A 144,179-nucleotide genomic window follows, 5' to 3' on the forward strand; every position below is an offset into this window, starting at 1 on the left:
TGCTTTTTGTTCATACCTTGAAGGGCTGAGGCCTGAAATGCAAATTCTGATCTTGCACCTTGATGTCCAATTTTCGGTCAGTGCGACCAAGTGCAGTGTTTCAGAGATGTGGTAAATTTATTGTCTTTGTACAGAAACCATCACACCATGCTGAGCACCACACACACTTGCAACTCTAACCCAGAGGCAGCTTGTAAGTTTCCACAATAGAAAAAGTTTACAGTATTTACAATTGTAACCGCAGAAATTTAGTTTGTTGGAAACTGTTCACTCGACATGTTTGATCAACCGTATTTGGCAGGTGTTGTCATGGTAAATAAGCGTGAAGCTTTATTTGACCCATATTCTTACATTTTCTACATTATTCAAGCTGCTGTGTGGTTAAGACTGTCAAAGAGAAGCAAAAGTTATAAACAACAACCTGCAGTATTCGTCAGGCTACTTTGAATTTCCGCTCATGTTACTTGTTTACATCAGTGGTTCTCAACTTTTTTTTACCCTAGGCCCCACTTAAATTTTTCATAAAAGCAGACGCCCCATCATTAGCGGAAAAAAGCTAAAAATTCAGCAACATCGACACTGATGTCCTTTATATCACAAACGTAAAAATACATAACCGACGTTTCGGGCTTGAGCCCTTCATGGGAAAATGTCAGCAGGTGTCTGATGGTGGATTATTGTTGAAGGTGCCAAACCAAACAAGGAAACTAGTTTTTTGTGGCGTCGTGACATTTCTAAGTATTCATCTCCCACCCCCGTCCTCACTACACTCTGCATCACCGATGGAGCTTGACTTCCTCGGACTGCTCGATCCTGCAGAGGATAGTGAAGATCATTGGGATCCTACGGGCATCAACAGCACTCGATGCAGGTGAAAGGCAATAAACGTTGTGAAGGACTTCACAGACCCCTCTCCCTTCTGCCACCTGGTAGGAGGCACCGTAGCATTTGGGGGCCCCTTACATCCAGATTGGGCAACAGTCCCCCCCCCCACCGCCCCAGGCCATCAGACTCCTGAACTCCCAGAACATATGTGGATGGGGTACGGTGGTACCAACGACCCTTACAGGATATCTCTCAATATTTAATATTTTATGTGTCTAACTTCTATTTAAACTTATATTTATGTAAATATTTGAGAGATAATAGATTATAGGAAGTAAAGCTAGTATGAATGAAAGAAAGAATAATAGACTAGATTAGAGGAAGTTAAGTAAGTGCTGAATAGGGATGAATTCCGATAAGAGTGTGAGGAAGGGTTACGCAAGTACAATAGGTCTTACAGTGATAGAAAGAACTAGCAAGTTCTGGTATAGAATTAGTAAGTCCTGGGGGTTAAGAGGTGTGAATAAGGTCAAAGGCAGATTCATGATGAGGACAATGACATGATGGGACCCAGACAAGACACCCCATGGTCTTCTAAGTTTACAGAAACTGCACGTAGGCAGACAGAATTACCAAATGCCAAACCAATCCAGGAGGGCAGAAGAATGTTAGGGGGGGGGGGGTTATCTCTACACTGAAATGAACTGTATAAAAGTTGGGTGAGCCCCAGTATGTGTGTGTATCCGGCGACGCTCGGGCCCATCCGGCGACGCTCGGGTCCATCCGGCGACGCTTGGGCCCATCCGGCGACGCTCGGGCCCATCCGGCGACGCTCGGGCCCATCCGGCGACGCTCGGGCCCATCCGGCGACGCTCGGGCCCATCCGGCGACGCTCGGGTCCATCCGGCGACGCTCGGGCCCATCCGGCGACGCTCGGGCCCATCCGGCGACGCTCGGGTCCATCCGGCGACGCTCGGGCCCATCCGGCGACGCTCGGGCCCATCCGGCGACGCTCGGGTCCATCCGGCGACGCTCGGGCCCATCCGGCGACGCTCGGGCCCATCCGGCGACGCTCGGGTCCATCCGGCGACGCTCGGGCCCATCCGGCGACGCTCGGGCCCATCCGGCGACGCTCGGGCCCATCCGGCGACGCTCGGGCCCATCCGGCGACGCTCGGGCCCATCCGGCGACGCTCGGGTCCATCCGGCGACGCTCGGGTCCATCCGGCGACGCTCGGGCCCATCCGGCGACGCTCGGGTCCATCCGGCGACGCTCGGGTCCATCCGGCGACGCTCGGGCCCATCCGGCGACGCTCGGGTCCATCCGGCGACGCTCGGGTCCATCCGGCGACGCTCGGGTCCATCCGGCGACGCTCGGGTCCATCCGGCGACGCTCGGGTCCATCCGGCGACGCTCGGGTCCATCCGGCGACGCTCGGGTCCATCCGGCGACGCTCGGGTCCATCCGGCGACGCTCGGGTCCATCCGGCGACGCTCGGGCCCATCCGGCGACGCTCGGGTCCATCCGGCGACGCTCGGGCCCATCCGGCGACGCTCGGGTCCATCCGGCGACGCTCGGGTCCATCCGGCGACGCTCGGGCCCATCCGGCGACGCTCGGGCCCATCCGGCGACGCTCGGGCCCATCCGGCGACGCTCGGGTCCATCCGGCGACGCTCGGGCCCATCCGGCGACGCTCGGGTCCATCCGGCGACGCTCGGGTCCATCCGGCGACGCTCGGGTCCATCCGGCGACGCTCGGGCCCATCCGGCGACGCTCGGGTCCATCCGGCGACGCTCGGGTCCATCCGGCGACGCTCGGGTCCATCCGGCGACGCTCGGGCCCATCCGGCGACGCTCGGGTCCATCCGGCGACGCTCGGGTCCATCCGGCGACGCTCGGGTCCATCCGGCGACGCTCGGGTCCATCCGGCGACGCTCGGGTCCATCCGGCGACGCTCGGGTCCATCCGGCGACGCTCGGGCCCATCCGGCGACGCTCGGGTCCATCCGGCGACGCTCGGGCCCATCCGGCGACGCTCGGGTCCATCCGGCGACGCTCGGGTCCATCCGGCGACGCTCGGGTCCATCCGGCGACGCTCGGGTCCATCCGGCGACGCTCGGGCCCATCCGGCGACGCTCGGGTCCATCCGGCGACGCTCGGGTCCATCCGGCGACGCTCGGGCCCATCCGGCGACGCTCGGGCCCATCCGGCGACGCTCGGGCCCATCCGGCGACGCTCGGGTCCATCCGGCGACGCTCGGGCCCATCCGGCGACGCTCGGGTCCATCCGGCGACGCTCGGGTCCATCCGGCGACGCTCGGGCCCATCCGGCGACGCTCGGGCCCATCCGGCGACGCTCGGGTCCATCCGGCGACGCTCGGGTCCATCCGGCGACGCTCGGGTCCATCCGGCGACGCTCGGGCCCATCCGGCGACGCTCGGGTCCATCCGGCGACGCTCGGGTCCATCCGGCGACGCTCGGGTCCATCCGGCGACGCTCGGGTCCATCCGGCGACGCTCGGGTCCATCCGGCGACGCTCGGGTCCATCCGGCGACGCTCGGGCCCATCCGGCGACGCTCGGGTCCATCCGGCGACGCTCGGGCCCATCCGGCGACGCTCGGGTCCATCCGGCGACGCTCGGGTCCATCCGGCGACGCTCGGGTCCATCCGGCGACGCTCGGGTCCATCCGGCGACGCTCGGGTCCATCCGGCGACGCTCGGGTCCATCCGGCGACGCTCGGGTCCATCCGGCGACGCTCGGGTCCATCCGGCGACGCTCGGGTCCATCCGGCGACGCTCGGGTCCATCCGGCGACGCTCGGGTCCATCCGGCGACGCTCGGGCGAAGCCGTGGAGTGAGGGAGACGCGGAGCGGCCAGTCGCCCTGAAGCCGGAATCGCTGCTGGGAACCGCGCGGTTTTCAATGAACGGGCTGGTTGCTGTAAGTTGGTTGGGGCTGAAGGCGGAGCCGCCATTTCCCCCTCGGTCGCGCCGGTTCCCCCCCCCCCCCCCCACCCCACCGGCCCACAGCCTCGGGGCAGGGGGGCGGCCGCCGGCGGCTCTTGGGACCGGCGACCACCCGCTCGCAGCCTCGGGCGTTGGGCTGGTTGTGGGGCCCTCGCTTCACGGCGACTCCGGGCACGGAGCAGGTCCGAGAGCGGAGTGAAGCGTGTGGACGGATCGTGGAGTGACTCCGGGAGTGGTTCCGGGTTACTCGGCTCGGCTCGGGCTGGGGGGCTGGGGCTGGGTTTCTTTGGATGGGGGGGGGGGGGATTTTTTCCTGGAGTAATGGGAAACGGGCAGCACCGGGTCTGGTTGGAGTTCGGGGCAGAGCCGGGAACGAGAGCAACTCCGGCTCTGATCCTGCAAACTCCCCCGCCGTGAACTTTCCGGCCTCATGTCCCTCATTAATTCCCATGCACGTGGGGTGGGGGGGGGTGGAGTGAAGTCTGGTGGGTCACAAGGACTCTCAGAAGCCCCTTTCACACTTGCATCCCAGTAACGTGGCCATTCACCGCCCCGGGATAGGAATGGGGGGGTGGGGGTTTGGCCTTTCACACTGGACCACTCCACACTGGGACACGCCACGCTTTCACGCTTGCAAGGGTCTCTCCCCGGCGTTTGGGCTCTTACTTTTAATCAGAACTGCCCGCGATGCAATTGCCCGTTTCACACTTGCCCGATCTCAACGCCGGGGATTGTACTCGGGGTCTAGGCTGGCAATCTCCGGCGTGGGCAGACGCCGGCGTTGAGCAGATTTTGCTTTCACACTTGCCACTTGAAAGGCCGATTGGTGTTTGATTCCTGGGATCACCTGCCAAGTTTGAAAGGGGCTTTTCAGATTTCGTATTGATGGAATTGGAACTGCAGAGGAGGAGGCCATTGGACTCATTAAGTCCATGCCAGTTCTTTGTGGAGCAGTTTAGTTTTATTTCCCTTTTGTAGGTGTGTAAAATCACTCTCAACAAACTTTCCTAATTTCACCTTGAAAACCCTGATTGTCTCAGTTTCCACCACTTTTCTGAAGGATTCCATTTAGCAACTAGTCTCTTCACAAAATAAGTTTTCTTTCACCTTTGTCCCTTGCTCTTTGTCTTCTCAAGGCTCCAATGGCTTAGAGCAATGGTTCTCAACCTTTTTCTTTCCACTCACTTACCACTTTAAGTGCTCTGTGATGGATTAAGATGGTATATGATTGGGAAGGGAAGGTTGAGAATCTCTGCTCTAGACCCAATTGTGACTGAAATATTTGGCTTGAGAAAAATTGTCATTGACCCATTTCCTTTGGAGTTCTGAAACCACGCACATAACGAGTGAATAATGTACAATTAAAACAGTGGTTTTCAACCTTTTTCTTTCAACCCACATCCCACCTTAAGCAAACCCTTACTCATCACAGAGCACTTATGGCATAGGGATTACTCAAAGTGGGATGTGAGTGGAAAGAAAAAGGGTTGAGAACCACTGGTTTAGAACACTGATTTTGTTAACCAGGGGTCGCAAGTTCGTTCCTCACTGGGGCCTCATTTCTGTGAGGGGTTGGACAAAGCGGTGACTCTCTGTCTTACGGTAAACAAAGTTAAAGAATTTCATGCATGTTACATTCTAAATATAGTATTACGTGATAAAGTAGGTTTCATTCGATAGTGTGTCCAATTGGTCCGTGGACAAACTTGTAATGACTTCTCTGATCCATCTAAATCAAATAATCTTTCACTTTGCTATCAAATCTTTTTTGGCCCAAGAAGAACTAGACCTTTTCCAATGTAACCTTGGAGCTGAAATCCCTCAACCTTGGAGTCATTCCAGTCAATAATTTCCTCTCTCTCTCTTCAGGACTGTCACAAACTTTTGGTAGTATTAATTAATGCAGAAATTAATGTAGTATTCCATTTGCCACCTACCTAATCATTGTTTTTCTAACATGAGAGAAATAGAGTTTTGGATTAAAGAATGATGGAAGGAAATAGTCCTAATGTCACAGTTATGTTCTGATCCTGGGAGAGCATGTGTGTGGCAAGTGAGTTCCTGTATCATGAAAAATGCCAGATAAATAAATTACTACAAAAAAGAGTATTCACTAAATGATGGGCTGGACTAAAATGCACAGTATTTCTGCAAAATGTACGGAGTTGCCAGAATATAATTTTACTGTATTCAGGTGAACTTTTAGACTGCCAGTATTGAGGAGAGGGGACAAACCTGCAGAAGGGAAGTAGAGCCATTGTTAAAGAGGTGGAAACAGCTGGATAATTTTTCTGAAAGAAACTAGTTTTTATGGTATCGTGACATTTCTAAGTTTTAAAATATTTAGCTACATATTTCAAACAAGTGACAATTGGAGTGTAGTTTCCTGAACTTTTTTCTGAAACTGCAATTGATATTATGCAGAAGAAGGTTGCTTAAGTTTGATTTCCCTATTCTGTTTTAGGAAAACTAAATGTCTACAAAACCAAATGGTCACTTTTGTCAGAGTGTATATCTTTGGACATTCTGTAAACTGCAGTTTGTTTCAGAACTCTCAAATGCAATCTAGTATTTCTGATCACTGGAATATGTTCCTTGTTCTTGTCAGATAATTGTGTTATCTTCTTTTATCCTGGTGACACTTGTCTGAGATGTGAAATGTGACATGCTGACAAGAATATGGTACTCGATAGGTTTTTCTGTGAAGTCGTATGCCAGAACTGGACTTGTTCCTCTCCCTGCCATTTTTGTTTCTAAACAAGAATTTCTGAGAAGTATGAAAATGATTGTAAAATATTGGTTTCTGAAAAATAAATAAAACTGTATCACTTTCACAACCTGGGATAGCAATAATAATAATAGAGAAAATTTTGCAAAAACCAAGCAACTTATCAGCCAGCAGAATGCTGATAATGCAAAATAGCAAGAACCATCACGAAATGATCATCAAATAAAAATACTTGGTTGTCTACCAAGAATTGTCAGTCAATAGGCTTCAATGACTTCAGGGCTCTTAAATACACTTTTATCAATATTCAGAATCTCTGAATTATCAATCAAATCTGGGGAGGGAAGAAACTGATATAAATATGACATTCAAAATAAATACAAAAGAAGATAGCTATATTTTCATTTTTCTGCTTCCCATACTCAGCACATTGAACTGTTTTTGTCACGTCCATTTCCCTGATTTGGTCAGGGTTGTACTGAAATGCAAACTACCTTGTAAAAATCCAATTTTCTAGACTATTTTTAATGATAAATTTATGGGGGAATCTACTAGGATACTACTTTTGGGGGACTGAAATTTACAGTAGAATCCAAAATACCAAATCATTCGCAGAAGTCCAAATAATCTCTAAACGAATAAAGAACAAAACACAAAATGAATTAAAGTAATAATTTAAGAGTCTGTGCATCAAAACACATGTCGTACCAAGTAACAAACACCATAAGAGTAAAACAGGAAAGTCGACAGACACCTTGATTGAAGTAAAAACACAAAGATTTGGGGGGTGGGAAATAATGGGGAGCTCAAAGGAGGAGATGGGGATTGAGAAGGGAGAGGTGTGAGGGAATAATGTTATGGGCCCAGAGGACCCCAAGACCCAACAGCAATAGAAATTCACCAAAACAAATGGTTGCTTAAACAAAAGTTGCTTTTAATTATCTTTAAACATGAAAATAGGATAAAACTCTTAAGTTATTACTATTAACTTAACCTAACTTAACCCCCTTCTAATTCTAAGTACATGTGTAAGTTCAGAAAAGTTCTTTGAATCACAGTCCAATCTCATTTCTCACTCCTCCAAGTTTACTGGTTGCAGGCAATTCTTATACTGTGCATAGAATTTAACATATATGAATCTTAAAGCTTTGTTGCTTGAAAGGTAGATAGTTAGCGCTCAGGAAGGTTCTTGTCGGCTTTCATTTGTTGCTCATTGGTCACAAACTGATTCCTTCCCATCAGCCACTTCAGCGTCTTGCCGAAGAAACTTGCCCCATCATGGTTTTCCAGATGATAACCTCTTTCTTTTAGGTCATCACAAAGTTCCTTTTCTGTTTCCCTTATCTCAGGTGAGACATTATATGGCCAGCCATCTCCTCTTGTATGAACCTCAAGGGGTTCGAACAGGCTGGACTAAGCACTCACAACCCATCTTCAAAATGGGGTTTTTCCACAAGCTTGCCAGCTTGTCCTGTTCCAGTCCCAGCTGCTGCTGCTGAACTCTCTCACTCAGAGAAAACCACATGACCCTCTTAGAACAGCACACTCCACTCAGACTGCAGCACCGGACCTAATCTCTCGAGTTCGTTCATCTGTTGCTTTCCAAAACAATATCCCATTACTCCTCGGCATGTCCAATTAACACTTACTTGTGAAGTCCTTACAGGCAATCTTCAAAGTTTTTGCAAAGGCACCCGGAGCCTGGACTGTCTGGCTTGAGCAGAGCTCTGGCATTTTGAATGAGATCTGTTTTCTGAAGTGTTTGTTTTTGTTTGCTTTTAAAAAAACCTGCCGCAGTTTATCTCTTTTAAACCATATCTATATACAATATAAAATATAATATAATCCGTCACAATATGGAATTGTGATGAGTCGGGTGTCAGCCTTTGCGGAGGCTGAGGTTGGTGTGGGAACTGGCGAAGGAGTTGGAGTGGACGCCATTACAAGAGAGGTCAGGACCGTGGTAAGTACCTGCATTATCAGAGCTGTTGGGAGCTCTGGTCTGGGACAACCGGGGCCGAGGTGAGAGACTAGGGTCGCCTTTTACACGAGATATATAGAAACTTCCAGATTTTTCGGCTAAAAAAAGGGGGTTAACTTTTACGTGAGATCAACTTTTACACGAGTGTGTACGATAATTAACATTAGGTGCTTTCACACTGCCCCTGAAAGCCTTTTTACCATTTCACTTAATTTTTCTTGAGAATATTGGCAATGGAGCTGTTACTCCAGTAAGAAAAATTGTCATTGAGTGATTCTCTTCCAATATTTTTAGATTTTTCCACACTGAACGGCAATCTGTAACTGACAAATGTAAACTGTAGTATTTGTTTGTTGTTTACTATATAGTATTATAACTTCTGCTTTCTTTGTGCACAATCTCTTGCTCTGAAGCTTAAGCAAGTGACAGCTCCCAAAACTGTTTGGCAAACAATGAGTTGAACAAAAAGGATAAGCAATAGTAATCTGAAATGTATCTTTGATAGATGAGCACCTTGTGTTCACTTGCATAAGAGCAGCTCAGAACCTGTTATCCAAGGCTTCGGATGTGTCCAAGTGACAAATCATTTGGCCAAAATGTACATCAAACATGATGCTTGTTTGGAAACTGCTAGAAAAAGCAAGGCTTGAGTTTGGAAACTGCTCGGGTTCTTTTCTGTTTTAAAAAGTTATATTTCCTTCCTGTTTAATGATGGTTAATATAGATTTTTCTCCCCCTGAGCTGTGAAGTAAACAATTCTGAAATCTATTACTTGTGATAAATGCTTTTAGCATTAAATGTATTTTACAAGCCAGTTTTGTTAATACAATCCCCTACACAAAAGTGGACAAATGTTACTTTATTAAATCTTTGTACATTCATGGTGAAAATGTATTTTGTAAAAGATTCATTTCAGTTGAAGATCACCAGTTGTCAACATGATTTTAAAATACTGAAGTTTTAAAATACTGTTTAAAAGTTTTAAAGTACGTGACCCAGAAATGACGGTAGAAAGGCTAAAGTTTACATGAAAATTTGGAACCTGGTTCAGGATTCTAAGCGTGCTGGCAGAAGGAGGATTTTTAATGTAGCTCACAATAAGTAGAAGCAATTGTAGGTTACAAGGCCTCTCAAAAATGCTCACCCTCCATTAAGATTGTGGCTGGTCTTTTACTTCATTGCCTCTTTTCTGCTCTCACACCATAACCTTTGAATCCCTTAATCTATGAAGACTCTTGGTTTCTTTCTTGATTATGCGCTCAATGGCCAAGAACGCCTAGATCTCATGGGTAAAAAAAATAAAAGATTTATTATTTTATGGGTTTAGAAATTTTGTTATTATTTGTACGGACTAATCAATCCTTTATTTTGAAAGAGTGACCCAAGGTTCTAGCCAGGGGAAGCTTCATCACCACATCCATCTTATTTTGTAAGACAAACCCATCATCTAGTGAACCTCCATTGAACTCCATCAGTTTATATTTCTTTGTTAGAGAGATCTGATCTTCAGAGATGTGGTTTGACTAAGGCCCTATATAATTGGATCAAGCTGCCTCCACTCTTACTTTCTCCATAAAGACAAATTTGCTCCATATTTACCTCATTGTTTGCTACATCTGCATGATAACTAACCAAGCCAAAGAGATTGTCTTCTCATTGCACAAGTACAACCGACGAAACAGCATCCTCCAGACCTCAGTGCAAAACATGCAGACACAACACACATACAATGCATATGCAGGGCAAGTATTTTGTGTATATATAAATAAATATTGTTCCATCAATATGAGGGTCTCGGATGGTGAGTGTGAGCAGTTTCTTTGGTTGTTCAGCGTTCTCACTGCCCATGGGAAGAAACTCTTCCTCAGCCTTTCAAGTGAAGCAACACTTCACTTGTGTTTCCACAGGACTGATTTACTGCATCCAGTGCTCCCTTTGTGACCTTCTCTACATCGGAGAGACTGGGCACAGACTGGGAGATCACTTTGCAGAGCACCTTCGTTCCATCCTACAGAGACCACCCAGTAGCCAACCATTTCAGTTCTGTGAAACACTCCCACGCTCTCATGTCTGTCCCTGGCCTTATCCCACCAAGACCACCTGCAAATTGAAGGAATAACACCTGATTTTCCATCTGGGTACTTTCCACCCAGATGGCATTAACATCAATTTTTCTGGTTTCTGCTAACCTGCTCTCCTCTTCCCCATTCTCTTTCCAGTTCTCCCTCCCTCCCTTCACCCAGCCGTCCCTCCTCCCCTTGATCTCTGCTGTCCCCTTCCTCCCTTCTCCACCTATCACCTCCTCCCTTATGTTGGGACACCTACCGACATTTTCCATACCTTGATGAAGAGCTCTGCAGATTTTTGTGTTTTATCTCAGTCTGGAGCTGCTGCTTTTGATACTTCATTTCTTTCCTGATGGGAGCAGCTGAAAGATGCTCTGTGGAAGGGGTCCTCAATGATTTTGTGCGCCCTCTTCAGATGTTCCCAGTAGATCGTGTCAATGGGGGTGGGGGGGGTGGGGGGGGGGGGGGAGAGAGACTCCAGTGATCCTCTCTGCCACTCTTATGGTCCTGTGGATTGACCTCCAATCCATTTCTCTGCAGCAACTATACCCCACAGTGATGCCAGGACATTCTCAATAGAGCTCCTGTAGAATACAAGAGCACAAAAACAGAAAATGTTGGGAAAATTTAAGTCGGGCAGCATTTGTGGAAAGAGAAACAATGAGTGTTTCTGGTCTGTAGCCCTTCAACCATTCATCAAATTCAAAAAAGCAGATCCTGATTTCTCTGAATAGCAATAAGTGAGGCTTTCACTATTCGAAGAAAAATGCTCTACATTTATTTTTTCCACCAATGTGGGTGATTTCACAATTCTGCATATTATATTCCATCAACTGTGCCCTTGCCCAGACAGATTAAGTGAAAATGTCTCCTTGAATCTCCATTTTCACTATGGCCCATAATTTCAACTGTATTAATCTGTAGCCTTCCTCAAAACACAAAACAGAAAATGCCCCATTCCTGCTGTTTCATTTTGTCTGTTAACCAATCTTGTTGTGATAATTTAACACTTATGACCTGCTGTTGGTCACTTCCTTCAGGGTTCCTTGGGAAATATCCTGAAGAAGCAGTAGTCCTTGATTGGGAAAGCTGCTCATAAGATGCTGGTTTGTTGCACCAGATTTTGGAGTTACTGACAAGCTGTACCTCTGGCAGGACTGATGGCTAGCCAAGACCAGATCTGCATATGGTCGGTTGTGATTATCACAGCTGTGCCCTTTAAAGTACAACTTTTCAAAACCTGTGTTTTCATCAATCAAGTTAGTTATTTTTCTAATTTAAAGGGCGCAGCTTTAAAGATGATTCTTTAAAGGTTATTTTTTAATATGAACTAATTTTATTTCAGTTTTAAAGTTTTCTTCATTGTAATCTATGGCTTTTCATTGATGAATCAATTCCTAAAATATGATGATACTTTGAAATGGAACTGAAGATCTTGTGGATGAAATAATTTTATCTAAGCGTGAAAAATTGTTTGACTAAGATAAGTGGTTGGATGTAAATGCGTAAAATTATAATGAAATTATAAACTGATTATTCAAAGCTATTTTTGTTAATACAATTTGTTGAAAATGTAGATTATCTAAAGTTTAGAGTTCATATTTGTAAATTTGTCTAATGTATTGTGCATTGTAAATTTTTAATGACGATATGCAAAATACACGTGGTAACTTGTAACTATCCATTTCCAAATGAGGATAGAAGGTTACGCTCCTGTTGTATATAGGTAGTGAATAGAGCAAAATGCTTCGATGCTTGACATTCTTTGGCTTAGCTTCGCGGTTGAAGATTTATGGAGGGGTAATGTCCACGTCAGCTGCAGGCTCGTTTGTGGCTGACAAGTCCGATGCGGGACAGGCAGACATGGTGGCAGCGGTTGCAAGGGAAAATTGGTTGGTTGGGGTTGGGTGTTGGGTTTTTCTTCCTTTGTCTTTTGTCAGTGAGGTGGGCTCTGCGGTCTTCTTCAAAGGAGGTTGCTGCCCGTTGAACTGTGAGGCGCCAAGATGCACGGTTTGAGGCGTTATCAGCCCATTGGCGGTGGTCAATGTGGCAGGCACCAAGAGATTTCTTTAGGCAGTCCTTGTACCTTTTCTTTGGTGCACCTCTGTCACAGTGGCCAGTGGAGAGCTCGTCATATAACACGATCTTGGGAAGGCGATGGTCCTCCATTCTGGAGACGTGGCCTACCCAGTGCAGTTGGATCTTCAGCAGCGTGGATTTGATGCTGTTGGCCTCTGCCATCTCGAGTACTTCGATGTTGGAGATGAAGTCGCTCCAATGAATGTTGAGGATGGAACGGAGACAACGCTGGTGGAAGCGTTCTAGGAGCCGTAGGTGGAGGACCCATGATTCGGAGCTGAACAGGAGTGTGGGTATGACAACGGCTCTGTATACGCTAATCTTTGTGAGGTTTTTCAGTTGGTTGTTTTTCCAGACTCTTTTGTGTAGTCTTCCAAAGGCGCTATTTGCCTTGGCGAGTCTGTTGTCTATCTCGTTGTCGATCCTTGCATCTGATGAAATGGTGCAGGCGAGATAGGTAAACCGGTTGACCATTTTGAGTTTTGTGTGCCCGATGGAGATGTGGGGGGGCTGGTAGTCATGGTGGGGAGCTGGCTGATGGAGGATCTCAGTTTTCTTCAGGCTGACTTCCAGGCCAAACATTTTGGCAGTTTCCGCAAAACAGGACGTCAAGCGCTGAAGAGCTGGCTCTGAATGGGCAACTAAAGCGGCATCATCTGCAAAGAGTAGTTCACGGACAAGTTGCTCTTGTGTCTTGGTGTGAGCTTGCAGGCTTGACATAATGAAGTAATAAAAGCAGAAACTAACCAACTAATCTTTGCTGCCGTGTTGGCAATAATCTCTGATGGTTCACCATACTGACATTCAACATTATCTAACATTTTAACATTTTGCATTTGCAGTTATGTTTTTTGTAAGGGGGGGTGGGGAAGCATGGAAACTTGAGAGATATTTCAAAGCTTTTCCCAAGAAGATGTTTTCTGCTTGTTTTACATATTGAAGAGATAGTCAATATGGAACATAGAATAAACTGCTCAGTTAAAAGGATTAAGGTAAATAAAATTTGCAGGTGCTGGGGACCAGTGCAGCATCTTTAGTTGTCTTTGACTGAAGGGGGAGCTGGAGTGAAAGATGCATTATCTGATATATTTGATTAGAGTTTCAATGAAATACGACAGTATGATTAGCTTAAAATACAGTGCTTCGATTTGCTAGGCAAAGAGTTATGATATGGTCAGGAATTCTTTCAAATATGCACATTACTTTATGAATAATGAGAGGTTATTAGCATATACAGGAATAGAAACAAAATAGGTGCAGGAGTAGGCCATTTGGCCCTTCAAGCCTACACCCCCATTCAATATGACCATGGCAAAGATTAGTTGGTTAGTTTCTGCTTTTATTACTTCATTATGTCAAGCATCAAAGCATTTTGCTCTATTCACTATATACAGCAGGAACATAACCTTCTCCCCAGACCCCCTGATCCCCTTAGCCACAAGGGCCAAATCTAACCTACTCTTAAATATTGACAAGGAACCTGCCTCAACTACTTCCTGAGACCAAGAATTCCAAAGATCCACCACTCTCTCAGAGAAGAAATTTTTCCTCATCTCAGTCCTAAAACACTTCCCCCTTGTCCTTAAACTGTGACCCCTGGTTCTGGTTTTTCCCAGCATTGGAAACAACCTACCTGCGTCTAGTCTGTCTAAACCCTTAAGAATTTTATATGTTTCTATAAGATCCCCCTTCATTCTACTAAATTCCAGAGAATACAAGCCTTGTCTATCCAACCTTTCTTCATACGCAACTCCTTCCATTCTTGGCATCAGTCTAGTGAACCTTCTCTGCACTCCTTCCATGGCGAGGATGTCCTACCTCAGATGGAGGTCAAAACTGCACGCAGTGCTCCAGGTGGGGTCTCACCAAGGCCCTGTTCAACTGCAACAGGATCTTGGTACACCTGTACTCAAATCCTATCGCTATGAATGCCAACAGACCATTCGCCTTCCTCACCGCCTGCTGCACCTGCATGCCCACTTTCAACGACTGATGCACAGCAATACCCAAGTCTCTCTGCCTCTCCGCTTTTCCTAAACATATACCATTTAGATAATAGTCCTCTCTCCTGTTCTTACCTCCAAAGTGGATAACCTCACATTTATCCACATTATACTGCATCTGCCACTTCTTGGCCCATTCGCCTAACTTGTCCAAATCACTCTGCACCCTCCTAGCATCCTCAACACAACTAACCCTGCTACCCATCTTCGTTTCGTCTGCAAATTTTGAGATATTGCTATCTATTCCCACATCTAAGTCGTTGACCTATATTGTAAACAACTGTGGCCCCAGCACGGAGCCCTGTGTCACTTAATATCGGTTCGGGCAACGTCTGACCGCATCTACATCCGTGGTCCCATAATTATTCAGTTTCCGCTAGCAAGTCCGCAGCAATTTAGATTGCCAGTCCCATGTCAGTCCCCACACTGATCCCGACTTACAAATAAAAATTTACAGGTACTACAGTATCCCATATAGCTTTGCTAAGTACAATGTCCACATCGCATAATGCCCAATTTCACAGAACGTATCGTGGATGTAAGGCAGCACACACCTGTACACAAGTTCAATGTATAGATGCACAAAAGTTCTCACTTGCTGTAGCCAGTTACACAAGATACACTAACTACAATAGTATACTTTACATTACTGCAATGTGCCAAGAAGGAAAAAGAGATTTAAAAAATAGAAAAAGCATACATAAATATTCATAGTTGCAGATAGTGCCCACAGATCTGTTGGTGGACAAATCTGTGGTTAGGGGAGAATAGGGAAGTTCAAGAGCTTCATAGCTGTTTGATAACTGAACTTGAACCAGAGTTGCTTGACTTCTAACTTTTGATGGTGTTAAATGCAGAGCTGTAGTTAATCTGACATAGGTGTGCTTGCAGTTCATGTAATGCAGAATGAAGAGCCAACAAATTGGCATTGTTGTAAGGATAGGAGTCCAGATTCTTCCTGAGCCAGGAGTGTATTTGCTCCATACCACCCTCTCTCTCATGGAAGATATAAATGCTACTGGCTGATGGTCATTGAGGCAGGTCAGCTTTTTCCTCCTGGGCATTGGGATGATGGATGTCTTTACCTGAGGCCATAGCAGCAAGAGGTTAAAAATGGCTCTGAAACCTCCAGCCAGTTGGGCTGCATAGATTTTAAGGAAACAGTCAGGTACATTGTCTAGACCAGTTACTTTCTGATGATTTGCCCTCCTGAAGCTTTTCACTTCCACCTTATAAACTGGAAGAACAGATTTCCCACGGGGTTTGGGGCTTCCAAGGGCCCAGCATCATCTTCCTTCTGTAATCATGAAAAGAGGCGTTGAGCTTGTCCAGAAGAGATGTTTCACAGTTATCTTGTAGAATATGATGGCATGCCACAGCTGATGAGGCAGGGCTTGCCTGAGGCTCTAGCAGAGTTTGGAATTGTCTTTTTGCATTGGTAAAGGTCTTCTGGAGTTTTTACCTGGTCTTCCTGTAGTCTTTGAGTCACTTTATCTGAATGCCACATTTCATTCAAAGATGGTGAATTTCTGGAATTCTCTGCCAGAGAGCATTATAGAAGCAAATAAGTAAATATTTGAAAGATTGGGGAACTGCCAAATTAGCAATGATTATAATTGATGAACTTGGAAGCTTACTCCTATTTCTAACCTAAGAGTATTAAGGTGGCACGGTTGACATAGTGGTGAGAGCAGTGACTGGGACCGGGGTTCGAATCCTGTGCATGCCTGCGTGGTCTCTTATCACCATTCAAAACGATCCTGGGGTTGTAGATTAATTGGGTGTAAATTGGGCATCCTGGACTTGTGGGCTGAAATGGCGTGTTGGCGGGCTGTATGTCTAAATCTATAAAAACTAAATTATGTTCTAAAGAGATCTGAATATGTACCTGCTTCCTTTCTTAACATCCCAGCATATAAAAATTACTTACTGGATTGTGAGTCTTGTAATTGATTCCTTGTATTTGGCCCTGAGTCCACTGCAAATGTGTTGCAGGGGTAAAACAAGTATCTGCAAGTTTGTAGCAGTAACTCTTCTGGTAGCCACTTTGTTCTTTTGCAGATTGATCTCTGTGGGCTGTTATAAAGTGTCATAAATATTGTGGTTTATAATGTAATTATATACTCTTCCTCACCAAATAGATGCCATCAAATAAACTCTTTGTTTAATTTCATTCCTTTAACAGAATTTAACTTCTACCCTGTCTGCCTTTACCTACAAATATTGCCTCACTATCTTTGCCAATATGGAGCATTTAGAAAATACGACCACTCGATCAGAAAAGACTTGTTTATACAGACCAACCTAATGAACCATAAAATATCTGAAAACCTTTGTTTTAGCATAACAGTTGGATGAACTATTGTGTTCCAAATGGATTCATTGTGAGGGACCCCAGTTTACAGTACCAGCAATCAGTTCATCAGTCATTGTTCACTTCAGGAGTGGTCATTGTGGATGGTGTCCCCTTATTTTTATCTTAAAATAATCATGTCCCTTGTGTGCTCATGGAACTTCCTGATCTATTTAATCAAACTATGCACATAACCTCCCACTAACCCCACTATTGCTGCTTCTTCTATCCCCTGAAGAAGTTTGCAGACCACCACATGATTTCCTGATCTGGATATCTGACTCATTATTATTTGATTTCTTTATAACTGTAAATGTGAAAAAGACGAGTTTCCAGATTTAGATAAACAATGGTGGAGCAGGCCAAAGATGTTTATTAAATTGAGCAGGTACCAATGGGAGAAAGAGCAGTAGATGTATGTGTAATGACAGAGGACAGGGGAGTTTAGGAGTTTGCAATTAATTGGTACAGTCCTGTATGATATAATTGGAACATGAGAATCCCAAATGGCTTCAGAATAGAAGGAAGGAGGTCAGCTTGAAAAGTCCACATCAGATTCATTTAAGAGCATTTCAACTTGTCTTCTTTTCCTCGCTCTTTGCTTTTGTGTTGAACTTGCATCTGTCTCCACTGTTACCTCTGGCAAAATATTTCATAGTCCCAATACCTGAAGTAATTTTCCCTGCCTTGTGAGAAATGAGCATAATTACAGATAATGATTTCAGGACATGAAAAAAGGTTGCTAAAAAATGCTGAATTGCAATAGTAAACATGTAAAATACACTTTGTGAAGGTAATTTACTAACATGAGAGGGAAGGAACCAAGTGATGCTGGTTTATAGAATATGATGATAAACAGCCTTGAAGAAAGGCTCAAGATTGACCTGCTGAGCTCCTCTATCATTTTTCTATTTTTATATTACGTTTCCGATTATCTGAAACACTCAGGACTGGACATTTATCCGTTCACTGCACTTTGAGGATATCTGATCTGCAGCCCCAGTTAAAGCAGTAGATTTACCTGTATCTGCCATTGCCGATCTCGACACCTCCCATCGCCGAACCTGTCCCAGAGCCTGCTCGAATCCCCGACACCTCCCCACTGCCGCCGCAGAACTTCCCCATTCAGTCCGAGGTCCCCCTTACCTGCCCAGATGCCAAAGGTCTCCGCTCAGATCCAAGACACCTCCCCACCGCCGTCATGGAACCTGCCCGCGAGCCCAAGGTCCCTACTCTGATCCCAACACATTCCCACCACCATTGTAGAACCTGCCCAGGAAACTCCAAACCTGGGCCCAGCTGCCGACGCAATGGAGCTCCCGATGCCACGGTCACTGACCCGAACACTGGCCCCGGCCCAACGGAGTTTCCATCATCACGGCCGTAACTCTAGCCTGGACCGCGACCACCTACTCACTTGAGCTCCTGATGCTTTGACCGCTGACTCCAGCATTGAACCAGTTCACCTACCTGCAGGAGATTGCTCCTGGTGATGCTGTCGACTCTCACCTGAGGCCTATCCCAGTCCAGTAGCAACAGCAAAATATTTGTACAGGAAGTCCCCCTATTACAAACGAGTTCCATTACCAGGGTCTATCCATAAGCCAAATTTGTATGCAAGACGGAACAGATATTTATGTTTCTTAATTAGCCTTCGTAAGGTAACATTATGTGCCAATTGGGGCACAATGCGCATTTATGTGCACGCACAAATTGGGGCAAAATTAGGTGCATCTGCCTTTTCGTAAGTACAAATTGTTTGTAACCCAGGTACTACCTGTGGAGTATCAGTGGTTAAAACAACAGCAAAGAACAAGGGAAGGGTTTTCAAGCATGAAATAAAGTTTAATTCTTAGCTTGAGTACAATCCGTTGGATTCAAAATGGCGCTAACAGTCCCTCATGGTCCCACTTGAACACGGCAGATTTTTTTATAAATCAGCTTTTTTTTTTCATCTTGTGACATCATGTTGCCACTGAGATTTTTCGCGGATAATTGGTAATTTCGGTAAAGTGACTTTCAGATAATTGGAAATGTAATGTATTACCATCACAGTGTCTGCAGACTGTAATGTTTCACCTCAGATTACAAAAAAGTTGGTCACACAAAGATTAGAGTGGTAGATGAGTCTAAAGACTTGTCTCCTGGTGCATTAGTTATTGATCAAGAACCAAAGATGACAGTCAATTTCTCATGGTGTTGTTCATAATGAGATTCGGTATAATGTTGGGTTCGAGCACAAGGTATATATGCTATATAGATATACCTTGTCAGTAATTTAAAAACTTTATTAGTTGCTGTAAGATTTGCACCTTCTCTTCCTCCCTCATCACTGTCCCAGAGACCTAAACAGTCCTTCCAGGTGAGGCAGAGACTCACAAGCACCCTTTGTACATTCGGTGCTTGTGATGTAGTCTCATAGATTTCTACACCATTTGCATGTCATTTCAACTCTCCTTCCCATTCTGACAACAACCTGTCTGTTGTTTATTTTCTCCACCTGCCAAAGTAAGGCTAACCACAATCTAGAAGAACGATACCTCTTATTTTATTTGGCTAACCTAGAAGAATGTTCCTCAGTACAATATTATGAATGTTCACATTTCCAATTTAAGATTACCCCCTACATTTCTTTCCCACACTCACCAGCCCATTCAGATTTCCTACTTATTTTCCATCCCTTTCCATACTCCCCTCCCAAATGCCCTGATGTTATCTTTCCCCCACCCACATTCTGTTCATCAGCCACATTCCCATTCACGTGTATTCTTCTCCCTTAGTTCATCTTCCTTATATTCTCCCTCACCTAATTCCATATGCCCATCATCCTTGTCTTATTCCATCTGTCATCTCTCACTTTTTCTTGTTGATTTACTTTTCTTAATATATCTGACCATCTTTGCCTCTCATCTGATTCCCTTTATTATCTGTTTGTGGCCTCATGAATGTTTGCTGCAAATTTTGCTTGCACACCCTGCTCTTGCTCTGACATGTCTGTCCATTGCCTTGTCCACTGCCATGCCAGGGCTGCCCACATATTGGAAGAGCAATACCTCGTGTTCTGCCTGGGCACTCTCCATCAACCTCCAGTTTCTGTTGGACTCCTCCCCTGTCTCCTTTTCCCTCTGATTTCTTTCCTTTGGCCATACCCCCTCCCTCTCCAGGGAGCTGCCTCTCTCCCAATTAGTTCCCAGCTCTTGCCCTTTCACCCGTATCCACCTATGATTCTCCCCCTCCCCCCCCCAAACAGTTTATTCAGGCACCCTGCATTTTCCTCATATCTTGACGAAGGGCTCAGACCGGAAATATTGGTTATATATCTTTGCTACATAAAGGATGCTGGGTGTCTGTCACTTTTGTGCATTAAATTACACGCCCAGTCTACTTTCTTCTTTAACCCTTTATCATCAACTTGTCTCAGTCGTGTCCCTCCTTTGTGCTAGCTGTGTTTCCTCTACACTCTCAGTCCTGATACAGGATCTCAGCCAAAATTGTCAACTATCCCTTTGCCTGATAATAAAAAAAAATTCCTGATCTGCTGTGGTTGGAATCAGAATTTATTGTCATGAAGTTCAGTACCTTGCAGCAGCGTCACAGGGAATCACTCATATTATGAACCATCTCACAACACTAATATATAAACAAAATTAAAACTAACAAAAATCGTGCATGAAAAGTAAGGCAGCAAACTTGCCGATGGCATTGGACACCACACAGTTATGGGTGTATAATGAGTAGAGCTGAGTCTTGAATTTAAAGGGAATCCAAATCCTTTCTTCACCTGATCTTTAATGAAAACAATGTTTTTGGCTTGAGGAATTGAATCTAATTAAATTGCAGGATTCTGCACACAAGCAGATAACTTTTGACCCAACAATCCTTTATTGCAATCAAAGTGGACCATCCTTTTCTGATTCACTCCTTGATGTTTTGCCATTTTTGGACGGCCGCGATCTTTCCTAGCTGATTCCTTCAGGTAGAAGATACAGAAGCCCAAAGTCCAGTACTTCCAGGTTCAAAAACAGTTTTAACCCAATAGCTTTTATGCTCTTGAACTACCCAAACAACCCGAGCTACCCAAATCCTAACCATAGTCTACCATGGTCAGCAAAAGAACTCTGCATTAATGAAATGTCATCTTTTTTTTCTTACATTAACTAGAATGGATTTATCTATCCTTTTACATATCTCTTTTTCTGTCTTGGCATCTGGTGGTAATTTAATGTATTCTTGTAGTTGGTGCATCTTTGTATACCTGTTTGGCTACTGTAAGTTGAGGGCAATAAATGCAGTGTCATTGACATTCTTGGTGATTAAACTACACGCTCCCTTTAACTTTAGAAGGTGTCCTTGCTTCCTGTAAGAATTTGGCACTAAAAATTGACTCGTGAGATTCTTAAGTAACTGCTCAGAGTGCAAGATGTTTATGCTCCTTGCTCACTGCACACATAATGTGCTTGGGGATAATTATCCAATTATAACCATGAGATGGCCTTATTCCAGCTGGTAATGTTCCAAGTGCATGTGCGAACACAGGTATGCAACAATTTTTGTAGGAAACTTCCCTTCACTTGTTTTTTGGCATATTTTTCAATTATAAATTGGTTTACTACAATTTAAAAATTTAGATACTACATTAAAATCCCCATTATCCAGCACCTTCAGGGATCGTGGATGTCAGAAATGCGAATTTTCCGTTTGACTGAGACTTACTTTTCCAATGCCTAACTAAGACACCTGCAAAAGACAAAAGACAATGCAAAATGAAATTTGAAAAAATAGTATTATAGTTTAATTATGTAAGATTCACTTTATCAACTTATTCCAGTAACTTACAAAATTTAAATTCAAACCCCGGTCGCTGGAGCTGTAGTGGTGTTCTGCAAGCCACTTCGCTAATTGCGCCACTGCAACCAGACTCCCCTCCACACCAGTGTCTGGGTCAGGCCCTGGGCGCAAACAGACTCACCTCCATGCCAGTGTCCTGGTCAGGCCCTGGGTGCAACCAGACTCCCCTCCTCATCAGTATCTGGGCCAGGCCCTAGGCGCAGACTCACCTCCATGCCAGTGTCCTGGTCAGGCCCTGGGTGCAACCAGACTCCCCTCCACACCATTGTCTGGCCCAGGCCCTAGGCGCAACCAGACTCACCTCCATGCCAGTGTCCTGGTCAGGCCCTGGGTGCAACCAGACTCCCCTCCACACCAGTGTCTGGGCCAGGCCCTGGGCGCAGACTCACCTCCATGCCAGTATCCTGGTCAGGCCCTGGGTGCAACCAGACTCCCCTCCACACCAGTGTCTGGCCCAGGCCCTAGGCGCAACCAGACTCACCTCCATGCCAGTATCCTGGTCAGGCCCTGGGTGCAACCAGACTCCCCTCCACACCAGTGTCTGGGCCAGGCCCTGGGCGCAGACTCACCTCCATGCCAGTATCCTGGTCAAGCCCTGGGTGCAACCAGACTCCCCTCCACACTAGTGTCTGGCCCAGGCCCTAGGCGCAACCAGACTCACCTCCATGCCAGTATCCTGGTCAGGCCCTGGGTGCAACCAGACTCCCCTCCACACCAGTGTTCTGGTCAGGCCCTTTACACATGCCTTTAAAATTGAACACCATTCACAAACACTGTAACAGTGTTGCTCCAGCTGCTATGCTAACCATTCCTTCATCATAATTAACTCCCACCCCTCCCCTCCCCCTTTCCCTTAAGTTTAAAAATAAAGCTTTACGAATGAAGATAAGACTCTTACCAGGCAGGGATAAGGAGACACCTTGGGAGAGTTGCCCAGCAGCGAGCAGCATCGGCCGGCTCTTCATTCTGGGTGCCATCATTTTATTCAAAAACTGAAACGTTATGCAAACAGCTGCTGCGGGTGGGGCATGACCGGGCCGCTCCACTGGCTCTCAAAATTATTTGGTAAAGTATTTGCACTTGCTGTACTTGGAATTATTAGTAAACAGAAATTCATTGTTAATATTTCTGCCTGCTTATTTGTTGAGAATTTCATAAGTTTAAAGACTAGATGAATAAAAATTGTAATTAAAATTAAGAAAAGTTGAGTTTTCAAAACTTGCCCAGGATTTTGTGTTCATTAAATTAATTGATTTCCACAGTATTAACAATATTCCTTATTCACTTGAATTTCATGAAGTTTCTCTCACCAGTAATAATATTCATAAACTTTGGCTGTTGGGTAACTGTGCATAATGTTCATGACTTTATTATGTTCAGAGTGTACAAAGAATAATTGAGCATCAAAACTAGAACTAATAATCGAGCAGGCTTCAAGCTTTGGTGATTTTTGGATATTATTTCTGTTAATACCCTACCACATTTTTAATTTCACAGTATTACATTAACATTAAACTGCTTAAATTCAAAGGAGGTGTAGAAACTAGTGGGTGGAAAGGAAGTGCAGAAAAAAGTTTTTGACTTTTCCCACAGAAATATGGAAAATAAAAGCTTAAATGTGCCAACTGCAAGAGAAATGATTAGCTTTCATACTATTCAAAAATCCCACTGGTTTGGCATTTGGCTCATGACATAATGTTTCACCATATTCCCTTTCCTGGAAGAGTGGTTTCTGAATGTCTTTTGAAATGAGCTTCTGCATTTGTAACTGGGGGATACTGAACACCAGAAGGTGCAAGGAATTGTGATAGTTCTGTATAGCAGCATATTGTAAATCACTCCATGAAACTTGGCAATGTTGTACTACAGAATTGTTCTTTCTCAATTTTTTTTATTAAGATTGCCTCTTAATTGCAATTTTTGTGTAAGATGCAAGTAGCGCAGAGCTTCAAGGTAAAGCCTTGACTGCAATTTTCTCTTTTACACTGATTTAAAAAAAAATCTTGCCTTGTTCTCATCTGAACTATCATCCTGAACTAGGCTAGCGGGACTGTTTTTGGGACTGTGTTAGACCACGTGTTGAGTTGCTGCCTCCTCCAGTAACAAAATGAAAGGAAAGAACAATCCCAGACTCCCCCAGTACTGAATCTTCACTTCCTAGTCCTTGATAACTTGCATAACCAGGAGATACTGCCATTAATACCAAGTTCAAAATGTTTCCTTAAAAAGTATGTAAAAATGTTTTCCTCAACCCCCACTTTGGAACTTTTCTGCTTTTTTTCTGTCTTGTCTATAACTTGAATTTTTTTTCGTTTTGGCTGGGTCTTATGGCACTTTAACTAAAGGTGTTGGATGATCCTTGATGATATTGAAAACTGGTTTAAAAGAAACAATTCATTTTCCTAATTTTGGGAAATAATTTAGTCACTCTTTAATACTGGAAGCCATGAATTCATTGGGCACTGCATCGAAATCAAAACCATATTCAAAGTTTACACCAAAGCTTTGTATAACCTTTGTGCTCTGCCACCTGCACTATAAACCACTATGTACCACTTGTCACCTAATTTGCTTGCTGTTCCTGGAATAAATTACTTCCAACACGAACCAGTACACGAAGATCCCGCTATTCGAGCTATTACCTAATTTTCCAACGTCTTCCTGCTACTTTATATGTTCATTTCTCCTCATCCTTTTGCAAATTCATCGCCTCACAGCTTACTTTCTCACCTAGTTTTAAGCATGAAGCAGTGAACACGAAAGTCTGCAGTCGTTGAGACAAATGTGGAGGAGCTCAGCAGGTCTCTCAGCATCCATAGGAGGTGAAGAGCTATTACTGATATTTTGTGCCTGAGACCTTCTTCAAGGCATGAGGTAAAAGCAGTCTGAATTAAAAGGCTGGGGGTAAGTAAAGAAAGGGCAGGGGGAAGAGCACCGACCACAGATAAAAGTGATAATTGGACATGGATAGGACAGAAGGGAAAAGGTGAGAATTGGTTGGGGGAGGGTGTGGTTCAGTGAATGCAGAGCTGGACGAAAGGAGACAAAGGGACAAGGAAAGAAAGAGAAAACGAGCTAGAGGAAGGAGAAATAGGGATAGATGGGAGGAGGGGTGGTCTAACAGAAACCGGAGAGGTAGATATTAATGCCATCAGGTGGGAGAGTGCCCAGACGCAATATGAGGTGTTGCTCGTCCAATTTGCAGATAGTCTCAGTCTGGCGGTTCATGAGTCCATGGATTTCCTGTGATAGTCAAAATTAGGGAATGTATGGAAACTTCGAGAGCAGAAAAGGAAATAGGCAATTATGAGTATTTAATATTTTTAAGCAGCAGGACAGAGATAATAAATTTCTTGATGCTAAGGGAATGAGAAGCAAGTTACCATTATTTTCGTATCTAGAACTCCTGTTCGGCTCCGAATCGTGGGTCCTCTACCGGCACCACCTACGGCTCCTAGAACGCTTCCACCAGCGTTGTCTCCGCTCCATCCTCAACATCCATTGGAGCGCTTACATCCCTAACGTCGAAGTACTCGAGATGGCAGAGGTCAACAGCATCGAGTCCACGCTGCTGAAGATCCAGCTGCGCTGGATGGGTCACGTCTCCAGAATGGAGGACCATCGCCTTCCCAAGATCGTGTTATATGGCGAGCTCTCCACTGGCCACCGTGACAGAGGTGCACCAAAGAAAAGGTACAAGGACTGCCTAAAGAAATCTCTTGGTGCCTGCCACATTGACCACCGCCAGTGGGCTGATCTCGCCTCAAACCGTGCATCTTGGCGCCTCACAGTTTGGCGGGCAGCAACCTCCTTTGAAGAAGACCGCAGAGCCTACCTCACTGACAAAAGGCAAAGGAGGAAAAACCCAACACCCATCCCCAACCAACCAATTTTCCCCTGCAACCGCTGCAATCGTGTCTGCCTGTCCCGCATCGGACTTGTCAGCCACAAACGAGTCTGCAGCTGACGTGGACTTTTTACCCCCTCCATAAATCTTCGTCCGCGAAGCCAAGCCAAAGAAAGAAGACATTTAAGAAAGAACTCTTTTAAACTGTTTAGATATGGAGCCTCCACAGCCCTTGTGGATAGAGAATTCCAAAGATTCATCAATCTGTTGATGAAAAAAGTTCTCCTCATAATCATTTATTGCATACACACATGCACCAACATTACCATATGGAAAAATTTAATAAATCTAAAATGTAGATGTAAAAATCACAGTTACAATAGTGCAAGATCAAAAAAGTGGTTTTACAATAGTGCGGACAAGCCTTTCTGTGGTGCCAGAATAGTTGATGATTAGAGTAGTATGGAGAGGTTGAAGCCTCTGATGGTAGTTGGAGAAAAAAAATAGCAGTGAGGGGAAGTTGTTGGGGGGGGGGGTGGGGTGGGGGAGGGGGTCCGGCTGCCTTCTTGAAGCAGCAGCTCACATGGATGTCTTCAGTGGTCAGCAAGTCGGAGCCCGTGATGAACTTGACTGCATCTGCTTGTGCATTCCTGGGCAGTCAAATTACCAAACCAGGCCATGATGCAACAAGTTAGTATACTTTTCACAGTATGCTCCAGAACAGGGGTGTCCAACTCAAGTTCACAGAGGGCCAAAATTAAAAACTTGGACTAAGTCGTGGCCAAACTAAATATTGATTGAAAATTTTCAACAACATCTGCATGTTTTCTCTTCTTTCAACATATGTAATGTTAAACTTTTTCTTATTAAAATAAATGTTGAATAATAGTTTTGGTTAAACTCTTTCCAGAAGAAGCATTAACAAATGAGAAATAAAATATTCAATAAATAATATTTCTCTATAGCCTTTAAGCTCCTTTTAAATGTATTTTTTTTCACAAGCCAAGTCAAAAAAATAACAATTTGCTTCAATGACAAACAGGTTTGTCTTTTAAAATGATGAACATATAGTCTGCCTCCCACCCGTCTTGAAAGGTCCTGCTTTCTGTCTTTCGTTTGGCCATTTTTCGTCAAGGGTTTATTACCTGTGAGTTGGGCGACAGGTCGCAGGTGCTAATGAAAGTAAAGAGAGGAGGTGGGGGCGATTAGTGGGCTGACGGGCCGGCGCCATCGCATTTGCAAAGCATTCTGGGATTTGTAGTATTCGCTGTGCATGCGCTATACTGGCGCGGCGGCCAGCGGGCCAGCTCTAATACATATTTGATATGATCTTGCGGGCCAAATATAATTATATCACGGGCCAAATTTGGCCTGCGGGCCTGAGTTTGACATGTGTGCTCTAGAAGTTTAAGAGTATTTGACAAGATGCCAAATCTCTCAAGATTTCTTGGAAAGTGTGCCTTCTTCACGCTTGCTTCAATGTGCTGACCTCCTCTGATATGTGGATCCCAGGAACTAACCCTCTCCACCGCTGTTCTAATCAATGTGGACATGTGCGTGTTCCCTCAGGCTTCTTATTTTGCGACTGTGACTCCTGGTTATCGATGCCTATACCTATTCTGTTAACAACTTCATATCTACCCTTTTAAGCCACATTAAAAAAAATTGTTTTTCAACAATCTACCTCTAATTTTTTCAAAAGATCAGACGAATGGACACAGTTCATGACATGATCCGATTAGCTTATAATGATCTTAAATATAACATCCATTTAAAGTATAGACTAGTAGATGAGTCCTGTTGAATAGTGCACGTAAAACAATTTGCTGAAATATGGAATTTTGAATCTAGTACTTGTTTAAATTATCTAGAAGTTTCCACTATCAAATTTGATTGGTATCCCAAGTACATTTTAACAATCATCCCTTTTGTCAAATGTCACCATGGCAATAAATTCTGAAAGCACTGGATATCAACTATTTTTTTGGGGAAATATTTTATTTTAATTATTTTATTTTTTAATTATTTTACAAACTCCTAAAGATATATCAACAGTCAATGCAATTGTTTTCAACATGCATGGAACGTACAGAGTCTGTGTTTTGTTTCTCCCCCCTCCCCCCACTTTCCCCAAACACATAACCATACAAATTATATAAATACAGGTGGGGTTCAGAGCCCCCACCAGAGACCTAAAAAAACCAACCTAATTAACTATATAACCCAAGGAAGAAATAAAAGAAAAAAAAAACTAAAATAAAACAAGCTAAAAAGAAAACACGCCTGTGCCATATTCCACTTCCTTAACTCCAATCTTTTCCCTACTAGGACAGCTTTTTATAATATCTATATTTCGAGCGGAGGGGAGGGGAGCTAGTCAATCTACATGCCCATGTATTTCAGATATGGCTGCCACATTTTATGAATGTGTCATGTTTCCCCCTTAGATTGCAAGTGATTTTCTCCAAGGGAATTCAATTCTGAAATTCCATATTCCATCATGTGGTATTGAATTGGGAGTTGGACTTCTATGTAACCTTTATACACTTCTTGGCTACCACCATGGCGACCTTCACGAACTGAATTTGATATTTGGACAGTCACATTTCCATTATATCCCAAAAGGCACAACTCCAGATCTTGTGGAAAATCCACTTTTGTAATTTTAAAAAAATGTCCTCCACTTCTTCCCAGAAGGGTCTCACCTTTGTATATAGCCAGGTGGAGTGGACAAAGGTTCCAATCTCCACACCACACCTAAAGCACATTTCTGAAATTTCTGGCTTTGATTTGTGTAATTTTTATTGTGTGAGGTCTAGCTGGTGCAAAATGTTAATTGCACCAACCTGTACCTGGCGTTAATGACCTCAGACACTGTCCAGACACAGGTCTTTGTGATATCAACTACTTGAATAACAAAAGTATTAATAAGAATTCTCGAGAATGGAGTTAGAAAGCTCTGATTATGTCTTCTGTTTCTTATGTTATGCTGTTATTCTGTGTTTGAATCTTGACTGTTGATCCTATGACAGTAGATAACATCACAATCAACCCTGATCCCATTCCCAGCGTCCTATCACACTGGGCACTCCAGAAGTGGTGAATGTGAAAGGGAGAGGAGTGACAGACGTAGCAGACTTTGGCATCCCGAATTCAAGAAATCTGATTCTTAGCAGCATGACTTTTTGCCAAGTCAGCTGGAGCAATAGGTCACTACATCCAGAGATTTAACCTGGTCTCTTTCCAAATACTTTAAATAATTGAGAGTTGGAAATTCTATCATCAAGTCATTTGACAGCTGCTTATTGGTTTCTTGGAAATTCTGTCATTACAAGTAAATTAAAGGACAAAACATAATGAAATGGGACTAATTTGTCCCTAAATTGATGACATTATCAATGTCCACTTTCAGCTCTCTTGTGAATGTTTAATTGTTCAAATTAAATGTATTGTACCAAGTTTCCTGTTGAAAATGCAATTTTTGCAAGCAATGTGACCTTGGAAAAGAATAGATATGATGCTGTTAAGAGATTATATCATGGATTTGCTTCACTAGCCTGGTTAACATACTGGGAAATGACTCACCAGTAGCATGTGCTGTGTCATTTGTCCAGCCACTTTGAACTAAGAGCCAAGGAACTGTTCTTAACAAAGTTGAAAACGTTTTCTTAATTTTACACACTGTTCACTATAATTAACTCATAGAATCACAAATTACACCTCAGAAAGTTCATTTGCCCCTATATCTGTGCCAGCCTATAATCCTACTGCTTTATGTTCTGTTTCCCTTTCCTCAGCTAAGGGATATGTAGCCCTCTTCACCCTACAGCAGCTTCTCATAATATTAAAATATCCTTCAGTCCTATTTGTTCCACGGTAAATTATCCCAGCTGTCTCGACAAATTAAAAAGTTTGGAGTTCTGGAAACATCCTTGTAAACCTTTCATCACATTTTTCTTGGGTGATGATCAGAGCTGTATCCAGCACTAACTAGTACTTTCCATATTTCTGGCACCACTGCATTCTAGGTCACAGCCAAAGTTTCTTAAATGCCTTAACTGTGTGTTGTGATACCACATGGAGTATATCAACATTCCAAATTCCCTATGCTTCTCTACAGATCAGGCTGAATCTGTGGGACAAGAAATGGCTAACGTTAAGTCTAAGATCCTTTGAACATTTGAATTTGCACTGAAAACTCCCTCTATTTCTCTTCTTTGTCCTGCTGAGTGCTTATGGCATTTTTTTAAAATTGAATTTTAGATTTTCAATATCTGTATTTTTCTCTACATTTGAGTTCCACAGCATGGAAATAGACCCTCTGGTCCAACTTGTCTATGCTGACTAAGCTAGTCCCATTTCCCTGCATTTAGCCCATATCCCTCTAAGATTAACATTTTCCATCCATCTCCCTATCTAAATGTCCTTTAAATTTTATAATTGTTACTGCCGTTACCATTTCCTCCGGCAGCTCCTTCCAGATTCTCTACCTTCCTCTTTATCCTGAAATCTTTGCCCTCAACATTTTAAACTGCCTTTCTTTAGGACCAATCACTTTATCCATCATTTTGTATACCTTTAGCAGGGTTTCTCCTTTGCCTCTGACACCAGATGGAAAAAAAAGTCCCTGTTTCTCCTTATAAATGAAATCTTTCAGTCCCAGTTGCATGCTTTTGATGAAACTGTACATTTTCCACACAATGACATCTTTCCCATAGCGAGGTGACCAGGCCTGTACACACAATGACATCTTTCCCATAGCGAAGTGAGCAGGCCTGTACACACAATGACATCTTTCCCATAGCGAAGTGAGCAGGCCTGTACACACAATGACATCTTTCCCATAGCAAGGTGACCAGGCCTGTACACACAATGACATCTTTCCCATAGCGAAGTGAGCAGGCCTGTACACACAATGACATCTTTCCCATAGCAAGGTGACCAGGCCTGTACACACAATGACATCTTTCCCATAGCGAGGTGACCAGGCCTGTACACACAATGACATCTTTCCCATAGCAAAGTGAGCAGGCCTGTACACACAATGACATCTTTCCCATAGCGAGGTGACCAGGCCTGTACACACAATGACATCTTTCCCATAGCGAAGTGAGCAGGCCTGTACACACAATGACATCTTTCCCATAGCAAGGTGACCAGGCCTGTACACACAATGACATCTTTCCCATAGCGAGGTGACCAGGCCTGTACACACAATGACATCTTTCCCATAGCAAAGTGAGCAGGCCTGTACACACAATGACATCTTTCCCATAGCGAAGTGAGCAGGCCTGTACACACAATGACATCTTTCCCATAGCGAGGTGACCAGGCCTGTACACACAATGACATCTTTCCCATAGCGAGGTGACCAGGCCTGTACACACAATGACATCTTTCCCATAGCGAAGTGAGCAGGCCTGTACACACAATGACATCTTTCCCATAGCGAAGTGAGCAGGCCTGTACACACAATGACATCTTTCCCATAGCGAAGTGAGCAGGCCTGTACACACAATGACATCTTTCCCATAGCGAGGTGACCAGGCCTGTACACACAATGACACCTTTCCCATAGCAAGGTGACCAGGCCTGTACACAATACTCAAGGTTGTAAAATGACATCCTAACTCCTGCATTCAAAAAGTACTTTTTATGCCTTTTTAAAATAAGCAATTTTTCTTACGATTGTAGGTGACATTAGTATGGCGATATTTTACTAAAGAGCACAAAAGGTTAGACAAGCTCCTTCTCGCTGGCATAAAGTAGTTTTTACGACATAATTGCAGTTTAGAGGTTTTTTTTAATGCCAGTCCACAAGTTATCAAATTTAATGCACTTTACAAATGATCATTGAGGGATTTTAACTCCAGAACATTGATGCTAAACCAGTTTCATAACCTGTCAAGAAAAGATAGCTCCACACCTCTCCGTGCGTGCGTTATTTTGCACCAGGTATTGCAACTATGGGGGAAGCATCTGATTTTCAGTTACACCAATCCGATTCATTGTACTTCAGCATTTTGTCATAGAGTAATTCGAGTTGATAGAAACGATGTCTCTGCAGACTATGGGCAGAATGGTTTATACACTTGTCATTTGGCAGAAAAGTGGAGTGTAAAATTATAAGCTAAACTGGGGGGGACTCATCATTAAATATGTGTTTTACCATATAAATTCTGCACTGTGTGTGACATTACTTCTTTCTAACATCCCATTGAAGGTTTAAAGCTTAGCTGCGGGTGTTGATCTTTCATTTTCTGGATCCAGTTTTGAGTAGCTCCACTTGGTTTTCCTCTCTTTGATGCATCTCCCTTAATACTCTTATCCAACAAGAACGTTCAATTCATCGTCTTGAAAACTTCATTTGTCCCATCATTTAGGGGAACAAATTCCATTATTCTAACCAGAAGGGAAAAGAAGCTACCTGATTTTTCCATTTTCAGTATTTGTATGTTCATGTCTCTGCTTGTTTATTACATTGAATCCCTGAAATCATTTTTAATATTCCCATTTCAGCAGGGAATATTAAGAAAACATTTTTTATCTATTTACCAGTAAGTTAGCAAACGGGTTCCTTCTGTAGGCCCCTTGTAGATAATGCACATGTGCGTGGCTTCACTTTCCTCCATGGAAACCCTCCAGCCTTGAGGGCCGAGATGTCGAAGCCGAATTTGTCGCTACTCCACTCACTGGAGTTCTTCACTGTGTTGGGGTGAGACAGAGAACCACTCACGCTTGCTTGTGGCCTGCCATCAGCCTTGTCCATGAGCAAGAGTAGCAACATGTCCTCCTACCCGCTGCAGGCCAAGGCTCAGGCCGTTTGCCCCCCACCATGCAAATGCCGTGCAAATGATTGACAGGTGCATTGGGATGAGGGAGGGAGACAGACAGTCACCATGGCAACAGACCGGGCCCACTGCTATGGGGAACAGGTCCTGCTGATTGATTGACAGGTATGCCAAGGCACATGCATGCCCACTTGAGGGAAGAGGGGAGGCTGGTCACCAGGCCAACGGGCCAGGCCCACCGTCGTGGGGAGCAGGCTGGCCCCTCAGCTCAACCATCCGCTTGTTCACTGCCACCTGCCCCTGTGCCTCTTTCAATTTGCTCATTGGGAGGGGGGGGGCTGTGCTCTTCGAGTGAAGGCTCAGGGTGGAGCCTGATCACGGAGGCTCAGTGCTCCCCTCAAAGCAAGTGACTGATGCAAGTACTGCAAACACAGCTGTGGCACTGCTTGCAGTGGCAGCCATGGTCGCTCTTCTCACCGAGGGAAGTGAGTAGCGGCAACGTCTCCAGAGAGCACATGCCACCCAAAGGGAGGTGGTCTGCAAAGCTGCAGGCCCACTTCCTGGACAGCTGAAGTATCTACGTGGGCTTCTTGAAGATGGGCAAGTAGCCGGTGAACTGCTCCATTTCAACTTCAGATATAAGACGGGGCGGGGGGGGGGGGTGGTTGGTGGGGGGTAATTTTGAGCCAATTTTTAGAGAAAAAATGGGTCTTGTATACCATCAAATATGATAATTCAAACATTTAATGCAGATATCAGATAAATTATGTTAGAAAACGTTGCTGTCCAACATTAAGTATCTTATGTTTTGTGTGTGTGGGCGCACAGTGAAATCCCCATTATCGGGCACCTGTGGGGATCACAGATGCTGGAAATGTGAATTTTCCTGATGTCTGACACTCACTCTTACAATGCATAACTAATCCACCTGAATTAAGAATACACTGTGTAAAAGACAAAAGATGGTGCAAAAAGTAATTTGTAAAAAAAAATCAGGATTGCAGTCTTTAGTTATGTAAAGTTCACTTTAATCAAGTAACTTCCAAAATTGAAGTTAGAACCCTGCTTTCTGTCGCTGTAAAAGAGTTGTGCTTTCTGCAACACTAAACAGTCTCACCATCATAATTAACCTCCCTCACCCAAGTTTACTAATCAAAATAAAAGCTCTTATCAGGCAGGGATAGGGAGACACTTTGGGAGAGTCACCGTCCGGCTCTTCAACCTGGTGTCCCGGTCAGGCCCTAGACGCAACCTAACTCACCTCCACGCAAGTGTCTTGGTCAGGCCCTCGGAGTAACTCGACTCATCTCTACGCAAGTGTCTCAGTCGGGCCCTCAATGCCACTCCACTGAGGGGAGTCATTCAGGCTCTCGGTACACCTTCCTTTAAATTAGAACCCCAGTAGGTGGCATTGCAACAGCATTGTGCTAGCCATTACACTAACAATGCCGCTGTCATTATTAACACCCCCCCTCCCCCAAGTTTACTGATAAAGCCTTACTAACTTACCTAATACTAATTAAGATAAAGAATCTTACCAGGCAGGGATAGGAAGACACTTTGGGAGAGTCACCCATTGGCGAGCGGCATTGGCCGGCTCTTCATCCTGGGCACCACCATTTTATTCAAACACAATTTTATTCAAGCAGCTGCTGCAGGTAGGGCACGACTGGGATGCTCCACTGGCTGAATGCTTGCTTCCAAGGAGTTGTGTGTTCCTTTGGAGAGCATTTGGAATTTTAAACTTATTTAAAACTTTAATTATTTTTTTTTCAATAAATATACACATTTATGGTCAGAGTACATACACGACATCACATACAACCCTGAGATTCTTTTTCCTGCGGACGAGGCAGAATGACCACTAATTGGTAGTGCAACAAAAAAACGTACGCAGCGTACACATGTAAAGAAAGAAAATTGGACTGCAAAACAGCGAGAATAAAAAATAAAATTAATAAAGTGCAGAACTGAAAGTCCTTAAGTTAGTCTCTGAGTTTGTTGTTGAGTCTGATGGTGGAGGGGTATTGGCTGTTCCTGAACCTGTGAGTCTTGTGGCAGCAGCAAGAACAGAGCATGTGCTGGGTGGTGTGGTCTTTGATGATTGCTGCTGCTCTCCGACAGCAGCGTTCCCTGTAGATGTACTCAATAGTGGGGAGGGTTTTGCCTTTGAAGTCCTGGGCTGTGTCCACTACCCTTTGGAGGGCTTTTTGCTCAGGGGTATTGGTGTCCCCATACCAGACCGTGATGCAGCCATCAGCACACGTTCCACCACACCTCTGTAGAAATTTGCTAGGGTTTCTGGGGTCATACCGAACCTCCAAAATTCGTGAGGAGGTAGAGGCGCTGATGTGCTTTCTTCACGATGCCATTGGTGTGTTGGGTCCAGGAAAGATCCTCCAAGATATTGACTCCCAAGAACTTTAATTTGCTAACCCTCTCCACTTCTGATCCCCAATGATCATTGGATTGTATACCTCTGGCTTTCCATTCCTGAAGTCAACAATCAGCTCCTTAGTTTGGCGACATTATATTGTTGGTGCACCATTCAGCCAAGTTTTCACTCTCTCTCCTGTATGACTCATCCCCTTCCTTTATACAACCCACTACCATGGTATCGTCGGCAAATTTGTAGATAGTGTTATTGTCGTACTGAACTACACAGTCGTAGGTGTAAAGTTAGTAGAAGAGGGGGCTAAGAACACAGCCTTGTGGTGCTCTGGTACTGATGGAGATTGTGGAGGAGATGTTCTTACCAATCCTCACTGATTATGGTCTGGATGTGAGGACATTCATGATCCAATTACAGAGTGGGGTGTTAACTCCCAGGTCTTGGAGTTTGCTGATCAATTTTATGGGGATGATGTTGTTAAATGCTGAACTGTAGTTGATAAAGAGCCTTCTGATGTATGTGTAACCCCCCGCTATCTGAAAGTAATGTAAGCCGAAATAGCATAAAGCTATTTTTATTAATTTATAAAGGAAATTTTTTTGAGCGTTCACACGAAATAACACACAAAACCTAAAATAAAACTAACATATATTAAAAGCAGGAATGATATGATAAATACACAGCCTGTAGAAATAATGTATGTACAGTATACTTTCACTTACCAAAATTGGGAAGCCGGCGAGCACACTGGAAGGCTGAGACGTGGTGGTGGTGATTTAGGCTGAATCAGCAAAGATTGAGGTGGGAGGTACAGAAGACTGCAGTGTAGGAGAGAGAGGAAGAGGGTCATCTTCTGTTCAAGCTATGGCAGGCGGCTTGATGCTGAGTATAATTCCCAGAGAAGGAGCTTGGCAGTGCCACTCTCGCTGCTTGGGATGCTTTTATTGTAAAAGCAAAAATCCTCTGGATTTCTTTCAGTTAGCAGAAAAAAGGGACTAATACAGGTCTTTTGTAAAAACAAAGTGGCGTTGGAGAAATCCTAGTCGTTCTTTCCAACATGGACCTGCAAATTATTTTCTCTGAAATGTTTGTCCGGGTCCCCTTGAAAGATTATTTCCACTATTGTGTAATGCAGTAAAATCCCTTGTATCCAGCACCTTTGGGGAATAACAGATGTTGGAGAAGTGTATTTTCCAGTTGCTTGAGACTTGCTCTTATAATGTCCAACTAATACACCTGCATTCAGAATAAACAGTTTAAACGACAAAAATGCTACATTGGACAAACTTCATTTGCATGAATATATAAACCTGAAGCATTTTACCTTATTTTCAGTCATATTCTTCTAAAATATTTAACTGTTGTTGCATCTGCAGGTTCCACTCCCTCCATGGAGCCACCTAAAAGATGAACAATAGCATGATTAGCCACCCCTCCCCTAAGTTTACAGATAAAGCCTCTGACTGGGCGACTCTTGGTCAGCAAGGATAATGAGACACTTAAACAGAATTACCCCAAAGGTGAGCCACATCAACCATCTCTTCATCCTGGGCGACACCATGGGTGTTTCACACAACTTTATTCAAACAGCTGCTACAACCAAAGGACTCCAATGGATGAATATTTGCTCCCATCTTTACCAAAGGTTTATGTGTTCTTCCTATAACCACTTACAGCACAGAACAGGCCAGTTCGGCCCTACTAGTCCATGCCGTAACAAATCTCCACCCTCCTAGTCCCACTGACCAGCACCTGGTCCATAACCCTCCAGTCCTCTCCTATCCATGTAACAATCCAGTCTTTCCTTAAATGTAACCAATGTTCCCGCCTCAACCACGTCTGCCGGAAGCTCATTCCACATCCCTACCACCCTTTGCGTAAAGAAATTTCCCCTCAATTTCCCCTTATAATTTTCCCCCTTCAATCTTAAACCATGCTCTCTAGATTGAATCTCCCGCACTTAATTGAAAAAGCCTATCCACATTTACTCTGTCTGTCCCTTTTAAAATCTTAAACACCTCTATCAAGTCCCCCCCTCAATCTTCTACGCTCCAGAGAAAAAAGCCCTAGTCTGCACAACCTTTCCCTATAACTCAAACCCTGAAATCCTATCAACACTCTCTGCACTCTCTCTATTTTGTTTATATCTTTCCTATAATTTGGTGACCAAAACTGTACACAGTACTCCAAATTTGGCCTCACCAATGCCTTGTACAATTTCATCATAACCTCCCTACTCTTGAATTCAATACTCCGATTCATGAAGGCCAACATTCCAAATGTCTTCTTCACCACACCATCTACCTGAGTATCAGCCTTGAGGGTACTATTTACCACAACTCCCAAATCCCTTTGTTGCTCTGCACTTCTCAATAGCCTACCATTTAATACATATGACCTATTTAGATTTGCCTTTCTAAAATGTAACACCTCACACTTATCTGCATTAAATTCCATCAGCCATTTCTCAGCCCACACCTCCAGCCTTCCTAAATCACCTTTTAATCTACGGTAATCTTCCTCACTGTCCATAACACCACCAATCTTTGTATCATCCGCAAACTTGCGTATCCAATTCTCCACCCCTACTTCCAGATCGTTAACATATATAACAAACAATAGTGAACCGAGGACTGATCCCTGAGGAACTCCACTAGTCACCGGCCTCCATTTGGACAAACAATTTTCTACCACTACTCTCTGACATCTCCCATCCAACCATTGATGAATCCATTTCACTACCTCCTTATTTATACCTAATGCCTCCACCTTTTATCCTAACATCCTGTGGGGAACTTTGTCAAAAGCTTTACTAAAGTCTAAATGGACAACATCGACAGCTTTCCCTTCATCAACCTTTTTTGTGACCCCCTCGAAAAACTCAATCAGGTTTGTCAAGCATGATCTACCCCTGACAAAACCGTGCTGATTATTCCCTATCAATCCCTGTACCTCCAAATATTTGTAAATGCCATCCCTCAGAACACTTTCCATCAACTTACCCACCACAGACGTCAGATTCACAGACCTATAATTCCCAGGTTTACATTTGGACCCTTTCTTAAACAGCGGAACCACATGCGCCACCCTCCAATCCTTTGGCACTACCCCCATGACCAATGACATCCTAAATATCTCTGTTAATGGCACCACTATCTGTCCACAAGCCTCCCTGAGTGTCCTTGGGAATATTTTGTCCGGTCCCGGAGATTTATCCACCTTTATCTTTTTCAACACAGCCATCACTACCTCTTCGGTTATCCTTATATGCTTCATGACCTCCCCACTATTTTTCTTTACTTCAACTGGTTCAATATTTTTTTCCCTAGTGAATACCGAGGCAAAGAAATCATTCAAAATTTCCCCCATTTCCTCTGACTTCTCACTCAGCCTACCCTCGCTATCTACAAGGGGTCCAATTTTATCCCTCACTAATCTTTTACTTTTGATGTTCCTATAGAAACCCTTTGGATTTATTTTTACTCTGTCTGCCAAAGCCTCTTTGTGCCTTTTTTTGGCCTTTCTAATTTCTTTCTTAAGATTCCTTCTACACTCCTTGTAGTCCTCCTTCAAACTCTCAGCTCCCTGCTCTTTATACCTCTTGTACACCTCCCTTTTTCTCCTAACCAAATTTCCAATATTCCTTGAAAACCAAGCCTCCCTATGACTTCCAGCCTTTCCTTTGAGCCTCACTGGGACATATCTACTCTGTACCCTCAAAATTTCTTTTTTGAATATCCTTCATTTTTCATTTACATCCTTACCTGAAAATATCCTGTCCCACTCAATACTCCCCAAATCCCTTCTTATTCCTTCGAAATTTGCTCTTCTCCAATCCTCCTTCCTCTTCCCTAAAACTACCCGAAAACTAACAGAGTTATGATCACTAGACCCAATTTCTTCTCCAACATTAATGTCCAATACCTGACCTAGCTCATTCCCGAACAGGAGATCCAGTATTACTCCGTCCCGAGTCGGTTCTTCTACTAATTGATTTAGAAAACAATCTTCAACACATCTTGAGAACATTTACTTTTACAATTTTAAACTTGCATACTTTTATCTATTATTTTATTCTTATTTATTTTAATTTGGTTTTTTTTTATTTCCTTTTTTTTTGCTGGTCACTTGAGGCTACCAATTGCTTGAATTCGGATACCAGGGGTTTGACTATAATAAGTTCTAGATTCATAATAGTGGGATCATAACTGCAATACACTCTTTCTTAAAGAAAAATAAAAACCATTTTCCCTTTTGAAAGCAGAGAGGGGAAGATGTGTCTGGTGGTGGGATCATGTCGTAGCTGGTGGAAATTGTGGAGGGTGGTGGAGACTGGTGGGGTGGTCAGTGAGGATAAGGAGAATTATGCCCTTATTCCGTTTCGGGGAACCTCTCTTTCCCCCAATTCTTGCAAGGGCAAAGAGGGTTATGTTCTTCATTAAATGACACACTATTCTGACTTGATATTTTGTGGTAATTTATCTTATTTCTGGGTTTCAATCCTAATATTGTTGCCACCTTCACCACAAGAACTGCAGCGGTTAATGAAGGCAGCTAAACCAACCCTTGTCTCAAGGGCAAATTAGGAAATGGGCATTGGATTCTGGCCAGGGTCCATGGAATTGATCATAAATAAACATTATGACAATTCATGAAGCAAAGCTGAATAACAGATATTGTCAAGGCAATCTTTAGTGCCACATGTCAGTTATGAGTGAAGCAACTTGCAATCAACTGAGTAAAAAAAACAAGCAGTTGGGGAGCTCAGTAAATTAGGAAAGAGGCAAAGGGCTTGTTGATGTTTCAAGTCAAGATCCTACATCAGAACTGCAGGCAACTGAGTCTGCCCGAGTGTCTAACATTTGAGTGACAAAACCTATTGGTTTTTAAATCCAATAGGGTGTTTTGTTGTTTAGGCATTCAAAATGGGAAGAGAGAGAGACAATACTAAGGTATTTATTTAGTTCATGTTTTCCCATATTTTGAAGAACTGTATAATGAGTCACATATCTAAGTATACTTGAAATATGTAGTCGGTGGAAATTATGGTATTTGTGTTTCAATCCCGTGTAATTTTGACATTTAATTACAGACAGCAAAGGGAAATGGGAAGAAGCTAAATTTTAGCCTTAACTCAGATGCAAAACATTTGCATTTATGTCAGAAGATTAGAGATTTCTCCCATTCCAGAGACTTGAACACAACATTCAGACTTTCACCGCAGCCCAGCAATGGAGTTTGACACTCTAGATCAGCCATCAAACCAAGATCTTCAGCTGTAAAATATCCCCTGAAAAGGCACTGGAAAATGTTGAATGTTAACCACCCTTGGCCTATTATTTTTTTCCAATTTAAGAACAGTGAATTAGGAATGGTCATCAGAAACCTATGCCTGTTTTGCTATTCAATAAGGTCATATCTGATGTCCTGTTCAGGTCTCGAAACTTTTAAATCTGAAAGATACCTGATTTATTTTTATTTAGAGTATCTCACAGGAGCTCAGGCATGAATCCAACTCAAAATACTTTTCCTTTTTTTTACACTTTCTTAGAAACAGTGAGTGTGAGTATTTTCTTTGTCACTCTTTGCTTACGGTGCAAGTTATTTTGATGCGAATAAATGAGATGCTGATTTAAGCGACATTTACATGCAGAGGATGTCACTCATTGAAGACACTTGGGTAGAAATTATACATTTTTTTCTTTGAAGGATCAGTCAAGTCAATTTTATTTATCGTTCATGCCATGCTTGCACGGTAGGATGAGAGCGTTTCTCCAGGACCACAGAGCATATTTACATAGATATAAGTTAGGAAAGCAGTTAAGACATTAAAATATTAAGACGTATACACTGAAAGTCCACGACACACTATCTGTCCTGGGAGTTCAGGAGCCTGACGTCTTGGCGGGGGGGGGGGGGGGGGAGGGGAGCAGTTTCCCACTCTGGGCGTGTGCTACGGCACCTCCTGCCATATGGCAGAAGGGAGAACAGCTTACATGCAGAATGTGTGGAGTCTTTCACAATGTTAATGCTTTCCGCCTGCATCGAGTGCAGTAGATGTCCTTCATGGTAGGAAGAGGTTCCCCCAATGGTCTTTTCTGATGACTTCACTATCCTCCACAGGGTCTTGCGGTCCAAGGTGGTGGAGCTTTCAAATCAGGAAGTGATACTGTTGCACAGGATGCTTTTAAAACATTCTGTGTAGAATGTAGTGAGGGTGGGAGATGGACTTTCTTCAGCCTTAGCAGGAAGTAGTGGCGCTGCTTGGCTTTCTTGGCTATCGAGCTGGTCTTGAGGGACCAGGTGAGATTCTCCAACAGGTGCACTCTGAGGAACTTGTTACTTTTGATACTCCAGGCCCCCTTAAAGTTGACAACCATCTCTCTCGTTTCTTTAGCATTCAGATACAGGTTGGTTTACTCTGCACCAGTTCGTTAGTGTTTGCACTTTGTCTCTGTACGCTGCCCCCTCCTTCTTACTGATTAAGGCCCACCACTGTCACGTCAACAGGAAACTTGATGATGTGGTTCGAGCTGTGTTGGGCTGCACAGTCACGGGTCAGCAGAATGAACATAACCCTGGGGGGCGGGGGGGGGGGGGGGTGGGTGGTGGCCGTGCTCAGTGTGATGTTCTTGGAGGTGATGTTTCCGATCTGGACTGCCTGAGGTTTCCCTGTCAGGAAATCAAGAATCCAATTGCAGATGGAGATGTTAAGACCCAGCAGGCTCAACTTCCTCACTGGGTCTTCAGTTATTTATTACTTCTATTAATGACTTCAAAGAGGGAACACAAGTTAACTGATGGCACAAGATTAGGTAGGAGAGCAATCTGATAAATATATTTAAACTGCAACTGAATACAAATAAATGAGGAAACACAGTTTAGGGGATTCAAAAAGCAGACCTAAATGGAGAGAGAGAGACTACAATAATCTTGTACATGAAACATAAAAGTTAGCAAATACTTAAATAAGGAAAATGTCCCATTATTGTGGTGGGGTGGGTTGGTGATTAGAGTTGAAAATTAGAAAGATTTTTACAACTGTATAGGATATTGGTGCATCAGACCTTGGGTACTGTGAACAGTTATGGTCCTCTTGTTTAAGAAATAATATACCACAATTAGCAACAGTCTAGAAGAAATTTACTAGATTGATTCCTTAGATGAAAGGATTGTCGTTTTTAGCATTTAAAGGATTAAGGAATGATTTTATTGAACCATGCAAAATCCTTGGGGAGCATGGTAAAGGAGTTTGGAATGTTTCCACTAATAGGAGGTTCTCAAATAAGGGGACAAAATTGCTAGGTCAAGGAACAATTATTTAAGACTGAGGTATGTCGGAATTCTTTTTTTTTGTAATTCTTTATTTATCGCACTATGCACCATATCAACCAATATATTTACAGATGCATCTCTTTAAATATTCACAGTGACATTTTCTCTTTTTTCCCCATCCCTCCCTCCCCTCTTCCCACCCCCCTCCAAAAACAGTAAATATTGAACATATAAAATACAATAAAACAATATCTTGATTCAAAAGGAATAGAAACAAAAAAGACGTATCATCTACTTGTACACATTAATTCTGATCGTGTTTATCTTCTTATCATTTGAGGTGGTGGTGGTCCGAGGCCTGCTCTTTCTGTTATGTTCCATATATGGTTTCCAGGTTTTTTCAAACATTGTATCTTTGTCTTTTAAATTATATGTGATTTTTTTTTTCCCCCAATGAGATACCTTAAATTTGGTATATATTCCATTAATGTTTATAGTCATATAGTGCAACGTGGCCATCTTATATCTTTGTTTTCACTTCTTTTCCACCTCTTCACCACCTCCATCCCCTTTTTTTCCATTACTGTTTTTTAAGTTTTCCTTTTTAATCTCAGTATATGACAATGCACTTAAGACATGAAATACCCCAACAATCCCCACAAGCAATAACCCTTTAACTCCAAATGAACCTCCCCTCCTTGGATTGCCCTTCGTCCCTTGATGGCAACCACAACTCCCCTTTCCATTCGGTTTGTGAACTTACTTGCAAGTGTCAACCATTTTCACAGTGACCATTATTCTCACCCCCAGCCCCCCCCGAGAAAACTATTTTCCTATACATCTAACAAAGCCCTCTCTTTTTCCCCCTTCTTCCCCCTCTCTTATCCATCTTTAAATCTTTATATATACATTATCTTTATTTTATATTTTTACATATTTTTGTATATTTTCTTGCCGATCTTCCTTCTTGTCACTCCTCCTCTCTTCTCCTGTCCTGCAAATGTTCAGCAAATTCTTGGGCTTTCTTTGGGTCCGAGAACAGTCTATTCCATTCCCCAGGAATAAATACTTTTCTTCTTTAAAAGTTTGAAGCTTATGTCCGGGTAAAAAAATATTTTTTGTCCCTTATATTCCAGCGGCTTATTGTCTTTTCTAACCTTCTTTCTTGCCTGCTCCAGTATGTTCTCTCTTGTTATATATCTTAGAAGTTTTACCAATATGGATCTCAGTTTTTGATGTGGTAGCGGTTTCGGTACTAGTGCCTTATGAGCCCTTTCGATTTCTATTTCTTCATGTGAATCTGTCATTCCCAGTACCTTCGGGATCCATCCTTTTATAAATTCCTTCATATCTGACCCTTCTTTGCCTTCTTTCACGCCCACTATTTTTATGTTGTTTCGCCTACTGTAGTTTTCCAATACATCAATTTTTTGAGATAATAAATCTTGTGTCTCTTTAATTTTTTTTCGCTCTCTTCCAACTTCCTCCTTAAATCATTTATCTCCATTTCTACAGCAGCTTCTCGTTCCTCCACATTTTCTACTCTTTTCCCCATTTCAGTCATGACCAATTCTAAGCTTTGCATTCTGTCTTCCGCTCTTTTCATTTTTCTTTTGATTGAACTAAATTCTAATGATGGCCATTCTTTTAATGACCTCATTTGTTCTTCGAAAAAGGCTTTATCTAAACTTTGTCCTTCTATTTTACCACCTTCTTTCCTTTGAAATTCTTGGTCTTCTTCCTCCTCTTCTTCTGTGTCTGTATCTATGTTTGTGTTGTCTTCTCTTCTCTTCTCTGTATCTGTATCCTTCTCTGGTGAGCTGCTTCTGTATCCTTGCTGGGCCTCCAGCTGCTGTGTCTCCTGCTGTTGGGCCTCCTGCTGCAGGTCGACCCGCTGCTGGGCCCCCTGCTCCAGGTTGACCCGCTGCTGGGCCTCCTGCCGCAGGTCATCCCCCTGCCTGTCACCCCGTTGCCGCTCATCCTCTTCCCTCCCTTCATTCTCTTTCTCACCACTCTTCTTTTCTTCTTTCTTGTTTGCTTCCCCCAGCCAAACGCTCCGATACTAGGCATCTCTCTGCTGGCCACTCCTCAGCTGAGTCCCCCTCCCGCTAGCATTAACCTTTTCTTTTATTTGCGCACTGCACATGCGCAACTCTTGGCACATGCGCAGTTGCACACCTTTTCTTGTTTCTGAGAGCCATTTTTGAAGTCCGCCTGTCAGGGGGACACCACTCCTCTGGGGACTCACCAAAATCGGAGATCGGCCGCTCCTCCCCACGGTGGCTCTTTGCTCCAACGTGCAGGCAAGGCCTTCTTTCTTCTCCAGTGATTTTCCTTCTTCCCTTTTCTCTGTTACTCTTACCTTTTCTCTTTTGGGTCCCATCTTCTGTCTCTTCTCCGGAACTTTATCTTTCTCTTCCTGTATTTTATGTTTATTGAGCTCTGTTTTTTTTCAAACTTTTTTTTCTTTTCTCTGGCGAGGGCTGGTTCCACTCGACCAGCCACTACTCCATCACGTGACTCCTCGTAATTCCTCCTTAAAGAGGATGATGTCTTTAATTTTTCAGCCCTAAGGGGTTGTGGTCATTAGATTGCTAAAGGTTTTGAAAGAGGAGGTCATTTGTTTTATAAAAGATCAGAGAATTGAAGACCATGTGGAAGTGACATAGAAGAGAAGTTGAAAAGAGGAAGGACTCCAGCCTGAAACATTGGTTACCCATTATTTCCTTTTGATGCTGTGTGACCTGCTGAGTTTCTCCAGCACTTTTGAGTATTGAAAAGTGGATAGATAGATCAGCCAAGATTATATGGAATGATGAGGTCATTTTGAGAGACCAAGTTAAAATGACAACTTGCATGTTTCACTGCAATAACTATTTCACTGCTCTAGGGAGTACATTGTGTTCATGTTTATTCTCCTGTCTATACCTGAGCAGGTTAAATCAGATGGAATCTTTCAAATACCCTATGGGATGCTAATAATATCTTGGTCAGGTGCGCTGTAATTGTTTTCTTCTTGTTTCAGACCATTGAACACTTGTCCTAAGAGTAATAATTTGTCTGAAACATCTTCCTTTCTCTGCTCCCTTTTTTTAAAATTAGACATATAGCACTGAAACAGGCCAGTTCGACCTGAAGCCAAAATGACACCCTCATTAATCTACATCCCAGTATGTTTTTGAAGAGTGGGAGAAAACTGGAGCCCCTGGAGAAAACCCACACAGACAATGGGAGAATGTACAAAATCCTTACAGACAGTGCGGGATTCAAACCCAGGTCCGGTTCCAATCGCTGGTGCTGTAAAGGATTTGCACTAATGTTCTTGTGTACCACCACCCCCACCAGCCTAGCACAGAAGAATCTCTTGAGCTTTAGCTACCACCTGGTGCTATTCGGTATCAGCAGATTATGGTTGCTCGGTGCTCCACTAGTATGTTGGTGGGTCTCAGCACAAGATTTCCTGAACTATGAAGGTAGACAATTAAACAAAACTTTCCCTTATCCCAGCAGGAGACGCAGTCTGAGAATTACAAGTACTGAAGCACATGCGCGAAAGGTGCAATGCAAATGTCCCAAAATGAAGCAGAGGATTAAGTTTTGCGTTACGGTTGTACAAAATGTATTTCCTTAAGTTCAGAAGATTAGAGGTCATTTAAATTGATTAAAAAAGGGTGTAAAAGAATGGATAAAGAGAATCTTTGCCTTGATTAGTTAGTTTGGAATAAATGGTCTGAATTAGAGCATTGTTTATTAAGAAATAAGAATTGCAGAGTGATGAAATCGAGAATTCTTGTCAAAAATGCTATAGTAATTGAAGCTTTCAATTCTTTTTTTTTATAATTTTTTATTTTTCACACTGTGAACCATATCAACCAAAATACATACAAACATTTCCCTCTTAAATATATACAGTGGCATTTTTCTCTCCTTTTTTTTCCCCCGTCCTTCCCTCCCCACTTCCCACTCCCCTCCAAAACCAATAAACATTTAACATATACAATACAATAAAACCATTAAACAATGTCATCACAGAATGAAAAATAAACAAGAAAAATGTGTCATCTACTTTTACATACTGGATCAAGTCACTTTGTCTTATCATTTTAGGGGGTGGAGGTCCGCAGTAGGTCCTCTCTGTTGTGTTCCATGCACGGTTCCCAAATTTGTTCAAATAATGTGACTTATTTTTTTAATTGCATGTTATTTTTAAAAATTTGGGGGCATGTGTAACCAATTATACAGTATCATGCATAACCTTGTGTTTATTGTATTCTTCATAGTTCCAGAACATAACTTTTCCCATTTTTCAATTTTTTATCTTTTTTTTTCGAAATTTATTTATAGCATTTCCATACATTAATTTCAAATTGACTTAGTATAATATTACATAATAGATACTAAATAATTTTCAAATTTCCCCCCCCCCCCCCACCTCCCCTAACCCCTTAGGAAACCACCTTGTGGTGGTTAATTCCCAAAAACCCAAATGGGTGTGGTATAAACCACAAGTGGCATATGACTTCTGGGAGCAGAAGTACCACCCCCTCCCCCCCCCCCCCCCCAGGCAGACAAAATACACGTATAAACCGAAAAATCATCATTTCTTATATCCATAAAACCCCAGTCCATCAATAAGTTTGTAATGTTTTGTATTTTATTTTTTTGTCCACCAGTTCTCTTTTTGTTATTGCTAGTTCCTTTTCTGTACTTATTATCTCCCTTTCCAACTGTTCTATTTCTCAATTGTAGTCCTTTTTCATCTTAGTTACATAACTTATTATCTACCCTCTAATGAAGGCTTTCATTGCATCCTATAATATAAATTTGTCTTTCACTGATTCCATATTTATTTCAAAGTACATTTTTATTTGGCATTCAATAAACTCTCTAAATTCCTGCCTTTTAAATCGCATAGAGTTTAATCTCCATCTATATGTTCTTGGTGGGATGTCCTCCAGTTCTATTGCTAATAACAGGGGTGAATGATCAGATAGCAATCTAGCTTTATATTCAGTTTTCCTAACTCTCCCTTGAATATATGCCGATAACAAAAGCATATCAATCCTTGAGTATGTTTTATGCCTACTCAAATAATATGAATATTCCTTCTCTCTTGGGTGGTGCCTCCTCCATATATCCACAAGTTTAATTTCCTTCATTGATTTAACCATAAATTTGGCCACTTTATTCTTTTTGCTAATCTTTTGCCCAGTTTTATCCAACATTGAATCCAAATTAAGGTTAAAATCCCTTCCAATCAATATATTCCCTTGCGTATCTACAGTCTTCAAAAAAATATCTTGATAAACTTTTGATCCTCTTCATTAGGTGCATATATATTGATCAAATTCCAGAATTCTGAATATATCTGACACTTTATCATTACGTACCTCCCGCTGGATCTATTATTTCTTCCTCTATTTTGATTGGTACATTTTATTTATCAATATAGCTACACCTCTAGCTTTTGAATTATAGGATGCTACCGCTACGTGTCCTATCCAGTCTCTCTTTAATTTGTTACGTTCCACTTCTGTTCGATGCGTTTCCTGCACAAATGCTATATCTATTTTTTCTTTTTTCAGTAAATTTAATAGCCTCTTCTGTTTAATTTGGTTATGTATTCCATTAATATTTCTTTTTTTTCTTTGGCTTGGCTTCGCGGACGAAGATTTATGGAGGGGGTAAAAAGTCCACGTCAGCTGCAGGCTCGTTTGTGGCTGACAAGTCCGATGCGGGACAGGCAGACACGATTGCAGCGGTTGCAGGGGAAAATTGGTTGGTTGGGGTTGGGTGTTGGGTTTTTCCTCCTTTGATGTATTCTATGTATTCCATTAATATTTATAGTCATATAATTCAACATGGCCATCTTATATCCTGTTTACACCTCATTTCCGCTTCCTCACCACCACCATCCCCCTTTTCCCCATTTTCATCTCTCAGTTTTCCCTTTTTAAACTCAATGTATGACAACACATTTAAAACATAAAATACTTCAACAACTCCCAAATCCAATATTCCCTTAGCCCCAAATGTTCCCCCCCTCCCCCCAACCCTGAGTTGCCCCTTATCCCTTGCCGGGCAACCACAACTCCCCTCTCCATTTGGATTGCAAACCCGGTCGCAAGCGTCAACTGATTTCGCAGTGACGGTTATTCTCTCCCACCCAACCCCCCCCGAAAACACTTTTTTTAACACATATAACAAAGTTAACCCTCTTTTTTTCCCCCTTCCTTTCTTCCCTTCTCTTTAGTTCTTACTTATACATTGTTTTTACATCTTTATATATATTTTATCGCCGTTCTTCATTCTTGTTACAACTCTTCATTTCTCCTACTGTCCTGCAGACGTTCTGGAAATTCTCGTGCTTCCTTCAGATCCGAGAACAGTCTGTTTTGCTCCCCAGGGATAAATATTTTAAGCACAGCTGGATGTCTTAACATAAATTTGCAACCTTTTTTCCATAGGATCGATTTTGCTGTATTAAACTCCTTCCTCTTCTTTAAGAGTTCAAAACTTATGTCTGGGTAAAAAATATTTTTTGACCCTTGTATTCCAATGGTTTATTGTCTTCTCTAATTTTATTCCTTGCCCGCTCCAGTATATTTTCTCTTGTCGTGTATCTCAAAAAGTTTACTAAAACGGATTTTGGTTTTTGTTGTGACTGTGGTTTCGGAGCTAGTGTTCTGTGTGCCCTTTCTATTTCCATTCCTTCCTGCATTTCTGTTATTCCCAGGACTTTTGGGATCCATTCTTTCATAAATTCCTTCATATCTGTGCCTTCTTCATCTTCCTTTAGGCCCACTATCTTTATGTTGTTTCGCATACTATAATTTTCCAACATATCAATTTTCTGAGCTAACAACTCTCGTGACTCTTTACCTTTTTTTAATAATTTTCTTCTTAAGTCATTCACTTCCATTTCTACAGCCGTTTCTCATTCTTCCACATTTTCTACTCTTTTCTCTATTTCCGTCATGACCAGCTCTAATCTATTCACTTTATCTTCTGTGCTTTTCATTTTTCTTTTAATTTCACTAAATTCTAATGTCAACCATTCTTTTAGTGCTGTCATTTGTTCTTGAAAAAAAACTTAATCTTTATTCTGTCCATCTGTTTTACCTTGTATTTCTCTGTGCAGATCTTAGTCTTCTTCTTCCTCTTCTTCTGTGTCTGTACTTGTGGTTGTGTCTTCTTCTTCTCTTCCTTGTATCTGTGTCTCTTCTGACTTTCCTGATGAGTTTCTTGTCTCACTTTGATGGGCTTCTTCTTGCTTGGTTTCTTGCTGTTGGTCCTCTTCTTCTGGGCTACTCATCTGTTGGGCCTCCTGTTGCTGCTCTTCTTTCCTATCACTCCCTTTCCTGTCACTTTCCTCTTCCAGCTGAGAGCCCTGGTGTCGGGCATCCCTCAGCTGGTCGCGTTGTGTTTGCCTGCTCCTTGGCTGAGCCCCTCTCCCATCAGTGTTCTCCTTCTTCTTAGTAAGCGCACTGCGCACGCGTGACTCCTCGCGCTTGTGCAGTTGCGCACTTTTGTTTGGCTCAGAGAGCCATTTTTGCAGTCCAGCGGTCAGGGGGTCGCGACTCTGCGGGGCCTTCACCATCCTCGGAAAACGGGCTCTCTTCTCCACGACGGCTCCCTGTTTCTTCATGCAGGTAAGGCCTTCTCCTTTCTCATCCGGCATCTTTTCTTCTTTTTTTCCCGTTGTTTTTACCTTTTCCTTCTTGGTGCCTTTTTTTCTTTTCTCTACAACTTTATCTTGCCTTGTTTGTTTTTACCTTTTCCTTCTTGGTGCCTTTTTTTCTTTTCTCTACAACTTTATCTTGCCTTGTTTGTTATATTTTGTATTTCTTGAACTTTGCATTTTCTTCACTTTATTTCTTCTTTTCTGGAAAGGGCTGGTATTCCTCTAATGGCCACTACTCCATCATGTGACTCCTCCAAGCCCTCAATTCTTGATTGTTAAAACTTTGAAGGCATCCTGATATCTGAAGGAAAGGCAGGAAAATTAGTAGATTTCTGATCAGGAACTTGAATGCTGAAGTGGTTTGGATAGTTAAAATAATATTCTCTTATTTCTATGTTCCTGATTCAATTCTATTATGTTTATTTTCTGCCACACTAAATATGTATTATATTGTATAATATCTGTATAAATTTGTCACATAACAGATAGCTAAGTACAAGTTTATTGTCCTGTGTACAAATGCAGTGAAATTCGTACTTTCTGCAGCCACACAAGTATATAAGGAGGCATCATTAATATTAGTAGAAATTGTTACCACAGAAAAAGATGCAATAAAAAGATAAATATTCACAGTTGCACTTAGTGCAGGAAAAAGGTGATGTTCAAGTGGCAACAGATCTCTTGGTGATCCCAGAGTAATTTGTGATTAGGCTAGTTTGGAGAAATTCAAGAACCTTATGGAGAAAAAAATACATTTTTGATCTTAGATGTGCTGGACTTCAGGTTTCTGCACTTTCTGTCTGGAGATAGCAGAAAGAATAAAAGTGAAGTGAACAGGTAGTCTGGGAAAGGATATCAAAAATGGTGAACAGTTTGTTCTAAACATATTGTTTAGAATAGCCAAAAGAAAATGGTTATTGACTACTCAGGGCAAAAGTCATGTTGAATAAAGTGTGTTTTTAAACAAAAAAAACAAAGATATTTGACCTGGGTAAAATAGAATCCAAGCTTGACAAGCAAATCTGTAATTGAAAAGTCTAGAGCTTTTTAAGGTGGAGATATGCATTCCCATGAAAGAGAAGTAGAAAAATTAGAACCTGGCCTTCACAGATTCAGAGGGATTTAAAAAGAGACAGAAGGTAGTATGAGGAAAAAAAACTGAGAGCAAACATTAGGGCTAACACACGTTAGCCCTTGCATTCTGTGAATCATGCTAGTAAATCTCCTCTGCACCCTCTCCAACAACATCACATCCTTTCTAAGATAAGGGGCCCAAAACTGCACACAGTACTTCAAATTAGGTCTCAACAGTGTCCCACAGAGCCTCAGCATCACCTCTTTACTCTTATACATTATTCCTCTTGAATCACTCAAGAGTTGAAACTTACAGGGGTAAAACAGACAATGAAAAATAGCGATTCAGAAAGTTATAGTTGAACACTATGTTAAAAGAGGGGATGTTTGGAGAGGAAGAGTTAAAACAAGTTCCTGAGAGTAAAATTCTTTAGCAGTTGTTACAGTTGGAAAGGATGGAGTTAGAAAAATATAGAACAGAGAGAGAGAGAGAGAGAGAGAGTGAAAACAAATGCAACATGAGTTAGAAAAACTTAGATTTCAGGCAAGGGAAGAAGATTTTAAAAAAGGGAGGAAGTGGAAAAACAAAGGGAGTTTGCAAGAAAGAAAAGAGAAGAAGGAGATCCATTTCCTGGTCTTTGTGAGAGTTTTATGACTAGTAAGGAGGTGAAGTGAGTTCCTCCTTTAATAAGACTGACATTGATAAATACTTTCAACATTTTGAGAAAGTTGCTCAGAGTTTAAAAGGCCCAAGAAACCATTGGTCCCTCATGTTACAGAGTGTGATTAAAAGAAAGGCTCAGTGGGCTTATTCTGCCCTTACCATCCAACAAAATGCTAATTATGGTGCTGTAAACCAAGCTGTGCTTAATGCTTATGAATTGGTTCCAGAAGCTTATAGACAAAAATTCAGGACTTTGAGAAAATCGTGACCCAGTCTTCTACAGATTTTGCCTATGACAAAGCTGTGTGCTTTGATTGATGGTGCACATCAAAAGAGATAAATGGTGATTATAACAGACTGAGAGAGTTGGTATTAGTTGAGGAAATTAAAAGATGTGTTCCTAATAACAGAAAAGCATACTTAGATGAAACGGGAGTGGAAACTTGGCAGGATGCTGCTAAATTAGCAGATGAGTATGCTTTAACGCACAAAGTTAAATTTGTACCAGATAAAACTTTCTAAAAGGGTCATGTGGAATATCCAAGTAAGTTAGAAAATAAATGAGGAAGTAGTGCTATGGGTAAAGAAGAAGGGAAGCAAGAAAATGAAAAAACTTTGGATCCCCTTTGCCACTATTGATAGAAACCTGGTTATGTGAAAGCAAATTGTTCCCTGTTAAGGGGGAGAAAAAGAAAAGGAGGCAGCACCAGATGCCTGTATTCAAAGAGATGAAATACATAGAATTAAAAAAGGTTCTGGACTTGCTGGTAAAATTAGGACGGAATTCAAATATTTTGTGTCAGAGGCTAAGGTTTCGTTAGAGGAAGGGTCACCACAGGTGACGTTAAAAATCCTTCAAGATACTGGGGCTGCCCATTCACTTATGTTAAACAGTGTTTTGGAGTTTGGTGATAAGACTATCACAGATGAAATAAATTTGATTTGAGGTTGGGGGGGGTGGGGTGGTTCGAAGTTGATACCTTTGCACAAGATAATGTTGAAATCAAAATTAGTTAATGGACCTGTTACAATCGGGATCAGATCAAGTTTACCAGTGGATGGAGTTTCGTTGTTATTAGGAAATGATCTTGCAGAGGGTAAAGTTGTCCCTGCAGTGAGGTTAATAGATAAGCCAGTCATTGATGAGACAAAGGCAAATTCTGATATATATCCAGCTTGTGAAGTAATGCGGGCTATGAGTAGGAAGTTTGCCAGTGAAGACAGCGCTGATTTAAAAGGGTCAGAAGTCTGTGATAGTGAACAACAGCACTCAGGTTGTAATGACCTGCCAAAGGATTTGTCATTATCCCAAAAGAAGTTTATAGAGAGGCAGAACAGAGATTCTGATCTTACCGATGTGAGAGATAACTCTCTTCTGATGGAATTAAGAAAGTGCCAGTTAGATATTATTTCAAGGAAGGTGTGTTGATGAGGAAATGGAGATCACCTGATATCCCCGCCAATGAAGAATTGGCAATTGTTCACCAGGTTGTAGTTCCGAAAGCCTAAAGGTTTACCCATAGACCCAGTCCGTAGTATACATGAGGTTAAAAATGGCTGGAGTCCAAAGGGTTAAATGTCTCTTGACTTAAAATCTAAAGCATGTTGTTCAAAGTTTATATTTTGCAAACTTCTGCAAAGTTCACCACAAGAAAATTTGTATGCATTTCCCACTGTTCAGTTGCCAAAATGTTGTTGTTTTGATTTGACTCTTCCAGTTCCTATAAAAGTAACTTAATAGATGCTCTGAAGTAACTGTTTTGAATTTTATAACATCTTTGTAAGTCTATATGGCATTTCTCAACAAATTTGATGGCATATAAGACCCACAGGCATATAAGACTCCGCCCCTCCCCCCGTTCAGTAGGGAATATTAAGAATTTTCTAAAATGTGTTTATAGTACTTACAGGTAAATGTCTCTCATTTCTTCGACCTGCACAAGCCACTGCAAAATGAAGCAATTTAATTTTACACAACCGGTCAGAATTGTAGTTTTCACTTTTAATACCACATGGAGCCTCTCTCAGCAGCAAATGTCATGTTCCCTCTGCACCCTCACAGCGACCATACTCTTGTTGTCACCCGCAAATCCTTACCTCTCTGTCAAAGCTGCAGTGCAGCCATAGCGCTGTCCATGCTGCAGGACTTGGCACACACTACCTGGCTCATCTGCCACCAGGGCTGGGTCAGGCCATTGCTTCTCCCCGATAGTGTTCAGCACCCAGTGCCCACAGTGCACAGGGCCTGCCAAGAAACTGGGGCCGGTGAGCAGGAGCCATGCACAGGGTCCACTGGGAAACTGCGTCCAGCAAACAGGAGGCCGGTTCTCCGTGTAACAGCTCACCATCCCCTGGTGTGGGCAGCAGGAGAAGCTGAGCCACAGCTGTATGCACCCGAGACCCTGAGTCTTTGCTTGCTAGAAGAACCTACCGGTCGGTAATCAATTTCTCCTGCACATGCACGGCAGTATCGCTCATGTCATGCAACGTACAGATCACGCTAATTTTAACTAACTTCGCATATGGGGGATATTTTTGAGCCAATTATTTGGAAAAAAAGTGGGTCTTGTATACCGTCAAGCAGGGATATAATTCTTGCCTTTATGAATTTTCAATGTCCAATGGAGGCAGCAGATTCTTGCAGTTTTAATGAGGGCAAATCATTAAGAAATGGCCCAGTGAAACACTTCCAGTGCTGTTTCTACTTGCAGGGAGTTGTTTGACAAGGCACTTTACAAAATGCCTCAAACAAAGCTCATAAGGTACATTTTTATGTTGCCAGACCTGTGGTTTCATTTCTTGGTGCTTTCAAATTCATGGTTAATTTTTGTGTTTACTAAGCTTGTGTTTATTTGAGAAATTTGTGGATCTTTTATTTGTTGGATTAAGAATAGAGAATATCAAATTTGATAGAAACATCAGGAATTTTAAATAATTTGGGAAGAATTTGATTGCAAAAAGCCTAATTCGAAGAATGACTTTGTGGTCAGTATTTGAATTAACGTGAATCCATAGTGAAAATGTCAGAATAAATCCTCAACTGTGAGATTAGTTTAGAGATTAATCTTAGAGATTAAGATTTTTGAGATTAAGAGTTGGTCATGCAATGTAAAATGCTTCCTTTGGCCCACCCAATCAATTCCTCGTCTCCACTAATCCCATGTAGTAACATTTAGTTCAAATTGCCGTAGCAATTCAAATCCTCATCTGATTGTCTCCAAAGTGTTGGGAGAATATCTACTTCTATCACCCATTCAGACAATGTTCCAGATTCCAACCACACAGTGGGTGGACAAAAAAAATCTTAAAATCTCTTCTAAAAAATCATCCCTTAACTCGTGTCTTCTAGTTTTTGTCTCTTCTGTTATAGGGAAAATTTTCTTACTATCTATCCTATATCTGCTCCATAATTTTGTACACAATTACATCGCTTGCATCTTCTTTCTGCACCAAAGAAAACAACCGGTCTCTCAAATCTATTCTCAGAATTAAAATGTGTTATATTCCAAGTGTGAATGTAATTCTAAATGACAAAGCAACTTTTTTTTGCAGTGTCTGTTTGAGGGATCTCATCCTTTGTGTTTGCATTCAAAGGCCAGTTTAAACAACTTTTGAAGATAAGAAATCTGCAGATGCTGGGGTCTAGTGCAGCCCAGAAAAGCGCTGGAGAAACTCAACAGGTCATGCAGGATATGTAGAAAGTAAAGGGCAGTCAACGTTTTGGGCCTGAGCCAAAATGAAGCGAAATCCAGCTTTTATAAAGCAAGTTTCTACCTGGAAGTTCCTACTATTTTCTCATTTCCAACATAATTGGTTTTGATGTTTTATGTACTGAAAACTCATGTTGCAATAAACTTACATGGGGTCACAATTGAAGGCTTTGATCTATGGTATTTTCATTCGTATAATGCATATTCACATAATGCACAGAAAAACATAAATCGAGTCAAAATATTTTTGTATTGTGTGCACACACCTATACCGCGCAGGTGTAGTATTTTACATTTCAACTTACAAGAGCAATTTGCATTTACTTGGGACATGAGACAAAGCACATTCCATAGTCCCACTATCCGTCACAGTTCTTTCCCACAAATAACACCCAATCACCTTCACCCAGAGGTGTCAATCACTCACTATATCGATGATATCCTCCTGCAGCATATTAACAAGCTTTGGAGAGGAATCAATTAAATAGTTCGAAGGCTTCAGAGTTGAGCAGGATTTGAATTCTGTTATGATTTAAAAACCTTTCATTAAATCCTACCTTAGTTAAAAATAGTGTGCAATTGAGAATTTTATGGTTTGATTTGATATAATGAAGATGATTAAACTGATGCCATAGGGCAGAATAATCCTTATGTTGGCTCAGATCAAAAGCACTTCATATGTTAATCTCCCTCAAGGGACAGGTCTGGGCAATTAACATTGATAAATGGCAGTGCCTAGCCAGAATATCCCATTTCTCGGATTACCATGGCATTCAGGCCAAGGGGAAATTCCCAAATTCAAAATTTCCCACACCTGCTATAAATTGTGCACGATCTTTGAACATGTCAAAATATTCTCATCTAGCGCGCGTGCCTGCGCATATTACACACAGGGTAGGCGTACCTTGTTTGTAAAAAATGCGTATAATGCTTGCATTGTATGCGTAAAAAATACGGTACTTGAAGTTCACTTTGAATTTAAATTTTGGTGTCTGGATATTAGTTGTTGAATGATACTCGATAAGCCAAGAATGATTTTAAAGAATTCATCCTCTTAATTAAGTGTTTTTAAAATTGAATCTTTCTCTAATCCTCTCTACGATGTCACCTCCATTGCACCCAGACTAGATCTTTAAAAAAGTTCCAAGTTAAATTTCCTCTTCTGTACCTGGTTAATTTTGATTCTTAGTCAGTGGATCTTTTACTGTCACAAATTCTGCCTTCCACAGTAACCGTGCATATTGGTTTTAAGCCTCCTTTATCAATTACTTATTTCATACGGAGATCTGAGCATGGCTAATAAGTGCAACCCAAAAGTTTTGCTTGGAAATTAACTGTCAATCTCACAGAAGCTAAGTATAATTTGCCAGTTTGATAATTCAAATGTATTTTAAATGAAACTTCAAAGACGTACACATAATTTTAATAGGTTCTGTTTGTTGAGTTTTTTTTAAACGGACCAAAAATAGTTAATGATGATGTCTGTTGTTTTTCGAAATTGAGTTTTGGAAAATCTTACCAACAGCTGAATTAGACCACCCCCCCTCCACCAATTTAACATTGCCTATTAATCAAAGTACCTCTGATTCCACAGCATTCTTGGAACTACATTTGGGCATCTGACTAAATATCCAGTTGAAACATAGAAACATAGAAGTTAGGAGCAGGAGTAGGTCATTCGGCCCTTCGAGCCTGCTCCGCCATTCAACGAGATCATGGCTGATCTTAAAGTTCAGTCCCCCGTCCCCGCCTTCTCTCCGTAACCTTTAATACCCTTATACTGAAGAAATAGATCTAATTCCCTCTTAAATAGATTTAATGAACCTGCCTCTACTGCCCTCTGTGGCAATTAATTCCACAGATCCACAGATTGAATGCCTACAGCAGGGCTTAACCACATCCTTACAATCATGTAAAAGTGATATTGATCCAAACCTGAATAATAACAGTTGAAGACTTCTTTGATGTAAAAATTGGGAGGGAATGGGGAATATGTAAGATCACTCAAAACAAATTGCATTTCAGTGTTGAAGGAGAATAGGTTCTCAATATACACTGAGTGACTCTAATCTTTTTGTGTATGGAACTTTTAAAGAAACGTAGTATTTTGTTTTCACTGACCATTTTGAAATTGTGTTTTCCTGGTATGACTTTTAAATACCTGGTGGCAAGGCTGACAGTGTTGTATTATTTTCCTTCTGTCATGCCAGTTCATCAGGGATAAGAGAGGAACTGCATCATCGGTAGAATTCTCCATTCATTTGTAAGACCCTACCATTTAGTACTGTATCAATCAGTTTGCTTTTCTGAATGGTCAACTTTGTGATGAATTTGATATCTGAAAATAAATTTTGAAATGGGGTAGCAACATTAGAGTGTAGACTGTAAACAAAGTCTGATTACTTTTAGATGACTGAAGAAATAATTTCAGTTGAGAACTATAATTTTGGACTCGAGCACAAACCACAATAAAACAACATACGGTGTTAATTCTTGCCCAGAATTTCACAACACTTCTGATGTAAGTTTCTAAGTTGTTGCAAAGGATTTTGGTTATAATTTTTTGAAGTCTCTGAGTTTCCCATCTACACTTGGTGAATTCCAGGCAGCGTAAGGGAGCTGACATAAAACAGTATTATTCACAAATAAGAATCTATGTCAAAAGCCTTCTGTGTTGATCATTCTTTGCTTTCAGTGTAATGATCAATTCCAATATAAAGGTAAGTAAAAGTAACAAACTTACAATGCAGGGCCCTTCCAGTAACCAGATATTTTTGGAAATTTAATGAACTCTTTTTAACGTCATTTTATGATGCTTGAGAAACAGTCTTACAAAGAAAAAGATGGTAGAATAACATTGATGTCAGATGTTGTGAACTGTTTTGTAATCTATGCACTGACGCAAAGTATCTGAACAGTAAGGAGGAGGAGGTAAAACACAGGATTCTGCGGACACCGTGGTTCAGTGAAAAAACACACAAATGCTGGAGAAACTCAGCAGCTCTTGATGTAGCAAAGATGAAGAGACAGAACCAACGTTTTGGGCTTGAGTCCTTCACCATTGCTACATCACGGCACTGTTTGACCTGCTGAGTTTCTCCCACATTTGTGTGTTTTTTCAGTAAGAAGGAGGAGGTTGTTCAATGAATCTTTGCCTGCTGAACTGGGAAGTTTCGAGTGCTGCTCTTTATTTGACCAATAAAGCCTTCTCTTGTTGTTTGTTGTGGTTTAAACATTGATAGCAGTGATTTGATGTTGCTGTTTTTTAAAAAATGACCAATTCTCCTGAAAAAAGTTTATCCGACGTAGGTACAGTCTTGTCCATTTCAGAAATTCAGAGTTGTACTGTAGTTGCTTCATGATTTTGTCTTTGTCCATGCCCAGATTTAGTCAGGTTATTTGTACCCTTCTATTCTGTAATCTTTTTAACTTTTTTTTTAATGTCTCCTGATCATTTGCTCTTCTAAGCCTCATCTTTGCTACAGCCCCTAATGGGACATTGAATAGATTTTCCTGCTTTTTCGTGTTTTATGTTTAAATATTGTTCAGCTACAATGTTTTACACTTCTGGGGAATGATTTTCACCTTGAATGACAACCACCTTCAAGTAAAAATAGATATTGAACCAAAGAAGGACCAATTAAGACAATGAGTTCTGGTGACATCTTGTGTGATCTTGATTCATTCACAACATAAAATCAAAAAGTTAAGCGTGTTCAGAAAAATATATTTTATGGTGAAATTTGCCAGAGAAAGGTTGCGGAACCCCCTACCTGTCCTCCCCATCTGCCATCAGTTTTCTGAATTGACAATGAACCACAGGCACTCTCACTTTCTTTTTTTTCCATCGTTCTTTATGTATGTGTAGAACGCCATTGGGTTTTTCTTCATCCTACTTGCCATCGTTGTCTTATGCTCCCTTCCAGCTCTCTTGTCCTTTGTTGCATTTATGCTCTGACCACTGCTTGTCCTTCAATTCACACTACTCATAACGTCTGATATTTTCCCAACTACTTCATCATTTGACCTTACACTATGGTTTCTATCCCCCTGCCTAGCAACTTTAAACTCTCCAAAACAGCTCAACCAAACTGCCAGCAAGGATATGGGTCCTTCTCTGGTCCAGGTTCAACATGACCTTTTTGTACCAGTCATTATTTTCCCAGAGAGATCCCAATGATCCACAAACCTGAACCCCTGTACAACTCCTTAGCCCTGCATTCACCTGCTATGACTTCATACTCTTGCCCTCATTAATGCCTGGCACAGACAGCAATCTAAAGATTGCCACCTTTGAGGTCCTGCTCTTTTGCTTCCTACTGAATTCCCACTATTCAACTTTCAGGACCTCATCATTTTTCCTATTTATGTCATTGGTATTAATATGTAACACGACATTGACCTGCTCACCCTCCCTGTCAAGAACTGTATGGACTGATTAGAGGCATCTCTGATCCTGGCACATGGGAGGAAATATACCATCCAAGAGTCTCAACTCCTTCCACAAAATTTCCTGTCTATTCTCCTCACCAATGAATTCCCCTGTTGCTTTCCCCTTTTTTTCATCCTTTCTGAACCATAGAGCCATGGCTCTTTGCCAAAAACCTGGCTTCTGGACTTTTCCCTGGTAGTTTGTTCCCTCCCCCCGCCCCCCAAACCCACAGCAGTATCTAAAGTATTATTCAGAGGAACAGCCACAAAGTTCCCTGCACTAACACCCTATTCCTTTTCCTTCTCCTGACAATCATCCAGCTACCTGTTTCCTGCCTCATGTATGACTGCCTCCCTATAACTGTTGTGTGTCACTCCCTCTGCCTCCCGAATAATATGGAGTTCATCCATTTCCTTAAGTCCGTCTGTGTGCAGCGGCAACTGAATGGACTTCTCACGGTGTAATCATAAGGGGCATTTGTGCTGTCCTGGATTTCCCACATTGTGCAGGAGGAGCATACTACTGTTCAGACTGTACAGTATCTTAGCGAGCTGCTCTAACGGCACTGTTGCTGACCCAGGAGAGGGGAGAATGCCATCATTTCTGTATTTGCTTTAAATGGTCTAGGAAAGCACCGATGACATTTGTAAGTAAAATTTGGCAACCGTGAGATTCGTGCCCAAGAAGGAAGCACCTGTGCTCGGTAGCGGCCATAAGGGGTTGCAGACTCTGGGGTAGCAGCGGACTGGCATAGGCACCAGAAACCGGGAGACAACCCTGTTGAGAAGGAGAAACATGAGAGACATCCCTTCAGGATGGTGATTACCACAGCAGACCGGTGAGGGGCTCACACAGGCTACAGCCGACTTGCAGTCAGGGGACCCCCACAGGCCAGGCATCGGAGCTGGGATTCAAGAGGGTGCTGAGGGCAAAAAGGGCTCCCGAAGAGCCTCGGGCGCTGAAAGCTTCCTACTAGTATCATAGGTTTGGATCTGGAGCTCGGTTTGCCAATGAATCGAACAGGAGTCTGTGCAGCTGCAGAGGCGGTGGGAGCGCTGGAGGCAAATCCACGGACACTCAGGGACTCTGAAGGGACTCTCTTGCTTCTCTTGGTCTTGTACGCTAAGGGGTGCCAAGCAATATTAATGGTGATTCATTGTCTGCCTTAAGGCAGGCAAAAGTTAAGGTATATCATGTATGTTATATTCTTAATGTATTATTACTTGACATAAAACTCACCTGCCCTTGCATGTTCCTTTTTTCTAAAGGGCTGCTATGATGTGCGCTGCTTCCTCAGCCTCTGCTTGCCAAAACCTCAAAGTCCTAGTCTTATACTGCCCACTGCTGCACTGGTTACACCATTTGAGCTCCCTTTCCTTAATTGGCTAGTTAATTTTCTCTTTCTAATTTAATTTAATGTATATTATTTTTGTACACGCGTGCATTCTGCCAATAGGAAAATTAAAAGTGAAATTCCTTCCAGGTATTGGCACATTAACATTCCAACTACCCGTGTAGGAGCGCATGTGGATCGGGTGGTGAAGAAGGCCTTTAGGCTTGCCTATCTAAATCAGTGCATAGAATAGAGGAGTTGGGAAGTAATGATCAAACTGAACAAGGCATTGGTGAAGCCAAATTTGGAGGACTGTGTGCAGTTCTGGTCACTGATTTATAGAAAGGGTATTAACAAGATAGAGGGAGTGCAGAGAAGATTTACAAAAATGTTGCCTGGGTTTCAGCATCGGGAATACAAGGAAAGATTAAGCAAACTAGGTCTTTATTCCTTGGAACGTAGAAGGCTGAGAGGGGATTTGATCGAGGTGTTTAAGATAATGAGAGGGATAGATAGAGTTGATGTGGAAAGGCTTTTCCCATTGAGAGTAGGAGAGAGGGATACAAGTGGTCATGGGTTGAGAGTTGATGGGCAAAGGTTTAGGAGTAACATGAGGGGGAACTTCTTTACTCAGAGAGTGGTTACTGTGTGGAATGGGCTTCCGGGAAAGGTGGTGGAGGCAGGGTCAATTTTGTCATTTAAGAAAGAGTTGGATAAGAATATGGATGGGAGGGGGATGGAGGGATATGGGTAGAGTGCTGGTAAGTGGGATTAGAGGAGGGTACTTGGATCAGTGCAGACTAGAAGGGCCAAATTGGCCTGTTTCCGTGCTGAAATTGTTATATGGTTATATGAAGCAGGTGTTCAGCTCCAGCGAGTAAGAATATGTACATTGTACAAAGTATATGACAATAAACTCATTATGATTATCAAAAACTATTGATATAAATTGTTTTAGAAAAATCATTAACATTTAACCACATTACTGTGTTGATTGCTATATGTTGTATGTACTGGGGGAATCTTGCAGAAATGGGGCTTAATATTCTCTGAGACATTTCTGTCTCACAACTAGAATGGAATGATGCAGGAAGTAAATTTGGTATTTAGTAACCAAAGAAAACCTTAGTTGCAGTTTACATTGTTAAACCAGGATGTTCCAGGTTTGCGAAGGAGAAGGGCTGGTCAAAGTAGCCCATTTAGGTCACAAACTAATTCTGGTTTTGGCAGTCCACAGAGAACGGTAAAACAATGTGCATTAACCTGCAGCTACACATTTGTTTTCTGGTTTTTTTTTTAGCTCATATTTAAGATTTATTGTCAGACTACAAACATGACGTCACAAACAACCCTGAGATTCTTTTTCCTACGGGTAAGGCAGATTTACCATAAAAACTGTACTCAACATACACGCATAAACAAATAAAGAAATATAAGCAAACTGATAATAGAGAGAAAAAAAATCAATGAAGTGCAAATGTAAGAGTCCTTAAATGAGTTCCCTGATTAAGTTTGTTGTTGAGTCTGAAGGTGGAGGAGTAGCAGTTGTTCCTGAACCTGGTAGTGTGCGTCTTGTGGCACCTATACAGGACCTCTTTCTTGAGGGTAGCAGCAAAAACAGAGCGTATGTTGGGTTGTGTAGGTCCTTGATGATTGCTGCTGTTTTCCGACGGCAGCGTACCCTATAGATGCTCTTGATGGTGGGAAGGGTTTTGCCTGTGGTATCCTGGGCTGTGTTCACTACCTTTTGGAGGGCTTTAAGCTCAGGGGTATTGATATTCCCAAATCAGACCATGATGCAGCCGGTCAGTGCACTTTGCACCACACATATGTAGAAATTTGCCAATGTCGTACCAAACCTCTGCAAATTCCTGAGGAAGTAGAGGCACTGATGTGCTTTCTTCATGACGCCATTAGTGTGTTGTACGGTGCAGGAAAAATCCTCCGAGATAATGACTCCCAAGAACTTAAATTTGCTCACCCTCTCCAACTCTGATCCCCAATGTTCACTGGATCGTCCCTTCCTTGCTTTTGGTGACATTGAGTGCGTTTGTTGTTGGTGCACCATTTAGCCAAGCTCAATTTGCCTAATAGAAGTCAGCTGGCTAATCAAGTAATTTGATCTGTCCCCAACAGGCTGTGTTGATGAATCTGTTAACAGTGAAAATATGGAGGCCTACGTGGTGTACAGATGAGTTTTTGTTATCACACTGGGGTTCTGCTTATAATTGCAGAAGTTCTGTATATCTTGGACTTTGATGGCGTGATCAGCATTACGTTTCCTTTGAGACCCTTCTGACAAAGAATAATTTAACTCAAAATTTATCTCCGATGATTAAAATTTTTTATTCTTGGCCTGCTTAGACACATTTCATATTGTTACTGGAGTATCAGCAATCTGCTTCCCGTAGTGTTCTTCAACCTCAGAGAACTGCCCTTTTACACTAAAAAAGTTTCTGAAAAATGTAAAATTATTATTTTATGACCATCTTGTGCCTTGTATTGATTTTTCTACGCTGCTCTCGAAACTCTGGAAAAAGTATGTGGCTGGTTATCAAGAGGCTTATGTTTAATCTGATACTTTGCTTGGATACGCAATTGTTAAAGAAAGCATTTGTCTAACTTTCTTGGCAGCACTGTACCAAAACAGCAAAATCTATCAAAAGTTAAGTGTCTGGCCGGGCTTCAGACTTTCAGTTCTGGTTAACTAGCGCTGAAATACTGTGTGTAATCTTTGTAAGACGAGCTTTCCTTGTAATTGCAGAACTTTGGCTGCCTTGCAGATCTACAGCAGCTTGCTGAGTTGAGCAGTTTAAATTGAACCTTGACATAGATGGTTTGTGCAGCTTACTTTAAATTTGATGAATTCAAAGTGCTGCCAGTGTGAGCACCCCAAGCTTACGAGCTTTTGCAGCAGAAATTGATAGTTTTATTTCTTTCTCCCTAATTTTTGGCAATGGTTCTTTTTTGCCTGTTTAATATCAATTAGAAATGTGCTTTCTTGGATTTTTATTACTACAGTAGAAATTTTGTATCTTTTCCTTAATGGGATTTTGCTAAATTAATACGAGGGAAAGATGAAAGAGTCTAACATGGACATGTGTCTCCAGTAGCATAACAAACTTATTAAAGCTTCAGATGGCAATTTGTGTTTATTTAGATCGTTGATATCAGCGAAAACAAAACAGTTTCCTTTATTACTATAGAAAAAAAAGTATTTGTGTATTTGGTGAGGGCAGTATTGTTTGTGGAAGTAAGACTAGCCCAAGATTTGACCCATGGCAAAACTCAATGGCTGATTACTGGTAGTTATGTTCGAGAACAATAAGCAACTTGGTTCAAGTACAAAAAGAAACCTTGGAGAACCCGAGAATCATAGTTCAAGGAAAGAGTTACATTTTGTCACAATAAAGAGAGATATTTTCAAATACTTTTCATTGAAGTTTTATCAAGTGACGTTATCAAACTGGATCATTAGTCCTGCATATCAAAAAGCCAAGCAAAAGCATTGCTTTAGACAAAATTCAGTTGAAAGCTCCTGAGAAAACAAATTTGTCTGTTAGGAATTGTGTAGACCAGTGGTTCTCAACCTTTTTCTTTCTACTCACACACCACTTTAAGTAATCCCTGTGCCATCAGTGCTCTGTGATGAGTAAGGGATTGCTTAAGGTGGGATGTGGGTGGAAGGGAAAAGTTTGAAAACCACTGTTTTAATTGTACCTGATTGACTTGTTATGTGCACGGTTTCATAACTCCAAAAGAAATGGGCCAATGACAATTTTTCTCAAACAAAGTATTTCAGTAACAATTGGGTCTAGAGCAGTGATTCTCAACCTTCCCTTCCCACTCACATCCCACCTTAAGTAACCCCTTACTAATTACAGGGCACATGGATAGCTGAAAGTGGAAAGAAAAAGGTTGAGAACCATTGGTGTAAACTGCTTCAATTGTTTTGATGTCACTCAATTAATTTTTGGAAGCAGATGGAAGGAGAGTAAATGTTGGAATAGAATTGGGTTGGAGTGCAACATACAGTGACAAAGGTTTAATACTGTGGATGTATTGGGAAGGGTTGTGGCTGTCATGTGACAGCACTGCCCCCTACCTTGTTGGAGGATACACCAGCTGCCAATCAAGGTTTGGATCCATGTAAATTACTGGACTGGACTCTCCAGGCTGCTTGTACTTGGCCTTGGCTGTTGTAATTGGATTAACTCTCCTGGCACTGAGCCATTGGTACCCTGTAAATGATCTGGGTACCATGGGTATTATAAAAGTACCGTGTGTTCTTTGTTCTCTCTCTTTACCAGTTTGGGACCACCCTCCTTCACTCCAGGCCTAGAAATATGGAAGGGTGCTGGAGAAACTGTTGATAAGATGTGCACTGTTAAAAGGGTTGGGAGTGTTTAATTAGTGTCCATTGTAGCAGAGAGCCGTGCCTGCTCTGAGTCGAGGGGTGGTGGGGCATTGTAGTGGTTTTTCCTTGATCATTGTATGTGGGTATTTTGTTCCCAAGCTATTTTCCCCACATTCGTTATTGTCCGCTATTACTTTCCCATGGCTGCTGTAAACTGTGGGTGTCCTGCATCAGTTACCATTTCCCACACTTGCCTTCTGTAAATAAAATCCTTCCCCATCGAAACTGTTCAGAGTCCTTGCCTTTGAGACCTGTTTCCTCACTCACAACAGCGGCATACGTCTTAATTGTATACGTAAAGTCTTTAACTTAATATGTTTATTTTGCCTGATATGACTCCATATTCAAAGCACTTGAGCATGGTTCTATTACAGTTTTGGTTGTATTTGAACAGTTGTACCCATTTCTGAATGAATCTTCCTCTTCTTTAACAGCAATTCATCGGTATTTCCGGTTGCTCATTTATGGAGTTTCTGAAGGGCAGCAGGGACTATTGCCAGGCGCAGCACGGCCTCCTTGCAGACAAGTGAACCCTGTCTCTTATTTCAACTACTCTGTTGGGAAACCACCATAAACGGAAAAGCAGCATCAACAAACTGGGATTCCTCTGGATACTGGATTTAAAAGTTGGATAATTTGAGAAGGCAAAGGACAATTGTTCTTTGAACGACTTTGTCTGGATGGGGTAAATCTACTTGTGTTTTGTGCACTTGGATGCTTTAAGGAGCACCATTGCACAGAGACGCCAACTTAAGGAAGTGCCAGGTTCAACTGGACTTTATATTCCATGCACTCAATCCAACTGTTTGGAGGTTTAAAAGCACAAGTACCAACAGTGAAGACGAGCACAGTTCTGCATAGCATCTCCATTTTAAAAAAAATTAAGTACTGCAGCCACAATGAACCGCCCAGCCCCAGTGGAAATATGTTACGAGAGTATGAGATTTCTGATCACACACAACCCAACTGATGCTACTCTCAACAAGTTCACAGAGGTAAACACAAATTTAACTTCCAAGATCATTTAGTAAAGAATGAAATCAACATGGAAACTGATTTTTTAAAATGGTTTCTGATTGATATGTGGCATCAGTAGAGAGTTTAGAAGGAAATGATTATAATCAGTGATACATTTTTATTCCAAAGATTTCAAACCCAGTGCAGATGGAGGAAGAGATTTTCTTTAAAACCAACCTCCTCTTTTCAAAGTCATGGAAATACAGGAGAGAACATTCTTGGGAAAAAATTTGTTATAATTTGCTGCACAAGTTTCCTTTGGTGCATGTTGAAGCACAAAACAATAGTTCGAATCTGACCTGTCTCTTTAATTTTGAATAAAATCCAGCCACAACTCTAGTCTCTCATATATTATAAACCCTATTGAGCAAGACCTGAGGGTCACTACTAAAATAATAACCATAGCTTGTGAGGCACCAATGACGTGTTTGATACTTTTGCAAATATTTCTGATTTTGTTTTGTATTTCTCATGCCAACAGGGTCACAGATTATCAGCTAGAAAATACCTCTAAGCAGGTGCTAGAAAATTCATTTTCAGACATTAATTAGCACCATAAATTTTGTAGATAATGATAACATTCAAATATTTAAGACTTTTTTCTGTTCTGCATTATGGATAACTCAGGAAGGTTGTCACAGAATACAGCATGTGTTCACTGATCTAATTCTGTTGAAAATGTAGTGAGAGAAATGTCGGATGGAACTTAATCTGGACAAGTAAGAAATGAAGCATTTTGGAGAACAAATGGAAGAGGAAAGTGTACAGTAAATGGAAAGATCCTTTGGATTATTAATCTGCAAAGGGATCTTGTGATGCAAGTACATAGTTTCCTAACAGTGGCAAAACAAATGGATAAGGTGGTAAGAAGGCTTCGAACATACTGTCAGTAAAGGCACTGAGTATAAGAAGCAGGAAGTTATGTTGCAGTTGTATAAAACTTTGATTAGGCCACATTTGGAGTATTGCATTCGGTTCTTGTTGCCACTCTAGAGGAAGGATGGGAGTCTTTGAAGCAGGTGCAAGAGGTTCACCAAGATGTTGCCTGGATTAGAGAGGATTAACTATCAAGAGAGACTTCGGTTGTTTTCTCTGGAGCATCATAGGCTGAGGGGGTGACCTAAGACAGGTATAAGTATCTAAAATTCAAAAGATAAATAGACTAGACCAGGGGTGTCAAACTCAAATTCACGGAGGGCCAAAATTAAAAACTTGGACTAAGTCGAGGGCCGAACTAAATATTTATTGAAAATTTTCAACAACATCTGCATGTTTTCTCTTCTTTCAACATATGTAATGTTAAACTTTAGGATATAACTTTAGGAGGATAATGTTACAGGTCAGGAGTAGGTAGCTCAAGTTCACCCTTTGCTTGACCTGAGGGAAACCTATTTGGTCCCTGTGGAGATGTAGTCAGCATTCACAGGCTGTGTCCATTTTGGCCTGCATCAGGACTCAGCATTTCCTGCTCACTCCTCAGGCTCTAGGCCTCTATTCACCCTCGACCCACCATCCCTCTACCTGACCAGTCCTTTACCCAACTTCTACTCACCCCTCACTCCACTCGCTCTGCCTCTACCCACCCTATCCTATACACGCTCCTCTACTGCCTCTCCCCTCAACCTGTTCCTCCCACTACCCGTCTCTCACCCTCTAATCACCCCTCCACTACTCGCCCTGCCCCTCCCATTTTACCTCTTCCCTATCCACCCCTCCTTCTACTCATCCCTCCCACTAACTGCCCCTCGCACCACCATAACTTCCCCTGCCCATTACTCCTCACCTACACCCTCTGCCCACCCCTGCTTACCCACCCACTCAGGCCCAGCGTGCTGCCGATCAGCCTTTGCGGACAGCCACCATTTCTCCCTTCATGTGCAGGGCCGAACCAGCCGTCCCTGGGGTCCGCGTGGGTGCAAGCGCTGAAGGCCATGGCGACCGGGAGAAGTGTGCTCGCGCTGTGGAAGGGCCGTCTGGTGCCAGTCGCGCGGGGCTCGCGCTGCCCGGGGGCCGTGCGCAGCCTGCCATGCCCGTCACGCCGACAGGAAATCACAGGCGCTCGCCAATCCGCCGCACCGCTCGACAGGTGGGAGAAGTGACTGGTTGAGCGGGGAACCTTCCAACTGGCTTGCCGGCTGATGACATCGACAGACTTCTCGTGTTACAATTTCTCGTGTTACAATGGGGAAGGATGTGCAATGAAGGGGGAGGATGGTGGGGGTGACATTACCAAAAAACAGCATCGGCTCTCGCTGCAGGGCGGGCCACCTCTAATACATTTTTGAAATGATCTTGCGGGCCAAATATAATTATATCGCGGGCCAAATTTGGCCAGAGTTTGACATGTGTGGACTAGAAGGTCTTTTTCAAAGAGTGGAAATGCCAAATACTGGAGGTTTAAGACATAGAGGGAAAGAAGATTTGCAAGAGTGGTATCCTCTGGAACTCACTACCGGGAGAGGTGGGAGAAGAAGATTCAATATCTATGTTTAAAAGCCGTTTAGATAGACACGTGAAGAGACACAGAGGATCATGTGCAGGCAGGTGGGATTAGCTTAATTTGGCATCCTAGTTGGCACAGATATGATAGGTTGAAAGGCCTGTATTTTGTGTTCTATCTATTGTTCTGGCTAGAGATTTTTCTTTTGGGAGGGAGGCATTTTATCAATCTACTCTTTTTTAAATCTAAACTTATCAGATACTGGAAACCAAAAATTAATGATGTAAAAGCACTCAGGGGAGGATCCAAGTAGAAAGAGAAAGTTAAGATTCATTTGGGTTGGTATCCTTTGGGAATTGGTTGTGACAAACAGATGAAAACTAAAATGTTCACCCTTTTTTCTTGAAAAATGCTGTTTGATCATCGATTTCATTTTTTTTGTTTTGGGAGGTTGTTCCACTTCAGAATGAGCTTGGCTATTTGCTGAGGTTGGGTGGGGGGGACAAAGACAGGCTTTGGGTATGTATATATGCATGAATGGCTTTGTTTATTGAATTTTGTAAATCTGTGAAAACTAAAATAAAATATTCAAAAAAAACAATGAGCTTGGCAATGCTTGGGATATTTTTAATGGAAATTTTGTATCCTGTGACTATTACAAACACCTGTTTTGTGATGAGGTTATCTCCTTGTTATTTTACAGTGGCTCCAGGCTCAAAGATGAGGCTTTCAATTTTTCACTTTGCTTCTTTGAACTGTTTGATGTCACTCTTGGCCAACACTAATTTCAAAAGGTTAAAGGTCAAAAGGGAGAGATATACTTTGATTTCGTGTGATCATAATCTTGGTCTCTCTCGCAACATGAATGCATCTGTAAATTGGATTTTAAGTTGATCTTCTGTCTTTAGATTTTCCCTATTTTGTTTAATGTTTTGGGAAAACAAAACCAAACTTCCCGTCTCATTTAAAATACACTGCAACAGTAAACCCTGCAATTACATTGATCTTATTTCAAAATAACTCAAAAGTTCAGATTTATTGCCGGAGTACATACATGGCATCACATACAACCCTTCAATTCTTTTTCCTCCATTGCAAAGTTTGACAGGTAGTTCTTTAGTTTAATGGCAACAAGATTATTCTTCAAATCTCATTGAAGATGTATCAGGGACATAGTTTGATTTGGGTGGTTTAACAAGCAATGTGGAAAAACATTTTTGATAACTGAAATTTACCACTTTTTTCCACAAGCAGGTAGCACTTTACTGTCATCATGGGTTGTAATGTGGCCATTGCTTTATCCCAATTGGCCACTATTTTCCTTCCACAGTGTAGGAGAAAATTAAGGCTTAATTTTGTTTTCTATCATGTCAGCTTAGAAACAGAAGGGGAGGAGTGGTGGGGAACTTGTCCAAATGTTTTTGTGACCTATTATTGTACCTTCCAGGAGCTCAAAAAATATGGTGTTACTACATTGGTTCGAGTTTGTGAAGCCACCTATGACAAAGCTCCCGTTGAAAAAGAAGGCATTCGGGTTTTGGTGAGTAATTATTCATTGCAAATCGATTGAATCCTGTTATTGTGAAGAATTTGACATGAGATGCAAGTTTCGGATCTTGATCTACAGGTACCTTTTTGCTGCCAAATTGAAAGCAATTTTACAATTCATGTCTGCTTTCATTGAGAGATGGTTTTTGTACATGTGAAGAGATCCTTGAATTTATTTGGTATTCTGCTGATATCCATGTCCAAGATTTTGACTTTACTGGTAGCAACAAAAAAAATCTCTGCTCTGAAGTGGTTGATATTGATAAGATCTTGGTATTTTGATGAGGATGTATGCCTAAAATTGGGACTTCCCAAACCTCAGTTCACAAAGTAGGGCAACTGAAAAACAAAAAATTGATTCAGTTGATTAGATATCAGTTGTTGAATTGTTAGGGCTTGGGAGCCTCACGTTGTATGTAACTGATTTTAAAAAATCAACAGGATTAAGAATTAGCATTGAAAACACATGCTAACAAGTGATAGCAAGGCACTCAGTTTCAAAATCTCAGTATTGTTTTCCCCAAACTAAAGCTGTTATTGTGGCTGATTTCAACTTTCCCAATGTTGAATGGGAATCCCAAAGTGTTGGAGCATTGGATGGGGTGAACTTTGTGTTTCCAGCAATAAATGCATAGGCCTACACTGGGGAATGAAGTTGGTCAGGTAACTGAAGTATCTATCAGTAGGGGGATGGCTTTGAGATCAGTGACCACAATTCTATTAATTTTGAGATGGTCATGGAAAACATTGACACTGATCTTCAAGTTAGAATCCTAAATTGAGGCAAGGTCAACTTTGACGTGATTAGGCAGGGATTAGGAATAGTTGGCTGGACACAAATGTTAGAGAATAAAAGTATGACTGCCAAATAGGAGATAATAACTGCATGGATAGGAGGGGATTGGAATGGTATGGGCCTAATGCAGGCAAGAGGGAGCAAAGCAGGAGGGCACGAAATAGGTCCGAGCTGGGCATTGTGGACCCATGAGACTCTCTGACTCGACATTGAACAAATTTTTTCAGGCCCAGTTCCCGTTATCTGAAACTGCTGCCCACGATCTCCCCAGGCCAAGACTTAACCACGCCCAGCTACATAGGCCATTTTTTGATGGCCCTCTGCATCCTTGGATCTAGCAGCATCGTCTCAGTAGCATCCAAGGCCTGAGAAGACTGCTCTCATAATACCCTGAGAGGACTTGACAGTCAACAACCTGTGGTTGGAGCTATGCTGTTAAGGGTGTCATTGATTTTTGATTTTTTTTTTAATGTGTCCGATGTTTTGACAAATTTGCAATGATTACAATTGAGTGAAAATTGATAATTAAAAATTGAAACACTCAAGACATTTAGAATTAAAAATATTAAATGCGTTTTCCTTTCTCCTAAACTTCTAAATCTTCTGCAATTTTCAGCTGTAATACTTAATGACTCTAGAAATAGAATGAAGAAATTGATTCAATGTTCCAAAACGATTAGCGTCCCAGATTTCCTCCTTTGATGGTACATGCGAGGCATAACTGCAATTTTAATAGCTGAGTATTGGTTGTTCCGTTTGAGTAAGCAGGATTAGTCCATTTTTTGTTCAATTTGTTAATTGAATGTGTCTCGCTACCAGAATAGTATGTCAAGTAGAATTTAACATGAAAACAATTTATTACAGATGCTAGAAAAAGTTGAAATGAATACATGAAATACTGGTATATTCTCATTTGTAATTAGAAAAATCAGATCTGTAACGTTACCCTTCAAAACAGAAGAGGAATTAAATCTCCTGTTGAAATTGCTTTTACAGTACAACTCCGATTATCCGAAATTGTCAGGACCGGACCTATTTCAGATGACTGAATTTTTCGGATAACTGGTCATTTTTTTAAAAACAGGCCAGTGGCAACAGCAAAGCAGGAGTTTTTAAACAACAACAAGGGAAGACTTTTAAAGCATTAAAATAATGTTTAATTCAAACCTAAAAATGGTGGCCGCAGCCAATAACCAAGACCAACCAACTACCGCCACCGATCCCCGACACGTCCCCACCGCTGCTACCGATCCCCAGGAAGGCTTCCCAAGCCAATGGTACACTCACTGATGAGTCGGTGGGCTCCTGTCTCCCCCGGGCTCGTTCCAACAAGGGCTGTTCCAGCATCGCATCCTCAACAGACCCAGTCTTCGCCTGCATACACTCCCCCCTCCTATCCACCGCAACGCTCACCAACGCCTCTCCATTGAGGTCCCCCCTCCTGCCCAGGAGGCCGCTCTCCATGATGTCACCAGGACAAGGAAATATTCGGACCATTTGTAGCTGGGAGAGAGTGATGCAGTTTGAGGGAGAGAGTTGGAGATAAAAAGTCAATAGGGTAGGTAAAGAAGAAATGGAAAGAGAGGGGAGGGAGTTGCCTGAAACAAGGACAATAATTGTTCTAATTTCATGTCGAGTGAATTTTTTTCAACCTGTGAGGTCAGTTCGGCTCTGAAAAACGTTTAGGATAACTGAGGATTTCTGCTTGCTTTGGATAAATGATGGTTTTGGATAATCAGTGTTGTACTCTGCTATCAGGTTTCAGCATTTCAACAAAGCCATTCTATTAATCAGTGTGCCTCATTCCTCTCTGCCAATCATCTTTTCCTTTTTAATAGCATTCTTAAAAACAATGACTGTATGCAATATTGTTATGACCTACACGAGCAGCAATAAACATAAGAAACAGGAGCAGGAGTTGGCCATCCGGCCTGTCGAGCCTGCTCTGCCATTCAGTAAGATCATGGCTGATCTGATCATTGACTCAACTCCACCTACCTGCCTTTTCCCCATATCCCTTCATTCCTTTTTTATGTAAAAATCTATCCAACTGTACCTTAAATATGTTTAAGGAAAGAGCCTCAACTGCTTCTCTGGGTAGAGAGTTCCACAGATTTACAACTCTCTGAGAAAAACAGTTTTTCCTCATCTCCGTCTTAAATCTACTCCCCTGAATCTTGAGGCTGTGGCCCCTAGTTCTGGTCTCACCTACCAGTGAAAACTATTTTCCTGCCTCTATCTTATTTCATAATGTTATATTTCTCTATGATCTCTTCTATTCTTCTGAATTTGAGTGAGTATAATCCCAGACAATTTAGTCTCTCCTCGTAGGTCAACCCCCTCATCTCTGGGATCAACCTGGTGAACCTCCTCTGGACCACCTCCAAGGCCAGTCTATCCTTCCTCAAGTATGGAGACCAGAACTGGACACAGTACTCCAAGTACGGCTTCATCAGGACCTTGTACAGTTGCAGCATGACCTCCCTGCTCTTGGAATCAATTCCTCTAGTGATGAAGGCCAACATTCCATTTGCCTTCTTAATAACCTGTTCTACCTGCAATCCAACATTTTGCGATTCATGCACAAGCCCTCCCAAGTCCTTCTGCAGTGTAGCAGGCTGCAATTTTTCACCATTTAAATAATAATCTGCTCTTCTATTTTTCCTACCAAGAAATTCACCAAAACAATGGTATCTTCAAAAGAATAATTTTTATTAATAACGTAATAATATAGCATTTCTTACTCAACTCTAAACTTAACCCCACTATGAGCAAGTGTGTATGGGTGTATATATGTATGTGTGTGTGGCAGATTCCAAAGCATTACAGTTCAAGCACAATTCTGAAAAGTCAACTTCAAAGTTAAGTCTTATAAACCTTTTGTGTTGGAACTCAGAATCTTTAAACTGTTGTTCAGAAGTAATTAGGGAATAGGTAAGATGTCAAGTCATCGGACTTCTTAAAACTCACAAATTCTTGTGGCTTTCAGAAAAATGTTTCTTCATAATGATTTTTCCACAATTTCCCCTCTGCATGGAACTTTTGGAACTTGTGACTTCTACTAAGATTTCACAAACCCAGGCAAGGGTTTTAGATGAAATGCCCATTACAATGGCCAGAGTAGCACTGCTCTATCTTAACAAAGAAAGACAGTCGAAGTGGCCATCTTTCCCAAAGCCACTTTAAACCTGTGTTTCTCCCTTAACGAGGAGAACATAATAGCAGTCCTTTCTTGCAGAATTTTACTGCATTTTCTGACTTCAGATGAAACTGGTTCATTATGTTAAAAGTGTTTTCTTGAAGTGTCATAATCACATGACATTGCTACTGGATCTGTTTGAAGTTCCATTTCTCCAGAAACCACTTCATGAAGTAAATAGTTTTCTGTTTGACCAGATGTCTTTCTGAGTAAACATTCATTGTTTTTAGTATGTCTTTGAAACAATCAACTCTAGTTATATTGCTCTTTTCACAACTGGACATAGCAGACTCAACCCATCTTTGTTGTTTTGTGTGTAAGTGCCTATATGTGTGTTTCCCTGTTTCCAACCCACAAGGTACCTCTCTAAAATATAATGTATAACAACCTAAAGATTAATAATAGCATACCTCACTGACAAAAGACAAAGGAGGAAAAACCCAACACCCAACCCCAACCAACCAATTTTCCCCTGCAACCGTGTCTGCCTGTCCCGCATCGGACTTGTCAGCCACAAACGAGCCTGCAGCTGACGTGGACATTTACCCCTCCGTAAATCTTCGTCCGCGAAGCCAAGCCAAAGAAGAAGAAGAAAGAATTCTGTAACAAGCATGCACATGTATAGGACGATCCTATTCATCTTAAAATCAGGGTCATCCTATACAAAGGGTATAAAATTCTTCCCTTAACGACAAAGGCACAGCACTGCAGCCATCTTCCCACCAGCTCCAACGCAATCTCGTTGCATGCCCCGTTAATTATTTGCAAAGGCTCAGTGCTCCTCCACAGGGTCCATCCGCCCAGTCCGACTGCTGTTGGCCCTGCGTAGGCTTTAAACAGGAGCTGACAATGGTTTATTTTAAAATACGCTAATGATATTTAAACCTTTAAATGATCATTTGTTGTTAAAATCCTGTGATTTGCTTTTAACACCATCCATTGGTCAGCGGTAAGTGTCAGATTGGGGGGTGGGGGGTCAGTCATATTATTCAAAGGGCATCAATCAAAACCAACATTTTACAGGTGGAAATGCTGGGTTGTCCTATACAACGGCATATACGTTAAAATAGCTAAAAGCCTTACAACATTGTGTCCCATTCAGCTTTCCACACTTTAAGGAAGATTTGAAGACCTTAGAGAGGGAGCAGAAGAGATTTATTAAATTATTCCAAAAGGAATGGAGATGCTGGGATTGAGAGGTGATCTAATGAATGTATTTAGAATTATGGAACATTCTAAACAGAGTAGACAAAAACATTTTCTGTTGGTAGAAGGGTCAAGGACCAGAAGATGAGAACTGAAGATTGATTTACCAAGCGACAGGAAGAACTTTCTTTTGCACAGTAGGTGCCAGAGATTGCAGTGGAGGTAAGTTAAATTATTATGATCCAAAGAGGAGTGAATAAATGAAAGAATTTACGTAACTATGACAAGAGGGCAGGGAGGAGCAACTATTGGATTGATCTTCCATTGAGCCAGCATGGATTATTTGGGCTGAATGACAGTCTGTATTGGAACATTTTTTTGCAGCATATTTTAAAATGGTTTGCAACGCACCAACAACCATTTTAATTATGTTTGGGAATAAAGGGTTTTTGTTAGCACTAACACAGGAACAGCAATGGCAAATTCAAAATAATAGTTTTTATAAAACTATTAAGAACATAATACTTCTTTCTTAACTCTAAACTTATCTCCACTGTGTGCAAATGTAAATGTATGTGTGGGTATAATTCAAAGTTCCACTCTGAAAAGTCAATCTTTAAAAGTTCAGCATCATTTTAGTCTTGCTTGAAGGTCTTAAATTTTCAGATCAGAAATAATTATAAAGTGCTTTTAAACCTTGTATCTTCAGGCCTATTTTACTCATAATTTTATTTTCCACACGAAGAATCTCTCCTCTTCTCAAAGACAGCATGCGATAGTACAGATTCTATCACCAATGTGTTTTGTACGTATGTACAGATGGTCGTGTAGAATGACTGCCACACCTACTGGCAGGTCTTAAAGGATTGCTCCTAGCCAGACCAGGTCATTCTGGACTGGTCGACCTACTTGTGATATGCTCCAGTCTTTTAGTTAATAAAAGCCTTGGTTTGGATCAACAAGTCTCTGGTTCTTTCGACACGCACTACACAGCGAATGTGGCTATTTTCTTCCACAGTGAATTCATAAACGCAGACAAGGGTTAAACAACTATGGTTATCTTCTTCCACGATGAAGTCACAAACCTGACAAGGGTTAAATGAAGTGGCCAAACACAAAACTAGAACCAGTAGAATTCGGTCCTCTTTTTTAAAGAGACAGCAAAGTGGTCTTCATTAATTCAATAGCCACTGATTCTGTGTTCCCCTTCTTCCAGGAATAACAACAAACAGCACCAATTCTGATTACTGTAACTCAACCCTGTCTTTCACAAGGTTTCAACCCCTGTATGAAACAGGGTTTTGACTTCTGTGAACTCCAAGCTGAACTGTTCCAAAACTGAAAAAAAATGTCTGAATTCAGTAATATATTTCTCCAAATCATGTGACTGTTGCATCATAACTGAGGTGAGTCCCAATTCATGGAAACTACATGACCATCAGCTTTATTTCTACCGAAATTCTATTCCTTTTTCAAAAACCATTCCATATCCATAACAACCTCTGACCTCATCTCTGTTCAAGAGGCTTAAGTAGCTTTGATTAAAAATAGATGGCTTCCTCAGCATCTCTCCCAATAATTAAGACCCACTTGAAATCCATTAACTCTGTCTGTTAACTCCAAGAGTGAACTCCAAGGTTCTCTATAAATGTGTAGGAATCCTGTGTGTACCAACACACAGCTAACTTACTGAGAATACAAATACAATACTTTAACTCTATAATTTGCTACTAAGACATTTTTATAAAATAAATATAGTTTAACATTAAATTAAAGGTTAACACAAATCCGTTACAGGTTGAATTACAGCTACATTACATTTTATTTTGTTAAATGGAAATGAAACTCATAGGATCTGTGATTGGAATGAAGCATGCTTGGCATTTTGATTTAATATGTGTGTAGCAGATGAGAGGGTGTCATGGTTAGCTTAGCACAGTGGTCTCAACCTTTTTCTTTCCACTCACATACCACTTTAAGTAATCTCTATGCCAAAGGTGCTGTGTGATTAGTAAGGGATTGCTTAAGGTGGTATGTGGGTGGAAAGAAAAAGTTTGAAAACCACTGTTTTAATTGTACCTCATTAACTCGTTATGCGCATGGTTTCATAACTCCAAAGTAAATGGGTCAATGACAATTTTTCTCAAGCAAAATATTTCACTAACAATTGGTGATTTTCAACCTTTCCTTCCCACTCACATACCTCCTTAAACAATCCCTTACTAATCACAGAGCATTGATGGCATAGGGATTATTTAAAGTGGGATGTGAGTAGAAAGAAAAAAGTTGAGAGGAGCTGGCTTAGTGGTTAGTGAAACTCTGTTACAGCACTAGAGCAGAGTTTGAATCCTGCGCAGACTGTAAGGAATTTGTAGGCTCTCCCCTTGTCTGTGTGGATTTCCTCTGGGTGCTCTGGTTTCTTTCCATTGTTCAAAATGTACCCGTTGTTGTAGGTCAATTGGGAAGGGGGATCATGGGTTGAAAGGGCCTGTTACTGTGCTGTATGTGTATGTCTAAATTAAAGCATTCTGAACACTTCATTAGGTATTGCTTTTACAAGAGTGATGCTCTTTTTGATCAGGTCAAATAAAAGCTGTGGAGTTTTAATGTGAATCTTCACCATTTATCACTGAATAATGTGAACTTACCCCTCTATTACAATACATGTGCATATTGGAAAAACTTAGCAGATTACACAGCATCCATAGGAAGTAAAGGGTAAGTAATGTTTCGAGCCTGAAATATTGGTCATCCTTTACCACCTATAAGTGCTGCGTAACCAACTGCGTTTCTCCGACATATTTGTATATTGCACTCCACCCCAGCAACTGTGAGCTTTCATGTTTAACTCCCCCATCTATTACACTAATTTTGTCAGATTTAACCATCATGTGAATCCAAATGAATGTGGTAGTTAGGCTGAATTGGATCTGTTCTAATATCTTACTGAAGAACACAATATTTGAACTTCTGCCACCTTGTGAAAGTACATGTGGTTTCATCTGCTGTTTTCCACCTAGCCAGAAAAGCTCTTAATAACAGCCACTGGTTGATAATATATTGTGGCACATCTTCCCCAAAATTCTTTTTTGCTGCAGCTGTACAAGTAACTTTGTAAAAGAATAAACTTGGTTGGAATAAAATTAGACAATAAATATATTAAAAATAGATAATATTCAGCTATCCCAATGAATGCCATCCAAGGAGTTGTTCCAAGTTGGTCAGGAGGAACTAGTTTTATACTGCACCACTTTGGGTTCCTTTCATTTGCTCAAAGGTAGTGTAGATGACACTTTAAATCTCTCGAATTTCCCAATTTCAAAACATACCATCTACATCAATATGTAGAGGTACCAACAAGAGAAGATGCAATACTTGATCTTTTAGGGAACCAGGCAGATCAGGTGGCAGAAGTATGTGTAGGTAGGCATTTTGGATCCAGTGACCATAAATATCATTAGTTTCAAGTTAATTATGGAGAAGGATAGAGCTCGTCCTCGAGTTGAAGGTGTGAATTGGAGAAAGGCCAATATTGAGGAAATGAGGAAGGATCTGGGAAGAGTCCATTGGAATGTTATTTTCTTGCAAGGATGCATCCAGCAGGGGAAAGGTATTCAAGGACAAAATTTTGAGAGTGCAGAGATTGCATGTTCCTACCAGGAATATTAAGTTAACAGACATAGGGAGCTTTGCATTTCAAGGGATATTGGAGAGCTGATTAAGGAAAAGAGGGGATTTTAGACAACAAGGAGCAAATTAGCTACTTACAGAGTATAGAAAATGTAAGAGAATGCTTAAGAAGGAAATTTGGAAGACAAAAAGAAGACATGAAGGTGCTTTGGCAGACAATGTGAAAGAAAATCCAAAGGGTTTCTAAAAGTATAGTAAGGAACAAAATTGGACCCCTAGAAAATCAGAGTGGTCAACTACGTGTGGAGTCTCGGGAATTGGGGAGACCTTGAACAATATTTTTGCATCAGTATTTACACAGGAAACTGGCATAATGAATAAGGATGGAAGGGAAACAAATAGAAGTGTCATGGAACATATAGAGTTTAAGGAGAAGGAGGTGCTTGCTGCCTTGCAACAAATAAAGACAGACAAATCCCCTGGACTGTATATGATATTCCCCTGCACCTGGAGGGAGACACATGCTGAAATTGCAGGGCCCCTGGCAGATATATTCAAAATGACCTTGGTCACGGGGGAGGTGCCGGAGGATTGAAGGGTGTCTCATATTGTCCCACTGTTTAAGAAAGGCTCCAAGAGTAAACCAGGCAATTCTAGGCTAGTGAGCCTGACATCTGTCGTATGAATATCATTTCAAGGATTTCTGAGAGATGGGATGTATCGATATTTGGACCGTCATCAGCTGATTAAGGACAGTCAGCATCGATTTATGTGTTGGTAGTTCATGTTTAACAAATGTTGCAGAGTTTTTTGAGGAAGTTACCAAGAAGGATGATGAGGGAAAGGCTATGGATGTTTATATGGACTTTAGTAAGGCCTTTGACAAGATTCCACATGAGGGATTGGTTCAGAAGGTTAGGACTCAAGATGTACAAAGAGAGGTTGCAACTGGATTTGAAATTGGCTTGGTGGAAGAAAACAGGCGTGGTGGATGGTTGCTTTTGAAACTGGAGGACTGTGTCGAGTAGTGTGCCTCGGGGATCTGTGTTGGGACCATTATTGTTTGTTTTCTATATCAATGGCCGAGATGAGAACATGGTGAATTGGATCAGCAAGTTTGTAGATGACTCAAAGATAGGAGATGTCGTGGACTCTGAGGAAGATTTTTAATGCTTGTAGAGGGATTTGGATCAGCTGAGAAATTGTGCCAGTAAATGGTTGATGGAAATTAATGCAGATAAGTGTGAGGTGTTGTACTTTGGAAGAGTGAATCAGCCACACAGATTCTGAGCAGTGTTTTTTAGTTTCCCCTTTGATCGTGTGCATCTTGGGAATCTTAATCATCTGCCTTTATGATTTATCCTCAGTTATTAGAGATGGTTTGTATCATGTGCTTTAATTTTATCCCTGAGAAAAATTGATTTTTCAGCACATTTCCTTGTATTTTTAATATATGCCTAATTATTCCTAGTGCATACATTTAGTGTTTATATTTTGAGGATTGAAACTGAATAATTGAATAATTTAATTGATTTGTTTTTGTATATCCTTCCTGTTTGTCATTTAACTTCCAAGTTTTAAATGTTATCCAGGTGTTTTATGCAAAGCTCCAAACCATGCTTCATAAGCAATTCCATACATACAATAAAACATTAGCCCCTTTCACACTGACATCATGTCCCAGTAATTGACGGCCAATCTACCAATTAAGGCTCCAGTATGAAAGCTCTTTAATTGGCACACAGGCATCATTGGCATTTGACGACGCCTGCATGTCAATTACTCCAGTGCGAAAGGGACATAGGGTATCCTGGGATAAAGTTGATTACGTTTTTTACATGAGTGCAGGAAAATGAAGGAAACAAAAGATGAAAAAGAAGGAATAAACTTTGCCGACCTATATAAGGACTGTGGGTAAGTCGCAGCGGGAGAGAGAGAGATGGCGGATCTGCCCTCCCAGAATTCTGTGTGGCAGAGAAACCCCTCCATGAGTGCTCTGTGCCCTTTACCTGCCGCTTGGAACTCTGGGAGAGCAGGTCCTCCATCGCTCTTTCCTATGGTCTTTATAAATTGTGCAGCTATACTTTCCCACAGTATTTTATAAAATTATAGGTCGGCACAACCACGGTGACTGAAGGGCTCATACTGTGCTGTACATAATGCTTAATTATGTTATAATTAGATATGATTAATTTTGTTTAAATGCAAGATCATAATACATTGATCAGGATTTAGGGCTGATCCACCTTTGCTCGATGCTTCACTCAGATGTCACTGGAAGAGAATAGAATCCCCTATCCCCTGGGATGTCGTTGTGTAAGGACACAGAGAAGCGATTAACAGTGGTCCAGTGTGAAAGGCAAAAACAGCTTCCTTAACCAGTTCAAGGCCAATCTATTGGCTAGCCAGTGTGAAAGGGACTATTGAAAATTTATTGGAAGAACATTCAGTAGTCATGTCATCTAGTTGTTGAGCGGTCACTAATTAATGAAGTAGCTACCCAAATACAATCGCAATTTAATTATTTTGAAAATTGACCAAATTTGTTAAAGAATTATCAAATTCCAAAATGAAACATGCTATTATGCCAACTTTTAAACTCAAACTGACAACTTTTATTGGAGATTTTATTTAAACTTCAGATATTTGTGTGCCTCTCTATTATAAAGTTCATTGTTTTTATTTTCTAAGAACCACTGATCAATAAGTGGGCACAGATGAAAGCTCCACCCACCAGTCCCAACTAACCAAGATGGCAAACTAGCTGGAAGTTTTTCGACTGATAACTTGCAAGGAAGTTGGTGTCAGAATTTCCAATTAGATTAATGCCAGTGGCTTTGTCATAAAAATATTTCTCAAGGCAGCCATTGCCGTGATAGCTATATATCCAATTTGCAATTTTCAAAATAATTAAATTGCGATTGAATTTGGGTAGCTACTTCATTAATTAGTGACCGCTCAACAACTGGATGACATGACTACTGAATGTTCTTCCAATAAATTCTCAATAGCCCCTTACACACTGGCTAGCCAATAGCTTGGCCTTGAACTGGTTAAGGAAGCCGTTTTTGCCTTTCACACTGGACCGTTGCTAACATCCATTGATATGGATTCTGCCACATTCATGAGCGCTTGTTTACATTTTATGCAACAATCTAATTAAATAAATTTGTGAACATTGTACAGTAAAATCCCCACTATCCGGCACCTGTGAGGATTGCAGGTGTTGAAGTGTTGGATGTGCAAATTTTCTGAATGAGACTCACTCTTACAATGCCTAACTCATACACCTGTATTAAGAATACACCATTTTAAAGACAAAAGACAATGCAAAATGTAAAGTAATTTGAAAAAAAATGTATTGCAATTCCCATAACTTACAATATTTAAATTTGAAACCCAGTCGCTGGCGCTGTAACAGAATTGTACTCACCACTGCACTAATCGTGCCACCATCATAATTAACCTCCTTCCCCAAATTTACAGATAAAGCCTTACTAATATACTTAATAGTATATTAATAAAGATAAGGACTCTTACTAGGCACAGATATGGAGACACTTTGTGTGAGTCACCCCAGCACGAGTGGCATTGACTGGCTCTTAATCAGCATCACCCGACTTACCTCCGCATCAGTGTCGCAGTCAGGCCCTCAGCACAACCCGACTCACCTCTGTGCCAGTGTCCCAGTCAGGCTCTTGGCACAACCCGACTCACCTCCATGCCAGTGTCCAGGTCAGGCCCTCGGCGCAATCCTACTCACCAACCACATAAATGTCCCAGTCAGGCCATAGGTGTACCTTTCCCGCACTGACAACCCAGCATGGCTTTATGTAAGTGGCAACAGCGAAAAGAAGGCGCACACTTTGATGGGTATTGACCATTCAGTGGGGAAAACTGGCAAATGTCCAACAAAGTCTCAGTGTTCCCCCACAGTGTCTATCCGCCCAGTCTTATTCAAAATTTTACTTGTTACCCCAATTTTTGTTTCCAGTTGATGGAATGGTGGGTAATGGGGATTTTATGGTATTTAGTGTATTTTAGAATTGTCAGGATTCGAACTGTGACAGCTCTATTTAACATGGATCATTTATCTTTTGATAGATTTGATCAAATTGGATGTAAAGTTTATAGCTATATTATTATTTTGGCACAAAATAGTTTTTGAATTTAAAAGGCAAAGATAAAATTGGTGGGAAATTCCCTTAACTCTGCTGACCATGAGAGTCGTAAGTTAGCCCAATGAGCTTAAGTTACTGACTCAAAGGCCAACTGGAAGATTTGTTTAAATGTACTACAGTAAAGATAACACAGGTGGACAAGTGAATATTTTTGCAGGTAAGAGAATTCCATCAAACTGAACTCTATGAAAGATAGATTTTAATTTTAAAGTTGTTTAGTATATTTGATCTGATTCAAAATTAGTTCTGGTATTCATTATATTCCATAACTGATCTCTCACTAAAATGATGACCAGGGCTGCCAGCTGAGTTCTAAAGACCAGACTGCAGCTTGTTAAAACATAGCTATCTACTCAGCAATGGAAAAGTACTTGGATGTGTTCAATCCTCAAAAAAAATTATAAAACCAATCCTCCTAATTACACTCACCAACTCTACAAGCAGTAAACGAAAAGAAGATGCCACCATCAAATGGCTCCTCGCTTAGAAAATGAATTAATCTGCATCGTCCATAATTCCTGGTCTTGCTATCCCACAAAAATGTCAGGCAGATCATCTGCACTCAGATTGTTGCCCAGTCTCTGAGATTGTATATAACACAGACTTGGAGGGCTAAAGAAGTTGACCTGTATGTTTGGAAGTTGTCAGGCCAGGCAGAGAGGCATCCAAGTGGCAAATAAGCCTCATGTTTAATTTGTTTTCTCCACATATCACCCCTTCGACTTCTGGAATGCCATTGTGGCTCTTGAGAGCACATTGACACGTAAAGGTTTTTTTAAAATAGTATTTTACGTGCAACAATAAATGACGCATCGAGCATTTCTAGAAATAATCAAATTCCTTCTGTCACATAAGTAACAGGCAAATTGAGATTCCATAATGGGTCAGTTAATACAGTATGTTGTACATTTATTTATCTCTTTGTGCACTCTCTGACATCATTGCAAAACACATTTGACAATATGTGAATTGTTTAAGATGGATTCATGCAAATATCCTTTCAGCAATAATGAGGTTGTGAAACATTTAATCTTCCATCAGTGGTTGCTGTGTTGCATTTTAAATTCCAGAAAACTTGATTGATTTCACATTTAATGCACCCTAATTTTGATCTTTCTCAAAGTTTACTCTTTGTTCAGCACAATTTGCTCCTTGTGGGCAGCTAGACTTGCTGATTTGGTTTACTTGTTAAAATACTTAGTGCTCACAAATGTGATTTAGAAAGTAAACTGGTGCAAAGTAGTTAATTTGCCCCACTATAGATAACTTCCTGACATTATGACTATTCAAGTAATGGAAATTTGCCCTTACAGAATTCACAGATCACTATCCAAAAATTTGAAATACTGAATAAAATTTGCTCTTGCAGAATTTGTGGGGAGAAAAGTAAAACACAATTCATTTCTTGGCACATGCATAGATGATGTGATTTCACCTTGTGTGAAATTGCAATGGAGACTATTTTCTAGAAATGCCCCCCCGCCCAACTCTGTATTATGGAAAATCATTTTTTTAAATGGGTGAATAGGTGATTGATTTTGCAGGTTTGTGCTCGGACCTGGCAAAGAGCACCAAGAACAGTCAATAAGATGAATTTTGGGTAGGAAAGTCTGGCTGGAATTAATGAAGTACTGTAAGAATGGAAGCAAGAGATCAGAGAAATGGAGTTAAACAGGTATGTCTGCAGATGCCGTGATTGAAGTGCAATAAACAAAAGTGGAGAAACTCAGCAGATAGCACAGAATCTATAGGAAGTAAAAAGCAACCAACATTTTGGGCCTGAGCTCCTCGTCATAGTATGAGCAAAAAGCAGACAAGTTCTTGAATGCAAAGGGAGGAGAGTCCAGAGGAGCACAGGCCGACAAGCAAGAGATCATAGGTCGATCTGGGTGAGAGGGCAAAAGAGAAAAATTGAAGTGATGGGGGAAGGGTAGCTCTCCAAATGGAGAAGCATCAGGGTGAGGAGTTGGAAGAAAGGAAACAGAGGGATAGGGAAAGAGAGAGATGGGGAGAGGCCTAACAGAAACTGGTCGATGTGAATGCCATCTGGTTAGGGAGTTCCTGGACAGAATATCAGGGGTTCTTCCTCCAATATCCAGAAAGCTTGGTATGGTGGTGCATAAGATCATCGATAGACATGTCTGTGGAATGACTTGTGGAATTAAAATGGTTGGTTGCTGGAAGGTCCCCATTATTGCGGAAGAGAGCAAAGGTGCTCAACGAAACAATCTCCCAGTCTGCGTCCAGTCTCTCTGATGCAGGCTCCAACGGGAAGCTCGGGGTGCAGTAGATGACCTCTGCAGATTCATATGTTGCTTCACTTAGATTGTTTGTGGCCTCGAACGGTGGTGAAGTAAGAGGTTTGGGCAAAAGCATAGCATTTCTTCTGGTCATGGGTAGTTACTAAGGGGGCAATTAATGAAGAGGGATGAGTGGACAAGGGACTCTTGGAGTCAGCTATCGCTGCAGAGAGAGAAAGATGTGTTTGGTGGTGGAATCATGTTGTAGTTGACAGAAATGTGCAGATGTGGAGATTGGTAGGATAGAAGGGGAATCCTCCCCTTGTTGTGACTTGGTACAGAGGGGCCCAGGGCAAAGGTGTGGAAATAGAGGGGATGCAGTTAAGGGCTGAGTTGATGGTAGTAGAGGAGAAGCTGTATTTTTAAAAAATATTTTATTTAAAATTTTTTAACCAAACATTGAGTCAATTACAGTTAAAAATACGTTTTAAAAAAGTATGTCCAGTAAATAATGGTATTAACCCAATCCCCCCACCCCACCCCCAAAAAAGACCCAAGGAAACAATGAATGTATAGAAAAGTAAGAAAAAGATAAACCAGCAAAGAAAAAAAGTGAAAACTGATTGAATTGCTGAAAAGTGACTCTAACTCCAAGGATCACAAATTTGTATTATTTAATTTTCTTTGGAGAAGATCAATGCTGGTCTCAAGGGTTGGGAAAAACTCATCTAAAGATTTATGCCTGAATTTTGTAAATATGTTTGCAAAAGTTGTAAAATTGTGTCATACTTATTTCTTCAGTCGTAGGTAATCTTCTCCAGGGGAATACAGCTATGTATCTCTACGTTCCAACATGCCATACCCAGATGTGAATCAGACTTCCATTCAACAGCTCTGCATTTTCTGGCCACTGCCAGTGCAATTTTAACAATTTCTATTTCATATTTGGACAGTTTCCATTAGGGTCTTATCTCTGTAATGTTCCCTAGTAAAAATAATTCTGATGAATTCCTATAATTTGCTCTTAAAAAATTTCCTAAATTTTCTTAAAAAGGTCTTACTTTAGAACATGGCCAAGTTGAATGTAAAAATGTTCCTACCTCCTCACCACATCTAAAACATTGATCTGAAAGGTTTGGATTTAATTTGTTTAATTTCTGTGGTGTGAGATATAATTGATGTAAAAAAAAATTATATCTTATAATCTATATCTTGCATTGATTGTCTTCGTCATTCTATCCTGACATAATTCAGACCAGATTTGTTCATCAATTCTTACATTTAGATCTGATTCCTATCTCTGCCTGGACTTGTGAGCCCCCTGTTTGGGCATTCCCATTTGAAGTAAAAGATACATTGCTGTAGTAAGTTTCTTTGAATTTCCCTTTCGAATCAGCATCTCTAAATCATTACAATTTGTTAAACCCCAATTTATCCCTTAGATATGCTCTTATTTGAAAAAAGCAGAAGATTGTGTTATTAGGAATTCATATTTATTTTTTAATTGTTCAAATGACATCAATTGTCCCTGCTCATAACAATCTTCAATATACCTGATCCTTTTACGAGACCAGATTTCGAAAATTTTATTACCTATTGTACATGGTATAAGCCTGTATGAGTCAAAGGAGTTTTAGGAGATAAGCCCCCGCCCCCGTTCCAATATCCCTATTTATTTTATACCAAATATTTATTAAATGTTTTAACAAAGGGGGTTCTCTCTCACCAGTCATTTCACATCCCATTTATATATAAAATCTTCTGCCATTCTCTCTCCTATTGTATCCAATTCTATTTTCACCCATACAATTTTATCTCCTTCCTCAAAAAAGAAAGTAAGAAACCTCATCTGTGCCGCTTGATAGTAATTTTTAAAATTAGGGAGTTGTAAACCTACCAATTCATATTTCCAGATTAGTTTTTCCAATAGAGACTCTCGAAATCTTACCCTTCCAAAGAAATTTTCTGACATATTTAAATAAATATTTATTTAACTCTTGAAAGAACCTCTTGAGATAGTTGTATGGGCAGTGATTGTAAGAGATATTGTTCCCTTGGAAAAATATTCATTTTAATACAACTGACTCTTCCCACTAGTGTTATAGGTAAGGTTGTCCATCTATTTAAATCTTTTTAAGTAAAGGTAAATAATTCCAAATGTACAAATGTTTTGAGTCATTATCTATATATATCCCTAAGTATTTTATCCCATTTGCCAGCCATTTAAATTGAGTACCTCTTTGACACTGAATATAATCTCCTCTTGTAAGAGGCATAATTTTACTCATCACAATTTACTTTATAATCAAAAACGTTCCCATAATCTTCCAATCTTGAGTACAGTTTCTGTAATGAAGTTACTGGCTCTATCAAATATATCAGTACATCATCAGCAAATAAATTAATTTTATATTCTTTTGGTTAACCCTTCTGCAAAAAGTTCTGTAGCTAAAATAAATAGAGCTGGAGGTAACGGACAACCTTGTCTGCTAGATCTTGACAGCTGAAAGGATGTAGAAATTTGAGGGTTAGTAACCACTTTAGCTTTTAGCTCATTATATAAAGCTTAATCCAATTTATGACAATTTGACCTAATCCAAGCATTTCCAACATCAAATAAATAGTCCCACTCTAATCTATCAAATGCTTTTTCTGCATCTAATGCCACAGTGATACTCAGATCACCCCTCTTTTGTGCCAGATGCATTATACTAATTAGCCTCTTTACATTATCCACAGATTGCCTTTTTTTTCCACAAAGCCTGTTTGATCCATATTTATCAGTTTTGACAAAAATATTGCCAATCAATTTTCAAGGCTTTTGCAATCATCTTGTATCTGAATTTAATAATGAAATAAATCTATAAGATGATGGTTTCAACGGATCCCTATCTTTTTTTGGTATCACATTGCCATTGAAAATGTTTCCAGGAGAATGTGTTTCATACACCTGATCTAGTACCTCCATAAAAAAGGAATCAACAAATCTTTGAATTCTTTATAAAATTCTGGAGGGAAATCATCTTCTCCAGGAGATTTATTACTTTGCAATGAACTCTATGCTTCCCTGACCTTTTCCTGGGAATAAGAGCTCTTCTATTTTATTAACATCTCCTTGAGATTCTGATTGGTATCATTTAGAATAAAATTGTCTAAATAATTTCTTGAGGTTTATAACTAGTCATATTCGTATCTGTTTTTATCGCATTAATCATTCTTGAGACCTGCTCTGCTTTCAACTGCCAAGAAAGTATTTGAGCTCTTTCCCCCAATACTTCTATTTAGTTCTTGTTATCACTTTTTCCATTTTATATGTTTGTAATGTATTAGATTCAAGTTTTTATTAACAAGTTGTCTATGCTTTTCATCACAACCCTTCTTTTGGAGGTCTTTTTCCAAATTGGTTATTTCTTTTTTCTCATGTTTCCACCTCTTAGAAGTATAGCTTATTATTTGTCCTCTTAAATATGCTTTCAAAGCATCCATATAATGAATTTATTGTTAGTTGAATTGTGGTTGGTCTCACAAAATAATTAAATTTGTCTTCTAATAACATCACTAAAGCCTGATCTTCTCAGCAATAACGAATTGAAACGCCATCAATAGACCGATTTTTCTTTATCTGGCATAATGAACGTCATTATCAAAGGTGAGTGGTCTGATAAGATTCTCATTTTGTATTCAGCTTCCATTATCCTACCTTGCAATTGAGCTGACACTAAAAATAAATGTTCCTAGAATAGGAATGATGTCTATTTGAATAAAAAAAATTATCTCTTTCTCTTGGATGAATTCTCCTCCAAGCATCCACCAAGTTCAGCTCTTTAATTTGTACCAACGTGGCTTTTTCTGCTTTTGTCTTCATTACTGATCTTGTTGACCTATCTAAAATAGGATCTAGAAAAAAATTAAAATCACCTTCTACTGAAATATTTTCATAGGCATTTGCAAGGTTAAGAAATGTTTCTTGAATAAATCTCTCATTGTCATAAAGGTCCAGGATTCCGAGTATATTTGACAATACACTATAAAATACCTACCTGCAGGATCTGTTACTACATTTTGTACTCTAACTGGAAGATTTTTGCGCATCAAAATTGCTACTCCTTTTGCTTACCTCGGGCCCCCAGCGCCAGCAGCAGCGGACCTCAAGCTCATGGGCAGGAGCGGGATCCTTGGGCTCTCAGCACGAGCGGGGCCTCGGTGGGGAAGTGTCGTGATTGGCGGCGGCCAGCATTTTTTTGGTGAGGATTAAACTTTATTTTAATGCTTAAAAAGCCTTACCTTGTTTTTTGTTGTTATATAAACACAGTTATAAGTGATTTACTGCTGCTACTGGGCAGTTTTTTTTTAAATGACCGGTTCTCCGAAAAAAAAGACATAGTCCCAACCATTTTGGATAATCGGAGTTGTACTGTTCATAGTGAAACACAATGAAAGACTGAAAACACCAAAGACAGAAGGACAAAAGAAGGTACATAGATCACATCAATACCAAAATATGTTACAAGTAGAATTGAGACTAGTTGCTTTGGGGCGTCACATGATGTCATGAGGAACACAGTGCACCCTCCCGACTCCCAAGGGATTTACTAAAAAAAAGTACATAAAAGTTAAAGTTGTAAAAACTATTTTATAGTTACTTTTAAGTGTTTATCAGAAGGAAAAAGGGTGTTGCCGAGGAAAGAAAAAGCTTTAAAGATTACACCAAAAGAAAAACGGGAAGAGAGAAATCGGGCCTACCTTGTCATCAAAGCAGGCTGCTGAAGTTGGATCCGAATCCGCTGGGTGAGGGTCCTAGCGAAAGACCGTCTTCCAGAGCCTTCTCTGCGGTATCCCACAAAGATGGCACTGCTGGAAAAATTAAAACCTGGGGGGAAAACACCACAACTTTTAAAGGGCCACTACGTCGGTGTCTCCACCTCTGAGCAAGAGGGGAACACTTCTAATGTGGAAGAGGACTCCTGATGATTCTGGAAGTGAAGAAGAAGGAAGATCTAAAGGCATAAAAAAAGACTTTTAATAAGAAAATTGATGAAACTAAAATTGATAAACTTTCTGATACACTGGAGTAACTGTAGAATTAAAGCAAGTTAGAACTGATATGACTAAATTGATAAATAATGTTTCACAAAGAGTTGATAAAGAAGGTCAAGATGTGATTTTTTTTCAAGAATGGATACAAAATATTTGGACAAGATCATTTTCGGTATCCATTCTTGAAAAAAAAAATCACATCTTGATCTTCTTTACGTTCAGACATCCCCACAATTTCAAAATTGGGCAGTTGTTATGAGAATGATAGATTGATGTCTTTTGACCAATTAAAAATTAAATATGATATTGTTTGTAATATGTTATTTTGATATTTTCAATTAAGAGCCTATTTAAAAGAGAAATTAGGATCTGATACGATTTTTTAAAATCTTACAAATTTGGAACAAGTTGTAGTGCATGGAATGACTAAAAAAGTTTATTTCAATAGCACATATTTTGTTACAAGAACAAACACCTAAAGTAGGTTTGTTTAATTCAAAGGAAAGATGGGAACAAGATTTAGATGTAACAATAGATCAACAGGTCTGGCAAGATTTATGTAAAGAAGTTGTGTCTAATACTATTAATGTAAGATATAGATTACTTCACTAATTTTCTACATCATTTGTATCACAGAAATTCAGTAGATGGAGATTGAATTTAGATCAATGTTTTTTTTAGATGTGGAAAAGAAATTGGAACTTTTTTTTCATTCTACATGCTCTTTTTAATTTTTATGGGTTTCTGAAAGTAAATTTCTACAATGAATTACTGGTGTGGATTTTCTGTTAAATCCTGAATTATTGTTAGGAAATTTTGAAAGTATTACTCCTAAATTATCTTTGTCAGATTCTCAATTGAAATTTGTTAAATTAGCCTTGGTATTACTGTTATATGGAAATCCGATATCTCATTAACATTTGAAAGATGGCATACAGAGATTCAAAGTTGTATTCCTTTTGAAAAAAATATTTATAATTTAAGGGGTAAATATTCCCTATTTCTACAAATTTAGGGCCCGTATGCTAGAATAATGAGATTAAAATTATGATTTATTTCATTTGAATCCTCCTGACCAGTGAAGTTTTCCCTGAATGAATAATAATTTTTGGAAGAATATTTTTGGGATCCTTGAATGTCGTCTGAAGCATCCAAATTAATATGTAGCGATGTTATTATGTATTTTATAATAGATCTTGATTAGTTATGGGATTAGATTAGGTTGGGGGGGCTTTAAGGTTTTTTTTAGTTTTTTAGTGTTCTTAGTTTTATTTCTTCCTCCTTTTTATATATTTTCAACATATATTTGTTAACATTGCAATTTGTTATTGTTTGCTATCATTATATATATGTTGATTTAAATAAAATATTCAAAATAAAGACTAATTGCTTGGATATACAGTATTCATCAAAACACATTTCACTGCTGCAATTGGTAATATATTCAAGAGCATGTGTGCCCACTAACTTATTGGTTGCACTTTAGTAAACACCCCGACAACACCTTGTGCAAAATCTTCCAATCATGTAATAGTTAAATTTTCCATGTTAATTTTAAAGAAAATATAGAAATGTAATATTAGAAATAATGCTGTCATCAGGACAGTTTATATATTGTACCAGTAAAATCTATTTAGACCTGAATTATACTACTTTCCCGCCACATCATTTGTCCTACACAGAAACCTGTTGACTTAGTGTATCAGTGGTAGATTCCACAACAGGATGGAGATCTTAGAACAGCACGGTTAGCGCAACACTGAATGCCAGTGACCTGGGTTCAAATCTGCCAATATCTATGAGGAGTTTGTACGTTCCTCATGTCTGTGCGTGGGTTTCCTCCAGGTGCTCTGGTTTCTTCCCTCCCTCCAAAAATGTATGGGGTTTGTAGGTTAATTAGTGTATTTGGGGCAGCACAGGATCATTGGTCAGAAGGGCCAGTTACTGCGCTGTCTATCTAAATTATGCCTTATTGCCTCCAAATAAATGGTGAATGAAAACTGAGGGTTGCTTGGAAATCTCAGTTTCATAAGAACACACCAAATAGTGGTAATGTTTTATTTCCTAACCAATGTCACTGTGTGCTCATTTACAGATCAATTACAGAAATAGTCTCATTTGCTCTCTTTAAAATGGCATTCCCATATAAGTGATGCCCTTAGCAGGCCAGAGGCTGTAGCAGCTGTGTCCATTAGTTCTAATTCTGATGTGACACCTTTAATGCTGTAACTAAATCCTAGAGAGCATAATAATCATATATAAAACATAACACCTGGCACTCAAGAGGAAGAAGGAAGCAGGAAACAGGAAGGACTCATGAGAAATATATGGTAGTCAGGAAGGAGCTTTAGGAGAGCTTGAAGGGGATATGAGAAGGCCTTGGCATGTAGGATTAAGGAGACCCCAAGGCGTTCTATGCGTATGTGAGGAACAGAAAGATGATGAGAATGAGGGTGAGGCCAGTAAAAGATAAAGGAGATGAAATGTGCCTGGAGGCGGAGGAGGTTGGGTAAGTCCTAAATTAATATTTTGCTTCAGTATTCACAAAAAAGGACCTTGATCAGGGTGAGGTTGGAATAGAACAGGCCTGTGTGCTGGACAACATGGAGATTAAGAAAGAGGAAGTGTTGGATCTTCTTAAAAACATCAAGATTGATGTCCCCGAGGCCAGACGCGATATGTACCAGTTTGCTGTGGGAAGATAGAGAAGAGATAGCTGGGGCAGTAACGATGGTGCCTGAATCCTCTGGCCGCAGGTGATGTGCCAGAGGATTGGAGAATGGCAAATGTGAGAGGAGTCACATGATGGAGTAGTGGCCGGTCGGGAAAACCAGCCCTCTCCAGGAAAATAGGAAAAAAGTTAGGAAAAACCAAAGCATAACAAAAATAAAATAGAAGAAACAGAAGATAAATATACAGAGAAGAGAAAGAAGATGGCTTCCAAAAAGGAGAAAGTAAAAACAACTAGAAAAAAAGTAGAAAAGTCGCGAGAGAAGAAAGAAGAAGTCCTTACCTGCATGAAGGAACAGGTCACTGTGGTGGCGAGGAGCCCCCAACCCTCGAGGTCAGTGCCTGCCCTGCGGAATCGCGACCCACCAGCCGGTACACTACAAAATGGCTCTCAGAGCCAAACATGCGGTTGCGCAATCAAAGGAGAAAGAGGACACCAGCGGGAGGGGGGCTCAGCAGAGGAGTGGGGTGTCACAGAGTGAACAGCTGAGGGATGCCCGACACCAGGATGGCAAGGAAGGCAGCAGAAGAGGGAGCGATGAAGCAGACATGGGAGATAGACGGAGGGATGACCGACAAGACCACCAACGTGAGGAAGCACAACAGACGAGCAGCCCAGGAGGGGAGGCCCAGCAACAAGAGGTCCAGGAAGAAGAGGCGCAACGAAGAAATACAAGCAGCTCATCAGGAAAAACAGAAGAGACACAGACACAAAGAGGAAAAGAAGAAGACACAAACACAGATACAGACACAGAAGAAGAGGAAGAAGCAGACCAAGATCTTCACAGAGAAATAGAAGGTAAAACTGATGAACAGAATATAGATAAAGAACAAATGAGATCACTAAAAGATTGGTCATCATTGGAGTTTAATTCAATTAAAAGGAAAATGAAAAGAACAGAAGATAAAATGCAAAGGTTAGAACTGGTAATGACAGAAATAGGGAAAAGAGTAGAGAATGTGGAAGAGTGGGAAACGGCTGTAGAAATGGAAGTAAATGACTTAAGAGAAAAATTGGAAGAAAATGACAAAAAAATAAAAGAGACACAAGAGTTGTTATCTCAGAAAATTGATATGTTGGAAAATTATAGTAGGCGAAACAACATAAAAATAGTGGGCCTGAAGGAGGGTGAAGAAGGCACAGACATGAAGGAATTTATAAAAGGATGGATCCCAAAGGTCCTGGGAATGACAGAAATGCAGGAAGAAATGGAAGTAGAAGGGGCACACAGAGGATTAGCTCCGAAACCACAGGCACATCAAAAATCAAGATTCATCTTAGTAAATTTTTTGAGATACACGACAAGAGAAAATATACTGGAACGGGGAAGGAATAAAGTTAGAGAAGATAATAAATCATTGGAATACAAGGGTCAAAAAATATTTTTTTACCCAGACATAAGTTTTGAACTCTTAAAGAGGAGGAAGAAGTTTAATACAGCGAAATCGATTTTATGGAAAAAAGGTTACAAATTCATATTAAGACATCCTGCCATGCTTAAAATATTTATACCCCGGGAGAAAAACAGACTGTTCTCGGATCCAGAGAAAGCGCAAGAATTTGCAGAACGTTTGCAGGACAGAAGAGATGAAGAGATGTAACAAGAATGAAGAACGCCAATAAAGTATATCTAAAGATGTAAAAACAATGTATATGCAAAGAACTAAAGAGGGAAAAGAGAAGGGAAGGAAGGGAGTAAGGGGGGAAAGAGAGAGAGAGCTTTGTTATATGTGTTTTTTAAAAAAAAGTGTTTTCTGGAGAGGGCTGGGTAGAGGGGGAATAACAGTCACTGCAAAATCAGTTTACGCTGCGAACAAGATCACAATCGAAATGAAAAAGGGAGTTGTGGTTGCCCGGCAAGGGATATGGGGCAACTCAGAGAGGAGGGGAACTTTTGGGGTTAAGGTATTAATGGATGTGGGAACTGCGGGGGTACTTTGTCTTAAATGTGTTGTCGTACATTAAGTGTAATAAGAGAAAACTAAGAGATGAAAATGGGGAAAAGGGGGATGGAGATGGTGAAGAGGTGTATGCAAGATATAAGAAGGCCATGTTAAACTATATGACTATAAACATTAATGGAATACAAAACCAAATTAAAAGGAAGAGGCTACTAAATTTATTGAAGAAGGAAAAAATAGATATAGCATTTGTGCAGGAAACGCATCTAACTGAAGCGGAACATAACAAACTAAAGAGAGACTGGATAGCACACGTAACGGCAGCATCCTATAATTCAAAAGCTAGAGGTGTAGCCATACTAGTTAACAAAAATGTACCAATCAAAATAGAGGAGGAAATAATAGATCCGGCAGGGTGGTATGCAATGATAAAGTGTCAGATATACTCAGAATTTTGGAATTTGCTCAATATATAAGCACCTAACGAGGAGGATCAAAAGTTTATGCAGGATATTTTTTTGAAGATTGTAGACGCGCAAGGAAATATATTGATAGGAGGGGATTTTTAACCTTAATTTGGACCCAATGTTGGATAAAACTGGACAAAAGGCAAGTAAAAAGAATAAAGTAGCCAAATTTATGGTTAAATCAATGCAGGAAATGAAACTTATGGATATATGGAGGAGGCAACACCCAAGAGAGAAGAAATTTTCATATTATTCGAGTAGGCACAAAACTTACTCAAGGATTGATATGTTTTTGTTGTCGGCCCATATACAAGGGAGAGTTAGGAAAACGGAGTATAAAGCTAGATTGTTATCATATCATTCACCCCTATTATTAGCAATAGAACTGGAGGACATCCCACCAAGAACATAGGGATGGAGGTTAAACTCCATGCTACTTAAAAGACAGGAATTTAGGGAGTTTATTGAATGCCAAATTAAAACATATTTTGAAATAAACACAGGATCAGTGAAGGACAAATTTATTTTATGGGACACAATGAAAGCCTCCATTAGAGGACAGATAATAAGTTATGTGATTAAGATGAAAAAGGATTACAATCGGGAAATAGAGCAGTTGGAAAGGGAAATAGTAAGTACAAAAAAGGAATTAATAAAAAGGGATGATATAACGATAAGGAGAGAATTGGCGGACAAAAAAATTAAATACGAAACATTACATATGTACAAAATGGAGAAGAACATAATGAAAATAAAGCAAAAGTATTACGAATCGGGAGAAAAAAACATAAAATATTAGCCTGGCAACTTAAAACAGAACAAGCTAAAAGAACGATACTGGCATCAAGGAAAAAGGACAAAAAAATACACATGATCTAACAGAGATTAATGAAAATGTTAAGGAATTTTATGAACAATTGTATCAATCTTAGAACGAGGGGAAAGATGATAAAATAAAGGAATTTTTAGCTAAAATTGAACTGCCAAAATTGCAAGAAGAGGAACAAAACAAACTCATAAAACCATTTGAAATAGAGGAACTACAGGATATATTTAAAAAGCTGCCAAACAATAAAACACCAGGAGAGGATGGATTTCCAATAGAATTTTATAAAACATTTAAAGAGTTACTAATTCCTCCTCTCCTGGAAGTAATGAATCAGGTAGAAGAAACACAAAATTGCCAGGTTCATGTAAGACAGCAATAATTACAGTAATATCAAAGACGGTGAAGGATCCATTAACACCAGCATCATATAGACCAATATCTCTACTTAACTCAGACTATAAGATAATAGCGAAATTATTAGCAAATGGATTGGCCGATTGTGTACCTAAAATAGTAAAACAAGATCAAACTGGATTTATTAAGAAAAGACGAACAGCGGACAATGTATGCAAACTTATTAATCTAATCCACACAGTTCAAGGAAACTGTTGCTCGAGATACAGAAAAAGCCTTTGACAGAGTTGAGTGGAATTACTTATTTAAAATATTACAGAAGTTCAATCTACCAGAAAAATATATAAATTGGATTAAAGCATTGTATAATGGACCGTTAGCGAAGGTAACAGTAAATGGATATGTATCAAGTCACTTTAAATTAAGTAGGTCAACTAGACAGGGATGTCCACTTTCCCCCTCATTGTTTGCCTGAGCAATCGAACCTTCGGCAGAACTGATAAGAATAGAAAATAAAATAAAAGGGATAAAAATAAAGGAGAAGGAGTATAAAATCAACTTATTTGCAGATGACATCATAGTATACGTAACCAAACCAGAGGTATCAGTAAAAGAATTACATAAGAAATTGAAGGAATATGGAGAAATATTGGGGTACAAGATCAACGCAAATAAAAGTGAAGTGATGCCAATGAGTAACGCAGACTATACAAGATCTAAAAAATAATCACCATTTAAATGGCAAGCACACGCAATCCGATACCTAGGGATCAGGTTAGATAATAACTTAAGTCACTTGTACAAACTAAATTATCAGCCACTAATAAAGAAATTGCAGGAAGACTTAGAACATTGGAAACGTTGATAGGGAGGGTAAACTGCATTAAAATGAACGTGTTCCCAAGGATACAATACTTATTTCAAACATTACCAATTCCCTTAACAGAAAAATTCTTTAAGGAACTAAAGAGAATAATAAGGAAATTCTTGTGGAAAGGAGGAATCCAAGGGTAGCTTTAGATAAATTAGCAGAGAGGTATAATCAAGGTGATTTGCAGTTACCAAATTTTAGAAATTATTATAGAGCCACACAATTAAGGTATTTATCAGATTTTTACCAGACAAGGGAAAAACCAGACTGGACTAAGATAGAACTAGATAAAATAGGGGAAAAGGTTCCAGAACATATACTTTATAAGTGGGATGAAAAGCTGGTGCAATATAAAACTCACCAGTATTGCATCATTTACTTAATACATGGAAGAAGATCCATTTCAAAAGGAAAAAAAACAAATTATCAAATACCAAAATTACTATTGACACAAAATCCACTAATCCCTTTTACAATGGACAACCTTTCCTTTAGAGAATAGGAGAGGAAAGAAATCAAAAGAATAGAAAATTGTTTTTTGGGAAATAATTTATTAACATTTGAACTGTTGAAGTACAAATATGGAATAACTCACGGTACAATGTTTGCATTATCATCAATTGAAAGCATATTTAAAGGATAAATTGGGAAACAGCTTGAGATTACCAGAAGGAAGCAGCTTTGAATACGTGATTACAGACACAATGATAATTAAAAGATTTATAACCAACATGTACATTAAGCTGTAAGATAAGGAAGTGGGAAAAGGATCTAAACATAAAGATAAAAAATGAAGTATGGGAAAAGTTATGTTCTGGAACTATGAAGAATACAATAAACAAGGTTACGCATGATACAGTATAATTGGTTACACAGGTTATATATCACTCCTCAAAAATTAAAAAGATGGGATTCAACATTATCGGATAGATGTTTTCGCTGTAAGAAGGAAATGGGAACAACAGTACATGCAGCTTGGGCATGTCCGAAAGTTAATACGTTTTGGGAAGAATTAAATCAGATACTAAATAAAATTACAAAAAATAACATACCAAAAAAAAGAAATATTTCTTTTAAGTAACATAAGAAGTAGAGACTTAGGCCTCAAATTGGATAAAGTGCAAAAAAAATTCATTATGATTGTCTTAGCGATAGCAAAAAAAATGTATAATGTCAACTTGGAAAATGGAAGAGATCATGAGTATACATGGAAATGAATAAATGTATTCCATTGGAAAAAATAACATATAATTTAAAAAATAAAGTCACACTGTTTGAACAAATTTGGGAACCATACATGGAACATATCAGAGAGAGCTTGCCTTCAACCTCCATCCCCTAAAATGAGAATGAAAATGATAAGAAGACAAAACGACTCGATTCAGTGTGTAATAAATAGATGATGCATTTTTCTTGTTTATTTTCCTTTGTGTGATGATATTATTTTATGATTTGATTGTATTGTTGACTATTTATGGGTTTTGGAGGGGGGTGGGTAGAGGGGAGGGTGGGAAAGGAGAAAAAAAGGGAGAAAAGACCACTGTGTAAATTTAATGCAAAACATTTGTACATATTTTGGTTGATATGGTTCAGTGTGAAAAATAAAAAATTATTAAAAAAAGAGAATGGCAAATATAGTCTCCTTGTTTTAAAAAGATAACAGGGAAATCTTGGGAGTTATAGATCAGTGTGTATTTTATCAGTGGTGTGCAAACTAATGGAGAGGATTCTTAAGGATACGATCTATGAGCATTTGGAGAAGTACGGTCTACTCAAAGATAGCATGGCTTTGTGAATGAAAGGTTGTGGGTTTGTTTTGAGGGGGTAACAAAAGAAATAGATGAGAATAGGGCAGTGGATGTGGTCTATGTGGATTTTAGCAAGGCATTTGACAAGGTCCCCCATCATCCAGAAAGTCATGAGGCATGGGATCAGTGGAACCTTGGCTGTGTAGATAAAACATTGGCTTTTCAAGAAGAAAGCAGAGAATATTCTGCCTTGAGTCAATGACTAGTGGAGGGCTGCAGGATCTGTTCCTTAATCCCTGCTCTTTGTGATTTTTATAAATGACCTGGATGAAGAGGTGGAAGGATGGGTCAGTAGGATGACTCAAAGGTTGGAGTAGTTGTGGATGGAGCTGAAGGTTGTCGAAGGTTACAAGAGAATAAAGACAGGATGCACAGTTGGGCAGAAAAATGGCAGATGGAGTTCAATCTGGATAAGTGTGAGGTGATGCATATTGGAAGGACAAACCAGAAGGCTTGATGGTCAGTTATTTTGGAATGTGGGGTTCAAATCCATACATCCCTCAAAGGTCACTGCACAGGTTGATAAGGTGGTGAAGAAGGCCTATGGGCTTCATGAAAAGTGGGATTGAGTTTTTTTTTAATTTTTATTCTGACATACAGCTGTGGCGTAACACTATTGGTGGGACATCAACCAGGCCAATGATGTCACGGGGTGGGACTTCCACATCTTGGAGAGAGGCCCAGGACTAGCAGGGAAAAGCCCGAGCATGTAGATATTCACTAAGTGTATGGTAAAATAAAGCAAGCTAAGAACACAACTCCAGGCTCAAGGTCATTTTTATAACGAATGTGTCTGAACCCAACACGACATGGTGTCAGAAGTGGAGCTTTGAGCCACAGAGAGAAGGACAGGCTGTGAAAGAATAAAAGTGAAAGAGGTCAGCTAAGATGGAGAATGGGCCTTAACATGTAGAGGCACCCCGATTGGGAGTGGCAGCTCCTCCAATGGTGACTTTTCACAATAAAGCTTCCAGAACCCTTCGACTTCTCAAGCCACAGGAGTGGGAAGAAGTGGTTAAGACGATTAGAGTGCTTCAGACTACCAAGTAATTTAAATAATTCCTCTGAAGCTAGCCAGGTGAATATGCTGGTATACTGCATGGGGGACGAGGCTGACAATCTGCTACAAGGCCTAGACTTAACAGGCAGCGGCAGCGGTACAATGCAATACAGAGAGGTTTGATTGTAATGTCATGCCTAAGAATAATTTCATTGACGCGCAGACACAATTTAACGACAGTACAGCAGACTGCAGAAACAGTTAACGCGTTCATTACAGCCTTGTATGCATTGACAGAGAACTACGAATATGGGGATCTGCACGAAGAACTTTTATGTGACAGACTAGTTGTGGGTCTAAGAGATTCGTCAGTTTTGGAGGTGATGCAACTCAACAAAGACCTCACCCTCAGGAAAACAGTTACAATGGCTAGACAGAGGCAATAAAGCAGCAACAAACCGACTTGCGAGAAATGTGTGCCGTAAACTAGCTGCAGACCTAGTGCAACAGAGACAGCAGATGTTTAAAGGCAAAGGGCATCGCATGGTTTTGTTATTTTCCTAACATTTAAATTTCTTCCACTTTTTTTCCATCTTTATGATTGAAACTTTTCTATTAATGGTTAAGACCTTAATTTGAAGCGTGTCACCAGTTTTCTTTGTCATACTATTCAGAGGAATTTACTTCTAATTGCATGTACTGTCCTTGGTTATTGGCACTTGCTAAGGAACATTTTGATTTCCTGATAGTTTAGCAATATGGACTGCATTTGCAATAAGCATTTAGCACTGTAATTGGCTTACGTTTCAGATGAGACCAGAGCAGAAGGTAGATGAGACAGGCGCAGACGTACTGCACTAATTAGCTCTGCATAGAATTCATGTTTTTCTTCTGTTTTAGGATTGGCCTTTTGATGATGGAGCTCCACCTCCAACCCAGATTGTGGATGATTGGTTGAATCTGTTGAGAGAGAGATTTCACAATGAGCCTGGATGTTGCATTGCAGTGCACTGTGTGGCAGGACTGGGCCGGTAAGGAAGCAACTAGTTTACAATATAATATACATATAGTGAATTTAATAAAACCACTTCCACGGGAATCTGTAGCAGGAATGTATTCTAAATCCTTACTACTAACACAATAGACTCAGTTTTGCTGTTCTTGATTCTGAGCAAATGTTTATCCCCTCTTTCAACGAACCAAGACTAGAAATTGTATACAGGATCCAGATCCTGTCACTATGGGTGCAACAAGTTACATCACCAGCTGTCTTTTCAAATGTAATAGGTATGTTTTGCTGCTTTCCAGATCTTTGCATCTGGTGTTGTAAAACAGCTAACTCTGATAAGGATATCATCAATCACTTTGAAAATTATCCGATGATACAACACACACATATTTCCCTGTTTTTAAAAGGTAAATTTACATTGATGAGGACAAGTTTGCAACCATTAAATAGTGTGTTAAAAATCATGCAATTTCATTGCAAGGCTTTGTCGAATTTTTATTTTTGAGTTTGGAAATCATTCACTCTACTTGTGGTTTGGAAAATGTGTGATTTGTTTCATTAAGGAACTTGTTTAATTAAACCATTCTGTGTCCAAGAACATGCTTAAGGAACACAAGATGTGTATTTTTGAAAGAAAAATTCAACAAGAACTTGTGTGAACTGCAGAATGGTGTTGGAAGGCAGCACAGACACCTTTTAAATTTGCATTGTTGAATTTTGCATGGGGAAGAATTATCGAAAAATTACTACTGTTCTGGTTTTTTTTTTAAATTAAATCAAAGAAATTTCTACATAGCCTCTAAAATGAGGAAAAGTGATTTGGAGCGAATTTGTTCGCATTGTGTTGATAGAAGAGCAAAGTGACACAGAAGTGTACTTAACTGAAGATAATGCCAAAGATAAATCGAGTGGGAAATTTAAAACGCAAAAGATGTGGATTAAAAACATTGTAAAGTTGAAATGCTGTCATTTTTTTCACTTTATAATAAATATCGCTGCTTAAAGTTTTGAGTTTTGTTTAATCACTGGAGCAAAAGGAAAGTTGGAGAAGGAAGGCATTTCGTAAGCCTTGAAGAAGTCAATGAGTGTGAAGTGTCAAATTAAATAGTGTAAATTAAATAAATCCAGAATATTGATTTTAATACAGTATATAATTGGTAGAATAATAGAATATGTGTGATGTGTAAAATACTGGGTTTAACATACAGACATATAGCGTGGTAACCCACTGTACTGGCCCACGAGCCTATGCCCCACAAATACTACAATCAGCATATAACTGCTGTACCTTTTGAAAGGTGAGAGGAAACTGGAGCACCCACAGGAAACCACACAGACACAAAGAGAACGTACAAACTCCTCACAGACGGCGCTGGATTCGAACCTGGCACTGTTATAGTGTTGTCCTGACTGAAACTATGCTGCCCTCTTTTGGGCTCTCTGGTTTTTTTTCAAGGTTTTGACAGCACAGTCTTGCTGGTCAAGCACCTGCGTTACTCAGTTTACCCATTTTCTTACACTGCAGAGCTCCAGTTCTTGTTGCACTAGCATTGATTGAATCAGGAATGAAGTATGAAGATGCTGTTCAATTTATAAGGCAGTAAGTAAATCACAGTTGTTGTTTTCATGAATGTTTAAAATTTTGTTTAAACGATAGCAGTGGTATACATTCAGCAGTTTCTTATAGGTTGTTAGTGGATTGTCTTATGTGGAACTGAATTGTACATGTTATAAAGTTCTGCATTTTGATTGTCAGTTATTGAATCATAATTATACTTTTTTTGGCAAATGCCCAGCAAATTCCACAGGCAAAAGATGCTTCCAAATGAGGGAAACCAACACAATTGCAGGATGCCCCAATGATTGTGGGAGGACACTTCTGAGCCTCCTTATTAACTACCCTGGATTCATAGCAGAAATATGTGGTCTGGTATAAAATACATCTCACTGGACCTTAGTGGGTATGCCTTAACAAGGAAACTACCTGTATATTAGGGCTTGCATGGAGGCTATTGCATGAGTAATATGGGGAATGGAAGTATATCTTGTAGTGATGGAAGTCACAAAGTAGATACAAACTAGAGCTGAAAATATTTTAAATTGTCTTTAAGAATTTGGGTAGCTTCAAGTGAGTGCACTTGTGTCTAACCCTGCGTGTCCCTGATCTCAGGGTTAGAGTTGTAACTCAGGAATTTAGCCTCCATCTACCCTAATGCGGGAGTGATTGATTTGAAAATTAAGCCTGAAATAATTGGTTCTATTCCCTCGCACATTGCATAGCTACTAAACCCACCACCAAACAATTGAAGTAAATGTGATTGCTGATGTTTATAAAGTTAGTGATAAGCAGCTTTAGGGCTTTTCTCGCTTCATGTGCCATAGAAAATCATTTTTTTCCTGCTGCTGGAAAACAGCTAAACTTTACAACACTTTTATCCAAGTTGATTTTGCTGCCCTATGTATGCATCAAATATCAAGACTGACTTGGGTCCAAATTATCAAATTGATGCCTGCAAAACTAAGTGATTTCTTTCCATTCTATTTAATGGGGCAAATAATTAATTTGCCAACTGCAAGAGCTGCACTTTAGCACCTCAAGAAAGAAACTGCAGTCAAGAAAACTCGGAATGCAGTGTCCTGGGGTGCACTCCAAACGATTTCCAAAAGGAACTTTGAAATTGATTTCTCTGTTTATAGGAACAATCAACTGTGAAATTAAGTAATTTGTAACATGAATGTTATGGAATAGGTCAGCACAACATTGTGGGTTGAAGAGCCTGTCCTGTGGTGTGATGTCCCAGAGAAGGGAAAGTTTTGTTTAATACAGCTGTGAAGTACAGGTCCTTCGGTTTTGTTTAAAAGTATAAATCTGCTGAAACCATATTCTGCTTTCTGCACTTCAGGAAAAGGCGTGGAGCTTTTAATTCAAAGCAACTTCTTTACCTCGAGAAATATCGGCCAAAATTGCGTTTGCGCTTCAGAGTTTCTCAGAGTATCAGCTGCTGCATTCAGTAGTACTGTCAGTCCGGACAGTAGGTATCCTGGTGTCACGAACACACAACTGAGATGTATCCACGTCATGATGAAGTCAAGACCGTCAATCTTGGAGTGAATTTTAAAAAACGAAATGTGTCTTTGTGGTGAAGGAATTGTGTATGTTTCATTGATCTTATCAGGGAGGTTCAAACAGTCTGTATTGAAAAGAGTTCACTGCCTCCAAGAACAGGAGGTTAAGATTATGTCTGTGCAAAACCCCGCACTCTTGTCACCTCACTTTGTAAACCTCACTTGTATTGCACAAAAACTTGCTGAGGATATGGTTTGATGCAATCGTTTTCTTCTGGTTGCAACAGGTAGGCAAAATAAAAGGTTGAATTTGGCACTGTAATTGCTTTGTATTTGTTTTTGAGAAATAATGCCAACCCTTGGGAGTAATCATTATATTGATTTTATTATCTTACTAAACACAAACATGAAATCTGGACTAATAGCTCGATTTTGTTTTTAATCTGCCAAGTACTTCATCCAAAAATTTAAAGCACCAAGGAAAAAAAGAATCTGTCCTTTTTTTAAAAAACTGAATAATTTTGAGTTACTTTGCAATAGGATTCTGATGTATGTGAAACATTTTCAAAAATAGCAAATGTGTTCCTGTTAGTTTTTTCAGCATTGACTTGGAATTCCATTTGTAGCCAATGCTCCAACTAATGCTAATTGTTTAGGATTTTTATAGCCTCCTAGATAATGTTTCTCACTACATTGTTCTCTGGAGAAGGTCATTTGGAGTAGTGGAACAGAGAAAATGATCACATTGGCTTCTGTTGGAAAACAAAAAGGATATACACTTGGTCAATGACTTGTATGTGTTACACAGCCTTGCAGCAAGGTTATTGATTGAGATGTTTATCCTGCCGGCTATTTTGCTGTTATGTGCATTTTTCTGAGGCCCTGAGCACATAAGAATGATGTCACAGCAATATTGCTTTTTAATAATTCATTCTAAATATTAAAACAAATGGTAAATGAAGTGAATTGGGACAGGCAGTGGGGTGAGAGTGTAAGAAGATGAATCCACTTAGTATCCGGACAACATGCAGCCTGAATGGTTTTGCCAACGAGCTAAAAGAAAGCTTAGTAAATGTTCTTTTTTTTTTAATAAAAAAGAGGTAGAAATGCTGAAGTGAAAAACACATGTCTCACAATGCAAATCTATTTTGTGCGCCCATTTAAATTCATGATTTTCTTTCTGGATTGTTTTGTTTGTATTTTATACTAATCCTTAAAAATTCAACAGTTTTTGTTTCAAATTAAGCTATTTTCAACAATTTGCTGATCAAAACGCAATAAAGGTTGAACTGGATTTCTAATTTTTATTCACCTTTCGTATAGCAGAAGGGTAGGAACTTTGAGAGGCTTGGCAATGGTTTATTGTGGAATCTTTGGGGAAGAGGCATCCTGCTAGCTGTGTCCCATGCTCAGCCTTGTACTTACAGTAAAAATGCTTCTGAATTATGAGCTTTTTAGTGTTTTCCACTTAATGTTTTCCTGTTTGATCTGTTGCAAACTTGTCTCTGTACAGTCACCCTGTGGCAGAAACCGTCACTACTGAATGAATAGCAGCAGATGTGCCAGCCAAGTTGTTTAAATCAGTAAACAGTTTGCAGTTTTATTTTAAAATCCTTCAGGTGTGTCTGATGCAAGAGCTTTCATTCCCGTTGTGGCCAAATATGCAAAGTTGCATGGCAATACGTGTATAATTAATATTCACCAGAATGAATTGGCAGCCTTTTTACAACATTTTTCACTTGCTTCAACTCTACTGGGTACTAGTTTTAAGAAGGAGCTTCAAAGTTCCTTGTGAAATGTGAGGTCAGACTGTTGTTTGCCTATGCCAGGTGAAATAACCACACCAATAACTTGAGTAGCACATTGAATGGAGGGCTTCCTGCTTAGAAACATTTTAGAATCCTGCACACTTCCTCTTGCCATCCTTTAGCCATGACTTGTTTGCACAAAATCTGTTTATAGGGTGCAGAGTCCAGTACAGAAATGTACTTAAGATTTCAATCCACTAAAAGCACCTGGGAAATTCTTAGAATTTTGGTCCAAATGTGTCGGGGGCATTGGTTTTGTGGCCAATTTGTCACAGTCATCTTGTAATATGCAATACATAATAAACAATAGAGCTGAGTCGCTAGACCATACCGGTAAGATTGGCTAAAGGCTGGCTAATCATTAACTGTGCTTGTTTGTTAAGTACTGTATGAACTTGTACTATTTTTAAATCGATTCAAATCATTATTTTTTTCCACAATGTTGAGCTTGATACAACCTTTGAACAGTTCGATTTAAAATTGTACTTAACTGATTCATCATGGCTTTTTTTTGTGATTGCTGTTTTTCCCAAGATTGGATTGGTCTATAGATGAGAGAGGTATGGAAGGTTATGGGCTGGGTGTGGGTCAATGGGACAAGGTGGGAGAAGGTGTTCGGCATGGACTAGATGGGCCGAACTGGCCTGTTTCTGTGCAGTAATTGTTTATATGGTTATATGAGGGAAGGCTCTTACAGAATTTTCTAAACCTTTTTTTATATCCTCACAGTTTTTTAAGTGTATGTTGCAGAAAGTTTGTTATTGGGTGAATTCCCATGCGCCTCCAAAACAAATCCAGAGGATTTTGCCTTAATTTTCAGCACAATGAATGTGTCAGAATTCCGATTCTGTTTAGTTTTGGTATCTGTTAAAGGTCATTAGTGGGAATGAATTCAGAAGGAGCCACATCTTCAAAAAGAACACAGAACTACGTTTCTGAGACAAAAATCTGATAGTTCTAAATTTTGGAGCTTTGCATCTTACAAGGGGATCCTGGGTACCTGTATCATTAACCCATTTTTATCCTTTTATTTGAAACGTCAGTTACATTGTGAGCTAAACTGGGTTTTTTGAATGTTTTGATTTACTTCCAGCTATAAGGAGTAAGTCAGTCAGAAAGCCTTTGTGAGACCCAAAGAGCATACAGTGGCATACATTAAGAATATACATTAGTCAACTTCTTGCAAATCTAAAAGGATCAGGAAAAAAGAGAGTAGATTAAGATTGACAGAAGGGGAGAGGAAGCAGTCACACCTTAACTGGGAAGGAGGTGGTATAATTTCCTTCAGGAGGGCCAGATGAAGATCCCCTGTATTGTAGTGTTGTAATTGAAGAACCTCCAAGATTCTGCCATATTGGACTTTGCACTCATCATTCACTTGTGAATCTAAGAAACTGAATCAAGTTCACGTGCTCAAACTTGCCTCTTTTTTTCAAGAGCTGAACCGGTAAGATTATAGGTCCCAGCATTAAAAGGGTTTGGTGTTGTGCAATTCCTTTTGCATCTTATTAGAAGTGAGTTGAGATTCTTGGCAATTAACACAAATGGTTAGGCGATTTTTCCAGTGTCCTGGAACTAGTGTGTACTTTTTTTTAATTTGTTTACAGCCATCAGCTGGGTACTATGTGTGTACATCTCATTATGACAATTGCTAGTGGAGTTAAGAAATACAGACTTGTGTGATGGTCTGGCACTTAGAAGCAAGGTACAGCAACCACAAAGTGGATTCTGCCTGAACCTTTCCAGTGATGAGGTTTGATATTCCAACTTCTATACATGTCCAGATTTTTCTTTCTTTGTCATGTTATCAGACTTGTGCTTTTGGCTGCTAAAATAAATGCACAAGTGAAATATAATAGCATATTATCATCATTTCAACTTGCTCACATTTAAATATTCTGTCATTTCAAAATTTACATGCTATTCTAAATGATGATTTATTGAAGAACTTTCCTAGAAAGACTGCATCCCTTTCATGGGGAATGTTCAGAGGAAGCTCAATTTTTTTATTTTGAAAGCTTTATTTAATTTCACATGTGCATTAAAAAACTTAAATTTTTTATTTGAAAATAATGAAAAAATTAATACATAGTGATTTTTTTTTAAATCCCCCCCACCACCAACATCTGGATAGTATTTATAAAAATCTACTAAAAGTGTCAAAATCTAACATATCTTAATTTTCTTGATTTTAGAAGTCGTTAGGTTCAGGTTGGGCGATTATAATTTGTGAATATGATTCCCAAACGTTTTCAAAAATTTCAAATTTGTTACGCAAATAGGGGGAGCTCAAATTGACAAAAATAGCAAAACCAAATCTGGAATTTGAGCAGGTTGGGAAGTGTGATATTTCCATTTTACAATGGGGACAGAGAGAGAATGCTGGTATTTTGTGGCCTGTGATTTGAATTAAGCGGAAAAAGTCTGTTCTTTAAAATCACTGAATGACAAGCAACTCCGTACTCTCTCCTAAACCCTTCTGTTTGAAGGACACTGATCTCTCTTTCTGGAGATATTCTGTTGCCCAGGTTGGGAGGTGGGCCAGGGGAGTGATGTGTGGTGTGCACATGCTAGCAATCATTCAGCTTTATAAATTTTTATTTTAAACCAGTTATGTTCCACGTAGACTTTTTTTCTCATTTTACAGAGCTTCATGATACTGGAAATCCAGTTCATTGTTGTAGGAAAACTGTCTTGCTTTTACCTTCTTTGTCGACCAAAGGGATTCAGTCTTTCTAGAATAGTATTTCTGATATAAATTCTGCTTTTGTGGATTTGATATTAAAGAGATCAGTTGACCTCAGGTTCAGAGCGCTCTCACTGTGTTTTTGCAACTTGCTTATCAATTTTGAGCTATTGTTTGACTATATTCATACTGTTGGCTTTCATTCTTGATTCATTAGTCAAGATGCCAAAGTTCAGATCTGTCATTCACTTATTTTCTGTTTGTAGAATAAAAGGTGTTTCATCGATCAGCTCATTCAGGCCCATCATTGCTTGTCTTGAAATGGAAGCTGGTGAAAATGATGGTCATTTGCTCAGGTCTAATGGAGGATATTTTCCTTCACGACCAGTAATATAGTGGAATGTAAACGTTCCGTACAAAGGCATTTTTCTTTCCAAGTTTAACTGGAGCTCGCATTCTCCTGACTTGGGCTCCTGCATTAAGACTGAGCCTTCCGTGACGTGGCTACGTTGCTCAATTAGGTCGGTTGTGTTTAAAAACTCAGGCTGAGCCTTTGTATCAGGTGTCGGCTTCCACAGTTTTCATCACTTCGTTAAATTTAAATTCTTGTTTTCAAGCAATTTTGTGACCTTTTCCTATATTCCTCAGATGCAACCAATGCCTCAATTTGGCCACAGCCCTAAGACTTGTATGAACACATTACCCCCTTTTTGTTGCAAAATCTGGGACTATCAGCACTCGTCATTATTCAGTGAACTCGAGAGCTACTTTAGATGCAAGAACTGCCAAATCAAAACAGAAAATGCTGGATATTAACAGATCAAGCAACATCAGCAGGAAATTGCAGTTAATGTTTCACATTGCTGGCCTTCCATCTGAAATGGGTATTTACAGTGTTTTTTAGGTTTTTTTCAACTATTACCAGAGTCTACATATTTCTAGTTGAATATAATTGGATGGCAACCTTTTGGCTTTTTTTCCTTTCTGTGCAAGCTGCATTTCCATTCTGTCTTGAGAGATTTTGCCGTCAAATACAAACATTGTTACAGCACTTAAAAGAAAGCTCACTAGATGCGAGTGGAAGTTGGGGCTAATGAATTTTAAATGGTGGGCGATCTTATTTATGGCCAAGTAACCTTCCTGGCTTTGAAAGTGAAATCATGTGGCAATGTTTCTCCAGCATTATTGTTGGGCAATTTTAAAAGTCAAATTAAACGTAGCTTTTTTTCCTGTCTTTGTATTTCGATCAAATTTTCTGTTCATTTTGCTTTGTGTCATTGATTTTAAAATGAATTAAATATTTGAATTGATCATTCCTGGGTGTTGCACTCAGAATTTTTAAGTTTGTTTTTTTAAGAAAAAAAACGTTGAACGACTTTTGGACGCCAAAAATCTCCTATAAAATACCATGCTTCAAAAGTCACTCTATATTCTGGGTTGCCACACAAAATCGCAGCGCAAATATAGTGGTTCTTGAGCCATGTTACTCTCTTTGTTACTCTCAGTCAAACCTGGGTCACTGCATCCATTTTACCACTGAATAACCCTCAGTGTCCAGCAATGCTTTATCTCCATTAAAATTATATTCTTTCTTAATTTCCTGAGTTGAGTAATTGATTTAACAGGCTTGTAAATAAGTACTAAAAGTTCTACCGCGGTACTTGTAGCTCAGATTAAGGCCACATCCCCAAGTTCTGAGCCTATTATATTGCAGTGAACAATTTGTGTTGATTAATAATGTTTAATAAATCAAATCACAAGTCAAAAAACTCCACCAGGCTGATTTCATTTATAACATCATTAACTTTTATTGTTTAAACAGAGTGATAGTTATTTCTAATAACACTCGCGTTGTCATTAATGTGAGACTTTATTATACATGTATGAACAACGTACGGATGCACCAAAATTCTTGCTGCAGCCATACAGGTACATAAGATATGCCAACTATAAAAACATAAACTCAATTACCACAATGTGGCATGAAACTGAAAAAGAAATAATAAAGATAAATGTTCACAGTTGCTGTTAAGACAAAATACAAGAGATATTTCAATAGTGCAGACAGATCCTTTGGAGGTTCTTTTTGAACCTGGAGATGAGGCCTTAAGGTTTCTGCACCTTCTCCCTGAAGGAAGCAATGCGAAGAGAGAGTGACCAGGGTGATGGGGTTCCTTAATGATGTTGGCTGCCTGCTTGAGGGAGCGCCTCACAAAGACGTCTGCAATGGATGGGAGGTTGGTGTCTGTGATAGACAGAGCTTGGTCTGCTGCCTTCTGCATTCGTATGCACTCGAGTTTTCAAACCTGGCCGAGATACAGCCAGCCAGTAATATTTTGCACAATATATCTAGAAGTTCGATGGAGTATTTAATAACATGCCGAAGTCTGAGGACTCCTGGAAAGTAAAGCCGTTGGTGTGCCTTCTAGATTGTTTCACTGTGCTGGTTCCAGAAGAGATTCAAGGTTTTTTTGTTGTCGTGTTATAAAACAGTAAATGTGATGTTACATGAATTTTTTTTTTAGTCTTTTGTAAGGCAGATAAGGATTTTCTATCAGCAGAAATTGCCCAGCACCCCTGAGAGAGATAAAAGAGAACCACCAGAGTCACTGAGTGCCCATGGATTCGCCTCCACCGCTCACGCAAACTCCACAGCCACGCCGCCTTCAGTCCAAACCATCAGTGATCCGGCCCCAGATACACACCTCTGATTTGATCAAGAAGCCTCCAGTGCCCTCTTGCATCTTGGTTCCAATGCCTGGTACCTTTTCAGCCAGTCTCCAGCAGTCCGCAGCCTGGTGTGAGTCCCTCAACCACAGTCTCCAGCAGCTTGCAGCCTACGCGTGTTTAATGCCTCAAGTCACCCAACAGCCTGCTGCTTGTGTGCTCTTTAGCATCACACCCACCCCTCACTGGTCCACCACCATGGTCCCCATCCTGTGGTCATCTCCTTTGCTTCTCAATCGGGATGTAGTCTTCCTGTTTTCTGGTGACCTGTGCCAGTCCTCTGTTTTCCTGGAGTCTGCAGCCCCTCATGGCCACTGACGATCCTAGGTGCCACCATCTTGGGCCCAGACCCTGCAGTCATGGGGTTTTAAAATAAACCACAGTCAGCTCCTTTAACAGGGTGTTTAAAGTCTGAACTGTGCCTAAGGCAGTCAGATTGGGCGGTTGAACTTTGCAGGGGAGCTGTAGGGGTTAAAATGTGTTTCATGCTCACCTCTTGTCTGTGGTTTTTTTGTTTAACATGTTAATGCTGTCTCCTAGCAACATCTTTGCTTTAAGGTCATAGCTAGTTTTCTCTGCTTGCATGGGAGATAAGATTTTAGTTTTTTGTTCAACGGAATGGATGGTAAAATCTACTGACATTTTCTGTTAACAGTTTAACAACTTATAATAATGTTAATGTTCAATATTGTTTAATAAACTTTGGAAACAACTCTAGTATGAATTTGTTTGAACGAGTCATAGACGACAAGATTCTTTTAGCGTCTAAGTGACTATAATAGAAAATAGTTGCTACAATTAAGTCAAAAGAAAGTTGGAAATGGATTTGGAGTTTGGATTGGGTTGATTGGGCTCTGTTTAGAGCATTTTGAACCCATGGAAGCACAATTGTCAACAACAGCGTCAAGACCATTGGAAGCGGTAAGCCTTACTTTGGAATTCCTTCTGTGTTTTAATTGCAAGTTTCAAAACAGTTTGGAGTTACTGCTGCTTGTTCTTTGAGGACTGTTTTGGAGTTATTGTGGAAGGTTGATGCCTGAGAACAGCGGTCGGCTAGATGGATAAGGGTAAAATGGCAGCCGCCACTGAAGCCATTGTTTCTGAGGAGTTGACGTATCAAGGAGATTAAGGTCACGGAACGTAGAGAAGGATTGCAACAACGGCACTTAGATGCAAGTGGAGTCAAAGCTGTTCTCTTTACAGGATTGAAAGAGGCAAAATAAGCAGAGGGGGTTTTGGCTGCTGGGAATACAAACCCCACAGAATTACTTCCAAAAAAATCAGCAGAATCTAAGATCAGCCACTAGAAATGTCTGAAGGTGTGTCACAAGATTGTGATATGGAGGATGAGTAATATAATCGAGACAGATAAGGCGGCAACATCTGACATATAGGCTGAAGTACGACCAGAAGATAGTGCATCAAATGCTGGAAGCAGAAGAACCAAAGGAAGTTCTTCGAGATCAAGCTCCAGGGTTTCCCGTACTTCAAGTACTGCATCTGCATGCAGGGTTCAGGCTGAAGTTGCCGCTCTTGTTGCAGAACAAGAATTGCTTCAAATAAATTCACCTTAGAAGAGCAGGAGGAGTCGCTAAGGAGAGAAAGGGAGCAGCTATGGAGGGAGGAGTGGAGAAAGGAGTTTCAGGAGGAATAGCTAAAGGAAAAAAAACCTTGTTGCTAAGGCTAAAATGAAGATACTAACAACCTCAAAGGGATATGATGTTCGAAGTAATTTAAAGCATCGAATGTTAACAGAGTCACGTTTTGACGAAGGACAACAGAAAAAGAAAATATTTAATACTAAGGCAGAACTTTTTGTGCCACAGTCACAAGATGTGCATGTACCTGAACAAACCCTGTTGAGGCACGGAGATGCCAATCCTCAAACCACAGTGGAGAGAGATATGAGCCAAGTACAATCTTGGGACAGATTACTTGACGATCCAGTCAGGTATCAGAAATCCAGGTGAACAAAGTAACGCATGCTCGGGCAAGAGAAATTGAGGTGAAATGGCTCCATCGTTAATCCAGTTACAGTCTCTCTTCTCTGCCCATGAGAGAGCTTCAAGTTTTTAATGGTAACCCACTTCAGTTCCAGTGTTCATTAGAAACTTTGAATACAGTATTGAAAGTAAGAGACAAAACTTAGAGGATGGTCTATATTATTTGGAACAATTTGCACATGGACAACTACAAGAAATTGTAAGGAGTTGCCATCATATGCCCCCCAAACGAAGGATTAGAAAGGACTAGCCTTTACTAAAGAAGCATTTTGGCAACAAGCATAAAATTGCTGCAGCTTCTATGCAGTAGGCTCATTCAAGATCATCAATAAAACCAGATAACACAAAGGTTCTACAAGCTTATGCCCTCTTTCTAAGAGGATGTTGCAATGCCATGGCTGAGATTGACTATCTACAAGAGCTTGACATGTCTACTCATGTGAATCATTTTAAATAAATTATCCTACCAGGTGAGAGAACTTTAGTTGTTGAATACCAGAAAAAAATACAACCAAAGGGCTACTTTCAAGGATTTGGGGGATTTCATTGAAGGGACAAGTGGACATTGTCATAGATCCAGTGGATGGAAATATCAGACACTCAGTGAACAAAGATGTTAAGGGGTCCAAATCACACCTTTGTCCAAAGTTGAAAAAATGTTACAGTTGCAAATAAGAAAATTGATAAATTAAGGAAAAGGAGTGTGCCTGCTGTTCAGAAATGTTTGTTCTGTAAAGATGTACATACTTTGAAAATGTGTACAGTTGGAAAAGAAAATGGCATAGTGACAAAATTGCTTTTCTGAAGGAAAATGGAGTATGTTTTGGCTGGCGATGTGAAGAACATATCAGCAGGTAATGCAAAAAGTGACTCGGCTGCAACATATGTCAACAAAAACATCCCAAAATGCTACATATCTTCCAGGAAAAGAAGAATTTGGAAAAGGAACAAACAGCAAGAAAAGAAACAGATGGAAACAGTGCTGTAGCCTCGGTACAAACACGTCTTAGTGGGGCCGGAGAGGACAACTGTAAACTTTTAATAGGACCTGTACAGGTCAAGGTCAAGAAAGGGAGTGCATTAGTGTGTACTTATGCATTTCTTGACCCAGGTAGTACTGCGTCATTTTTTCACCGTTGGGCTAATGAATAAATTTAATCTTCAACGAAGAAGGTCAAAAATTCATTGAGAATTATAGTTAAAATAATTGATACCAGCAATGTTTTGGGCTTAGAGGTCACTAAGCTGGATGGTAATGATTTTTGTGAACTCCCAGGTGTATACTCTCAGAAAACTTCCTATAAATAAAGGAAATCCTATATCGAAATGAAAATGAACTGTGGATGCTTTTGAAAAATGTTTTTTGTGAAATCAACTCAGAGATAGAGTTGCTGATTGGTTGAGATGTACCAAAAGCTCTGGAACCACTAGATAGGATCAGGAGTGTGTCAGACAGACCGTATGCTGTCAAAACTGTACTTGGTTGGATGAAATGTGACATCATCCAATTTGATGGAAGAATGTGAAACGTTTTAAACGGTGGGGAGAGTGGACGTTTGGATGAATCACGTTGTCCTTGTGTGCAAATTACTGCAAGGTACCTTGTGGAGCACAGCAAACAATGAGGAAGAAAACCAAGTTGTCAGCCATGGTTGCAAGCTAGAAGTGCAAGTGTTGAGATCTCTGACTCCATTTATACAGGACTGGTGTCCCGCAAAGAATGGAGCAAACAGATCAAATTATATAAATTATATAATCTGGAATATTATGCTATTAAATATTATGATTACGATGAATCTAGATCTTGCACCAAAGCAAAGTAAGAAGCCTCACAACCTTCAAAAGAAATCAACATTTCAGTTCAGAACCTGAGGACAGCAGGATGCACAGCCATTGAACCAAGTTATTGACTGATACTGAAGTCTTCAATTCTTATCCTGAGCTGGCTTCTTATGAGTTCTTTTCATCCGCAGTCAACTCAACATTCAACTAAAGTTTAAAAAAAAACAATTTCAGCTGGTGCTGAACAGGTATCCAACAAATATCTGGAAATAACTTGTTCTACACATGACATAAACGAAACAAAAGAAAGTATGTAGGTTGTTTAATTGCTGAGTAATAAAGGAGGAAATACCCAACACCCAACCCCATCCCACCAATTTTCCGCTGCAACCGTGTCTGCCTGTCCCGCATCGGACTTGTCAGCCACAAACGAGCCTGCAGCTGACGTGGACATTTACCCCTCCATAAATCTTCGTCCGCGAAGCCAAGCCAAAGAAGAATATTGCAGCAACATGTCGTATTGATGTGGCACTTTTTGAAAATATGTGAGGAAAACTCATACGAAGGTGGCGCGTTAAGCGTAGTGGTCAACGCGACGCTATTTCAGCACCGGCGACCCAGTTACCTTGATGAAGTGCTCAATCTTGAAACGTTGATTCTGTATCATAAAGTACACTGTTTGACCTGCTGAGTTTCTCCAGCGCTGCGTTTTTACTTCAACCATGCGTCTGCAGACTTTCATCTTTTACATTTTTTCCTTGAAACTGATGGTTCTTTATTTGAATGCAGGTAGCATTTGCATTTGAATAGATGATTTAATAGCATAGAGAGCAGCAGATTATGATAGAATAGTTTGACAGAAGCAGGGTGACCAGGACTTGGGTGCTAATATTCCAGATTATATAATTTTACAAAAGGCCAGACTGGAACAGAGGTGGGGAAGCATTGTTAATCGAGGAATGTTTCCGAGCAATGACGAGGAGGTGCATCATAATTAGAATTGATTTGGGTTGAAATGATAAACAGAGACAGAGGGGGATAAAGTCGATCGCCGCCAGCCAGAGTAACAGCACTTGGTTCATGAGTTGCAAGAAAAGACTTTGGTTAACGAACAGTGCAAAACACGTAACCATATATTACACACGTACAGACAAACAAATACAAATAGCAGGATTAGTATTTGTACATACAAATAAATAAATCTTTTGTAAATATGAGAGTCTCAGAGGGTCAGTGTGAGCAGTTCCTTTGGTTGTTCAGTATTCTCACTGCCCATGGGAAGAAGCTGTTCCTCCACCTGGTGGTGCCGGCTCTGATCCTCCTGTATCTCTTTGCCAACGGGAAAGATGCTCTGCACCCTCTAGACAATTATCCCTTGCAGATCACATCAATGCTAAGGGAACGTGGAGGGGAATTGAAATTGGTGGCGACAGAGAAATCCACGCAATTACAGCGAACAGGGCTGATGTACCCAATGGAGCAATCTTCCAATCTCTCCAATGTAGAGCAGACCACAATGGGAGCACTGGATGCAGCCTGACCCCTGTAGATTCGCAAGTAAAATGTTGCTTCACTTGGAAAGACTCTTTGGACTCCAAATTGGTGGTGAGAGAGGTGAGTGCACAAATGGAGCATCTCCTGCAGTCACAAGGATAGGTGCCAAGGGGGCAATTGGTGGGGAGGCTGGAGTGGGCAAGGGAGTCACGGAGGGAGTGGTCCCTGCATAAGGAGAAGAGGAGAATATGTGTCTAGTGGTGGGACCATGTAGCAGGTGGTGGAAATGGTGGAGGATACTGTTGGATGCGAAGGCTGGTGCGGTGGTAGATAAGGACAAGCAGAGTGGGCCACCCCTGAGAGACCCATGGCTACAGGATACTTCCATCAATCTCACAGCCTGTGCAAAGAAGCAATTTCCCAGCCTGGCAGTCCTGCTTTTGATGCTCCTGAAGGTTGTGGGTCAAAGATCTGTGTGACAGGTGGTAAGGATCCTTGAGCCCTATCTAAGCAATGCTCCTGCCTTCTTTTCTGACCTCTTTACTCCCTCTGCCTCAGCAGATGATATAAACATAATAGTGAATGAGCAGCCATTTTGAGGTGCTTAAATCTGAAAAACCAAGCAGATGAGGGAGGAAAGGACTTGCATTGATCTATATACAGTGCTTTTCACAACCAGTTGCTCTCCTATGTGAAATGGAATGTTTGTAGACTCCAGGATAGGAATCTAATATTTTGCTCGAATTTTAAAAATCCATCAGGTCATTTACATCTTTCTGAGTTTAAACTTTCCTCCCAAGGACATGACAACCAATCGTGTTGCATTCTTCAGCATTGGAGCCTCAGTTGCTCTGTACAGGTGAAGCAGGACCTTATGGAATGACTGGGATCTCTGATCTACAACTCTCACCTAAATCCAGAAGGATTTCTTCACTCAGGGATTGCTGAGTCACTAGCTAGACCAGTGGTTCTCAATCTTTTCCTTTCCATTCACATACCCCTTTAAGTTATCAGTGCTCTGTGATTAGTAAGGGATTGCTTAAGGTGGGATGTGGATGGGAAGAAAAAGTTTGAAAACCACTATTTTAATCATCCCTAATTGACTCCTTATGTGCGCGGTTTCAGAACTCCAAAGGAAATGGGCCATTGATAATTTTTCTCAAGCAAAATATTTCAGTAATGATTGGATGTAGAGCAGTGATTCTCAACCTTCCCTTCCCACCCACATCCCACCTTAAGCAATTCCTTACCAATCACAGAGGATTGATGGCACAGGGATTACTTCAAGTGGTTTATGAGTGGAGAGAAAAGGCTTGAGAACCCCTGGGTTAGTGGAACGGAGTGAAAAGCAGGGTGCTAAATTGAAAGGCATGGGAGCATGTTCAACATCCATCACCATCATTAAACTCTAGTCTTGCCTTTGGGTGAAACATAAAAGTAATTTTTAGTGCTTCTTTACATGTTGAAATATTACCTGCATTGGCTGAACATCTTGCTGGATCCACTCTTGAAGCCCAATAGGAGCCCACCACATCCCATGCACAGAAATCCCCAGCCTTGCTAACTGGTGACCTAGGCTGAGTAGTGGGGCCCATTGAAATTTCTTAAGCATACTCTTCATGTATTTGATGTCAAAAGCAGAAAACTTTATCACGGTGCATAACTTATGAAACAATTTGTGTTCTTTTTAAACAGAGCTCTCGAGAGAAGCCACGCAAACAGCTGGATTACTTTGGGAACAGAGAGAAACTGAAGCAAAAGATTGGGGTGCCAGTCCTTGAAAAGCAATTTACTTTTCGTTCTCACTGCCTGCTTCTTCCTGCCTTTGTTCTTCCTAGAACATTGCACATAAATTAGGCCATAGGCTATTGCAAGGATCACCATGGGAGCAGACAGGGAATCAAGGTTCCAGTCAAATGGCTCCATCCCTTACAACCAAAGACAATTACTTCTACGAAGTAGCACCTCTCAAATGCTTGGGCTGTTGGAGCTCAAGCTCAGCGTTTGACAAAAACTAACTTTTAGCTGATTTTTAAAAAATGATTAAATAACTGTGCCTTTAATTACCTTGCAACTTTCTGTATTGGTATCTCACTGCTTTTCTTTGTGTTATATGTTCAATGCCTAGCATTGCGTCCCAAGAAAATCAAATGAGTAACTTAACAAGGGCTCCTGACAACACAGACAATCCCACCCCCATCCTATCCCTCCCCCACAGAAAGTGCAGATTGTCTGGTGTTGCCACCGTTGTGTGCAAAGGGGCGCAGTTTCAACATTTCCTTTAGGGCAAATACAAGGCAATGAAGATTTGCCCTCATTCATCTCCATGGATGAGCTGAGAGGGATTAAAAGAAAGCTTGTCCACTCACACGTTACACTGTGGCACATTGAGCAGTGACCTCTTAATTGTTGAGGCATTTAAAGATGAGGCCACCAAGATATTGTCAACTGGTGGGACAGCACTACCCCTACAACACGCTATGAGGGTATAATGTTCGCGAAAGATTATTTACAAGTTCATTATCTGTATATGTATAACCAGACGAGACAGTGTTATTCAGACCATGCGCACGTGAAAGTAATCTTGTAGATGTATAACTATTTTGCAATGATTTACTCAGTTACAGGACCCTGTTCATTAATCTCATAGCCTGTGGGAAGAAGCTCTTTCCCAGACTGCCCATCCTGATATTGATGATCCCGTACCTCTTCCTTTTTTGAATATTTTATTTAAATTTTTATAGACTTGTAAAACAAACATTATAATCTTTTTTAACATTCATATAACATACAGATCTGTATTTATCCCCCCCCCCCACCCACCCTCATACAACTGAAAGTACCATCAATTAAATTATATTAATTCCAAAATGAAAAAGCACCCCATAAATCCACCCTCCACCTCCCAGTTTATCCTTACCCTCCCCGGGCACCAATAACCAAGCTATTGGCACCATTTTAAGATGTACCCATCTACCACTTGTACCTCCCTCCCTTTCCATGAGCTCCCCATATTCATTCTTACTTCCAATATACATTCATCTATAAACATTAACATTGTGATAAAACAAACATCCCCTCCCCACGAATTCCTCACAATTACAATATTGACAGTTCATCTTTCCCTTGATTCTCTCGTTCCACCTTATTTACATTTAAGCTCAAAGTGGTGGCAGGGTTCTTACAAAATCCATTCCCTCTCTTGGATCCTTAAAAAAAACGTTCTTTCCCCTCCCGCCCTCACTATCTTCAGTTGTCGGGTGAAGGAGGGTAAACTCGATTCCTTTTTGTTTAAGGCTCTTTTTAACTGGGTCAAAATCCATCCTGCATTTCAATAGCGCCGCGCTTATGTCCAGGTAGAATTAAACCTTCTCCCCCTCATATTGCACTGCCCCGCCCCCAGCCTTCGGACCCACCGCCGCCGCCTGTAAAATTCCTCTCTCTATTCTGGTATTGAAGGTTTGGCCCAGGGTGGGGAACTGGGTGGGGGGTTTGAGAGAACGGTGGGCCCATTCTAATCTTAGATTATTTCCGATTTGTTCCTTCCCCAGTGTATCTGGGATCCACTTTTTCAGGAACTCCACCATGTCGCTCCCCTCCTTACCCTCCTTCACCCTCACAATTTTAACCGTATTCCTCCTGCTGATGTTTTCTAAGGTATCTATTTCTCTCATGTCCTTACCCGATCCCTTTCCCACACATCCACTTCACTCTCTCTCTTATCCAATCTTTCTTCCACTCTCTCAATTCACTCTTCCATTTCCAAAACCCTTTCTGTTAGCTTTTCCAGCCTTTCTTTGATTGCCCTCTGCCCTGCAACCAGTGTCTTCAAAGTTCTTTTTATCTGGCCAATGCCCTCCAGTATCTCTCTGGCAAAGAGCATCAGACCCTCTGCCTCCTTTATCTGTCTTTCACCTCCCTGTAAGGTCGTTCCTCCTCTTCTTCTTCCTCCTCCACCTCGCTTTCCAAGGCCGTCCTGTCATATTACTTTCCCTGCTGAATCCCCTTTGGCCCTGCTGTTCCTGGAGTCCTCCAGGCTGACATCTGGAACAATCTCCAACACCTTGGACCTGACCTCTTTGTGCCTGCCAGTTGGAGTGGCCTTACCAGGTAAGTCCTTATCTTCAACTTTACTTATTCTTCCAGTCCACAGGGACTTTCTCTCCACCGCCGATTCCACTTGGCTCCCCCAACCTTGGGTCCAAGACTCTCCTGCGCCCGACAGCACTCCCGTTGCCACCCACATTTCCGTCTGCTTCTCCTCGGTTTGGTTCCCCCGACCACAAGTCCCCGAAACGTCCGTCCAACAGTGTTCTCGCTGCCACCCACATCGCGATCAGCTCCTCTGTTCAGTCCCCCCCCCCCCCCGACCGCGGGTCCCAGAATTGTCCACGCCCGACAGGACTCCCGTCGCCATCAACCCGACCTCGGCTCGGCCCCCGCGACTTCAGGCCTCCACCTCTCCCACCCCTGACAGTTCTCTCACCATTTCAGTTGCGTCCTCCCCCCAGCCCCCTCGAGATCCAATATTATCAGGCCCATCCTGTCTCTCCTTCCCAGGCAAGTCCTGTTCCCTCAGGAAGCTTGGAGGCTCCATTGGCACTTCCACCGCCGTCAACGCCCCGCTAGGCCCCAGGTCGGCCCTTTCACCTTCACCGCATGATGAGTCTCTTCCTCCGTCCTGACTCTTCGTTCTTTTTCCCATCTTTTTTCTTTCCCCTCTCCTTCTTCTTTTCATATTCCCAGTCGTCTTCCTTCTTTTCGGGGTCTTTTTTATATTTTAGGGCATCTTCTTGTATCTATTCTTTATTCTCTTTTCCTTGGGGAACTCTTGGATCACCCTACAAGCCCCTCATCACCATCTTGGATCTCCTCCTCTACCTCTTTTTTGCTGGTAGTGGGTCAAAGGTACTGTGTGCTGGATGAAAAGGGTGCTCAATAATTCTTTGAGCTCTATTTAAGCAACAGTCCCAGTGAATGTTGTCAGTAGAGGAAAGGGAATGATCTTTTCTGTCATTTTAATGATCCTCTGTATTGACTTCCAGTCCGATGCTTTGCAGCCACCGTCCCACAGAATACAATAGGGATATTTAAAAGACTCTTTGGTAGCCACATGAATACAAGAAAAATAGAGAGTTATGGGTGTGAGGTAGGGAAGGATTAGATTGTTGAGTAGGTTTAAAAATATTGGTCAGCACAACATCATGGGCCAAAATGCACCAAACCTTTACTCTGGTTAGTGCTAGTCGGCAGGTGATCGGCTAATCTGCTTGTCACATTGCTCAGATGTTACGAAAGTTCCTGCAATCATTCAGGATCTTTCATGACCTATAAAGGGGTTTAAAGATCCATAAAGTGGATTTGAAGTGTGAATGATGCATACTATAAAATAAAATTGGAACCTTGTGCAAAACAAATTCATACAACAGCACCACCATGTGTTTGATGAAGGGTAGGTCACAAGATCACAAGAAAAAGGAGCCGAAGCAGGCCATTTGGCCCATCGAGTCTGCTCTGTGAAACCTCCCTGAGCTAAAATCATTTTTAAAAAATGTTCTCGCATCTAGTTCCAAGTTCCAGCCTTGTCCCCATATCCCATGATTCACTGACTAATTAGATACCTATCAATTCCCTCAATGATCCTGCCTCCACAGCTTTGGGTGACATCCACTACTCTGTGGCTAAAAAAATTTCTCCTCATCTCTGTTTTGAATGCCTTCTAACTCTAAAACTCTGCCCTCTTGTCCTGGAATCACCCATCTTATTTACATTTACTCTGTCCAATCCATTCACTATTCAAAATGTTTCCATGAGATCCCCTCTCATTCTTTGATATTCTCATGTCCAAGAACTGTAAAGCATTCCTCATATGTTATCATTCTCATTCTTGGAATAGTTCTGGTAAACCTCCTCTGTGCCCTCTCCAACCTTGCTCTATCCTTTAAGATATGGGGCCCAAATCTGCACACAGTTCTCCAAATGAGGTCTCACCAGTGCTCCATAGAGTCTCATCAAAATCTCTACTCTTATACACAATCCCTTTTGAAATGAATGCCAACATAGCATTCACCTTCTTTACCACTGATCCAACCTGGTGGTCAACTTTCTGGTTATCCTGCACAAGGACCCTCAGGACCCTTTGTACTTCTGACATTTGAGTTTTCTCCCCATCCAATAATAATCCGACCGTTTATTTCCTCGACCAAAATGCACAACCGTACATTTCTCAACATTATATTGCATCTGCCATTTCTTCGCCCATTCTCCTAAGCTGTCCCAGTCTCTCTGCAAGCTTTTGATTTCTTCTACACTATCTTCATGTCATCTGCAAACTTTGCCACAAAACCATTTAATCCACAACCTAAATCATCAATACACATTGTAAAAAGAAGCTGCCCCAACACCGACCCCTGCAAACATCACTAGTAACCGGCAGCCAACCAGAACAGGATCCCTTTATTCCCACCCTTTGCTTTCTGCCTAACAGCCAATGGTCCACCCAATCTATTATTTTTCCAGTAAATCCATGGGCTCTCATCTTATTAAGCAGACTCTTATGCAGCATCTTATCGAAGGCCTTTCGGAAATCCAATTGCACAACATCCACAACCTCTCCCTTGTCCATCCTATTTGAGATTTACGTCAAAAAATTCCATTAGGTTGGTCAGGCAGGATCTTCCCTTCATGAACCTATGTTGGCTTGGACCTATCATGCCATGCACCTTGAAGTATTCCATAACCTCGTGCTTGAGGTCCTTGATTCTTTTTTCTGCCTCCCTCCTTTCTTAAACAGTGGAACTATATTTGCAACCTTCCAATCCTAAGGAATCATGCCTGAGTCTATTGATTTCTGGAAAATCAATTGCAATGCTTCTACAATCTCGAAGGCCACATCCTTCAGAACCCGTGTGTGCACCTCATCCGGTCCGGGAGACTTATCTACTTTTAGACCATTCAGTTTACGAAGCACAATCTCTCTAGTAATCCTGACTGTACTTAATTCTATTCCCGGAGACCTTTGAATGTCAGGCATATTGCTACTGTCCTCCATAGTGAAGGCTGACACAAAATATCCATTTAGTTCCTCTGCCATCTCCTTGTCATCCATTATAATTTCTCCAGCTTCATTTTCAATCGGCCCTATATCTACCCTTGTCTTTACTTTTTTATATATTTTAAGAAACTCTTTGTATCCTTTTGTATGTTATTTGCCAATTTCCTTTCCGAATTCATCTTTTCTTTCCTAATTAATTTTTTTGTCTCTCTCTGTAAGTTTTTAATTTCCCAGTCCTCTGCTTTTCCAGTAATTTTTCCTACCCTGTCTGCCCTCCCTTTTGCTTTTGTTTTAGCTTTAACCTCTCTTGTTAGCCACATCTGCGACATTTTACCATTCATAATTTTCCTTTTCCTTCGAATATATCTATTCTGTGCTTTCTTTATTTCTTGTAGAAATATCAACCCATTCTGTTCTGCCGTTTCCCCCCCCCCCCACCCCATCTAGCTTACTTTTCTAGTCAACTTTGACCAGTTCCTCTCTCATACGCCTGTAGTTCCCTTTGTTCCACTGAAATATGGACCTACCTGATATCATTTTTTCCCTATCACATTGGAAGCTGAACTCCATCGTGTTGTGGTCACTACTTCCTATCGCAAAGGACACCAGAGAGGAAATCCTCCTACCTTTCCTTGAATACCATCCACATGGAAGGATAAACAGAGCCTTTGTCGGGTCTGAAGCTGGTAGACTATGAGAGAGCATCATCCTCAAAACAGTGTGTGTGGTATCAGTGAACTTGCTTGTTCAAGGTGCACAAAACTGCTTCTCTCCATTGATCCTGTAACTGGCGTGTGGAGGTTCAGGTTGGAGATGGCACCGGGGAAGTGGGCGGTGCAGAGCTGATCAACAGGGAAGACCAGGACGGGATGATGAAAGGAGGGTTGGGTGGATATGAGGGAGTGTGGATGATGATTCTGGAAAGGAGATGATTAGTTGGAAGATGGTTGGTAGCAGTTGTAGATGACCAGGAAAAAAATTAGGGAGATGAATGGTGGGGTGGGGTGGGTAGTGTTTGGAGGAGGGAATTGTCGGCATTGGGGCAGTGATGGGAATGAGTCCATTGGTAGCAAGGTGAATTAAATGGAGATGGTCGTTTCCAATGAAGAAGAAACAGGGCAACTGGTCTTCCTGGCAGCAGACCAGGTGGCTGAAGGCTCTTTGACTAACTTCAAGGCAGCCCCCAGCTTTTTGATCAGGATGGTATCTTTGTTTAAGACAACTTGCTACTTGTACCCACAACAGGATTTTACAGAGGTAATACCATGCTGGTTTTGTTGCCTCTGTATGTTTTGTTTGGAGGCTGGGGGGGAGACAAATAAGAGCTTATAAAATTATGGAAAGCATTGATAAGATGGGCAGTCAGAATGTTTCCCAGGGTAAAAATGGAGGGAGTGGGGCGTTTAAAGGAGATGTGCAGGGCAAAGTTTTTTTTAAAAAACAGAAGGTGGTTCGTATCTGGAACAAACTCCCAGGGATGGCTCTAGAATTGTATAAAATTATAACATTGAAAAAACAGTCCACCTTTTTCTTTCCACTCACATCCCACTTTAAGTAATCCCTGTGTGATTGGTGCTCTGTGATGAGTGAGGGATTGCTTAAGATGGGATGTGGGTGGAAAGAAAAAGTTTGAAACCCACTGTTTTAATCGTCCCTCATTGACTCGTTATGTGCACGGTTTCACAACTCCAAAGAAAATGGGCCAATGGCATTTTTTCTCAAGCCAAATATTTCAGTATCAATTGGGTCTGGAGCAGTGTTTCTCAACCTTCCCTTCCCACTCCCATCCCACCTTAAGCAACCCCTTACTCATCACAGAGCACCGACGGCACAGGGATTACTTAAAGTGGGAAGGGAAGGTTGAGAACCACTGGGTTAGAGGGATTTGGACCAAATGTTGGAAAATGGGACTCACTCCAAAACATTAGTAGGCAGGTGTGAGAATGTGTGGCATATTCAACAGAGCGAGATAAGTGCACAAGATCCTGGATGTAGTATTGTCTGGGTCAGGAATTGGATACAGAATTCCATGGAGTTACAGAATACAGAGTTCCCTTCACTTTTCACTGGCTACTGGAAGTGGATTTTCAAGGTAATGGATGGGGAATCTGGGTATTGAGTGCAGCATTCCCGGGTGGACGTTGCCCACTGCTTGGTCTGAGGACTGACACCATTCCTGGTCCACTTTCAAAATTCCCAGGATCAGGTCCTGGATGCTCTGGGCTGGATTCTGGAGCAGGGAGCAATCTGCTGGATGAAGTCAGTGGGTCCAGCAGGGGGGTGGGGGGGGGGGAAAGAATTCAAAGAAGGGAGGGAAACTTCAAAGTTATTATCCTGGGTGGATGGAGGAAGGATTCTGATACTGGACCCACTGGATTGGGGGTGGGGGGGGGGGGTCGAGCTACATATTGCGACCCTTGCTGAGCCCTGGACGACGTGATTGACAGTTCCCCACTCACGTGGGGGTCTCCGTCTCGCTGAGGGATCGGGACCTGCCGCGGGAAGGAGAGGCGGCGCCGCGGGACGGGGGCGAGTGAGTGGGGCGGGGGGGTTAGGGTTAGGGTGGGCGCCCGGCACCAATGCGACTCCAGCTCATTCGGTGGGTGGGGGGTCCACACCGACGGCGGCGGCTGGTGCTTCTGCAGCATTAGAAGTGCTGGCACAATGAGGGGGGGTGGGGGGCAAGTTGGTGCCCACTGTCGGTGGGGAGATGTCGCCCTTAGCTGCCTGGGGGGAAATTGGACCCTCATTCTCAACAGCAGAACCAGGCTGGACTTCCAACATGTTTCAACCTACTTCATTTGGATTCAACCCTTGTCTTGGTTTTTGTTTGAAAAATGGTCCCCCTGGAAGCCCATCCCCATCCCCACTTCTTTTCTGGTTGAGAGGTCCCAATTCTTCTGAAGCCCAGTTTCAGGAAGGTTTAAACAAGGTCCAGGACATTCGCCGAAGGGCTGGACCAGCGGGGTGTTGAGTTTCTGCCGCCCTTTTGCCTGGTTCATGGAGGTCCTGGTCCCCTCCTTGCACATCCTCTTGGTCCCATGCATCGTGTGGATTCATCTCCTAATTTGGACAGATTAAGATTTCCATTTTAGGATTCTTTAATAAACTGTCAGTGCATCTCCTGTTCCGATAGAATCTCTTGTTCCTATAGAAATTCCCGTTCCTGTAGAATTTCCCACTCCTGTAGAATCTCTCGTTCCTGTAGAATCTCTCGTTTCTGTAGAATCTCTTGTTCCTCTAGAATTTCCCCTTCCTGTAGAATTTCCCACTCCTATAGAATCTCGTTCCAGTAGAATCTCCTGTTCCTGTAGAATTTCCTGTCCCTATAGAGTCATTCAATATTCCTTTATTGTCACGTAGTAAAAGCGGTGCAATATCACACAGAATTTCCTTTCATGTCATAAGGCGGACAGATTCGGCATCGGCAGAAATTGCCAAAGGGCCTCTTACAGTCAGAGAAAGAGAAGCAAAAGAGAGTTCCAGAATCAGGCCATTCATCCAGTCATATCCATGACAATGTTCGAGTGCACTTATCCCATTCGCTTGCTCTCGACTTTTTTATACTGTAGCAGGGATGCGCTGCTACAGGAGCCCACTCCAGCACCTCAGGGGGCTGCTCCAGGCTCATTCTGGTCACCGTTTTTGGTGAGCTCCTGCACCTAAAAAATTAGCCCTGCACCCCTTTGCTGCAGTAATTTAAATACTCTCGTAGAAACTTCTCACCTTTCCCGTCACCCACACAGGTGGTGCTCTAGATTCTAACCACGTTCTTGGTAAAAATGTTCTTTCTCAGATCCCCCCTAAACCCATGCCTGTGCTTCTGTTTTAAATAGCTCTGAATTGGAAAAGGTTCCTACTGCCAACCCTATCCATGCCCTTCATAACTTTATATTCAGATCTCTCCCCCATAGAAAACAAACCCAGTTTATCCCATCTCTCGCCACGACAGAGAAACTAGTCCAGGCCATGTTATGGTGAATATCATGAACACCCATTATATCAAACCAAGATATACTTGCATCAATTTACAGTGGCTAATTAGCATGCTGAGCCTCACATCTGGGGGGGGGGGGGGGGGGGGGGTAGGGAAATAGGACTGGAGGACCTAGGAGAAAACCATACATGTCCACATGCAGGGTTTCAACCCAAAATGTTCCTCATTCTTTTCTCCCTGTTGTTTGACCCCCCTGAGTTCCTTCAACTGTTTTTTTTGCTCCATATAGACAGTGCTGGTGGTTGGAATCAAATTTGAGTCACTGGAACTGAGAGTTGAATTTCCTGCAGTCAAATAATTGGACTTTACATGTTTAAGTCTTAAACTAGATGCATAAACATTCACATTCAATTGACTGAGATTGAGTTGCGGTTCATGATCTTCCAGCACAAGTGACTCCAGTTCACATTTGCCACTGTCGATAAGGAGTTCATATAATTTTTTTGTAAAGTTTGGACATACAGCACAGTAACAGGCCATTTTGACCCATGAGCCCGTGCCACCAAATTTACACCCTCTTAACCTACACCCCCAGTACGTTTCAAACAGTGGGAGGAAACCGGAACCCCCAGGGAAAACCCACGCTGACATGGGCAGAACATACAAACTCCTTACAGACAGCGCGGGATTTGAACCCCGGTCCCATCGCTGGCGCTGTAAAGGCATTGTGTTAACCGCTACACCCAACCATGCCGCCTCGTCTCTGCATGGTTTTCAACCAGTTGCTCCATTTCCCCCCACGTTCCAAGGAGTTATGGGGATGGTAGGTTAATTGATCACATGGGTGTATTTGGAAGGCATGGTGTTGTGGGCCAGGAGAGATTGTTATCGTGCTGTATCTAAATTAAGAAATTAAATTTAAAAAGCATTGCTGAGGTTCTGTCTCTTAAATCACAGAATCTTTAACTTTACCACATTATTCAAATTTCTATTTTGCTGCGTCTGAGCAATGGAAAATTCTCCCAAACCAAGATTAAACACTGCTGACCTCAAACTCCATCTCCAGACAATTCAGGTTAGCAGTATGTGTGAGAAACATGGGAGGGCCTCTCGCAGTTTGGAGAATGGTGGTCCTGACAATATGTGGAAGTGGAATGAACAACATCGTCATTTGTGTCCAAACACAACGTTGAGCCTGAACTCTTATATAATGCACGTTTTTTCAGAGACGCAACATTGCCCATAGACAGACTGTTATTGGTTTTGGAATTTATAGCATGGTTTAAGTGTGAAGTAGTAAGTGGAATGATAATGCTTAGAGATAAAATGTGAAGGCTGTACATGGTGGGAGGTTTCCCTCACGGTCAGAGAGAGCAGACAGGGAAAAAAACAGAAAAACTCAAAAGTAGCGAATGCTGGAATCTTGAGCAGACAAAGAATTGCTGGAAGAACTCAACAGCTCAGACAGTGTCCATGCGTTAGAAATGGTCAGTCAAAGTTTTAGGACTGGAGAAATGGTTGGCCCCAGCAAGCTAAAGTTTAGTTTTATTCCACACAGATATATCTGTCCTCAGACTCATCCATTGTCAGGAAAAATGCATTCTTTTTTAATAATTTTTTTTATTTTTCACACTGTGAACCATATCAACCAAAATATGTACAAACGTTTCTCATTAAATATACATAGTGGCATTTTCCCCCTTTTTCCCCCCTTCCCTCCCTCCCCTCGACCCACCCCCCTCCAAAATCAATAAATATTCAACATATACAATACAATTAAACAATGTCTTCACACAAAGGAAAAACAAACCAGAAAAATGTGTCATCTACTTTTACACACTAAATCAAATTGTTTTGTCTTCTTATCATTTTAGGGGATGCGGGTCGAAGGCAAGCTCTCTCTGTTATGTTCCATGTACGGTTCCCAAATTTGTTCAAACAATGTGACTTTATTTTTTTATATTATATGTTATTTTTTTTCCAATGGAATACATTTATTCATTTCCATTCTCAGGCTCTCTTCCATTTTCCAAGTTGACATTATACATTTTTTTGCTACTGCTAAGGCTATCATAATGAATTTTTTTTGCACTTTATCCAATTTAAGGCTAATTCTTTACTTCTTATGTTACTTAGAAGAAAGATCTCTGGATTTTTTGGTATTTTGGTTTTTGTGATTTTATTTAATATTTGATTTAGTTCTTCCCAAAATGTATTTAGTTTCGTACATGCCCAAATTGCATGTACTGTTCCCATTTCCTTCTTACAGCGAAAACACCAATCTGATAATGTTGGATCCTATTCTGTTAACTTTTGAGGCGTGATATATAACCTGAGTAACCAATTATACTGTATCATGCGTAACCTTGTGTTTATTGTATTCTTCATAGTTCCAGAACATAACTTTTCCCATACTTCATTTTTTATCTTTATGTTTAAATCCTTTTCCCACTTTTGTTTAGGTTTATAGTTTATTTCATCATTTTCCTTATCTTGCAGCTTAATGTACAAGTTGGTTATAAATCTTTTAATTATCATTGTGTCTGTAATCACATATTCAAAGCTGCTTCCTTCTGGTAACCTCAAACTGTTTCCCAATTTATCCTTTAAATTAGCTTTCAGTGGATGATATGCAAACACTATGAGTTATTCCATATTTGTACTTCAACTGTTCAAATGTTAATAAATTATTTCCCAAAAAACAATTTTCTATTCTTTTGATTCCTTTTCTCTCCCATTTTCTAAAGGAAGGATTATCGATTGTAAAAGGGATTCGTGGGTTTTGTGTCAATAACAATTTTGGTATTTGGAAATTCATTTTTTTTCCCTTTTTACATGGATCTTCTTCCATATATTAAGTAAATGATACAATACTGGTGAGTTTTTATATTGCACCAGCTTTTCATCCCACTTATAAAGTATATGTTCCAGTACCTTCTCCCCTATTTTATCTAGTTCTATCTTAGTCCAGTCTGGATTTCTCTCGTCTGGTAAAAATCTGATAAATACCTTAATTGTGCATCCTACCCAGCCACCATTGGTTTCTTATTTCCTTGAACTGCATGAATTAGATTAATAAGTTTACAGACATTATCCGCTCTTCGTCTTTTCTTAATAAATCCAGTTTGATCTTGTTTGACTATTTTTGGTACACAACCAGCTAATCCATTTGCTAATAATTTTGCTATTATCTTATAGTCTGAGTTAAGTAGAGATATTGGTCTATATGATGCTGGTGTTAATGGATCCTTCCCCGTCTTTGGATTACTGTAATTATTGCTGTCTTACATGAACCTGGCAAGTTTTGTGTTTCTTCTACCTGATTCATTACTTCCAGGAGAGGAAGAATTATTAACTCTTTAAATGTTTTATAAAATTCTATTGGAAATTCATCCTCTCCTGGTGTTTTATTGCTCGGCAGCTTTTTTAATTAATCCTGTACTTCCTCTATTTCAAATGGTTTTATGAGTTTGTTTTGTTCCTCTTCTTGCAATTTTGGCAGTTCAATTTTAGCTAAAAATTCCTCTATTTTATCATCTTTCCCCTCGTTCTCAGTTTGGTATAATTGTTCATAAAATTTCTTAAAGTTTTCATTAATCTCTGCTGGGTTATATGTAATTTGTTTGTCCTTTTTCCTTGATGCCAATACAGTTCTTTTAGCTTGTTCTGTTTTAAGTTGTCAGGCTAATATTTTATGTGTTTTTTCTCCCAATTCGTAATACTTTTGCTTTGTTTTCATTATGTTCTTCTCCACCTTATTTGTTTGTAACGTTTCTTATTTTATTTTTTTCGTCCGCCAATTCTCTCTTTTTCTTTATATCATCCCTTTTCAATGGTTCCTTTTCTGTACTTACTATCTCCCTTTCCAGCTGTTCTATTTCCCGATTGTAATCCTTGTTCATCTTAGTTACATCACTTATTATCTGCCCTCTAATGGAGGCTTTCATTGCGTCCCATTATATAAATTTGTCTTTCACTGATTCCGTGTTTATTTCAAAATATGTTTTAATTTGGCATTCAATAAACTCTCTAAATTCCTGCCTTTTAAGTAGCATGGAGTTTAACCTCCATCTATATGTTCTTGGTGAGATGTCCTCCAGTTCTATTGCTAATAACAGGGGTGAATGGTCTGATAGTAATCTAGCTTTATACTCAGTTTTCCTAACTCTCCCTTGAATGTGGGCCAACAACAAAAACATATCAATCCTTGAGTATGTTTTGTGCCTACTCGAATAATATGAAAATTCCTTCTCTCTTGGGTGTTGCCTCCTCTATATATCCATAAGTTTCATTTCCTGCATTGATTTAACCATAAATCTGGCTACTTAATTATTTTTGCTTGTTTTTTGTCCAGTTTTATCCAACAATGGATCCAAATTAAGGTTAAAATCCCCTCCTATCAATATATTTCCTTGTCTACAATCTTCAAAAAAATATCCTGCATAAACTTTTGATCCTCTCATTCGGTGCATATACATTGAACAAATTCCAAAATTCTGAGTATATCTGACACTTTCTCATTACATACCTCCCTGCTGGATCTGTTATTTCCTCCTGTATCTTGATTGGTACATTTTTGTTAACTAATATGGTCACACCTCTAGCTTTTGAATTATATGAATCTACTGCTAAGTGTCCTACCCAGTCTCTCTTTAATTTGTTATGTTCCACTTCAGTTAGATGTGTTTCCTGCACAAATGTTATTTCTTTTTTTATTTTTTCAGTAAATTTAATAGCCTCTTAGGAAAAATGTATTCATGGGGAACAACACATCATCCAAAAAGTCGGGGTTCTAGGATAATTTGGATGTAATTGGGCGGCGTGAGTTTAAATGGCTGGAATAACCTTCTTCTGTTCTGGACAGCCTTAAACGATGAAAAGGTCAAGAGTTTTTTCTAATAGTGGGTTAAACCACCCCCCCCCCAACTCTAATCACTGTTTCCATCTCTTCTTTACCTACAATTGCACTTGGTTTTTGAACCTCTATCTAACAACACCACCCCCCCACCCCCAAGTGGTCTCTCACTCTACTTCTTACACCTGTCCTGCACCCACTCACCTCTGGGCCCTCTGAAGCTTCTTTCCCCCTTTATCTATGTAATTTAACCCTTTGATCTTAGTCCCGATGAAGGGTCCCGACTCAACGTTGATTGACCATTTCTACCCGTGGACACTGCCTGACCTACTGAGTTTCTTCAGCAATTTTTTGTTTATAGAATAAAAGCAGATTCAAAAAAATTATTACAAAGAAATGTAAGATTGCTTTATTGTTCCAATTTACCTCACAACAGATTACATTTTTGAGTTACAGAAAATACCTTACAAGACGGAGGCAATAAATATCCCTAATTACCTGAAAATATGGAGCGAGCTTCCAATTCATCGGCAAATGAGGGTATAAAAGAAATGGTTTTGGATTTAAAAAATGATCCTGCAGTGAGCACACCAGCTGACCAACTATCTGAAGAAAAGGAGTCAGACAACAGAAGGGATGGCGATTACACAGTGGAGACAGCAAAGGTACAAGCTTTAGTCATTCCCACTGCAGCATATCACAAGAAGGCAGCTTTCCCACAGAAACACACGTCAGCATGAGGCAGAGGCAAAAAGAGCTGACGTTGACAATCGTAGGATGGGTTTCCCAGGAAGGAGTCATCGTAAATGTCTGAGGCCTGGCGTCAGAACTTAGAAAAGAGGAAAAAGTGAAAACTAATCCACGTACTGGAGCAACTCAGGCAGATAAGGCCAAATGAAGCAAATTGGTAAGGAAGGTAGATCATAAGGCTCCTTAATTGGGAAAAGGGGAATTATTTTTCATTTCAAGACTAAGATAAATCAGGAGTGATTTTGATAAGACAATGGATTGCTAAATCGGTGATATTTAATATGCAAATAATAACCTAAATATTGTTGGTTACTGGTTTGAACAATTAGCTGCTGAGTCCTGGGTCTTAGTGAAAGCAGCAGTGGGATGGGACTAGACAATAAACAGTCGAAGAAGAATTGTGAAGAATGTCCATAGATCTCAGAATGAAGCATATATGAAATTTGCCTTTATTGCTTCGGGCAGAGAAGAGAAGATGTGTGCAGAGAAATGGCAGGTGGAGTTTAATCAGGACAAATGTGAGAAGTTGCACATCGGGAGGTCATTTGTAAAGGGAATGTATATAGTGAATTGCCTGACTGTTAAAAGCATTGAAGTGCAGAGGAACCAGGTCCATAGCTCATTGAAAGAGGTCGTGTAAACGAAATGTATGCTTGGCTTCATTGGGCAGGGTCTAAGGGGAGCGGCAGATAGGGGAGACAGAATCTATTTCCCAGGTTGCCAGCATCACATACTAGAGGACACGTGTTTAAGGTGGGCGGGATTTTTATGGAAATGAACAAGACAATGTTTTTGCACAGAGTGGTGGGGGCCAGGAGTAGTGATGGAAACAGATTTAATAATAGCATTTAAGAGACCGAGACAGATGAATATAACTGGATGATATCTACCTTGTGAAAGAGGCCAAGTTTTGGTTTGATTGAGATCATGTCTGGTATAGACATGTGGGCTGGAAGGGCTATTCCTGTACAGTACTTTTCTGTGTTGAGAGCTGGGAGAATATTCCACACTGTTTAAATACTAGCTTTGCCATTGATAGAGTCCTGTGTACAGATCTGGTCATATACAGAAAGGATGGTCTGGCGTCCCAAGAACTGAAGAGGGGGTTTATGAGACAGCTACCAGACTGGAGAATCTGTGATATGGGGCTGGTTAGACTGGAATTGCTTCCATTGCCACAAAGGAGTAGGAAAGACGTTTCAATTGTGGTGTACCAAAGTCGGTGAAAATGAGATGATCAGAAAGAACCTTTCTCTCAACAGAGAGTATTAGTTAGGGATTGCAGATTTGTTCATTGCTGTCAGGGTTTTAGGGGAGGTGAGGAAACATTATTAGAGTCTCAGTATACTTTGGAATCTGGATTTGCTGCCTAGGGTCAGAAGAACTTTAATCTGAAAGACTATGGACCAAGAGCTAAGAAGGAGAAGTAACCAAAGAGGCTGTGGATTTGCCCACCCTGAATGTGGTGATCCAGGAAGTCCTCCCTCTGCTACGAGTCTCAGTACGATGTGAACCGTTCTTTTCCTGTAGAACATTTATGGAACAGTTAGCGAAGCTGCTCAATGAATGATGAATAGACAGGCTCTTTCTGATGGAAATCAGTACTATTTTGGTTGAACAGGATACATCTTGTGCAATTAGACAGCATTTAACATTAATCCAAGATGATTTCTTTAATTGTCCAATTCTGAATTCCGTTTACCATTTTTAAGCCAACCTAACCAATGCATTACCTTCCTCTGTAGCCCAGAGCTTCTTTCCCCATCATAAACCCACTGCCAATTTTGACCCTTCTTCGTCTCAGTGGTGAGCTCTGAGGAGTCCTACTGCCCAGAGCCCCCAATCACCAACAGTCATATTGACCTTCCATTTTTTCCTTACAAATATATTTTCTATTCAACTTTCCACTTTTGGATCCCATCATCTCTGGAAGCTGATCTTTTTGTATTCCTTAAAAAAGATTTACTTGAATACACCTCAGGATTTACATGTCCTGTATACCAGGCTTACCAAAATATTTTCCAACGTGACCCAATAATATCATTTGAAATTCCACATAAAGGCAGTAATAATCAGACCAAAACATGTCCACCCTTTCATTGGGACCCGATAAATTATGGAAGTGTAAGGATTATGTAAATAAGAAGCAGAAAAATGAGAAGGCAATTTGGCTCCACATATCTGATATTAACCAGCACTAATCCTTAAAATATCTATCAATCATATCTTGGAATACATTCTGCTATAACCTCCACAGCCACTCCTTGAGCAGAGCATTCCAAAGACTCGGTGCACAGTGGATGAAGAAATTTCATCTCGTCTTCATCTAGAATGGCCTCTCCCTTATTTTTTTTTTAAACTTTATTTAAGATTTTATAACATGAATAACATTTAAAAAAAATTAAGAATAAAATAATAAAATTACAATACAATATCAATAATCTAAATAAACTATACCCTCCCCAATAATTATTACACATTAATAACCCAACTCAAATTAGTCCAACCCCCCCTTTCCCCCCCAAAATAAAGAGTGAAGAATTAATAAAGTTAATAATATATGTGAGAAAAAAAAACCTACTTACAAAAAAAAACATAACCGATTAAAATACTAACAAAAAAAAAGTAATTAATACTAAGATATCAGACTTAAAAAACATATTTAAATCAAACTTAAATGCATATATTTAACAAACGGAGTTAAGATGAAACATATATTTAACTCAAACTTAATATAAAAAATTAGTAAAGTTAGTAACATTATCAAAAATTCTTAAACAATAATCAAATCTTAAAAAAAATTGTAGCATGAAAAAAAAGATGAAAAAAAACTTTCTCTATAGAGATAAACCTTCACCAAATATCAACTAACTTCACATCTATCATCATATTAGTCACATAAACCACCATCTTAAAACAAAATTCAAACCTCATTAAGCATTGTACAATTCAATTTTAGTACTCTTCCACCATTTTTCCCTTTTACTCTTGAATAGTTATCCAATAAAAGCTCCAATACCACATTTAAATATCCCCAATCATTACGTTAAAATTCAAATATCCAAATAATAAAAACACATCTACAACGAAATCTATATCTTCAACAAATGGAGCATAAACCACAAACAAAATTCAAGCCTCATTAAGAATTGTACAATTCAATTTATAACTTTCACCATTATTCCCTTCGTTCTATAACTAAAATAGCAAAATAATATACACCAGAATTACTACTTTCACCTTAAAGTTAAAGAAAAAATATAAAAAAAACTTATCCATCCCATTCACATTTAAATTTCAGATATTCCTTATCTACTGAATAAACTTTAAAAAAAACCACATCAATTTTTAGTTTTTTAAACAATCAAATACTTTCTTATGCTTTTTTTTATATTTAAAGAAAAAAAACCCCTTCACTCTTTAATCTAATAATACAAAAAAAAAGGAAAATAAAAAATGGGTAGGAGGTTAAAAATACCCCCTCCCATCTAAACCGCGCAATGCGGTAACTCCCAAAAAAAAAATGGGTGTGAGATAACTCACACGTAGCAGATGACTTTCAGGAAATAGTGCCTGTCCAGTTCTCTCCCCCAACTCTCACTTCATCTTAAACTAACATCATCATTATTTAATATCCCTTTTTTTAAAAAAAAACATTAAAAAAAAGGACAACTCTTCTTTTAATCAGCTCCAACTACCGAGTCACCATTACAACCATTCCTTCTTGGAGCACGGCTCTTTTCTTCCATCTCTTGTCTCCTTAGAGATCGCGGCGGACTACGTCTCTGTTGAAACTGAGTAATTGGCAGCTCTTGAGCAAATGCTATAGCTTCCTTTGGAGAATCAAAGAACTTTGGTTGGCAACCATCTTGGAAAACCTTCAAAACAGCTGGATATCTAAAGGTTGCCTTGTAACCTTTCTTCCACAACAACTCTTTAGCAGGATTGAATTCCCGTCGTTGGAACATAACTTCTTGACTCAAATCCGCATAGAAGAAAACTCGATTATTTTGAATTATCAAGGGTGATTTTCTCTGTTGTGCATTTCTAATAGCCACTCGTAAAATTATTTCTCTGTCGTAATAATTCAAGCAACGAACCAAAACAGGTCTTGGACTTTGACCTGAAATAGGTCTTCTACGCAAGGCTCTGTGAGCACGTTCCAGTATTATACCTTCCGGGAAGTGTTCTTGACCCAGCACCTGTGGAATCCATTCAGTAAAAAATTTTCTTGGGTCTGGTCCCTCCATACCTTCCGGCAAACCAATAATCTTTATATTGTTCCGTCTGGATTGGTTTTCCAAATAATCAATCTTTTTCACCAAATTTTTATTTTGAGTTTGTAAGTCTTCAACCATTTTGGTCAAATCAAGAACTTGATCCCATATTTCGTCTATATCTTCTTCACACAAATTAAATTTATCTCTCACTTCAAGCTTAAAAGCTCCAAACTCAGCCATCTGTTGAGAATGTATTTTCACCAGGGTATTAAACCTAGTACCAAGTTCAGTCATAATCTTGGATAATCCCTGCATTGTATAAGATAATTTAGATTCAAGATTCACAATTGGAAGAGATTCTGGCTCAACAGATTCCTGCTTCTTCTGCATAACCAAAGGATCTTCTGTTCCTTCCTTCATTCTGGTTGCCTTCCTTGTAGTATGACTGCGTGTGGAAACCCCAGCCACAGTCTCTCCAGCAATAACTGGAGGACGCTGGCTGGGGTGTTCCCCATTCCATAATATATTAAGTTCTCTCAGTACATCAAGTTGTATAGGTTCTTCTATCTCAAGAGATGCAGTTTGCAGCGCCACCTCTACAGTTGACAAATGCCTTTGAGTAACTCTTTGTTCTAAAGGCTGTTTGGCACCCTCTTTAGGGGGCTCTACCGATGTAACATAGAGCTCTACATCCGAACACTGTACCTCTCTCCTGGGATCCATTTCACGCTGAGTCCCGGTGTCTTTCCTGTAGGTAGGCTCCAAAACTTGAACTTTTGGAAAATGTAGTTTTTTGATGATCTGTTGTCGTTTTTTTTTGCTCTTTTCCACCAATTGTACCATCATAAGTTAAATTAACAGCACTGAAATTATCTAAACTTTTAAAGAATTTTAACAGGCATTTCTAGACAAAACAATAAGATAGAGTCAAGAGAGGACTGGAAGGCACGTCTGATCCTTACGCCATCTTGCCACGCCCCCCCCCCCCCGCCTCTCCCTTATTTGAAGCTATGACCCTCAGTTCTGGATTTCCCAACTAGGGGAAACTGTTATTCCTGCATTTACCTTGCTCCACAAGAACTTTGATGAAGTTCACCATACCTTGATGAAGGGCTCAAGCCTGAAATGCCGGTTATGGACACTGTCTGACCTGCTGAGCTTCTCCTGGACCTTGTGTTTTTTACCACAAGAACTTGGTCAGTTTCTGTGAGATGTTAATTAACAGCTCAGTGTTATCCAGGTAGGACATCAAAACACCTTCCAGATTTTATTTGAATACTGCCTCCATTTCCATGATGTTCAGCTGAATAAGTACTCCCGGCCTCCAATTTCTCAGTATTACACTGGAGTTTCACCCTATATATTTGTGCTCAGATCTCTCAATGGGGCCCGAACCCACTCCTTTGTGATTCAATGGTGAGATGAATAACAGTGCAGAAAGTCTTGGTGCTCTTGGATCCCTTAACCTGTGCACACAGGATCCTGCACTATAATTGCCACCAAAGGACACGCTAAGTATGTCAGGGGAGGCGGAGCAACAATGTCGACTTTCAGTTAAAATTTGTAATATTGGGATGCGATCAAACCCAATGTTTTCCACAGCCTTTTACTTATGATTGGTGGGGCCGAGTTACATTGGGTGAGACTGGGTTGTTGAGTAATTGGGACAAGTTATTGGTTAGACTAGTAAGTGGATTTCCCACACCATTAGAGCTTTTCATCTCACTTATGCAATATTATGTATTTCTTCTAATTCAGCGTGGAGTTCATGGTGACTGTCACAAAGGAGTTCTGGCTGTCTACTATGTAAGTTTCTATATTTAATTTCTATTTCATTTAGTTTGTATTTCATATTTTTGAAATGTTGGTGCTCCTTTCACTGTTGAAGAAAGCTGAACTAATAATTTAGCTGTGCTATTTGACGTTGTGAGCTTGGTTTTAACTTTCTCCCATTTCTTTAGAGACTGCACTAAATCCACTTTCAACTCACAATGTAGGTTCTACGTCTACTCTCTTGTCCAGAAAACTTGCTTCAGGTCCAATTAATATGATTCGGTTTGAGCTTCTACATTGTTTGTGGAAACTGCAAATTACACCATAATTGCCACATTTTGTAATTACATTTTAACTGATTGATGGACATGGTATTGTCTTAAATTGTTTTGGCATCTACTTTTTAGGAATACTTTTGAACAGTTTCCAGCATAGGATTATTAAAATTCAGCTCACGGGAATTGTTAAGTTTGTGTCAGTGTGTAAAATTATTATATATCTTCAATGAAGCCAACTTCGGGTCTATTGCCTGAAACGTCGACTAGTTTCTCTTTCAAGATCAAGATTCAAGATTCCACTTATTGTCATCCACACAAAATACTCAAAAAGGGGCTTCTTTGTTTGCTGTGTAAAGGCACAGAGAAGCACCGCTAACACGGTGGCAACATCACAGCAGGAAAGAAATAACAGGGACGCTGTCTATAGATTCGCCTCCTGCAGCTTTTGCAGCCACACTGCCTCCTCTGTTCCAGCAGGGAACCTGAGCTCCCAGTTCTGGAACCCCCCGCCCCCCCCCCCCCCAATATGATCCAAAAGCTGCTAACACCCGAGTCCCTTCGGGAGCCCTGCTCGCCGTCAGCACCCTCACTGATGCCGGTCCTGATACCTGATTCCCATGAGCTGAGTCCCCAGCAGCCTGCGGGGAAACTCGGCAGGTCACTCAATATCCAGAGGAAATAAAGGGTAACCAACATTCAGAACAAAAGGCCCAGGCCCGAAACATAGGTTACCCTTTACTTCCTATGGATGCTGGGTGACCTGCTGGTTTCTCCATCATGTTTGTGTATTGTTCTAGCCTGGTAACAAATGTCCATTGTTCATCGATGCCCTGTGAGACCAAACTACCTTCGAGGTGGCCTATCCTCATTGTTCATTCAAGTTGACTGCTCAAAATATAATAGAATAAATTGTATCTATTACTTTTCTCGAGTTTGGCTGATGCAGAGACGCTTTTGTTTTAGAATTAAATGAAATCTAGCAAACTGAAGCTGAGTTTCTTTGTTTTTGTCACCCTTCCACTGCTCTATTCTGGCTCTGTAGAGCTCGTCGAAAGAACCAAAGACTTGTTGATCCAAACCAAGGCTTTTATTAGCAAAAGACCGGAGCTCTTCACAGGTGGCCGACCAGTCCGGAATGATCCGACCTGGCTAGGGACACAACCCTTTAAGGCCCAGACAATAGGTGTGGCTTAGCTCTCAGCCAATCGCTGTAAGCACAGTCTAGATACTGTAACTATATACACTATGTACATTGGTGCCTGTACGATCACAGGCTCCTTGTAGAAGTCTTTCATGATAAAAACTTAATTCCCAATCTTAGTCATTTATTAGACAACTTTGCCTCGAAGTATGAAAAATCTGTGGATTGTTTTCTTTATTGTTTATGCTGGAGCATAATACCTCCCAGTGCCATAAATATGTACATACAGCTAGTGGACAGACCCTGTAAGTAAATAGATATAAATCTGACTGCATTTTTGATGTGTATCTAATTGTTGTGATGTCTGGAATTTGTAAAGTTATCACATAATTCTAAAATACCACCGCACATTAGTCCATTGAGCCATACAGGCTGTTTGGAATTGTCACACCCATGCCCTGCTCTTCCAACATATCACTACAATTTTCCCCTCCATTTTAAATATGTTATCGCAAACTCTTTGGGTCAGTTCATCGCAAATCTATCTACTGTTAAAAGAATTAATCATTTCACTTCTCAATCTTTAGTCAGTCACATTAACCATCCGAGACTCATTTGTACAAAACAATACTTACTTATTTATTTTTAGAGATCTAATACTTGTTCCTGTATATGTATTATTTGTCCGTATGCGTGTTATGTCTGGTTGTATGTCTGCATGCTTTTGCACCGAGTACTGGAGAACACTGTTTCATTATGTTCTACTTGTATAATCAGATGTCAATAAACTTGAACTTGAATCTGGATCATCTGGTTATTAACAACAGAACTACAGTTTCTCGTTATTTACTGTATCCTGCAGTCCTATGATCTTAAACACATCCATCAGCCTTCTGTATTGTATTCACAATTAATGCTCTTCAATCAGCCCAAACAATTATCTTCCCTCATTCCTAGAGGCAACATAGTATATTTCAGCTGCAAGTCTGGACCAGTGGATCTCTTTGAACTATATTCATCCCAACAGTTTCTCTATCTCGCCCAAGTTAACTGAAAAAGTATGCTCAATGGAGGGACAGCAGAGCATAATTAGATGATATTTCTACAAGAAATAAGGAAAGGGCAGGATAGATATATTCCAAGAAAGAGGAAAATGATGAAAGGAAAAATGGTACAAATGTAGCTAACAAAAGAGGTTAAGTCTAAAATAAAAGACAAGGAAGCAAAAATTAGTGGAAAAACAGAGGACTGGGAAACTTTTAAAAACTGACAGAAAAAAAAAGTCATTAGGGAATAAAAAGATGAATTATGAAAGGAAGTTGACAAATAACATACAAATGGATACGAAGAATTTAAAAAAAAGAGTAAAAGAGAGACACGGGTAGATTTAGGACCGATTGAAAATGATGCTGGAGAAATTATAATGGGTAACAAAGAGAATGCAGAGGAACTAAATGAATATTTTGCATCAATCTTCACTGAGGAAGACCATAGCAATATACCTGATAGTCAGAGGTCTCAGGGAATAGAATTAAGTACAGACAGGATCACTAGAGAGATTGTGCTTAGTAAGCTGAATGGACTAAAGATAGAAAAGTCTCCGGGACTGGATGAGGTGCATCCACAGGTTCTGAAGGAGGTGGCTTTGGAAATTGTGGAGGATTGGAATTGATTTTCCAGAGATAAATTGACTCTGGCATGGTTCTGGAGGATTGGAAGTTCGTAAATGTAGTTCCGCTGTTTAAGAAGGGAGGAAGGCAGAAAAAATGGAATTATAGGCCCATTAATCAGATGTCGATAGTGGCAAAGTTATTGGAGTAGATCCTCAAGGACAAAGTTATGAAATACTTCGAGGTGCATGACATGATAGGTCCAAGCCAGCATGGCTTCATGAAGGGAAGATCCTGCCTGACCAACCTATTGGATTTTTTGAGGGAACCAAGTAGGGTGGATGAGGGAGAGGCTGTGGATGTTGTGTATTTGGATTTTCAAAAGGCCTTCAATAAGGTGCCGCATAAGAGGCTGCTTAATAAGATGAGAGCCCATGGAGTTACAGGAAAGATGTTAGATTGGGTGGAGCAGAAGGCAAAGAGTGGGAATAATGGGATCCTGTTCGTGTTGATTTTCAGATACTAATGGTGTCTGCTGGGGTCGGTGTTGGGCCGCTTCTTTTTACAATGTATATTGATGATTTAGATTATGGAGTGAATGGTTTTTTGGCTTATTTTGCAGATGACACCAAGATGGGTGGTGGAGTAGGAAGTGTTAAAGAAACCGAAAGGTTGCAGAGAGAATTGGACAGTTTAGAAGAGTGGGCGAAGAAAGATACAATATTGAGAAATGTACAGTTGTACATTTTGGAAGAGGAAATAAACAGGCAGATTACTATTTGGATGGGGAGAACATTCAAAATTCAGAAGTGCAAAGGGACTTGGGGTCCTTCTGCAGGATAATCTTTATCACCAGGTTGGATCAGTGGTAAAGAAAGTGAATGCTACGTTGGCCTTCATTTCAAGGGGAATAGTGTATAAGAGTAAAGAGGTGTTGATGAGGCTCTATGGGGCACTGGTGAGACCTCATTTGGAGAACTGTGTGCAGTTCTGGGCCCCTTATCTTAGAAGGGATGTACTGATGTTGGAGAGAGGATGATTCCTTGAATATAAGGGCTAAAATATGAGGAACGTTCATCCTGCTCTTGGACTGTACTCGTTGGAGTAGAGAAGAATGAAAGGGGATCTCAAAGAAATATTTTGAATCCTGAAAGGATTGAACAGAATAGATGTGAATAAGGTGTTTCCCTTGGTGGTTGAGTCCAGGACAAGAGGGTGCAGTCTTAGAATTATAAGGTACCCATTTAAAACAGAGATAAGGAGAATTTTTTTATCCAGAGGGTCGTGGATTTGTGGAATTCATTGCCACGTACAACTGTGGAGGCCG

General features: G+C 40.7%; 1 protein-coding gene and 1 long non-coding RNA gene across 2 annotated transcripts; one reads left to right on the forward strand and one right to left on the reverse strand.

The window, feature by feature from the left end:
• Window positions 1–3,634: 3,634 nt before the first annotated feature.
• Window positions 3,635–110,543, forward strand: LOC138741594 (protein tyrosine phosphatase type IVA 2-like). The gene is made up of 6 exons (XM_069895901.1): window positions 3,635–3,761; window positions 65,899–66,459; window positions 70,369–70,461; window positions 101,560–101,690; window positions 103,194–103,268; window positions 104,572–110,543. The coding sequence occupies exons 2-6, from the start codon at window positions 66,364–66,366 to the stop codon at window positions 104,681–104,683; spliced, it is 507 nt and encodes a 168-aa protein (XP_069752002.1). The 5' UTR covers window positions 3,635–3,761; window positions 65,899–66,363; the 3' UTR covers window positions 104,684–110,543.
• On the reverse strand, window positions 17,364–22,856 carry LOC138741955 (uncharacterized). Its single transcript, XR_011343921.1, has 3 exons — window positions 22,744–22,856; window positions 21,711–21,734; window positions 17,364–17,683 (listed from the first exon to the last, which is right to left on the reverse strand). It is a non-coding gene; the product is annotated as an uncharacterized lncRNA (long non-coding RNA).
• Window positions 110,544–144,179: the final 33,636 nt, after the last annotated feature.

The sequence above is a fragment of the Narcine bancroftii genome, chromosome 8, assembly GCF_036971445.1.
Source record: "Narcine bancroftii isolate sNarBan1 chromosome 8, sNarBan1.hap1, whole genome shotgun sequence".
Lineage (NCBI taxonomy): Eukaryota > Metazoa > Chordata > Chondrichthyes > Torpediniformes > Narcinidae > Narcine > Narcine bancroftii.

What these genes read in the sequence shown, in the direction of transcription:
- LOC138741594 (XM_069895901.1), top strand. Translation starts at nt 66,364, where the DNA reads ATGAACCGCCCAGCCCCAGTGGAAATATGTTACGAGAGTATGAGATTT. An exon ending in CTCTCAACAAGTTCACAGAG is followed by an intron (nt 66,460 to 70,368) that starts GTAAACACAAAT and finishes TGTACCTTCCAG; the next exon opens with GAGCTCAAAAAATATGGTGT. An exon ending in TGTGTGGCAGGACTGGGCCG is followed by an intron (nt 101,691 to 103,193) that starts GTAAGGAAGCAA and finishes CTTACACTGCAG; the next exon opens with AGCTCCAGTTCTTGTTGCAC.